This window comes from Thalassophryne amazonica, chromosome 12 (genome assembly GCF_902500255.1).
Source record: "Thalassophryne amazonica chromosome 12, fThaAma1.1, whole genome shotgun sequence".
Classification (NCBI taxonomy): Eukaryota; Metazoa; Chordata; class Actinopteri; order Batrachoidiformes; family Batrachoididae; genus Thalassophryne; species Thalassophryne amazonica.
The window spans coordinates 99,913,405-100,039,922 of record NC_047114.1 but is presented as its reverse complement, the minus strand read 5'-3'; the positions used below and the strand labels follow the sequence as shown (position 1 = coordinate 100,039,922).

Genomic DNA, 126,518 nt, shown 5'->3' with positions numbered 1-126,518 from the left:
TTTAGTCTGTGAAGAAGATTCCCCATTTACATGAACAAATTGTAATCTATTAGACAAATATGATTCAAACCACCGCAGCGCAGTGCCTTTAATACCTATGACATGCTCTAATCTCTGTAATAAAATTTTATGGTCAACAGTATCAAAAGCAGCACTGAGGTCTAACAGAACAAGCACAGAGATGAGTCCACTGTCCGAGGCCATAAGAAGATCATTTGTGACCTTCACTAATGCTGTTTCTGTACTATGATGAATTCTAAAACCTGACTGAAACTCTTCAAATAGACCATTCCTCTGCAGATGATCAGTTAGCTGTTTTACAACTACCCTTTCAAGAATTTTTGAGAGAAAAGGAGGGTTGGAGATTGGCCTATAATTAGCTAAGATAGCTGGGTCAAGTGATGGCTTTTTAAGTAATGGTTTAATTACTGCCACCTTAAAAGCCTGTGGTACATAGCCAACTAATAAAGATAGATTGATCATATTTAAGATCAAAGCATTAATTAATGGTAGGGCTTCCTTGAGCAGCCTGGTAGGAATGGGGTCTAATAGACATGTTGATGGTTTGGATGAAGTAACTAATGAAAATAACTCAGACAGAACAATCAGAGAGAAAGAGTCTAACCAAATACCGGCATCACTGAAAGCAGCCAAAGATAACGATACGTCTTTGGGATGGTTATGAGTAATTTTTTCTCTAATAGTTAAAATTTTGTTAGCAAAGAAAGTCATGAAGTCATTACTAGTTAAAGTTAATGGAATACTCAGCTCAATAGAGCTCTGACTCTTTGTCAGCCTGGCTACAGTGCTGAAAAGAAACCTGGGGTTGTTCTTATTTTCTTCAATTAGTGATGAGTAGAAAGATGTCGTAGCTTTACGGAGGGCTTTTTTATAGAGCAACAGACTCTTTTTCCAGGCTAAGTGAAGATCTTCTAAATTAGTGAGACGCCATTTCCTCTCCAACTTACGGGTTATCTGCTTTAAGCTACGAGTTTGTGAGTTATACCACGGAGTCAGACACTTCTGATTTAAAGCTCTCTTTTTCAGAGGAGCTACAGCATCCAAAGTTGTCTTCAATGAGGATGTAAAACTATTGATGAGATACTCTATCTCACTTACAGAGTTTAGGTAGCTACTCTGCACTGTGTTGGTATATGGCATTAGAGAACATAAAGAAGGAATCATATCCTTAAACCTAGTTACAGCGCTTTCTGAAAGACTTCTAGTGTAATGAAACTTATTCCCCACTGCTGGGTAGTCCATCAGAGTAAATGTAAATGTTATTAAGAAATGATCAGACAGAAGGGAGTTTTCAGGGAATACTGTTAAGTCTTCAATTTCCATACCATAAGTCAGAACAAGATCTAAGATATGATTAAAGTGGTGGGTGGACTCATTTACTTTTTGAGCAAAGCCAATAGAGTCTAATAATAGATTAAATGCAGTGTTGAGGCTGTCATTCTCAGCATCTGTGTGGATGTTAAAATCGCCCACTATAATTATCTTATCTGAGCTAAGCACTAAGTCAGACAAAAGGTCTGAAAATTCACAGAGAAACTCACAGTAACGACCAGGTGGACGATAGATAATAACAAATAAAACTGGTTTTTGGGACTTCCAATTTGGATGGACAAGACTAAGAGACAAGCTTTCAAATGAATTAAAGCTCTGTCTGGGTTTTTGATTAATTAATAAGCTGGAATGGAAGATTGCTGCTAATCCTCCGCCCCGGCCCGTGCTACGAGCATTCTGACAGTTAGTGTGACTCGGGGGTGTTGACTCATTTAAACTAACATATTCATCCTGCTGTAACCAGGTTTCTGTAAGGCAGAATAAATCAATATGTTGATCAATTATTATATCATTTACCAACAGGGACTTAGAAGAGAGAGACCTAATGTTTAATAGACCACATTTAACTGTTTTAGTCTGTGGTGCAGTTGAAGGTGCTATATTATTTTTTCTTTTTGAATTTTTATGCTTAAATAGATTTTTGCTGGTTATTGGTAGTCTGGGAGCAGGCACGGTCTCTACGGGGATGGGGTAATGAGGGGATGGCAGGGGGAGAGAAGCTGCAGAGAGGTGTGTAAGACTACAACTCTGCTTCCTGGTCCCAACCCTGGATAGTCACAGTTTGGAGGATTTAAGAAAATTGGCCAGATTTCTAGAAATGAGAGCTGCTCCATCCAAAGTGGGATGGATGCCGTCTCTCCTAACAAGACCAGGTTTTCCCCAGAAGCTTTGCCAATTATCTATGAAGCCCACCTCATTTTTTGGACACCACTCAGACAGCCAGCAATTCAAGGAGAACATGCGGCTAAACATGTCACTCCCGGTCTGATTGGGGAGGGGCCCAGAGAAAACTACAGAGTCCGACATTGTTTTTGCAAAGTTACACACCGATTTAATGTTAATTTTAGTGACCTCCGATTGGCGTAACCGGGTGTCATTACTGCCGACGTGAATTACAATCTTACCAAATTTACGCTTAGCCTTAGCCAGCAGTTTCAAATTTCCTTCAATGTCGCCTGCTCTGGCCCCCGGAAGACAATTGACTATGGTTGCTGGTGTCGCTAACTTCACATTTCTCAAAACAGAGTCGCCAATAACCAGAGTTTGATCCTCGGCGGGTGTGTCGTCGAGTGGGGAAAAACGGTTAGAAATGTGAACGGGTTGGCGGTGTACACGGGGCTTCTGTTTAGAACTACGCTTCCTCCTCACAGTCACCCAGTCAGCCTGCTTTCCCGGCTGCTCGGGATCTGCCAGGGGGGAACTAACGGTGGCTAAGCTACCTTGGTCCGCACCGACTACAGGGGCCTGGCTAGCTGTAGAATTTTCCACGGTGCGGAGCCGAGGCTCCAATTCGCCCAGCCTGGCCTCCAAAGCTACGAATAAGCTACACTTATTACAAGTACCGTTACTGCTAAAGGAGGCCGAGGAATAACTAAACATTTCACACCCAGAGCAGAAAAGTGCGGGAGAGACAGGAGAAGCCGCCATGCTAAATCGGCTAAGAGCTAGTAGCTACACTAAGCTAGCGGATTCCTAAAAACACGCAAAGTGAATAATGTGTAAATAATTTAGAGGTGATTCAGCAGAAGGAGTGCTTTAGTTAAGGCACGTAAAGATTACACTGGGAAACAAATCGTAATCTAGATAACTAGATCAATCTAACTGCGCAGATTAAACAGCTAACAGATACAGAAAAACACCGCTGTGCTCCGGAACAGGAAGTGATACAATACCGCAGTGAGAGCCAACCACCAGTAGAGGCAAAGTATTGAGTATTGAGGGCTGAAACCATCAGCTTCGTGTGAGTGCGAAGCAGAGGCCCAGACCGTCATCAAACCATCAAACCATCAGCGTCATGTGAGTGCAAAGCGGAGGCCCAGACTATCATCAAACCATCAGCATCATGTGAGTGCGAAGCAGAGGCCCAGACAATCATCAAACCATCAGCATCGTGTGAGTGCGACGCAGAGGCCCAGACGTCATCAAACCATCAACCATCAGCGTCGTGTGAGTGCAAAGCGGAGGCCCAGACTGTCATCAAACCATCAGCATCGTGTGTGTTGTATGGCTGGGGGGCCTGGCTGCCTTTTTGTTTCTGTCTTTTGTTTTTCCTGCCAGGTGGCTTGCATTTGGGACTGAGTGGCTGTGTTGCTGAGGTGATCAGGACCTCACCCTGATCACCTGCGGCTCGTCAGGACTCACAGCTGTGGTGCATCTATATGGATTGGAACATGGTGGCATTTAAGACTGGAGTATACAGTGTGTATTTGCCAGAGACTCGACCTTGTGACCAGACGGGTGAGATCGTCGTCTCGGGAGCCATCTCATCATCAGTGGATGCAGAGAACGTCCAGGGTTTGATGCACGGTCTGTGAAAGAGGAGGGGGTGAGGTCTCACGCTCGTCAGCACACTTCCTGAGGTACGTTAGATTTTGTGACTAACGTTTATACAGTCAGTAAATGTGGTGTCCCTCACACCTTATTATATTGAGCTGTACGTTAGTCATGTATCGGCTTCCACTGCAGTGGAGTTTTGTGAACTGGATGTTCCATGCCTGCAGGTTGGGAAGCTGATTAGTAATTAAGCCAGGAAGTGTTTGCTGTTTATGTACACCTTTGAGTGGTCTCTCTCTGTGTGTAGAGTGTGGACTCACATAATGGTTCCTCCTTTCACAGACTCGGTTTGTTGAGGCGACCTGGGGGGTGTCGGCAGGGTCCTTGGGTCCGAACGGCTTCTGGCTCTGGACCGTTAGCGCTGCTGGGAGCGCACTGTATCACCACCACGCCAGACCGCACATTCTTTTGTTGTTTTGTATCACATCACTGTTATGTATTAAATTCAGTTAGCCTTTGTACCGTGCTCTGCTTATTTCATACTGGGTCCTTCAAACGCTGGTCGGTTCTCCGAGCTGCGTCCGACACATAACAGTGTGAGTGCGAAGCGGAGGCCCAGACCGTCATCAAACCATCAGCGTCGTGTGAGTGCGAAGCGGAGGCCCAGACGTCATCAAACCATCAACCATCAGCGTCGTGTGAGTACGAAGCGGAGGCCCAGACCGTCATCAAACCATCAGCGTCGTGTGAGTGCGAAGCGGAGGCCCAGACGTCATCAAACCATCAACCATCAGCGTCGTGTGAGTACGAAGCGGAGGCCCAGACGTCATTAAACCATCAGCGTCGTGTGAGTGTGAAGCGGAGGCCCAGACGTCATCAAACCATCAACCATCAGCGTCGTGTGAGTGCGAAGCAGAGGCCCAGACCGTCATCAAACCATCAGCGTCGTGTGAGTGCGAAGCGGAGGCCCAGACGTCATCAAACCATCAGCTTCATGTGAGTGCGACACGGAGGCCCAGACCGTCATCAAACCATCAACCATCAGCGTCGTGTGAGTACGAAGCGGAGGCCCAGACGTCATCAAACCATCAGCGTCGTGTGAGTGCGAAGCCGAGACCCAGACGTCATCAAACCATCAGCGTCGTGTGAGTACGAAGCGGAGGCCCAGACGTCATCAAACCATCAGCGTCGTGTCAGTGCGAAGCGGAGGCCCAGACGTCATCAAACCATCAGCGTCGTGTGAGTGCGAAGCGGAGGCCCAGACGTCATCAAACCATCAGCGTCGTGTGAGTACGAAGCGGAGGCCCAGACGTCATTAAACCATCAGCGTCGTGTGAGTGTGAAGCAGAGGCCCAGACGTCATCAAACCATCAACCATCAGCGTCGTGTGAGTGCGAAGCGGAGGCCCAGACCGTCATCAAACCATCAGCGTCGTGTGAGTGTGAAGCGGAGGCCCAGACGTCATCAAACCATCAGCGTCGTGTGAGTGCGAAGCCGAGACCCAGACGTCATCAAACCATCAGCGTCGTGTGAGTACGAAGCGGAGGCCCAGACGTCATCAAACCATCAACCATCAGCGTCGTGTGAGTGCGAAGCGGAGGCCCAGACCGTCATCAAACCATCAGCGTCGTGTGAGTGTGAAGCGGAGGCCCAGACGTCATCAAACCATCAGCGTCGTGTGAGTACGAAGCGGAGGCCCAGACGTCATCAAACCATCAACCATCAGCGTCGTGTGAGTGCGAAGCGGAGGCCCAGACCGTCATCAAACCATCAGCGTCGTGTGAGTGCGAAGCGGAGGCCCAGACGTCATCAAACCATCAACCATCAGCGTCGTGTGAGTGCGAAGCGGAGGCCCAGACCGTCATCAAACCATCAGCGTCGTGTGAGTGTGAAGCCGAGACCCAGACGTCATTAAACCATCAGCGTCGTGTGAGTGTGAAGCGGAGGCCCAGACGTCATCAAACCATCAACCATCAGCGTCGTGTCAGTGCGAAGCAGAGGCCCAGACCGTCATCAAACCATCAGCGTCGTGTGAGTGCGAAGCGGAGGCCCAGACGTCATCAAACCATCAGCTTCATGTGAGTGCGACACGGAGGCCCAGACCGTCATCAAACCATCAACCATCAGCGTCGTGTGAGTACGAAGCGGAGGCCCAGACGTCATCAAACCATCAGCGTCGTGTGAGTGCGAAGCCGAGACCCAGACGTCATCAAACCATCAACCATCAGCGTCGTGTGAGTGCGAAGCGGAGGCCCAGACCGTCATCAAACCATCAGCGTCGTGTGAGTGTGAAGCGGAGGCCCAGACGTCATCAAACCATCAGCGTCGTGTGAGTGCGAAGCCGAGACCCAGACGTCATCAAACCATCAGCGTCGTGTGAGTACGAAGCGGAGGCCCAGACGTCATCAAACCATCAACCATCAGCGTCGTGTGAGTGCGAAGCGGAGGCCCAGACCGTCATCAAACCATCAGCGTCGTGTGAGTGTGAAGCGGAGGCCCAGACGTCATCAAACCATCAGCGTCGTGTGAGTACGAAGCGGAGGCCCAGACGTCATCAAACCATCAACCATCAGCGTCGTGTGAGTGCGAAGCGGAGGCCCAGACCGTCATCAAACCATCAGCGTCGTGTGAGTACGAAGCGGAGGCCCAGACGTCATCAAACCATCAACCATCAGCGTCGTGTGAGTGCGAAGCGGAGGCCCAGACCGTCATCAAACCATCAGCGTCGTGTGAGTGTGAAGCCGAGACCCAGACGTCATTAAACCATCAGCGTCGTGTGAGTGTGAAGCGGAGGCCCAGACGTCATCAAACCATCAACCATCAGCGTCGTGTCAGTGCGAAGCGGAGGCCCAGACGTCATCAAACCATCAGCGTCGTGTGAGTGCGAAGCGGAGGCCCAGACGTCATCAAACCATCAGCGTCGTGTGAGTGCGAAGCGGAGGCCCAGACGTCATTAAACCATCAGCGTCGTGTGAGTGTGAAGCGGAGGCCCAGACGTCATCAAACCATCAACCATCAGCGTCGTGTGAGTGCGAAGCGGAGGCCCAGACGTCATTAAACCATCAGCGTCGTGTGAGTGTGAAGCGGAGGCCCAGACGTCATCAAACCATCAGCGTCGTGTGAGTGCGAAGCCGAGACCCAGACGTCATCAAACCATCAGCGTCGTGTGAGTGCGAAGCGGAGGCCCAGACGTCATCAAACCATCAGCGTCGTGTCAGTGCGAAGCGGAGGCCCAGACGTCATCAAACCATCAGCGTCGTGTGAGTGCGAAGCGGAGGCCCAGACGTCATCAAACCATCAGCGTCGTGTGAGTACGAAGCGGAGGCCCAGACATCATTAAACCATCAGCGTCGTGTGAGTGTGAAGCGGAGGCCCAGACGTCATCAAACCATCAACCATCAGCGTCGTGTGAGTGCGAAGCGGAGGCCCAGACCGTCATCAAACCATCAGCGTCGTGTGAGTGCGAAGCGGAGGCCCACACGTCATCAAACCATCAGCGTCGTGTGAGTGCGAAGCGGAGGCCCACACGTCATCAAACCATCAGCGTCGTGTGAGTGCGAAGCGGAGGCCCAGACGTCATCAAACCATCAGCGTCGTGTGAGTGCGAAGCGGAGGCCCAGACGTCATCAAACCATCAGCGTCGTGTGAGTACGAAGCGGAGGCCCAGACGTCATTAAACCATCAGCGTCGTGTGAGTGTGAAGCAGAGGCCCAGACGTCATCAAACCATCAACCATCAGCGTCGTGTGAGTGCGAAGCGGAGGCCCAGACCGTCATCAAACCATCAGCGTCGTGTGAGTGTGAAGCGGAGGCCCAGACGTCATCAAACCATCAGCGTCGTGTGAGTGCGAAGCCGAGACCCAGACGTCATCAAACCATCAGCGTCGTGTGAGTACGAAGCGGAGGCCCAGACGTCATCAAACCATCAACCATCAGCGTCGTGTGAGTGAGAAGCGGAGGCCCAGACCGTCATCAAACCATCAGCGTCGTGTGAGTGTGAAGCGGAGGCCCAGACGTCATCAAACCATCAGCGTCGTGTGAGTACGAAGCGGAGGCCCAGACGTCATCAAACCATCAACCATCAGCGTCGTGTGAGTGCGAAGCGGAGGCCCAGACCGTCATCAAACCATCAGCGTCGTGTGAGTACGAAGCGGAGGCCCAGACGTCATCAAACCATCAACCATCAGCGTCGTGTGAGTGCGAAGCGGAGGCCCAGACCGTCATCAAACCATCAGCGTCGTGTGAGTGTGAAGCCGAGACCCAGACGTCATTAAACCATCAGCGTCGTGTGAGTGTGAAGCGGAGGCCCAGACGTCATCAAACCATCAACCATCAGCGTCGTGTCAGTGCGAAGCGGAGGCCCAGACGTCATCAAACCATCAGCGTCGTGTGAGTGCGAAGCGGAGGCCCAGACGTCATCAAACCATCAGCGTCGTGTGAGTGCGAAGCGGAGGCCCAGACGTCATTAAACCATCAGCGTCGTGTGAGTGTGAAGCGGAGGCCCAGACGTCATCAAACCATCAACCATCAGCGTCGTGTGAGTGCGAAGCGGAGGCCCAGACGTCATTAAACCATCAGCGTCGTGTGAGTGTGAAGCGGAGGCCCAGACGTCATCAAACCATCAGCGTCGTGTGAGTGCGAAGCCGAGACCCAGACGTCATCAAACCATCAGCGTCGTGTGAGTGCGAAGCGGAGGCCCAGACGTCATCAAACCATCAGCGTCGTGTCAGTGCGAAGCGGAGGCCCAGACGTCATCAAACCATCAGCGTCATGTGAGTGCGAAGCGGAGGCCCAGACGTCATCAAACCATCAGCGTCGTGTGAGTACGAAGCGGAGGCCCAGACATCATTAAACCATCAGCGTCGTGTGAGTGTGAAGCGGAGGCCCAGACGTCATCAAACCATCAACCATCAGCGTCGTGTGAGTGCGAAGCGGAGGCCCAGACCGTCATCAAACCATCAGCGTCGTGTGAGTGCGAAGCGGAGGCCCACACGTCATCAAACCATCAGCGTCGTGTGAGTACGAAGCGGAGGCCCACACGTCATCAAACCATCAGCGTCGTGTGAGTGCGAAGCGGAGGCCCAGACGTCATCAAACCATCAGCGTCGTGTGAGTGTGAAGCGGAGGCCCAGACGTCATCAAACCATCAGCGTCGTGTGAGTACGAAGCGGAGGCCCAGACGTCATCAAACCATCAACCATCAGCGTCGTGTGAGTGCGAAGCGGAGGCCCAGACCGTCATCAAACCATCAGCGTCGTGTGAGTGCGAAGCGGAGGCCCAGACGTCATCAAACCATCAGCGTCGTGTGAGTACGAAGCGAAGGCCCAGACGTCATCAATCCATCAACCATCAGCATCGTGTGAGTACGAAGCGGAGGCCCAGACGTCATTAAACCATCAGCGTCGTGTGAGTGTGAAGCGGAGGCCCAGACGTCATCAAACCATCAGCGTCGTGTGAGTACGAAGCGGAGGCCCAGACGTCATCAAACCATCAACCATCAGCGTCGTGTGAGTGCGAAGCGGAGGCCCAGACCGTCATCAAACCATCAGCGTCGTGTGAGTACGAAGCGGAGGCCCAGACGTCATCAAACCATCAACCATCAGCGTCGTGTGAGTGCGAAGCGGAGGCCCAGACCGTCATCAAACCATCAGCGTCGTGTGAGTGTGAAGCCGAGACCCAGACGTCATTAAACCATCAGCGTCGTGTGAGTGTGAAGCGGAGGCCCAGACGTCATCAAACCATCAACCATCAGCGTCGTGTCAGTGCGAAGCGGAGGCCCAGACGTCATCAAACCATCAGCGTCGTGTGAGTGCGAAGCGGAGGCCCAGACGTCATCAAACCATCAGCGTCGTGTGAGTACGAAGCGGAGGCCCAGACGTCATTAAACCATCAGCGTCGTGTGAGTGTGAAGCGGAGGCCCAGACGTCATCAAACCATCAACCATCAGCGTCGTGTGAGTGCGAAGCGGAGGCCCAGACGTCATTAAACCATCAGCGTCGTGTGAGTGTGAAGCGGAGGCCCAGACGTCATCAAACCATCAGCGTCGTGTGAGTGCGAAGCCGAGACCCAGACGTCATCAAACCATCAGCGTCGTGTCAGTGCGAAGCGGAGGCCCAGACGTCATCAAACCATCAGCGTCGTGTCAGTGCGAAGCGGAGGCCCAGACGTCATCAAACCATCAGCGTCGTGTGAGTGCGAAGCGGAGGTCCAGACGTCATCAAACCATCAGCGTCGTGTGAGTACGAAGCGGAGGCCCAGACGTCATTAAACCATCAGCGTCGTGTGAGTGTGAAGCGGAGGCCCAGACGTCATCAAACCATCAACCATCAGCGTCGTGTGAGTGCGAAGCGGAGGCCCAGACCGTCATCAAACCATCAGCGTCGTGTGAGTGCGAAGCGGAGGCCCACACGTCATCAAACCATCAGCGTCGTGTGAGTGTGAAGCGGAGGCACAGACGTCATCAAACCATCAGCTTCATGTGAGTGCGACACGGAGGCCCAGACCGTCATCAAACCATCAACCATCAGCGTCGTGTGAGTACGAAGCGGAGGCCCAGACGTCATCAAACCATCAGCGTCGTGTGAGTGCGAAGCCGAGACCCAGACGTCATCAAACCATCAACGTCGTGTGAATGCGAAGCGGAGGCCCAGACGTCATTAAACCATCAGCGTCGTGTGAGTGCGAAGCGGAGGCCCAGACGTCATCAAACCATCAGCGTCGTGTGAGTGCGAAGCGGCGGCCCAGACGTCATCAAACCATCAGCGTCGTGTGAGTGCGAAGCGGAGGCCCAGACGTCATCAAACCATCAGCGTCGTGTGAGTACGAAGCGAAGGCCCAGACGTCATCAATCCATCAAACCATCAGCGTCATGTAAGTGCAAAGTGGAGGCCCAGACCGTCATCAAACAATCAGCATCGTGTGAGTGCGAAGTGGAGGCCCAGACGTCATTAAACCATCAGCGTCGTGTGAGTGCGAAGCGGAGGCCCAGACGTCATTAAACCATCAGCGTCGTGTGAGTGCGAAGCGGAGGCCCAGACGTCATTAAACCATCAGCGTCGTGTGAGTGCGAAGCTGAGGCCCAGACCGTCATCAACCATCAACCATCAGCGTCGTGTGAGTACGAAGCGGAGGCCCAGACGTCATCAAACCATCAACGTCGTGTGAGTGTGAAGCGGAGGCCCAGACATCATCAAACCATCAGCGTCGTGTGAGTGTGAAGCGGAGGCCCAGACGTCATCAAACCATCAACCATCAGCATCGTTTGAGTGCAAAGCGGAGGCCCAGATGTCATCAAACCATCAGCGTCGTGTGAGTGCGAAGCGGAGGCCCAGACGTCATCAAACCATCAGCGTCGTGTGAGTGCGAAGCGGAGGCCCAGACGTCATCAAACCATCAGCGTCGTGTGAGTGCGAAGCGGAGGCCCAGACGTCATCAAACCATCAGCGTCGTGTGAGTGCGAAGCGGAGGCCCAGACGTCATCAAACCATCAGCGTCGTGTGAGTGCGAAGCGGAGGCCCAGACGTCATCAAACCATCAGCGTCGTGTGAGTGCGAAGCGGAGGCCCAGACGTCATCAAACCATCAGCGTCGTGTGAGTGCGAAGCGGAGGCCCAGACGTCATCAAACCATCAGCGTCGTGTGAGTGCGAAGCGGAGGCCCAGACGTCATCAAACCATCAGCGTCGTGTGAGTGCGAAGCGGAGGCCCAGACGTCATCAAACCATCAGCGTCGTGTGAGTGCGAAGCGGAGGCCCAGACGTCATCAAACCATCAGCGTCGTGTGAGTGCGAAGCGGAGGCCCAGACGTCATCAAACCATCAGCGTCGTGTGAGTGCGAAGCGGAGGCCCAGATGTCATCAAACCATCAGCGTCGTGTGAGTGCGAAGCGGAGGCCCAGACCGTCATCAAACCATCAGCGTCGTGTGAGTGCGAAGCGGAGCCCCAGACCGGCATCAAACCATCAGCGTCGTGTGAGTGCGATGCGGAGGCCCAGACATCATCAAACTATCAGCGCTGTGTGAGTGTGAAGCGGAGGCCCAGACCGTCATCAAACCATCAGCGTCGTGTCAGTGCGAAGCGGAGGCCCAGACGTCATCAATCCATCAAACCATCAGCGTCGTGTGAGTGCGAAGCGGAGCCCCAGACCGGCATCAAACCATCAGCGTCGTGTGAGTGCGATGCGGAGGCCCAGACATCATCAAACTATCAGCGCTGTGTGAGTGTGAAGCGGAGGCCCAGACCGTCATCAAACCATCAGCGTCGTGTCAGTGCGAAGCGGAGGCCCAGACGTCATCAATCCATCAAACCATCAGCATCGTGTGAGTGCGAAGTGGAGGCCCAGACGTCATTAAACCATCAGCGTCGTGTGAGTGCGAAGCGGAGGCCCAGACGTCATTAAACCATCAGCGTCGTGTGAGTGCGAAGCTGAGGCCCAGACCGTCATCAAACCATCAACCATCAGCGTCGTGTGAGTACGAAGTGGAGGCCCAGACATCATCAAACCATCAGCGTCGTGTGAGTGTGAAGCGGAGGCCCAGACGTCATCAAACCATCAGCGTCGTGTGAGTGTGAAGCGGAGGCCCAGACGTCATCAAACCATCAGCGTCGTGTGAGTGCGATGCGGAGGCCCAGACATCATCAAACCATCAGCGTCGTGTGAGTGCGATGCGGAGGCCCAGACATCATCAAACTATCAGCTCTGTGTGAGTGTGAAGTGGAGGCCCAGACCGTCATCAAACCATCAAACCATCAGCGTCGTGTCAGTGCGAAGCGGAGGCCCAGACATCATCAAACCATCAGCGTCGTGTGAGTGTGAAGCGGAGGCCCAGACGTCATCAAACCATCAGCGTCGTGTGAGTGCGAAGCGGAGGCCCAGACGTCATCAAACCATCAGCGTCGTGTGAGTGCGAAGCGGAGGCCCAGACGTCATCAAACCATCAGCGTCGTGTGAGTGCGAAGCGGAGGCCCAGACGTCATCAAACCATCAGCGTCGTGTGAGTGCGATGCGGAGGCCCAGACATCATCAAACCATCAGCGTCGTGTGAGTGCGATGCGGAGGCCCAGACATCATCAAACTATCAGCTCTGTGTGAGTGTGAAGCGGAGGCCCAGATGTCATCAAACCATCAGCGTCGTGTCAGTGCGAAGCGGAGGCCCAGACGTCATCAAACCATCAAACCATCAGCGTCGTGTCAGTGCGAAGCGGAGGCCCAGACGTCATCAAACCATCAAACCATCAGCGTCGTGTGAGTGCGAAGTGGAGGCCCAGACATCATCAAACCATCAGCGTCGTGTGAGTGCGATGCGGAGGCCCAGACATCATCAAACTATCAGCTCTGTGTGAGTGTGAAGTGGAGGCCCAGACCGTCATCAAACCATCAGCGTCGTGTCAGTGCGAAGCGGAGGCCCAGACGTCATCAATCCATCAAACCATCAGCGTCATGTAAGTGCAAAGTGGAGGCCCAGACCGTCATCAAACAATCAGCATCGTGTGAGTGCGAAGCGGAGGCCCAGACGTCATCAAACCATCAAACCATCAGCATCGTGTGAGTGCGAAGCGGAGGCCCAGACCGTCATCAAACAATCAGCGTCGTGTGAGTGCGAAGCGGAGGCCCAGACGTCATCAAACCATCAAACCATCAGCATCGTGTGAGTGCGAAGCGGAGGCCCAGACGTCATCAAACCATCAGCATCGTGTGAGTGCGAAGCGGAGGCCCAGACGTCATCAAACCATCAGCATCGTGTGAGTGCGAAGCGGAGGCCCAGACGTCATCAAACCATCAGCGTCGTGTGAGTGCGAAGCGGAGGCCCAGACTGTTGCTCACACACTGTGTGAATGTAAGACCCCACCCCCCCACCACTCCCCATCACGACCTTACAACCAGATGATATGGAGCGATGGCTTCAACACCTGGCCAACGTTGTTGGATGAGCTTTACAATAACGTGGTGGATGTGGGGACGTGTGGACATGACGTCAATACACAATAATAAATATCTAAAAATATGTAAATACTTTGAAAATCTTACTTACAGAAAATCTGTGTCCAGACCAATGTGCAGATAGATAGATAGATAGATAGATTTTTTATTTTATTTTATGACTTTATGGTAACATTTTTATCTATCTTCATGCGTGTCCGTGTTTCATTTTTAGCTATTTGTTTTTTGATTTATCATTTTAATTTGTATTGTTGGGGGGGGAATTCACAAAGCATCATGACACCAAAATAATTCATATAAAATCATGAAATAGTATAAATACAATAAAAAGAAAATAATACAGTTTTTATTGATATGGGATTTGTTACATCAACAAATAACATAAAATGTAATTATTGTACATAGAAAGTATTAAGATGAGATAAATATTAGCATCAAATGAAGTATCACATATGAAAACATAAAAATATCATAAAAACAATTCTGACATGAAAAACGAAGAGAACAGAACACAATAACATCCAGAAAATTTAAAATGTTATATAAAATAATAATAATAACGAAATAAAAGAAATCGTTTCATCGGGCAGCGGCATCTTTAAGGGCGCTGACGTCATCCGGCCGCAGACACACGGAGCTGATCTCTGCTGGGTCTGTGCGTCAGAAGCCCGTGACCACCCAGAGACAAACACCACCGGACCGGACCGGACCGGAGGACGAACCATGACAGAGCCCAGTAAAACGCACGTCATCCTGCTGGCCTGCGGCAGCTTCAACCCGATCACCAAAGGACACGTCCACATGTTCGGTGAGTCTGATCCGGATCCGGACCCGGACGGTCGCTGTCCGCCGGGGCGCGGTGCTGAAAAGGGCGACGGCTCCGCGTGCGTCTCGGCACACGCGCGCGCGCGCGCAACGTGTGTCGCTCCCGGTGGGAAAAATACGTCCGTTACAAACAGAATCCGGATTCCAGTCGTGAAAACGGAAATGTTCCGTGCGGACACGCGTGAGAGGGCCGCGTGGCGCAGACAGAACCCCGCTCGGACCGAACCGGATTCATCCCACACCGACAGCGAATTTACGCAGCTTCAGAATCATTAATCTTCATCATCTCTGACCTTTAGTCAATAAGGTCTGTGGAAGCTTCACTGGTTTATTTCTCCTTCTTACCTTATGACGTCACAAAGCTCTGATTCTGTCACATTTCCTGTTCTGCTTCCTCACAGGGTTTTTATCATAGTTTTTTCAGATTTTTTTTTTAAGAAAACAGCTCCCTCAATTTTTTTAACAAATTCAAAATTTAAATTTGTTAATTTGTTTGTAAACTCGGATCTTGATTTACAGCGAACAGCTAAAATGAAGAACAAACCTGATCCTCTGACCCCATGAAGACTCCTTGGTGATGAACTTTACAGACGCCCACTTATCTCAGCAGGGACATTCATGTCTTCCACCGTTGACATCCATGAGGTCAAAGGTCAGAGGTGTTTAGTGATGCTGATGTCTTTGCAGGAGAATGAAGGTCCACATCTTTATGGTCCTGATGCTTCCTTAGGTGAGGACTGGCTGTCGGTCTCTGTAGAGGATCCTTGGGTCCTGCTGGAATTTAGACTCTGCTCCTTATTTAGGGTCTGGTCCTTTCTCTGCCCCTGAGCAAGGCAGCATGTTTACATCTGGAGTTGGTCCCCGGGCACCGGACTGTGGCTGCACACTGACCCTAGTGGTTGGATTGTGTCTAAATGTAATTTGGACTGTTAAATGCAGAGAACAGATTTTGTTGTATGTATATGTACAGTGACAATAAAGGAAATTATTATTATTATTATTATTATTATTATTATTTCACATGACCAAGGACACGCCCACGTGTCACCTGGCTGCAGCAGGTAGATGGTTACTTTGGAGAGGTGGTGATGGACCGGTCGTCTGCCAGGACCAGGGCTGGACCTGTGCAGTCCGATTCAGATCATGATCTGGATTTGTGGGATCAGCACCGGCCCGAGGTGTGACCATCGGTGTACGGCAACAAACTGGACCAAAAGGCTGAATGACATCAGGAGGATTCCGAGACGTCCGTCGTTGATGGTTCAGTGTTTTTCTGTCAGGGTTCATGTTTTGAATGCAGCCGCCGCCATGTTTCAGTCACAATGTCCTGGAACCAGCAGATCATCAATAAATACACCTAATAAAAAAAATAAAAAAATCACAGTATGAAGTTAAAATCAACATCATGTGAGGAGAAGAAAAAATCTAGCAGGTCCAGAAATCACAGTTTTTATTGTTTTTCCAAATTATATTTGTCTGTTAATACTAATAAAAAATGATCAGGTTTTCTAAAAACCGGAAACTGAATCCAAAGATATTCAGTCACTTTTAACAAATAAAATCAAACTTTATTTCAGATTCAGACTGAATGTTCAATTAAAGTTGTTGAAAAAAAATCTCATCTTCAGTTTAAACATTTTTTTTTCTTGATATAAAAACATTTAAACCTAATCATTTATTTAAAATCAGCCTTAAGGTGCGTTTACACATAAGCAAGATGCGTAACAAATGTCATTTTTCTGTCATTCCTGACACATTCCTGACATTCTTAATGTGACTTAACGCCTCTGAATATGTTTCTTAATAGTGTGTGTTGGTGTGTGATATTCTTGATATTCGTGGCGCATGTTTTTGCCTGTCAAAAAATCTTCCACGAATGTCACACACCACCCTCATTTCGTCTCGCGTCGTGGAGGTCGCAACTGAGTGTATTGATCCGTCTTGATGAGTATTGATCCTTAATAGAACGTGACAACGTTCGTAGTGGTTCCTGTGATGGTTCTTGGAGCCCAAACTGTCACGTGTTATTACAAAGTGACACGGAAACTGTCAAGTTTTGACACGACTTGTAACGCAGCGTCATTTCACTGCATGCACGACAAATTGGTTTTCTGTCACGTGCGCACAATTAAACTCGGCTCCAAATGTCGTTCCAAAGTTCCTGCTGAAGCTCCTCAGGATGCTCCTGCAGGTGTTCCACCTGCTGTTGTAACTGATGAGCGGGAGAACGAGTCTGAGCAACCAGAGGAGCGAGAGGAGACTCACGTGCAGCCAGACATCTCTGCACCTCCTCCAGTCCGGCGGAGGAAGAAGCGCGCGCACAATTAAACCCTGCTGCACCGCATTCAGTTTGATTGCTGACACCAAGTCGGCTAAAAGTCTAATTTCAGTGCTCTTCAGCGCGCTCCTGCAGGTGTTCCACCTGCTGCATGTGCCTGATGTTTGGGAAAATGTGCGAGACGAGAGCCGCATGAAGCCACACATCTGGCTCTGTCCTCCTCCTCCTCCTCTCTGCACCACTCCATGGCACGGAGCCCAACTACGCATGCAGTCACAAAGTTCTTCTGAAAAACTGGAGCGATCTGAATTCGGTTGCATGAATATGGGTGTGTGTGTGTGTGGAGACAATTCACCTCGTTCACAACGTGACAGAACTTAACGATGCGCTGTTACACGCAATAGCGCACAACAACGCGGAACACTATTCATGACCGTGCGTAATGGTTCCTGATAATTCTCCAGCAACACGTGCCATTACTCGTAACGTGTGGTAACAGGTTGCAGCAGTTCCTGAGGACACCTGACGCCTCTGCCCCGAATCATCACATTCGTGATCAGCAGCCAAGAATGTGTACTTCATGGCATTCGTGACTTGTCGTCTTTTTGTGTAAACGCAGCATTACCAGTGAAGTTTAAGCTCAGTAGATTGATTGGCTCATTGATGGAGTTCATTGTTTTGATAATTGTTTAAAGTAGACCTGCATTGAAATAAATGTGATCAGATCTCAGAAAGAAATAGCTGATATGTATTTATAAGACCCTTATGAATGCAGTAAAGTAAATCTGTAAGCCCAAATTTGTAATTCAGCGGAGAAATCTTCGTTTAAAAAAGACAAATTTGCAGCTAAAATTTGGCCCTCAGCGAAAACTGTTTGTACATCCGGGACATTGCAGTCACGTCTGGCAGAAGACGGAGCGCTCCCGCCTTCAGTCCGATCCCACATTGAAATTAATTTTATCTGTTAGTAATGTTACTGTTATACACATTATTGTTTCAGCATCCAAAAGTAAGCAGCAATGAATGTGAGATACAGCTCTGCATGCTCAGATCAGCGGTGACATCAACAGCTGGCGACGTTCTTCCCCGACGCCTCGCTCTCACTGCCTCCGATGCGTTACCGAGTCTGTGTGCTCGGTAAACGCCGAAGCGGGCCACTCACATCACCCCTGTGTCTGCTGTGCAGCACCATGTCCCTGTCTACTGAATGGAGGTGCAGCCAACTTGGCACAAGTCCAGAGACTACGCTCACCGTTTTGATGCGGAGCGGCCGGTGACACCTGTTGCTCGCAAGGACAGACTTCTTGCGGCAAAATCCGCAGCGCCGCACGTCTCGGTAATCGGAGCCGCAGAGCTCCGTGGTGGCTGAGAGAGGTTTATAGCTTTTTAATGACTTGGATTCTTTGCGGGTCCTGCCTCCGTACCCCGCGACGGTAACACCGGAGGTGAAAGACAGTAGATTTTCATTGCGACACCACTCAAACGGGCGCATGAAAAAGTCCCCCAAAATAATTTTCAAGCACAAATAAAAGAAATGTGTACTCACGAAACATGCCGCAAGACAATATGAAGTTTTAAAAAAAAAAGTAGATCCTTCCGTATAAGACAAGAAAAAGGTGCAGATGCAAAATGACGTAAATCCACAAATTACAGTTGGCGCGCGCAGTGCATGCTGGGAGAGGGTCTTTTCCCTGACGTCTCAGCAGCGTCCCGGATGTGATGACAGTTTTGCGGAGGGCTAAATTTTAGCTGTAAATTTGTCATTTTTGAATGAAGATTTCTCCGTTGAATGACAGATCTGGACTTGCAGATTTACTTTACTACATTCAGAAGGATCTTATGTGTAAATATGTCATTTTTTGGTCCAAAGATCTGACTGCATTTATTTCAGTGCAGGTCTACTTTAATAGTTTCTTGCAAAAACAGCAAATGTTACCTGATTTCACATTTTGAAAAATACATTTCTCTTTCCTTCTCTTTCTCTACCTCAGAAATTTTGAATTTGTCTTCTGGGTCTGTGACAAATTCAAAGACATTTGATTTACATTTTTCTGACATATTGTCAACTAAATTATTGATCTGTTAATAATTGACTATTGACTAAATTGTTAGAATTATTTTTCCAGACAAAAAGAGGGTTAAATCTCTGTATTTCAGGTTTCTGTGTAGGCTCTCAGTTGTCCAGGTGCTTTCCATAGTAGAGAAGCTTGAATCTTCGCCTGGACTGGGTTGCTTGACACGAGGACGTTTTGCTTCTAATCGCAGAAGCTTCCTCAGCTAAAATTCTTGCTCTGGTGGTCTGACTTCTGTCTTGACTCTTGTAGAGAAGAATAACAGAAGCTACAAAAGCTGGAGTTTTAAACCTAACCAGACCCCTCCTACCGAGAGGCAGACTGATATTAGCTAGTGACTAAACAATAGCTCTAATTAGCACCTATTGTGCTCTAGTTAGCACCCTCCTAATGACAGGGTAGCTGTCCCTTCTAACGATGGGACTGACAACTCTCCTGATGACGTGAATGACTCATTACCATGAACAAAAGATCTGAGTACTCCATTGTAAACGGGACAAAGCGTGTCTCAGACCCCCTCCCCGGTTAAGGCTGGGTTTCAACTGTTTCACATAAAATGCTTCTTTCACTCCACTCTCAAACCATTTCCTCTCTCTGGCTAAGATTTTAACTTCCTTGTCCTCAACCGTGTGGTTAGTGTCTTTAAGGTGGAGATGAACTGCAGACTGAGGTCCACTGGTGCCCTCTCTGCGGTGCTGGTATAGCCTTTTGTGTAACGGCTGCTTAGTCTCACCTATGTAGTGTTGGTTACAGTTTTCCTGACATCTGATAGAATACACTACATTGCTCTGTTTGTAACTAGGGATCCTGTCCTTAGGGTGAACTAATTTCTGCTTCAGTGTCTTAACAGGTTTAAAGTAAACTGGGATTTTGTGTTGTCTGAAGATCCTCTGTAGTTTTTCCCCTACTCCTGCTAAATAAGGGAGAGACACTCTTCTTCTTGGCTCTGTCTCCTGTCTATCTAGTCTCTTTGTTCTTTGGGACTTCTGCACTTTATCCAGGGACCATCGTGGGTACCCACATACTGTGAGGGCTTTCTGGACATGTTGTTCTTTAGCCCTTCCCACTGTAGCTGTGGGCACCTGTAGGGCTTTGCGTTGAAGAGTCCTGATCACCCCGAGCTTGTGTTCAAGGGGGTGGTTTGAACCAAAGCAGATATTGGTCAGTGTGAGTGGGTTTTCTGTAAACCCCTGTCTGGAGCTGCCTGTTCCCTCCAATCGTAACATCACAGTCCAAAAAGGCTAAATGGTTGTTTCTGGCATTCTCACATGTGAACTTGATATTGGAGTCCACTGAGTTGATGTGCTCTGTAAAGGCCTCCACTTCCCGTTGCTTGATTTTAACCCATGTGTCATCGACATATCTGAACCAGTGACTGGGAGAGATGCCCGTGAATGACTCCAAGGCTCTCTTCTCCACTAGCTCCATGTACAGATTGGCCACAATGGGGGATACCGGAGACCCCATCACACATCCATGAATCTGCCTGTAGTAATTCCCCCTAAACAGGAAATACGTGGTGTTAAGATCTCCAAGAGTTGGCAGATGTGGTCTGGTGTGAGTTTGGTCCTTTCAAGTAGAGACGCGTCTTCCAGCAGCCTCTGCCTCACAGCTGAAACGGCCTCAGCAGTGGGGATGCAGGTGAACAACAATGCCACATTGAATGACACCATAGTTTCATCTGCCTCCAGCTGAAGGTCCTTGATCTTGTTCACGAAAGCTTGTGTGTTCTCCACATGGTGGTCTGAGTTACCCACTAGAGGAGCCAAAATCCACTTGAGGTACTTGGCCAAATTGTACGTGATGGAATCTGTGCTACATACAATAGGCCTGAGTGGCACGTCCTGTTTGTGGATTTTGGGCAGTCCATAGATGCACGGAGTGGCATCCCCCTGAGTATTCCATTAACTTTAACTAGTAATGACTTCATGACTTTCTTTGCTAACAAAATTTTAACTATTAGAGAAAAAATTACTCATAACCATCCCAAAGACGTATCGTTATCTTTGGCTGCTTTCAGTGATGCCGGTATTTGGTTAGACTCTTTCTCTCCGATTGTTCTGTCTGAGTTATTTTCATTAGTTACTTCATCCAAACCATCAACATGCTTATTAGACCCCATTCCTACCAGGCTGCTCAAGGAAGTCCTACCATTATTTAATGCTTCGATCTTAAATATGATCAATCTATCTTTGTTAGTTGGCTATGTACCACAGGCTTTTAAGGTGGCAGTAATTAAACCATTACTTAAAAAGCCATCACTTGACCCAGCTATCTTAGCTAATTATAGGCCAATCTCCAACCTTCCTTTTCTCTCAAAGATTCTTGAAAGGGTAGTTGTAAAACAGCTAACTGATCATCTGCAGAGGAATGGTTTATTTGAAGAGTTTCAGTCAGGTTTTAGAATTCATCATAGTACAGAAACAGCATTAGTGAAGGTTACAAATGATCTTCTTATGGCCTCGGACAGTGGACTCATCTCTGTGCTTGTTCTGTTAGACCTCAGTGCTGCTTTTGATACTGTTGACCATAAAATTTTATTACAGAGATTAGAGCATGCCATAGGTATTAAAGGCACTGCGCTGCGGTGGTTTGAATCATATTTGTCTAATAGATTACAATTTGTTCATGTAAATGGGGAATCTTCTTCACAGACTAAAGTTAATTATGGAGTTCCACAAGGTTCTGTGCTAGGACTAATTTTATTCACTTTATACATGCTTCCCTTAGGCAGTATTATTAGACAGTATTGCTTAAATTTTCATTGTTACGCAGATGATACCCAGCTTTATCTATCCATGAAGCCAGAGGACACACACCAATTAGCTAAACTGCAGGATTGTCTTACAGACATAAAGACATGGATGACCTCTAATTTCCTGCTTTTAAACTCAGATAAAACTGAAGTTATTGTACTTGGCCCCACAAATCTTAGAAACATGGTGTCTAACCAGATCCTTACTCTGGATGGCATTACCCTGACCTCTAGTAATACTGTGAGAAATCTTGGAGTCATTTTTGATCAGGATATGTCATTCAAAGCGCATATTAAACAAATATGTAGGACTGCTTTTTTGCATTTACGCAATATCTCTAAAATCAGAAAGGTCTTGTCTCAGAATGATGCTGAAAAACTAATTCATGCATTTATTTCCTCTAGGCTGGACTATTGTAATTCATTATTATCAGGTTGTCCTAAAAGTTCCCTAAAAAGCCTTCAGTTAATTCAAAATGCTGCAGCTAGAGTACTGACGGGGACTAGAAGGAGAGAGCATATCTCACCCATATTGGCCTCTCTTCATTGGCTTCCTGTTAATTCTAGAATAGAATTTAAATTTCTTCTTCTTACTTATAAGGTTTTGAATAATCAGGTCCCATCTTATCTTAGGGACCTCGTAGTACCATATCACCCCAATAGAGCGCTTCGCTCTCAGACTGCAGGCTTACTTGTAGTTCCTAGGGTTTGTAAGAGTAGAATGGGAGGCAGAGCCTTCAGCTTTCAGGCTCCTCTCCTCTGGAACCAGCTCCCAATTCAGATCAGGGAGACAGACACCCTCTCTACTTTTAAGATTAGGCTTAAAACTTTCCTTTTTGCTAAAGCTTATAGTTAGGGCTGGATCAGGTGACCCTGAACCATCCCTTAGTTATGCTGCTATAGACGTAGACTGCTGGGGGGTTCCCATGATGCACTGTTTCTTTCTCTTTTTGCTCTGTATGCACCACTCTGCATTTAATCATTAGTGATCGATCTCTGCTCCCCTCCACAGCATATCTTTTTCCTGGTTCTCTCCCTCAGCCCCAACCAGTCCCAGCAGAAGACTGCCCCTCCCTGAGCCTGGTTCTGCTGGAGGTTTCTTCCTGTTAAAAGGGAGTTTTTCCTTCCCACTGTAGCCAAGTGCTTGCTCACAGGGGGTCGTTTTGACCGTTGGGGTTTTACATAATTATTGTATGGCCTTGCCTTACAATATAAAGCGCCTTGGGGCAACTGTTTGTTGTGATTTGGCGCTATATAAAAAAATTGATTGATTGATTGATTGATAGATTCTTTCTCTCACGGTTGAAGTGTGCCTACAATAAAAATTACAGAGCTCTCAATTTTTTTGTAGGTGGGAAAACACTAGCCATGTGTTCTTTGCACGTGTGTGTGTGTGTGTGTGTGTGTGTGTGTGTGTGTGTGTGTGTGTGTGTGTGTGTGCGTGTGTGTGTGTGTGTGTGTGTGTGTGTGTGTGTGTGTGGTGTGTGTGTGTGTGTGTGTGTGTGTGTGTGTGTGTGTGTGTGTGTGGCTTTGATCACAGCAAAACCGGGGAGTGCTGACATTTACCGTTTGGCATGTTTATATATTTCGGGTCAAGGGTGAATGCTGCGAAAAGGAAAAGTTGATAGGACCATTATTTTTGGAGAAATTAGCCTATTTTAGCTAACCAACAAACAATGGCTGCTGTGCTGCAATACACCATGGGAGTTCAAGGTTTTGAGATTTTAAATGTTGTTACTGTGGTTTATGTTAGTTTAACAGTGTTGTTAGTGTTATTGAATTATTGTGTTTTTGTACTTCAATTTGTTTTGTCAGTTTAGATAATTCTCATGTTGCTCTTACTATGAGTGACTTAAGTTTCATGTTGGTACCATGAGTGAAATGTTTAGTGGTTTTAATGTCTTCAGCTACTGTCTGTTTGTCAAATTCAAAGTACCTGCGTACAGTAGCTGTAAGTGCATGCGCGTGTGCGCAATTTTGATCACACACAAACTGGTGATAGCTGACATGTTTTGGGGTCAAGGATGAATGCCATCAAAACCAAATGTTGATAGGACTAATCTTTTTAGAGAAGCTACATATATTAGCTAACTGAACAATGGACACTGATATTTACATTCTGGATTCACACATCAATCCAGCAGGGGGCGGGTAAATCATCTACGTATATATTTAAAGCATGAGTGTGTGATTATATTTAGTAAGCTCAATATAAGTACATAATATAATGGTAAATTTGTTAAAAATACAGGGATGACAAGAAGGTGAACACACTTATTTCAATTGCGGGCCATTTAAAAATCAAATGACAAAATTGAAGTTAAAATAAAATTAAATAATAATAATAATAATAATAATAATAATGTGTATATGATAACAAGAACATAAACAATTTGTAAATATATTAAGATAATAAATTAACATTAAAAAATTACATAATGAACAGGAAATAAAAGGGTTGAGTTCTTCTAAAAACTGTTGAGGTCTAAGGTTCTAAAAACATTCTGTCTCCCACACCATTTAAACTCATTATAGAAACTTTGTTTAATTTATTACCACCTTTGAAAAATGTCAGCTACCTGTTTTATGGACATGACCCAATCTAGTTTTGTGTTTGTTTGTCTGTTTGTAGAAAAAGCCAGAGAATTCCTGCACAAAACAGGACGCTTCATCGTGATTGGTGGAATCATCTCACCGGTGCACGACTCTTACGGCAAACCGGTGAGTGACGAGATGCCGCTGCTGCCACCGCTCTCCTGTTTTACCTCGGTTTGCATTTCCATCAGTTTTCTTCAGCTGAGCTAATCGGGTTAATAAACGGAATAGTTTTTAGCGTGCTGATCTGCAAAGTCAAGGTCAAACAAGGTTGTTGTCTTCCACTGAATTCTGTATGACCTTTGACACCCAGTAACATGATAACTAAACGCGACACATGGTACAAACTATTCCTTTTTAAAACCCGATGAACTCAACCAAGAATTTGCATCACTTTTTACCAAAATTGGAGGAACTTTAAGCTTTGACCCCTGTACAAAGTGAAATTGACCTTTGTCACCATTTTTGCTGTTTTATCCCCATAAATCCATAACATTCAGCCACATACTCGTATAGTTCAAACTCTGCATTTTTGGAATTGTTATATTCGGACAAATAATTAATATTTATGAGTGCTTGATATGGATATTTAATGAGGTGAAAGATGGAATGCTCCATTCAACGAGGCTCCGTCTGTTTGTCAGGTTGCATCACATGGTTTGGATCTTGATGTGACGCAACGTTCAGTCAGCTGAAAATCCTTGCGGGTACTCCTAACGGCCATCAGGGGGCGCTCAACCGCAAGTTGACTTTTTTTTTATTATTATTATTATTTCTTTTTTGTTATGTCATAAAGCAGCAGCATTTGTCCAGAAATGTTCCAAACCTATCAATTTTATTGTTATTGTTCTCATAATTTTTTTCCTTTGCCCCTTTGTTGTAAGCGGAACGTGGACTTTGCTGACTTGGTCTTCGGAGTGAGATTGCATCAGAATTTTGGCTCTCTGTTGGGACTGTTACACAGAGACTGCTACCTGCTGCTTTGGACTTGAACTAACAGTCTTTTTCAAGACGTTTTTACTTTTTTACCTTTTTACTTTTTTTTTTTACTTTTTTACTGTGCTCCAACGCCTAAGGAAGACCTCTAACGGTCGAAACATCGCGACGGAGCACTTTTATCAGCTAACTTTCATCAGCGTTAGCAAGCTAGTTAGCTTGCCAACGCTTTCGTTTTTTTTTTTCTTTTTTTTTAGCACTGTTGTCGTGCGTTATCTGTGCTGCTCCACAGCGTGTTTAGTCGATTTTTATTTTATTTTAGCACCGTTGTCGTGCGTTCGCTGTTGTCATGCGTTGCCTGTGCTGCTTCATGGCCTGTCTGGTGCCTTGATTGGGGCACTCCTTCTGCTGAATCACCTCTAAATTATTTACACATTATTCACTTTGCGTGTTTTTAGGAATCCGCTAGCTTAGCGTAGCTACTAGCTCTTAGCCGATTTAGCATGGTGGCTTCTCCTGTCTCTCCCGCACTTTTCTGCTCTGGGTGTGAAATGTTTAGTTATTCCTCGGCCTCCTTTAGCAGTAACGGTACTTGTAATAAGTGTAGCTTATTCATAGCTTTGGAGGCCAGGCTGGGCGAATTGGAGACTCGGCTCCGCACCGTGGAAAATTCTACAGCTAGCCAGGCCCCTGTAGTCGGTGCGGACCAAGGTAGCTTAGCCGCCGTTAGTTCCCCCCTGGCAGATCCCGGGCAGTCGGGAAAGCAGGCCGACTGGGTGACTGTGAGGAGGAAGCGTAGCCCTAAACAGAAGCCCCATGTACACCGCCAACCCGTTCACATTTCTAACCGTTTTTCCCCACTCGACGACACACCCGCCGAGGATCAAACTCTGGTTATTGGCGACTCTGTTTTGAGAAATGTGAAGTTAGCGACACCAGCAACCATTGTCAATTGTCTTCCGGGGGCCAGAGCAGGCGACATCGAAGGACATTTGAAATTGCTGGCTAAGGCTAAGCGTAAATTTGGTAAGATTGTAATTCACGTCGGCAGTAATGACACTCGGTTACGCCAATCGGAGGTCACTAAAATTAACATTGAATCGGTGTGTAACTTTGCAAGAACAATGTCGGACTCTGTTGTTTTCTCTGGGCCCCTCCCCAATCAGACCGGGAGTGACATGTTTAGCCGCATGTTCTCCTTGAATTGCTGGCTGTCTGAGTGGTGTCCAAAAAATGAGGTGGGCTTCATTGATAATTGGCACAGCTTCTGGGGAAAACCTGGTCTTGTTAGGAGAGACGGCATCCATCCCACTTTAGATGGAGCAGCTCTCATTTCTAGAAATCTGGCCAATTTTCTTGGATCCTCCAAACTGTGACTGTCCAGCGTTGGGACCAGGAGGCAGAGCTGTGGTCTTATACACCTCTCTGCAGCTTCTCTCCCCCTGCCATCCCCTCATTACCCCATCCCCGTAGAGACGGTGCCTGCTCCCAGACCACCAATAACCAGCAAAAATCTATTTAAGCATAAAAATTCAAAAAGAAAAAATAATATAGCACCTTCAATTGCACCACAGACTAAAACAGTTAAATGTGGTCTATTAAACATTAGGTCTCTCTCTTCTAAGTCCCTGTGGTAAATGATATAATAATTGATCAACGTATTGATTTATTCTGCCTAACAGAAACCTGGTTACAGCAGGATGAATATGTTAGTTTAAATGAGTCAACACCCCCGAGTCACACTAACTGTCAGAATGCTCGTAGCACGGGCCGAGGCGGAGGATTAGCAGCAATCTTCCATTCCAGCTTATTAATTAATCAAAAACCTAGACAGAGCTTTTAATTCATTTGAAAGCTTGTCTCTTAGTCTTGTCCATCCAAATTGGAAGTCCCAAAAACCAGTTTTATTTGTTATTATCTATCGTCCTCCTGGTCGTTACTGTGAGTTTCTCTGTGAATTTTCAGACCTTTTGTCTGACTTAGTGCTTAGCTCAGATAAGATAATTATAGTGGGCGATTTTAACATCCACACAGATGCTGAGAATGACAGCCTCAACACTGCATTTAATCTATTATTAGACTCTATCGGCTTTGCTCAAAAGTAATGAGTCCACCCACCACTTTAATCATATCTTAGATCTTGTTCTGACTTATGGTATGGAAATAGAAGACTTAACAGTATTCCCTGAAACTCCCTTCTGTCTGATCATTTCTTAATAACATTTACATTTACCCTGATGGACTACCCTGCAGTGGGGAATAAGTTTCATTACACTAGAAGTCTTTCAGAAAGCGCTGTAACTATGTTTAAGGATATGATTCCTTCTTTATGTTCTCTAATGTCATATACCAACACAGTGCAGAGTAGCTACCTAAACTCTGTAAGTGAGTTAGAGTATCTCGTCAATAGTTTTACATCCTCTTTGAAGACAACTTTGGATGCTGTAGCTCCTCTGAAAAAGAGAGCTTTAAATCAGAAGTGCCTGACTCCGTGGTATAACTCACAAACTCGTAGCTTAAAGCAGATAACCCGTAAGTTGGAGAGGAAATGGCGTCTCACTAATTTAGAAGATCTTCACTTAGCCTGGAAAAAGAGTTTGTTGCTCTATAAAAAAAGCCCTCCGTAAAGCTAGGACATCTTTCTACTCATCACTAATTGAAGAAAATAAGAATAACCCCAGGTTTCTTTTCAGCACTGTAGCCAGGCTGACAAAGAGTCAGAGCTCTATTGAGCTGAGTATTCCATTAACTTTAACTAGTAATGACTTCATGACTTTCTTGCTAACAAAATTTTGACTATTAGAGAAAAAATTACTCATAACATCCCAAAGATGTATCGTTATCTTTGGCTGCTTTCAGTGATGCCGGTATTTGGTTAGACTCTTTCTCTCCGATTGTTCTGTCTGAGTTATTTTCATTAGTTACTTCATCCAAACCATCAACATGTTTATTAGACCCCATTCCTACCAGGCTGCTCAAGGAAGTCCTACCATTATTTAATGCTTCAATCTTAAATATGATCAATCTATCTTTGTTAGTTGGTTATGTACCACAGGCCTTTAAGGTGGCAGTAATTAAACCATTACTTAAAAAGCCATCACTTGACCCAGCTATCTTAGCTAATTATAGGCCAATCTCCAACCTTCCTTTTCTCTCAAAGATTCTTGAGAGGGTAGTTGTAAACCAGCTAACTGATCACCTGCAGAGGAATGGTCTATTTGAAGAGTTTCAGTCAGGTTTTAGAATTCATCATAGTACAGAAACAGCATTAGTGAAGGTTACAAATGATCTTCTTATGGCTTCGGACAGTGGACTTATCTCTGTGCTTGTTCTGTTGGACCTCAGTGCTGCTTTTGATACTGTTGACCATAAAATTTTATTACAGAGATTAGAGCATGTCATAGGTATTAAAGGCACTGCGCTGCGGTGGTTTGAATCATATTTGTCTAATAGATTACAGTTTTGTTCATGTAAATGGGATCTTCTTCACAGACTAAAGTTAATTATGGAGTTCCACAAGGTTCTGTGCTAGGACCAATTTTATTCACTTTATACATGCTCCCTTAGGCAGTATTATTAGACGGTATTGCTTAATTTTCATTGTTACGCAGATGATACCCAGCTTTATCTATCCATGAAGCCAGAGGATACACACCAATTAGCTAAACTGCAGGATTGTCTTACAGACATAAAGACATGGATGACCTCTAATTTCCTGCTTTTAAACTCAGATAAAACTGAAGTTATTGTACTTGGCCCCCACAAATCTTAGAAGCATGGTGTCTAACCAGATCCTTACTCTGGATGGCATTTCCCTGATCTCTAGTAATACTGTGAGAAATCTTGGAGTCATTTTTGATCAGGATATGTCATTCAAAGCGCATATTAAACAAATATGTAGGACTGCCTTTTTGCATTTACGCAATATCTCTAAAATCAGAAAGGTCTTGTCTCAGAGTGATGCTGAAAACTAATTCATGCATTTATTTCCTCTAGGCTGGACTATTGTAATTCATTATTATCAGGTTGTCCTAAAGTTCCCTAAAAAGCCTTCAGTTGGTTCAGAATGCTGCAGCTAGAGTACTGACGGGACTAGCAGGAGAGAGCATATCTCACCCGTGTTGGCCTCTCTTCATTGGCTTCCTGTTAATTCTAGAATAGAATTTAAAAATTCTCTTCTTACTTATAAGGTTTTGAATAATCAGGTCCCATCTTATCTTAGGGACCTGCGTAGTACCATATTACCCCATTAGAGCACTTCGCTCTCAGACTGCGGGCTTACTTGTAGTTCCTAGGGTTTGTAGGAGTAGAATGGGAGGCAGAGGCCTTCAGCTTTCAGGCTCCTCTCCTGTGGAACCAGCTCCCAATTCAGATCAGGGAGACAGATACCCTCTCTACTTTTAAGATTAGGCTTAAAACTTTTCCTTTTCGCTAAGGCTTATTGGTTAGGGCTGGATCGGGTGACACTGGACCATCCCTTGGTTATGCTGCTTTAGACGGTAGATTGTGGGGGGGGTTCCCATGATGCACTGTTTCTTTCTCTTTTTGCTCCGTATGCATCACTCTGCATTTATCATTAGTGATCGATCTCTGCCCCCCTCCACAGCATGTCTTTTTCCTGGTTTTTTCCCTCAGCCCCAACCAGTCTCAGCAGAAGACCTGCCCCCTCCTGAGCCTGGTTCTGCTGGAGGTTTCTTCCTGTTAAAGGGAGTTTTTCCTTCCCACTGTGGCCAAGTGCTTGCTCATAGGGGGTCGTTTTGACCGTTGGGGTTTTTCATAATTATTGTATGGCCTTGCCTTACAATATGAGGCCTTGGGGCAACTGTTTGTTGCTGATTTGGCGCTATATAAGAAAAAGTTGATTGATTGATTGATTAACGATTCAGGAACATAAGTTAAAATCATTCTATAAAGGAATCAATTTTTAAGATAATTAAAAGCATATCACATTTAAAAAGTGTTTGAGAAAATAAATATCACGCATGCAGTTGTTTTTTGTCCTCAGGGCGTCTGTACAGATTTAATGAAGCTCTTGTTCTACTTTGTTCTGCGCCACAAAAACTCACCATGAATAATGCAAACATCACCATCAGCTGCATTTTTCATGGTGCGTTCACGTGCAGTTGTCTCCAGCTGTGGACGTGATTATTGAGGACGTTTGTTTTCATGGTGCGTTCACGTGCCGTTGTCCTCCAGCGTGGACGTGATTATTGAGGGACATGTTTGTTTTCATGGTGCGTTCACGTGCAGTTTCTCCAGCTGTGGACGTGATTATTGAGGACATGTTGTTTTTCATGGTGCGTTCACGTGCAGGTTGTCTCCAGCGTGGACGTGATTATTGAGGACATGTTTGTTTTCATGGTGCGTTCACGTGCAGTTGTCTCCAGCGTGGACGTGATTATTGAGGACATGTTGTTTTCATGGTGCGTTCACGTGCAGTTGTCTCCAGTGTGGACGTGATTATTGGAGGACATGTTTGTGTTTCAGGGTCTGGTGTCCAGCAGACATCGTCTCACCATGTGTCAGCTTGCCGTCCAGTCTTCTGATTGGATCAGGTCAGGACAACGTCCCTGTCCTAGTCTCATTAATGTTTGATTGATTAATTGGGTGTCTGCAGTCAGTCAGTCAGTTCTGCGTCTCTGCAGGGTGGACCCCTGGGAGTGTTACAGGACACCTGGCAAACCACCTGCAGTGTGCTCGAGCATCATCGCGACCTCATGAAGGTGAGACTCTCAGAAGTCGTGGCCACCTCTGATGGTGTGGGCGGGGCTTTGTTGTGCTCAGACGAGGACAGAATCAGGAGCGCCGTGTTTCTGCTTGACTCTTCAGCGACTTCCAGGGAATTCTGCAGCAGCATGTGAGCTGCACAGTGTGCTGCAGGTCACATGATCACAGCCTGTCACATGATGATGTCACATCAAGTGTGGTGTGTTTTTAGCATCCAGTTGAACCACCAAGAATGTCCAACGTTTAAGTCACTGAAAGCCGAATTCAGATTCATACAGTAAAGTCAGAATGAACAGAATTTATACAGAAAACAGGATCACAAAGATGAGACAGGATACGGGTCAGTCCGGCTCAGGTCCACACGAAGAACCGCAGTGGATCCAGCATGAAAACCACTCAGGCAGACCAGAGGAGGTGGTGGTCAAACCATTACAGCAGTGGCTTGAGACCATCATCACTGGGGACCCTTGGGCAAGGCCCTTAATCTCCAAGTTGCAAGTGGCACTCCTCATCTGAGCCTCCCACAGTAACTGTTCATTTGACCCAAGGACCCTCCACAGAGACGTGGTACTAACAACAACCAGTCCTCACCTGAGGACACTGGTTAGTGTCCAACCCTGACAAGCAGACAGTAGGACAGGAAGCACCACGACCCTAAAGACTTGGACCTTTTGTTCTCCTGCAAAGATATCAGCATCAACCAAACATCTCTGACCTTTGACCTCAAGACTTCATAAGCTCTTCTCAGGTGTCTGTGGTTCTCAAAGGCCGAGGACCACAGCTGAGATCATCAGTGAATGTCTCTATATGTACAACACTTTAACCACATACAGAGACATTTCTGATGGACGAGTCCAGGAAGTCCCTGAAGGTCCCCAAACATTTAGCTTCTCAAATGCTGGAATCAGAGTTTCCACTGATTCCACAGGTTTCCAAACCCAACACCCAGTCTGTGGAAGCATTGAACAGTAAAGGAGCCTGAACGCTTCCCTGAGGAACACCAGTTTTTCATTGGGGGAAATGTAGACTCTGCCCAGCTCTGCACAGTCCCTGCGTACAGGCTGGCTAGTTATGATGTTCAACAAGTTGTTGGGTATCTGAAAAGTCCCAGGAAGCAACTGAACCAAATACTCTGCAAAAACCAGCAAAGGCTGCAAAGAAGCTCTGCAGATGTTCTGAGAACTAGAATGCTTGTTGATGGTTGGACTTCTTGGGAGTTGAAGCCAGGCTGTTCCGGTCGCTGAGCAGCAAGTAGCTGGAATGGAATCCTGTTGAGAATAATCTTTCTAAGCTCCTTCCCAGCACAGAGAGCAGAGAAGACGTCTCTGCAGAAGCACATGGACCAGGACTCACCAGAGACAGAAGACCTCTCTGCAGAAGCCCATGGACCAGGACCTCAGCAGAGACAGAAGACCTCTAGACATCCTGTAATCCAGGTGGTCACCTTGTCCTGTCCAGAAGACCTCTAGACATCCTGTAATCCAGGTGGTCACCTGTCCTGTCCAGAAGACCTCTAGACATTGTGTAATCCCGGTGGTCACCTTGTCCTGTCCAGACTGGGACAAGTCCTTTGATACCCATCCTCCAGACTGAAGGACAGCTTTTTAGTAATGCCATGAGAAAACAATCTCCACAGAATACCACACAACCCTGAGAAACAGAGACCAGGATCCAGGATTTAAACCAGCAAAACCTGAAAACCATCAGCAGCCAGGAAAGATCTGAAATCTGCCAGAAAGACTTTCTCTCCTCAATAGCCAATTACAGGCGAGTGGAGTGCAGAGAGAAAATATCCAAAACCCAACGGTGACATCCCAGTCTGCAAATCCAGACAGAGGATCCAGTGACGAGGTCTGTGACAATGATCATCATAATGGTTATTTATTTATTTGTTTATTTGTTTGTTTTCCTCTCAGAGAGTCACCGGCTGCATTCTGTCCAACGTAAACACTCCGTCCACAACTCCTGTGATCGTCATCAAACCATCAGCGTCGTGTGAGTGCGAAGCGGAGGCCCAGACGTCATCAAACCATCAGCGTCGTGTGAGTGCGATGCGGAGGCCCAGACATCATCAAACCATCAGCGTCGTGTGAGTGCGATGCGGAGGCCCAGACATCATCAAACTATCAGCTCTGTGTGAGTGTGAAGCGGAGGCCCAGATGTCATCAAACCATCAGCGTCGTGTCAGTGCGAAGCGGAGGCCCAGACGTCATCAAACCATCAAACCATCAGCGTCGTGTCAGTGCGAAGCGGAGGCCCAGACGTCATCAAACCATCAAACCATCAGCGTCGTGTGAGTGCGAAGTGGAGGCCCAGACATCATCAAACCATCAGCGTCGTGTGAGTGCGATGCGGAGGCCCAGACATCATCAAACTATCAGCTCTGTGTGAGTGTGAAGTGGAGGCCCAGACCGTCATCAAACCATCAGCGTCGTGTCAGTGCGAAGCGGAGGCCCAGACGTCATCAATCCATCAAACCATCAGCGTCATGTAAGTGCAAAGTGGAGGCCCAGACCGTCATCAAACAATCAGCATCGTGTGAGTGCGAAGCGGAGGCCCAGACGTCATCAAACCATCAAACCATCAGCATCGTGTGAGTGCGAAGCGGAGGCCCAGACCGTCATCAAACAATCAGCGTCGTGTGAGTGCGAAGCGGAGGCCCAGACGTCATCAAACCATCAAACCATCAGCATCGTGTGAGTGCGAAGCGGAGGCCCAGACGTCATCAAACCATCAGCATCGTGTGAGTGCGAAGCGGAGGCCCAGACGTCATCAAACCATCAGCAGTCGTGTGAGTGCGAAGCGGAGGCCCAGACGTCATCAAACCATCAGCGTCGTGTGAGTGCGAAGCGGAGGCCCAGACTGTTGCTCACACACTGTGTGAATGTAAGACCCCACCCCCCCACCACTCCCATCACGACCTTACAACCAGATGATATGGAGCGATGGCTTCAACACCTGGCCAACGTTGTTGGATGAGCTTTACAATAACGTGGTGGATGTGGGGACGTGTGGACATGACGTCAATACACAATAAAATATCTAAAAATATGTAAATACTTTGAAAATCTTACTTACAGAAAATCTGTGTCCAGACCAATGTGCAGATAGATAGATAGATAGATAGATTTTTTATTTTATTTATGACTTTATGGTAACATTTTATCTATCTTCATGCGTGTCCGTGTTTCATTTTTAGCTATTTGTTTTTTGATTTATCATTTTAATTTGTATGTTGGGGGGGGAATTCACAAAGCATCATGACACCAAAATAATTCATAAAATCATGAAATAGTATAAATACAATAAAAGAAAATAATACAGTTTTTATTGATATGGGATTTGTTACATCAACAAATAACATAAAATGTAATTATTGTACATAGAAAGTATTAAGATGAGATAAATATTAGCATCAAATGAAGTATCACATATGAAAATATAAAAATATCATAAAAACAATTCTGACATGAAAAACGAAGAGAACAGAACACAATAACATCCAGAAAATTTAAAATGTTATATAAAATAATAATAATAACGAAATAAAAGAAATCGTTTCATCGGGCAGCGGCATCTTTAAGGGCGCTGACGTCATCCGGCCGCAGACACACGGAGCTGATCTCTGCTGGGTCTGTGCGTCAGAAGCCCGTGACCACCCAGAGACAAACACCACCGGACCGGACCGGACCGGAGGACGAACCATGACAGAGCCCAGTAAAACGCACGTCATCCTGCTGGCCTGCGCAGCTTCAACCCGATCACCAAAGGACACGTCCACATGTTCGGTGAGTCTGATCCGGATCCGGACCCGGACGGTCGCTGTCCGCCGGGGCGCGGTGCTGAAAAGGGCGACGGCTTCCGCGTGCGTCTCGGCCACACGCGCGCGGCGCGCGCAACGTGTGTCGCTCCCGGTGGGAAAAATACGTCCGTTACAAACAGAATCCGGATTCCAGTCGTGGAAAACGGAAATGTTCCGTGCGGACACGCGTGAGAGGGGCCGCGTGGCGCAGACAGAACCCCGCTCGGACCGAACCGGATTCATCCCACACCGACAGCGAATTTACGCAGCTTCAGAATCATTAATCTTCATCATCTCTGACCTTTAGTCAATAAGGTCTGTGGAAGCTTCACTGGTTTATTTCTCCTTCTTGCCTTATGACGTCACAAAGCTCTGATTCTGTCACCATTTCCTGTTCTGCTTCCTCACAGGGTTTTTATCATAGTTTTTTCAGATTTTTTTTTTAAGAAAACAGCTCCCTCAATTTTTTTAACAATTCAAAATTTAAATTTGTTAATTTGTTTGTAAACTCGGATCTTGATTACAGCGAACAGCTAAAATGAAGAACAAACCTGATCCTCTGACCCCATGAAGACTCCTTGGTGATGAACTTTACAGACGCCACCTTATCTCAGCAGGGACAATTCATGTCTTCCACCGTTGACATCCATGAGGTCAAAGGTCAGAGGTGTTTAGTGATGCTGATGTCTTTGCAGGAGAATGAAGGTCCACCTCTTTGGTCCTGATGCTTCCTTAGGTGAGGACTGGCTGTCGGTCTCTGTAGAGGATCCTTGGGTCCTGCTGGAATTTAGACTATGCTCCTTATTAGGGTCTGGTCCTTTCTCTGCCTGAGCAGGCAGCATGTTTACATCTGGAGTGGTCCCCGGGCACCGGACTGTGGCTGCACACTGACCCTAGTGGTTGGATTGTGTCTAAATGTAATTGGGACTGTTAAATGCAGAGAACAGATTTTGTTGTATGTATATGTACAGTGACAATAAAGGAAATTATTATATTATTATTATTATTATTATTTCACATGACAAGGACACGCCCAGTGTCACCTGGCTGCAGCAGGTAGATGGTACTTTGGAGAGGTGGTGATGGACCGGTCGTCTGCCAGGACCAGGGCTGGACCTGTGCAGTCCGATTCAGATCATGATCTGGATTTGTGGGATCAGCACCGGCCCGAGGTGTGTGGACCATCGGTGTACGGCAACAAACTGGACCAAAAGGCTGAATGACATCAGGAGGATTCCGAGACGTCCGTCGTTGATGGTTCAGTGTTTTTCTGTCAGGGTTCATGTTTTGAATGCAGCCGCCGCCATGTTTCAGGTCACAATGTCCTGGAACCAGCAGATCATCAATAAATACACCTAATAAAAAAAATAAAAAAATCACAGTATGAAGTTAAAATCAACATCATGTGAGGAGAAGAAAAATCTAGCAGGTCCAGAATCACAGTTTTATTGTTTTTTCCAAATTATATTTGTCTGTTAATACTATAAAAATGATCAGGTTTTCTAAAAACCGGAAACTGAATCCAAAGATATTCAGTCACTTTTTAACAAATAAAATCAAACTTTATTTCAGATTCAGACTGAATGTTCAATTAAAGTTGTTGAAAAAAAAATCTCATCTTCAGTTTAAACATTTTTTTTCTTGATATAAAAACATTTAAACCTAATCATTTATTTAAAATCAGCCTTAAGGTGCGTTTACACATAAGCAAGATGCGTAACAAATGTCATTTTTCTGTCATTCCTGACACATTCCTGACATTCTTAATGTGACTTAACGCCTCGAATATGTTTCTTAATAGGTGTGTTGGTGCGTGATATTCTTGATATTCGTGGCGCATGTTTTTGCCTGTCAAAAATCTTCCACGAATGTCACACACCACCCTCATTCGTCTCGCGTCGTGGAGGTCGCAACTGAGTGTATTGATCCGTCTTGATGAGTATTGATCCTTAATAGAACGTGACAACGTTCGTAGTGGTTCCTGTGATGGTTCTTGGAGCCCAAACTGTCACGTGTTATTACAAAGTGACACGGAAACTGTCAAGTTTTGACACGACTTGTAACGCAGCGTCATTTCACTGCATGCACGACAAATTGGTTTTCTGTCACGTGCGCACAATTAAACTCGGCTCCAAATGTCGTTCCAAAGTTCCTGCTGAAGCTCCTCAGGATGCTCCTGCAGGTGTTCCACCTGCTGTTGTAACTGATGAGCGGGGAGGAACGAGTCTGAGCAACCAGAGGAGCGAGGAGGAGACTCACGTGCAGCCAGACATCTCTGCACCTCCTCCAGTCCGGCGGAGGAAGAAGCGCGCGCACAATTAAACCCTGCTGCACCGCATTCAGTTTGATTGCTGACACCAAGTCGGCTAAAAGTCTAATTTCAGTGCTCTTCAGCGCGCTCCTGCAGGGTTCCACCTGCTGCATGTGCCTGATGTTTGGGAAAATGTGCGAGACGAGAGCCGCATGAAGCCACACATCTGGCTCTGTCCTCCTCCTCCTCCTCTCTGCACCACTCCATGGCACGGAGCCCAACTACGCATGCAGTCACAAAGTTCTTCTGAAAAACTGGAGCGATCTGAATTCGGTTGCATGAATATGGGTGTGTGTGTGTGTGGAGGACAATTCACCTCGTTCACAACGTGACAGAACTTAACGATGCGCTGTTACACGCAATAGCGCACAACAACGCGGAACACTATTCATGACCGTGCGTAATGGTTCCTGATAATTCTCCAGCAACACGTGCCATTACTCGTAACGTGTGGTAACAGGTGCAGCAGTTCCTGAGGACACCTGACGCCTCTGCCCCGAATCATCACATTCGTGATCAGCAGCCAAGAATGTGTACTTCATGGCATTCGTGACTTGTCGTCTTTTTGTGTAAACCGCAGCATACCAGTGAAGTTTAAGCTCAGTAGATTGATTGCTCATTGATGGAGTTCATTGTTTTGATAATTGTTTAAAGTAGACCTGCATTGAAATAAATGTGATCAGATCTCAGAAAGAAATAGCTGATATGTATTTATAAGACCCTTATGAATGCAGTAAAGTAAATCTGTAAGCCCAAATTTGTAATTCAGCGGAGAAATCTTCGTTTAAAAAAGACAAATTTGCAGCTAAAATTTGGCCCTCAGCGAAAACTGTTTGTACATCCGGGACATTGCAGTGACGTCTGGCAGAAGACGGAGCGCTCCCGCCTTCAGTCCGATCCCACATTGAAATTAATTTTATCTGTTAGTAATGTTACTGTTATACACATTATTGTTTCAGCATCCAAAAGTAAGCAGCAATGAATGTGAGATACAGCTCTGCATACTCAGATCAGCGGTGACATCAACAGCTGGCGACGTTCTTCCCCGACGCCTCGCTCTCACTGCCTCCGATGCGTTACCGAGTCTGTGTGCTCGGTAAACGCCGAAGCGGGCCACTCACATCACCCCTGTGTCTGCTGTGCAGCACCATGTCCCTGTCTACTGAATGGAGGTGCAGCCAACTTGGCACAAGTCCAGAGACTACGCTCACCGTTTTGATGCGGAGCGGCCGGTGACACCTGTTGCTCGCAAGGACAGACTTCTTGCGGCAAAATCCGCAGCGCCGCACGTCTCGGTAATCGGAGCCGCAGAGCTCCGTGGTGGCTGAGAGAGGTTTATAGCTTTTTAATGACTTGGATTCTTTGCGGGTCCTGCCTCCGTACCCCGCGACGGTAACACCGGAGGTGAAAGACAGTAGATTTTCATTGCGACACCACTCAAACGGGCGCATGAAAAGTCCCCCAAAATAATTTTCAAGCACAAATAAAAGAAATGTGTACTCACGAAACATGCCGCAAGACAATATGAAGTTTTAAAAAAAAAGTAGATCCTTCCGTATAAGACAAGAAAAGGTGCAGATGCAAAATGACGTAAATCCACAAATACAGTTGGCGCGCGCAGTGCATGCTGGGAGAGGGTCTTTTCCCTGACGTCTCAGCAGCGTCCCGGATGTGATGACAGTTTTGCGGAGGGCTAAATTTTAGCTGTAAATTTGTCATTTTTGAATGAAGATTTCTCCGTTGAATGACAGATCTGGACTTGCAGATTTACTTTACTACATTCAGAAGGATCTTATGTGTAAATATGTCATTTTTTGGTCCAAAGATCTGACTGCATTTATTTCAGTGCAGGTCTACTTTAATAGTTTCTTGCAAAAACAGCAAATGTTACCTGATTTCACATTTTGAAAATACATTTCTCTTTCCTTCTCTTTCTCTACCTCAGAAATTTTGAATTTGTCTTCTGGGTCTGTGACAAATTCAAAGACATTTGATTTACATTTTTCTGACATATTGTCAACTAAATTATTGATCTGTTAATAATTGACTATTGACTAAATTGTTAGAATTATTTTTCCAGACAAAAAGAGGGTTAAATCTCTGTATTTCAGGTTTCTGTGTAGGCTCTCAGTTGTCCAGGTGCTTTCCATAGTAGAGAAGCTTGAATCTTCGCCTGGACTGGGTTGCTTGACACGAGGACGTTTTGCTTCTAATCGCAGAAGCTTCCTCAGCTAAAATTCTTGCTCTGGTGGTCTGACTTCTGTCTTGACTCTTGTAGAGAAGAATAACAGAAGCTACAAAAGCTGGAGTTTTAAACCTAACCAGACCCCTCCTACCGAGAGGCAGACTGATATTAGCTAGTGACTAAACAATAGCTCTAATTAGCACCTATTGTGCTCTAGTTAGCACCCTCCTAATGACAGGGTAGCTGTCCCTTCTAACGATGGGACTGACAACTCTCCTGATGACGTGAATGACTCATTACCATGAACAAAAGATCTGAGTACTCCATTGTAAACGGGACAAAGCGTTGTCTCAGACCCCTCCCCGGTTAAGGCTGGGTTTCAACTGTTTCACATAAAATGCTTCTTTCACTCCACTCTCAAACCATTTCCTCTCTCTGGCTAAGATTTTAACTTCCTTGTCCTCAACCGTGTGGTTAGTGTCTTTAAGGTGGAGATGAACTGCAGACTGAGGTCCACTGGTGCCCTCTCTGCGGTGCTGGTATAGCCTTTTGTGTAACGGCTGCTTAGTCTCACCTATGTAGTGTTGGTTACAGTTTTCCTGACATCTGATAGAATACACTACATTGCTCTGTTTGTAATAGGGATCCTGTCCTTAGGGTGAACTAATTTCTGCTTCAGTGTCTTAACAGGTTTAAAGTAAACTGGGATTTTGTGTTGTCTGAAGATCCTCTGTAGTTTTTCCCCTACTCCTGCTAAATAAGGGAGAGACACTCTTCTTCTTGGCTCTGTCTCCTGTCTATCTAGTCTCTTTGTTCTTTGGGACTTCTGCACTTTATCCAGGGACCATCGTGGGTACCACATACTGTGAGGGCTTTCTGGACATGTGTTCTTTAGCCCTTCCCACTGTAGCTGTGGGCACCTGTAGGGCTTTGCGTTGAAGAGTCCTGATCACCCCGAGCTTGTGTTCAAGGGGGTGGTTTGAACCAAAGCAGATATTGGTCAGTGTGAGTGGGTTTTCTGTAAACCCCTGTCTGGAGCTGCCTGTTCCCTCCAATCGTAACATCACAGTCCAAAAAGGCTAAATGGTTGTTTCTGGCATTCTCACATGTGAACTTGATATTGGAGTCCACTGAGTTGATGTGCTCTGTAAAGGCCTCCACTTCCCGTTGCTTGATTTTAACCCATGTGTCATCGACATATCTGAACCAGTGACTGGGAGAGATGCCCGTGAATGACTCCAAGGCTCTCTTCTCCACTAGCTCCATGTACAGATTGGCCACAATGGGGGATACCGGAGACCCCATCACACATCCATGAATCTGCCTGTAGTAATTCCCCCTAAACAGGAAATACGTGGTGTTAAGATCTCCAAGAGTTGGCAGATGTGGTCTGGTGTGAGTTTGGTCCTTTCAAGTAGAGACGCGTCTTCCAGCAGCCTCTGCCTCACAGCTGAAACGGCCCTCAGCAGTGGGGATGCAGGTGAACAACAATGCCACATTGAATGACACCATAGTTTCATCTGCCTCCAGCTGAAGGTCCTTGATCTTGTTCACGAAAGCTTGTGTGTTCTCCACATGGTGGTCTGAGTTACCCACTAGAGGAGCCAAAATCCACTTGAGGTACTTGGCCAAATTGTACGTGATGGAATCTGTGCTACATACAATAGGCCTGAGTGGCACGTCCTGTTTGTGGATTTTGGGCAGTCCATAGATGCACGGAGTGGCATCCCCCTGAGTATTCCATTAACTTTAACTAGTAATGACTTCATGACTTTCTTTGCTAACAAAATTTTAACTATTAGAGAAAAAATTACTCATAACCATCCCAAAGACGTATCGTTATCTTTGGCTGCTTTCAGTGATGCCGGTATTTGGTTAGACTCTTTCTCTCAGATTGTTCTGTCTGAGTTATTTCATTAGTTACTTCATCCAAACCATCAACATGCTTATTAGACCCCATTCCTGCCAGGCTGCTCAAGGAAGTCCTACCATTATTTAATGCTTCGATCTTAAATATGATCAATCTATCTTTGTTAGTTGGCTATGTACCACAGGCTTTTAAGGTGGCAGTAATTAAACCATTACTTAAAAAGCCATCACTTGACCCAGCTATCTTAGCTAATTATAGGCCAATCTCCAACCTTCCTTTTCTCTCAAAGATTCTTGAAAGGGTAGTTGTAAAACAGCTAACTGATCATCTGCAGAGGAATGGTTTATTTGAAGAGTTTCAGTCAGGTTTTAGAATTCATCATAGTACAGAAACAGCATTAGTGAAGGTTACAAATGATCTTCTTATGGCCTCGGACAGTGGACTCATCTCTGTGCTTGTTCTGTTAGACCTCAGTGCTGCTTTTGATACTGTTGACCATAAAATTTTATTACAGAGATTAGAGCATGCCATAGGTATTAAAGGCACTGCGCTGCGGTGGTTTGAATCATATTTGTCTAATAGATTACAATTTGTTCATGTAAATGGGGAATCTTCTTCACAGACTAAAGTTAATTATGGAGTTCCACAAGGTTCTGTGCTAGGACTAATTTATTCACTTTATACATGCTTCCCTTAGGCAGTATTATTAGACAGTATTGCTTAAATTTTCATTGTTACGCAGATGATACCCAGCTTTATCTATCCATGAAGCCAGAGGACACACACCAATTAGCTAAACTGCAGGATTGTCTTACAGACATAAAGACATGGATGACCTCTAATTTCCTGCTTTTAAACTCAGATAAAACTGAAGTTATTGTACTTGGCCCCACAAATCTTAGAAACATGGTGTCTAACCAGATCCTTACTCTGGATGGCATTACCCTGACCTCTAGTAATACTGTGAGAAATCTTGGAGTCATTTTTGATCAGGATATGTCATTCAAAGCGCATATTAAACAAATATGTAGGACTGCTTTTTTGCATTTACGCAATATCTCTAAAATCAGAAAGGTCTTGTCTCAGAATGATGCTGAAAAACTAATTCATGCATTTATTTCCTCTAGGCTGGACTATTGTAATTCATTATTATCAGGTTGTCCTAAAAGTTCCCTAAAAAGCCTTCAGTTAATTCAAAATGCTGCAGCTAGAGTACTGACGGGGACTAGAAGGAGAGAGCATATCTCACCCATATTGGCCTCTCTTCATTGGCTTCCTGTTAATTCTAGAATAGAATTTAAATTTCTTCTTCTTACTTATAAGGTTTTGAATAATCAGGTCCCATCTTATCTTAGGGACCTCGTAGTACCATATCACCCCAATAGAGCGCTTCGCTCTCAGACTGCAGGCTTACTTGTAGTTCCTAGGGTTTGTAAGAGTAGAATGGGAGGCAGAGCCTTCAGCTTTCAGGCTCCTCTCCTCTGGAACCAGCTCCCAATTCAGATCAGGGAGACAGACACCCTCTCTACTTTTAAGATTAGGCTTAAAACTTTCCTTTTTGCTAAAGCTTATAGTTAGGGCTGGATCAGGTGACCCTGAACCATCCCTTAGTTATGCTGCTATAGACGTAGACTGCTGGGGGGTTCCCATGATGCACTGTTTCTTTCTCTTTTTGCTCTGTATGCACCACTCTGCATTTAATCATTAGTGATCGATCTCTGCTCCCCTCCACAGCATATCTTTTTCCTGGTTCTCTCCCTCAGCCCCAACCAGTCCCAGCAGAAGACTGCCCCTCCCTGAGCCTGGTTCTGCTGGAGGTTTCTTCCTGTTAAAAGGGAGTTTTTCCTTCCCACTGTAGCCAAGTGCTTGCTCACAGGGGGTCGTTTGACCGTTGGGGTTTTACATAATTATTGTATGGCCTTGCCTTACAATATAAAGCGCCTTGGGGCAACTGTTTGTTGTGATTTGGCGCTATATAAAAAAATTGATTGATTGATTGATTGATAGATTCTTTCTCTCACGGTTGAAGTGTGCCTACAATAAAAATTACAGAGCTCTCAATTTTTTTGTAGGTGGGAAAACACTAGCCATGTGTTCTTTGCACGTGTGTGTGTGTGTGTGTGTGTGTGTGTGTGTGTGTGTGTGTGTGTGTGTGTGTGTGTGTGGTGTGTGTGTGTGTGTGTGTGTGTGTGTGTGTGTGCGTGTGTGTGTGTGTGTGTGTGTGTGTGTGTGTGTGTGTGTGTGTGGCTTGATCACAGCAAAACCGGGGAGTGCTGACATTTACCGTTTGGCATGTTTATATATTTCGGGTCAAGGGTGAATGCTGCGAAAAGGAAAAGTTGATAGGACCATTATTTTTGGAGAAATTAGCCTATTTTAGCTAACCAACAAACAATGGCTGCTGTGCTGCAATACACCATGGGAGTTCAAGGTTTTGAGATTTTAAATGTTGTTACTGTGGTTTATGTTAGTTTAACAGTGTTGTTAGTGTTATTGAATTATTGTGTTTTTGTACTTCAATTTGTTTTGTCAGTTAGATAATTCTCATGTTGCTCTTACTATGAGTGACTTAAGTTTCATGTTGGTACCATGAGTGAAATGTTTAGTGGTTTTAATGTCTTCAGCTACTGTCTGTTTGTCAAATTCAAAGTACCTGCGTACAGTAGCTGTAAGTGCATGCGCGTGTGCGCAATTTTGATCACACACAAACTGGTGATAGCTGACATGTTTTGGGGTCAAGGATGAATGCCATCAAAACCAAATGTTGATAGGACTAATCTTTTTAGAGAAGCTACATATATTAGCTAACTGAACAATGGACACTGATATTTACATTCTGGATTCACACATCAATCCAGCAGGGGGCGGTAAATCATCTACGTATATATTTAAAGCATGAGTGTGTGATTATATTTAGTAAGCTCAATATAAGTACATAATATAATGGTAAATTTGTTAAAAATACAGGGATGACAAGAAGGTGAACACACTTATTTCAATTGCGGGCCATTTAAAAATCAAATGACAAAATTGAAGTTAAAATAAAATTAAATAATAATAATAATAATAATAATAATAATGTGTATATGATAACAAGAACATAAACAATTTGTAAATATATTAAGATAATAAATTAACATTAAAAAATTACATAATGAACAGGAAATAAAAGGGTTGAGTTCTTCTAAAAACTGTTGAGGTCTAAGGTTCTAAAAACATTCTGTCTCCCACACCATTTAAACTCATTATAGAAACTTTGTTTAATTTATTACCACCTTTGAAAAATGTCAGCTACCTGTTTTATGGACATGACCCAATCTAGTTTTGTGTTTGTTTGTCTGTTTGTAGAAAAAGCCAGAGAATTCCTGCACAAAACAGGACGCTTCATCGTGATTGGTGGAATCATCTCACCGGTGCACGACTCTTACGGCAAACCGGTGAGTGACGAGATGCCGCTGCTGCCACCGCTCTCCTGTTTTACCTCGGTTTGCATTTCCATCAGTTTTCTTCAGCTGAGCTAATCGGGTTAATAAACGGAATAGTTTTTAGCGTGCTGATCTGCAAAGTCAAGGTCAAACAAGGTTGTTGTCTTCCACTGAATTCTGTATGACCTTTGACACCCAGTAACATGATAACTAAACGCGACACATGGTACAAACTATTCCTTTTTAAAACCCGATGCACTCAACCAAGAATTTGCATCACTTTTTACCAAAATTGGAGGAACTTTAAGCTTTGACCCCTGTACAAAGTGAAATTGACCTTTGTCACCATTTTTGCTGTTTTATCCCCATAAATCCATAACATTCAGCCACATACTCGTATAGTTCAAACTCTGCATTTTTGGAATTGTTATATTCGGACAAATAATTAATATTTATGAGTGCTTGATATGGATATTTAATGAGGTGAAAGATGGAATGCTCCATTCAACGAGGCTCCGTCTGTTTGTCAGGTTGCATCACATGGTTTGGATCTTGATGTGACGCAACGTTCAGTCAGCTGAAAATCCTTGCGGGTACTCCTAACGGCCATCAGGGGGCGCTCAACCGCAAGTTGACTTTTTTTTTTATTATTATTATTATTTCTTTTTTGTTATGTCATAAAGCAGCAGCATTTGTCCAGAAATGTTCCAAACCTATCAATTTTATTGTTATTGTTCTCATAATTTTTTTCCTTTGCCCCTTTGTTGTAAGCGGAACGTGGACTTTGCTGACTTGGTCTTCGGAGTGAGATTGCATCAGAATTTTGGCTCTCTGTTGGGACTGTTTACACAGAGACTGCTACCTGCTGCTTTGGACTTGAACTAACAGTCTTTTTCAAGACGTTTTTACTTTTTTACCTTTTTACTTTTTTTTTTTACTTTTTTACTGTGCTCCAACGCCTAAGGAAGACCTCTAACGGTCGAAACATCGCGACGGAGCACTTTTATCAGCTAACTTTCATCAGCGTTGGCAAGCTAACTAGCTTGCTAACGCTTTCGTTTTTTTTTTGTTTTTTTTTAGCACTGTTGTCGTGCGTTATCTGTGCTGCTCCACAGCGTGTTTAGTCGATTTTTATTTTATTTTAGCACCGTTGTCGTGCGTTCGCTGTTGTCATGCGTTGCCTGTGCTGCTTCATGGCCTGTCTGGTGCCTTGATTGGGGCACTCCTTCTGCTGAATCACCTCTAAATTATTTACACATTATTCACTTTGCGTGTTTTTAGGAATCCGCTAGCTTAGCGTAGCTACTAGCTCTTAGCCGATTTAGCATGGTGGCTTCTCCTGTCTCTCCCGCACTTTTCTGCTCTGGGTGTGAAATGTTTAGTTATTCCTCGGCCTCCTTTAGCAGTAACGGTACTTGTAATAAGTGTAGCTTATTCATAGCTTTGGAGGCCAGGCTGGGCGAATTGGAGACTCGGCTCCGCACCGTGGAAAATTCTACAGCTAGCCAGGCCCCTGTAGTCGGTGCGGACCAAGGTAGCTTAGCCGCCGTTAGTTCCCCCCTGGCAGATCCCGGGCAGTCGGGAAGCAGGCCGACTGGGTGACTGTGAGGAGGAAGCGTAGCCCTAAACAGAAGCCCCATGTACACCGCCAACCCGTTCACATTTCTAACCGTTTTTCCCCACTCGACGACACACCCGCCGAGGATCAAACTCTGGTTATTGGCGACTCTGTTTTGAGAAATGTGAAGTTAGCGACACCAGCAACCATTGTCAATTGTCTTCCGGGGGCCAGAGCAGGCGACATCGAAGGACATTTGAAATTGCTGGCTAAGGCTAAGCGTAAATTTGGTAAGATTGTAATTCACGTCGGCAGTAATGACACTCGGTTACGCCAATCGGAGGTCACTAAAATTAACATTGAATCGGTGTGTAACTTTGCAAGAACAATGTCGGACTCTGTTGTTTTCTCTGGGCCCCTCCCCAATCAGACCGGGAGTGACATGTTTAGCCGCATGTTCTCCTTGAATTGCTGGCTGTCTGAGTGGTGTCCAAAAAATGAGGTGGGCTTCATTGATAATTGGCACAGCTTCTGGGGAAAACCTGGTCTTGTTAGGAGAGACGGCATCCATCCCACTTTAGATGGAGCAGCTCTCATTTCTAGAAATCTGGCCAATTTTCTTGGATCCTCCAAACTGTGACTGTCCAGCGTTGGGACCAGGAGGCAGAGCTGTGGTCTTATACACCTCTCTGCAGCTTCTCTCCCCCTGCCATCCCCTCATTACCCCATCCCCGTAGAGACGGTGCCTGCTCCCAGACCACCAATAACCAGCAAAAATCTATTTAAGCATAAAAATTCAAAAAGAAAAAATAATATAGCACCTTCAATTGCACCACAGACTAAAACAGTTAAATGTGGTCTATTAAACATTAGGTCTCTCTCTTCTAAGTCCCTGTTGGTAAATGATATAATAATTGATCAACGTATTGATTTATTCTGCCTAACAGAAACCTGGTTACAGCAGGATGAATATGTTAGTTTAAATGAGTCAACACCCCCGAGTCACACTAACTGTCAGAATGCTCGTAGCACGGGCCGAGGCGGAGGATTAGCAGCAATCTTCCATTCCAGCTTATTAATTAATCAAAAACCTAGACAGAGCTTTAATTCATTTGAAAGCTTGTCTCTTAGTCTTGTCCATCCAAATTGGAAGTCCCAAAAACCAGTTTTATTTGTTATTATCTATCGTCCTCCTGGTCGTTACTGTGAGTTTCTCTGTGAATTTTCAGACCTTTTGTCTGACTTAGTGCTTAGCTCAGATAAGATAATTATAGTGGGCGATTTTAACATCCACACAGATGCTGAGAATGACAGCCTCAACACTGCATTTAATCTATTATTAGACTCTATCGGCTTTGCTCAAAAAGTAAATGAGTCCACCCACCACTTTAATCATATCTTAGATCTTGTTCTGACTTATGGTATGGAAATAGAAGACTTAACAGTATTCCCTGAAAACTCCCTTCTGTCTGATCATTTCTTAATAACATTTACATTTACCCTGATGGACTACCCTGCAGTGGGGAATAAGTTTCATTACACTAGAAGTCTTTCAGAAAGCGCTGTAACTAGGTTTAAGGATATGATTCCTTCTTTATGTTCTCTAATGTCATATACCAACACAGTGCAGAGTAGCTACCTAAACTCTGTAAGTGAGTTAGAGTATCTCGTCAATAGTTTTACATCCTCTTTGAAGACAACTTTGGATGCTGTAGCTCCTCTGAAAAAGAGAGCTTTAAATCAGAAGTGCCTGACTCCGTGGTATAACTCACAAACTCGTAGCTTAAAGCAGATAACCCGTAAGTTGGAGAGGAAATGGCGTCTCACTAATTTAGAAGATCTTCACTTAGCCTGGAAAAAGAGTTTGTTGCTCTATAAAAAAAGCCCTCCGTAAAGCTAGGACATCTTTCTACTCATCACTAATTGAAGAAAATAAGAATAACCCCAGGTTTCTTTTCAGCACTGTAGCCAGGCTGACAAAGAGTCAGAGCTCTATTGAGCTGAGTATTCCATTAACTTTAACTAGTAATGACTTCATGACTTTCTTTGCTAACAAAATTTTGACTATTAGAGAAAAAATTACTCATAAACATCCCAAAGATGTATCGTTATCTTTGGCTGCTTTCAGTGATGCCGGTATTTGGTTAGACTCTTTCTCTCCGATTGTTCTGTCTGAGTTATTTTCATTAGTTACTTCATCCAAACCATCAACATGTTTATTAGACCCCATTCCTACCAGGCTGCTCAAGGAAGTCCTACCATTATTTAATGCTTCAATCTTAAATATGATCAATCTATCTTTGTTAGTTGGTTATGTACCACAGGCCTTTAAGGTGGCAGTAATTAAACCATTACTTAAAAAGCCATCACTTGACCCAGCTATCTTAGCTAATTATAGGCCAATCTCCAACCTTCCTTTTCTCTCAAAGATTCTTGAGAGGGTAGTTGTAAAACAGCTAACTGATCACCTGCAGAGGAATGGTCTATTTGAAGAGTTTCAGTCAGGTTTTAGAATTCATCATAGTACAGAAACAGCATTAGTGAAGGTTACAAATGATCTTCTTATGGCTTCGGACAGTGGACTTATCTCTGTGCTTGTTCTGTTGGACCTCAGTGCTGCTTTTGATACTGTTGACCATAAAATTTTATTACAGAGATTAGAGCATGTCATAGGTATTAAAGGCACTGCGCTGCGGTGGTTTGAATCATATTTGTCTAATAGATTACAGTTTGTTCATGTAAATGGGGAATCTTCTTCACAGACTAAAGTTAATTATGGAGTTCCACAAGGTTCTGTGCTAGGACCAATTTTATTCACTTTATACATGCTTCCCTTAGGCAGTATTATTAGACGGTATTGCTTAAATTTTCATTGTTACGCAGATGATACCCAGCTTTATCTATCCATGAAGCCAGAGGATACACACCAATTAGCTAAACTGCAGGATTGTCTTACAGACATAAAGACATGGATGACCTCTAATTTCCTGCTTTTAAACTCAGATAAAACTGAAGTTATTGTACTTGGCCCCACAAATCTTAGAAGCATGGTGTCTAACCAGATCCTTACTCTGGATGGCATTTCCCTGATCTCTAGTAATACTGTGAGAAATCTTGGAGTCATTTTTGATCAGGATATGTCATTCAAAGCGCATATTAAACAAATATGTAGGACTGCCTTTTTGCATTTACGCAATATCTCTAAAATCAGAAAGGTCTTGTCTCAGAGTGATGCTGAAAAACTAATTCATGCATTTATTTCCTCTAGGCTGGACTATTGTAATTCATTATTATCAGGTTGTCCTAAAAGTTCCCTAAAAAGCCTTCAGTTGGTTCAGAATGCTGCAGCTAGAGTACTGACGGGGACTAGCAGGAGAGAGCATATCTCACCCGTGTTGGCCTCTCTTCATTGGCTTCCTGTTAATTCTAGAATAGAATTTAAAATTCTTCTTCTTACTTATAAGGTTTTGAATAATCAGGTCCCATCTTATCTTAGGGACCTCGTAGTACCATATTACCCCATTAGAGCACTTCGCTCTCAGACTGCGGGCTTACTTGTAGTTCCTAGGGTTTGTAGGAGTAGAATGGGAGGCAGAGCCTTCAGCTTTCAGGCTCCTCTCCTGTGGAACCAGCTCCCAATTCAGATCAGGGAGACAGATACCCTCTCTACTTTTAAGATTAGGCTTAAAACTTTCCTTTTCGCTAAGGCTTATTGTTAGGGCTGGATCGGGTGACACTGGACCATCCCTTGGTTATGCTGCTTTAGACGTAGATTGTGGGGGGGTTCCCATGATGCACTGTTTCTTTCTCTTTTTGCTCCGTATGCATCACTCTGCATTTAATCATTAGTGATCGATCTCTGCCCCCCTCCACAGCATGTCTTTTTCCTGGTTTTTTCCCTCAGCCCCAACCAGTCTCAGCAGAAGACTGCCCCTCCCTGAGCCTGGTTCTGCTGGAGGTTTCTTCCTGTTAAAAGGGAGTTTTTCCTTCCCACTGTGGCCAAGTGCTTGCTCATAGGGGGTCGTTTTGACCGTTGGGGTTTTTCATAATTATTGTATGGCCTTGCCTTACAATATGGAGCGCCTTGGGGCAACTGTTTGTTGTGATTTGGCGCTATATAAGAAAAAAGTTGATTGATTGATTGATTAACGATTCAGGAACATAAGTTAAAATCATTCTATAAAGAATCAATTTTTAAGATAATTAAAAGCATATCACATTTAAAAAAGTGTTTGAGAAAATAAATATCACGCATGCAGTTGTTTTTGTCCTCAGGGCGTCTGTACAGATTTAATGAAGCTCTTGTTCTACTTTGTTCTGCCGCCACAAAAACTCACCATGAATAATGCAAACATCACCATCAGCTGCATTTTTCATGGTGCGTTCACGTGCAGTTGTCTCCAGCGTGGACGTGATTATTGAGGACGTTTGTTTTCATGGTGCGTTCACGTGCAGTTGTCTCCAGCGTGGACGTGATTATTGAGGACATGTTTGTTTTCATGGTGCGTTCACGTGCAGTTGTCTCCAGCGTGGACGTGATTATTGAGGACATGTTTGTTTTCATGGTGCGTTCACGTGCAGTTGTCTCCAGCGTGGACGTGATTATTGAGGACATGTTTGTTTTCATGGTGCGTTCACGTGCAGTTGTCTCCAGCGTGGACGTGATTATTGAGGACATGTTTGTTTTCATGGTGCGTTCACGTGCAGTTGTCTCCAGTGTGGACGTGATTATTGAGGACATGTTGTGTTTCAGGGTCTGGTGTCCAGCAGACATCGTCTCACCATGTGTCAGCTTGCCGTCCAGTCTTCTGATTGGATCAGGTCAGGACAACGTCCCTGTCATAGTCTCATTAATGTTTGATTGATTAATTGGGTGTCTGCAGTCAGTCAGTCAGTTCTGCGTCTCTTGCAGGGTGGACCCCTGGGAGTGTTACCAGGACACCTGGCAAACCACCTGCAGTGTGCTCGAGCATCATCGCGACCTCATGAAGGTGAGACTCTCAAGAAGTCGTGGCCACCTCTGATGGTGTGGGCGGGGCTTTGTTGTGCTCAGACGAGGACAGAATCAGGAGCGCCGTGTTTCTGCTTGACTCTTCAGCGACTTCCAGGGAATTCTGCAGCAGCATGTGAGCTGCACAGTGTGCTGCAGGTCACATGATCACAGCCTGTCACATGATGATGTCACATCAAGTGTGGTGTGTTTTTAGCATCCAGTTGAACCACCAAGAATGTCCAACGTTAAGTCACTGAAAGCCGAATTCAGATTCATACAGTAAAGTCAGAATGAACAGAATTTATACAGAAAACAGATCACAAAGATGAGACAGGATACGGGTCAGTCCGGCTCAGGTCCACACGAAGAACCGCAGTGGATCCAGCATGAAAACCACTCAGGCAGACCAGAGGAGGTGGTGGTCAAAACATTACAGCAGTGGGCTTGAGACCATCATCACTGGGGACCCTTGGGCAAGGCCCTTAATCTCCAAGTTGCAAGTGGCACTCCTCATCTGAGCCTCCCACAGTAACTGTTCATTTGACCCAAGGACCCTCCACAGAGACGTGGTACTAACAACAACCAGTCCTCACCTGAGGACACTGGTTAGTGTCCAACCCTGACAAGCAGACAGTAGGACAGGAAGCACCACGACCCTAAAGACTTGGACCTTTTGTTCTCCTGCAAAGATATCAGCATCACCAAACATCTCTGACCTTTGACCTCAAGACTTCATAAGCTCTTCTCAGGTGTCTGTGGTTCTCAAAGGCCGAGGACCCACAGCTGAGATCATCAGTGAATGTCTCTATATGTACAACACTTTAACCACATACAGAGACATTTCTGATGGACGAGTCCAGGAAGTCCCCGAAGGTCCCCAAACATTTAGCTTCTCAAATGCTGGAATCAGAGTTTCCACTGATTCCACAGGTTTCCAAACCCAACACCCAGTCTGTGGAAGCATTGAACAGTAAAGGAGCCTGAACGCTTCCCTGAGGAACACCAGTTTTCATTGGGGGAAATGTAGACTCTGCCCCAGCTCTGCACAGTCCCTGCGTACAGGCTGGCTAGTTATGATGTTCAACAAGTTGTTGGGGATCCTGAAAGTCCCAGGAAGCAACTGAACCAAATACTCTGCAAAAACCAGCAAAGGCTGCAAAGAAGCTCTGCAGATGTTCTGAGAACTAGAATGCTTGTTGATGGTGGACTTCTTGGAGTTGAAGCCAGGCTGTTCCGGTCGCTGAGCAGCAAGTAGCTGGAATGGAATCCTGTTGAGAATAATCTTTCTAAGCTCCTTCCCAGCACAGAGAGCAGAGAAGACGTCTCTGCAGAAGCACATGGACCAGGACTCACCAGAGACAGAAGACCTCTCTGCAGAAGCCCATGGACCAGGACTCAGCAGAGACAGAAGACCTCTAGACATCCTGTAATCCAGGTGGTCACCTTGTCCTGTCCAGAAGACCTCTAGACATCCTGTAATCCAGGTGGTCACCTTGTCCTGTCCAGAAGACCTCTAGACATTGTGTAATCCAGGTGGTCACCTTGTCCTGTCCAGACTGGGACAAGTCCTTTGATACCCATCCTCCAGACTGAAGGACAGCTTTTTAGTAATGCCATGAGAAAACAATCTCCACAGAATACCACACAACCCTGAGAAACAGAGACCAGGATCCAGTATTTAAACCAGCAAAACCTGAAAACCATCAGCAGCCAGGAAAGATCTGAAATCTGCCAGAAAGACTTTCTCTCCTCAATAGCCAATTACAGGCGAGTGGAGTGCAGAGAGAAAATATCCAAAACCCAACGGTGACATCCCAGTCTGCAAATCCAGACAGAGGATCCAGTGACGAGGTCTGTGACAATGATCATCATAATGGTTATTTATTTATTTGTTTATTTGTTTGTTTTCCTCTCAGAGAGTCACCGGCTGCATTCTGTCCAACGTAAACACTCCGTCCACAACTCCTGTGATCAATCAGCCACAGAACCAGGCTCCGCCCATTTACCAGAACCACAGCCTGAAGCACACGCCCACAGCCAGTGAGTCGCTCATTACTCTGACAGCGTTTGCTCTGGTCTGTGATTACAGCAGCACAGCGTGACCTGTAAGCTCTGCTGACGTGCATCTAGCGGCACCAGTAGGGCAGACTGTCGGCACATCCCACAATTTATTTCAAATGAAGCCTAACATTGATTAGCTTAGCATTAGCACCTTAGCATGCTAGCAGTAGCATATCATATGAGATATTAGCAGGAAAAGAGCGCATTTGTTTGTTTGCTTGTTGTTGTAACGTTTGTATTTTTGTTTGTGTCTCAGTTAAAATGTGGGGGAAGCTCAGCGAGAGTTTGGGGAAGATCTGCTGCGTGCGTCCGCACATCGAGCGCTTCACTTTCATTGGTAAGCCGATGCACGTTTGTTTGTTTGTTGGACTGTGGCTTGTGTTTAATTTGACCTCTTGAGTTCAGACGCCGTTCGCTCCTATTCTTTGTGGGGATGGTTTTGTCCTAAGAGACACAACTTCACCCCGTCTGTTTGGGTGAATGTTGCACTGTGAGGCACATGGACCAGGACTCACCAGAGTCAAAAGTCCTCTCTGCAGAAGTACATGGACCAGGACTCACTAGAGACAGAAGATGTCTCTGCAGAAGCACATGGACCAGGTTTCAGCAGAGACAGAAGACCTCTCTGCAGAAGCACGTGGACCAGGACTCACCAGAGACAGAAGACCTCTCTGCAGAAGCATGTGGACCAGGACTCACCAGAGACAGAAGACCTCTCTGCAGAAGCACATGGACCAGGGCTCAGCAGAGACAGAAGACCTCTCTGCAGAAGCACATGGACCAGGACTCACCAGAGACAGAAGACCTCTCTGCAGAAGCATATGGACCAGGACTCACCAGAGACAGAAGACCTCTCCGCAGAAGCACGTGGACCAGGACTCACCAGAGACAGAAGACCTCTCTGCAGAAGCATGTGGACCAGGACTCACCAGAGACAAAAGACCTCTCTGCAGAAGTACATGGAACAGGGCTCAGCAGAGACAGAAGACTTCTCTGCAGAAGAACATGGACCAGGGTTCAGCAGAGACAGAGGACCTCTCTGCAGAAGCACATGGACCAGGGTTCAGCAGAGACAGAAGACCTCTCTGCAGCAGCACATGGACCAGGTCTCACCAGAGACAGAAGACGTCTCTGCAGAAGTACATGGACCAGGACTCACCAGAGACAGAAGACCTCTCTGCAGAAGCACATGGACCAGGACTCACCAGAGACAGAAGACGTCTCTGCAGAAGCACATGGACCAGGGCTCAGCAGAGACAGAAGACCTCTCTGCAGAAGCATGTGGACCAGGACTCACCACAGACAGAAGACGTCTCTGCAGAAGCACATGGACCAGGACTCACCAGAGACAGAAGACCTCTCTGCAGAAGCACATGGACCAGGACTCACCAGACACAGAAGACCTCTCTGCAGAAGCATGTGGACCAGGACTCACCAGAGACAGAAGACCTCTCTGCAGAAGCATGTGGACCAGGACTCACCAGAGACAGAAGACCTCTCTGCAGAAGCACATGGACCAGGGCTCAGCAGAGACAGAAGACCTCTCTGCAGAAGCACATGGACCAGGACTCACCAGAGACAGAAGACCTCTCCGCAGAAGCACGTGGACCAGGACCCACCAGAGACAGAAGACCTCTCTGCAGAAGCATGTGGACCAGGACTCACCACAGACAAAAGACCTCTCTGCAGAAGTACATGGAACAGGGCTCAGCAGAGACAGAAGACTTCTCTGCAGAAGAACATGGACCAGGGTTCAGCAGAGACAGAGGACCTCTCTGCAGAAGCACATGGACCAGGACTCACCAGAGACAAAAGACCTCTCTGCAGAAGTACATGGAACAGGGCTCAGCAGAGACAGAAGACTTCTCTGCAGAATAACATGGACCAGGGTTCAGCAGAGACAGAAGACCTCTCTGCAGAAGCACATGGACCAGGGCTCAGCAGAGACAGAGGACCTCTCTGCAGAAGCACATGGATCAGGGTTCAGCAGAGACAGAAGACCTCTCTGCAGCAGCACATGGACCAGGTCTCACCAGAGACAGAAGACGTCTCTGCAGACGTACATGGACCAGGACTCACCAGAGACAGAAGACCTCTCTGCAGAAGCACATGGACCAGGGCTCAGCAGAGACAGAAGACCTCTCTGCAGAAGCACATGGACCAGGACTCACCAGAGACAGAAGACCTCTCTGCAGAAGCACATGGACCAGGACTCACCAGAGACAGAAGACCTCTCTGCAAAAGCACATGGACCAGGACTCACCAGAGACAAAAGACCTCTCTCCAGAAGTACATGGAACAGGGCTCAGCAGAGACAGAAGACTTCTCTGCAGAAGAACATGGACCAGGGTTCAGCAGAGACAGAGGACCTCTCTGCAGAAGCACATGGACCAGGGCTCAGCAGAGACAGAAGACCTCTCTGCAGAAGCACATGGACCAGGTCTCACCAGAGACAGAAGACGTCTCTGCAGAAGTACGTGGACCAGGACTCACCAGAGACAGAAGACATCTCTGCAGAAGCACATGGACCAGGACTCACCAGAGACAGAAGACCTCTCTACAGAAGCACATGGACCAGGACTCACCAGAGACAAAAGACCTCTCTGCAGAAGTACATGGAACAGGGCTCAGCAGAGACAGAAGACTTCTCTGCAGAAGAACATGGACCAGGGTTCAGCAGAGACAGAGGACCTCTCTGCAGAAGCACATGGACCAGGGTTCAGCAGAGACAGAAGACCTCTCTGCAGAAGCACATGGACCAGGACTCACCAGAGACAGAAGACCTCTCTGCAGAAGCATGTGGACCAGGACTCACCAGAGACAGAAGACCTCTCTGTAGAAGCATGTGGACCAGGACTCACCAGAGACAGAAGACCTCTCTGCAGAAGCACATGGACCAGGGCTCAGCAGAGACAGAAGACCTCTCTGCAGAAGCACATGGACCAGGGTTCAGCAGAGACAGAAGACCTCTCTGCAGAAGCACATGGACCAGGGCTCAGCAGAGACAGAAGACCTCTCTGCAGAAGCACATGGACCAGGGTTCAGCAGAGACAGAAGACCTCTCTCCAGAAGCACATGGACCAGGGCTCAGCAGAGACAGAAGACCTCTCTGCAGAAGCACATGGACCAGGACTCACCAGAGACAAAAGACCTCTCTGCAGACGTACATGGAACAGGGCTCAGCAGAGACAGAAGACTTCTCTGCAGAAGAACATGGACCAGGGTTCAGCAGAGACAGAGGACCTCTCTGCAGAAGCACATGGACCAGGGCTCAGCAGAGACAGAAGACCTCTCTGCAGAAGCACGTGGACCAGGACTCACCAGAGACAGAAGACGTCTCTGCAGAAGCACATGGACCAGGACTCACCAGAGACAGAAGACCTCTCTGCAGAAGCACATGGACCAGGACTCACCAGAGACAAAAGACCTCTCTGCAGAAGTACATGGAACAGGGCTCAGCAGAGACAGAAGACTTCTCTGCAGAAGAACATGGACCAGGGTTCAGCAGAGACAGAAGACCTCTCTGCAGAAGCACATGGACCAGGGCTCAGCAGAGACAGAAGACCTCTCTGCAGAAGCACATGGACCAGGTCTCACCAGAGACAGAAGACGTCTCTGCAGAAGCACATGGACCAGGACTCAGCAGAGACAGAAGACGTCTCTGCAGAAGCACATGGACCAGGACTCACCAGAGACAGAAGACCTCTCTGCAGAAGCACATGGACCAGGACTCACCAGAGACAAAAGACCTCTCTGCAGAAGTACATGGACCAGGGTTCAGCAGAGACAGAGGACCTCTCTGCAGAAGCACATGGACCAGGGTTCAGCAGAGACAGAAGACCTCTCTGCAGAAGCACATGGACCAGGACTCACCAGAGACAGAAGACCTCTCTGCAGAAGCACGTGGACCAGGACTCACCAGAGACAGAAGACCTCTCTGCAGAAGCATGTGGACCAGGACTCACCAGAGACAGAAGACCTCTCTGCAGAAGCACATGGACCAGGGCTCAGCAGAGACAGAAGACCTCTCTGCAGAAGCACATGGACCAGGGTTCAGCAGAGACAGAAGACCTCTCTGCAGAAGCACATGGACCAGGGCTCAGCAGAGACAGAAGACCTCTCTGCAGAAGCACATGGACCAGGGTTCAGCAGAGACAGAAGACCTCTCTCCAGAAGCACATGGACCAGGGCTCAGCAGAGACAGAAGACCTCTCTGCAGAAGCACATGGACCAGGACTCACCAGAGACAAAAGACCTCTCTGCAGACGTACATGGAACTGGGCTCAGCAGAGACAGAAGACTTTTCTGCAGAAGAACATGGACCAGGGTTCAGCAGAGACAGAGGACCTCTCTGCAGAAGCACATGGACCAGGACTCACCAGAGACAAAAGACCTCTCTGCAGAAGTACATGGAACAGGGCTCAGCAGAGACAGAAGACTTCTCTGCAGAAGAACATGGACCAGGGTTCAGCAGAGACAGAGGACCTCTCTGCAGAAGCACATGGACCAGGGTTCAGCAGAGACAGAAGACCTCTCTGCAGAAGCACATGGACCAGGACTCACCAGAGACAGAAGACCTCTCTGCAGAAGCACATGGACCAGGGCTCAGCAGAGACAGAAGACCTCTCTGCAGAAGCACATGGACCAGGGTTCAGCAGAGACAGAAGACCTCTCTCCAGAAGCACATGGACCAGGGCTCAGCAGAGACAGAAGACCTCTCTGCAGAAGCACATGGACCAGGGTTCAGCAGAGACAGAAGACCTCTCTGCAGAAGCACATGGACCAGGACTCACCAGAGACAGAAGACCTCTCTGCAGAAGCATGTGGACCAGGACTCACCAGAGACAGAAGACCTCTCTGCAGAAGCATGTGGACCAGGGCTCAGCAGAGACAGAAGACCTCTCTGCAGAAGCACATGGACCAGGACTCACCAGAGACAGAAGACTTCTCTGCAGAAGAACATGGACCAGGGTTCAGCAGAGACAGAGGACCTCTCTGCAGAAGCACATGGACCAGGGCTCAGCAGAGACAGAAGACCTCTCTGCAGAAGCACAAGGACCAGGACTCACCAGAGACAAAAGACCTCTCTGCAGAAGTACATGGAACAGGGCTCAGCAGAGACAGAAGACTTCTCTGCAGAAGAACATGGACCAGGGTTCAGCAGAGACAGAAGACCTCTCTGCAGAAGCACATGGACCAGGGTTCAGCAGAGACAGAATACCTCTCTGCAGAAGCACATGGACCAGGGCTCAGCAGAGACAGAAGACCTCTCTGCAGAAGCACATGGACCAGGGTTCAGCAGAGACAGAAGACCTCTCTGCAGAAGCACATGCACCAGGTCTCACCAGAGACAGAAGACGTCTCTGCAGAAGTACATGGACCAGGACTCAGCAGAGACAGAAGACGTCTCTGCAGAAGCACATGGACCAGGACTCACCAGAGACAGAAGACCTCTCTGCAGAAGCACATGGACCAGGACTCACCAGAGACAGAAGACTTCTCTGCAGAAGAACATGGACCAGGGTTCAGCAGAGACAGAGGACCTCTCTGCAGAAGTACATGGAACAGGGCTCAGCAGAGACAGAAGACTTCTCTGCAGAAGAACATGGACCAGGGTTCAGCAGAGACAGAGGACCTCTCTGCAGAAGCACATGGACCAGGGTTCAGCAGAGACAGAAGACCTCTCTGCAGCAGCACATGGACCAGGTCTCACCAGAGACAGAAGACCTCTCTGCAGAAGCACATGGACCAGGACTCACCAGAGACAGAAGACCTCTCTGCAGAAGCACATGGACCAGGACTCACCAGAGACAAAAGACCTCTCTCCAGAAGTACATGGAACAGGGCTCAGCAGAGACAGAAGACTTCTCTGCAGAAGAACATGGACCAGGGTTCAGCAGAGACAGAGGACCTCTCTGCAGAAGCACATGGACCAGGGCTCAGCAGAGACAGAAGACCTGTCTGCAGAAGCATGTGAACCAGGACTCAGCAGAGACAGAAGACGTCTCTGCAGAAGCACATGGACCAGGACTCACCAGAGACAGAAGACCTCTCTGCAGAAGCACATGGACCAGGACTCACCAGAGACAAAAGACCTCTCTGCAGAAGTACATGGAACAGGACTCACCAGAGACAAAAGACCTCTCTGCAGAAGTACATGGAACAGGGCTCAGCAGAGACAGAAGACTTCTCTGCAGAAGAACATGGATCAGGGTTCAGCAGAGACAGAGGACCTCTCTGCAGAAGCACATGGACCAGGGTTCAGCAGAGACAGAAGACCTCTCTGCAGAAGCACATGGACCAGGGCTCAGCAGAGACAGAAGACCTCTCTGCAGAAGCACATGGACCAGGGTTCAGCAGAGACAGAAGACCTCTCTGCAGAAGCACATGGACCAGGTCTCACCAGAGACAGAAGACGTCTCTGCAGAAGTACATGGACCAGGACTCAGCAGAGACAGAAGACGTCTCTGCAGAAGCACATGGACCAGGACTCACCAGAGACAGAAGACCTCTCTGCAGAAGCACATGGACCAGGACTCACCAGAGACAAAAGACCTCTCTGCAGAAGTACATGGAACAGGGCTCAGCAGAGACAGAAGACTTCTCTGCAGAAGAACATGGACCAGGGTTCAGCAGAGACAGAGGACCTCTCTGCAGAAGCACATGGACCAGGGTTCAGCAGAGACAGAAGACCTCTCTGCAGAAGCACATGGACCAGGGCTCAGCAGAGACAGAAGACCTCTCTGCAGAAGCACATGGACCAGGGTTCAGCAGAGACAGAAGACCTCTCTGCAGAAGCACATGGACCAGGTCTCACCAGAGACAGAAGACGTCTCTGCAGAAGTACATGAACCAGGACTCAGCAGAGACAGAAGACGTCTCTGCAGAAGCACATGGACCAGGACTCACCAGAGACAGAAGACCTCTCTGCAGAAGCACATGGACCAGGACTCACCAGAGACAAAAGACCTCTCTGCAGAAGTACATGGAACAGGGCTCAGCAGAGACAGAAGACCTCTCTGCAGAAGTACATGGAACAGGGCTCAGCAGAGACAGAAGACCTCTCTGCAGAAGCACATGGACCAGGGTTCAGCAGAGACAGAAGACCTCTCTGCAGAAGCACATGGACCAGGGCTCAGCAGAGACAGACGACCTCTCTGCAGAAGCACATGGACCAGGGTTCAGCAGAGACAGAAGACCTCTCTGCAGAAGCACATGGACCAGGTCTCACCAGAGACAGAAGTCGTCTCTGCAGAAGTACATGGACCAGGACTCAGCAGAGACAGAAGACGTCTCTGCAGAAGCACATGGACCAGGACTCACCAGAGACAAAAGACCTCTCTGCAGAAGTACATGGAACAGGGCTCAGCAGAGACAGAGGACCTCTCTGCAGAAGCACATGGACCAGGGTTCAGCAGAGACAGAAGACCTCTCTGCAGAAGCACATGAACCAGGACTCAGCAGAGACAGAAGACCTCTCTGCAGAAGCACATGAACCAGGACTCAGCAGAGACAGAAGACCTCTCTGCAGAAGCACATGAACCAGGACTCAGCAGAGACAGAAGACCTCTCTGCAGAAGCACATGAACCAGGACTCAGCAGAGACAGAAGACCTCTCTGCAGAAGCACATGGACCAGGACTGGATGATGCCACAGTTTGAGGCTCATTTAATTCTGATGAATATTTAATTCATTCATTGAATTTGAACCAAATGTGTCAATTTCATTTATACAATTGTAGATCTATAGATAGTTACTGATATGTAGTATTTAGAATATTATATATGTGTGTGTATGTACAGTAAATCCCGCCTAAATTGTCATTGTATAAATACTCGCACTCACTGGACAAAAGCAAATGTCTGAATACTTTTGTTTGGTACTTCAGTCTGGACGTGTCCAGTAACGAGGTACGAAATGAAGTTCAGCAGTGACACTCGCAGATTTGAGGAAAATGGACACCGTGTTTCCGTGATTAAAAGACCGGGCGTTTATTTTTTTCAAACCGTGCTCAGACCCGGCGTCTAAACGAGGCCCGGCGTCAATCAAGGACGGTGGTTATTAACAAAATGCTGCTTGTTGCCTGCACTGTAATATGGTGATAAGTTTCACACATATTCCTGGGTGATGAACCAAACCGTTTTAGATCAGAGCCCTCTGCGGGGCTGCAAACCCACCCCAGAGTCTGACACGCACCTGCCAAACAACTGAGACTGCAAAGTGCTGTGATTGGTCACTTTTATGTTTTCACTTCTTCCTCTCCTGTCATACTTTAATAGTTTTTGCAGTACACACACTGATTACATTTCAGTTATGGATCAAATATGTTTGGCAGAAAAGTCTGCAAATATGAACAACTTTATAATAAGGAAAAGATGCTCAAATTACCTGCAATTCATGGTGGGAAATTACGCCTACTGTATCATTGGCTTGGAGGTTGATGATTGTATAAAGACGTGGAGATCGTTGAGGGACAAATTAATCCAGAAAAAGCCGCTATTCCTGCAGTAAATTGCAGTAAGACGCCCACCAACGTGATGGAGAACTTCAAAAGGGTCACACGCCCGTGGATGTTGTTGCACGGCCCCGGAGTTACAGAGATGTAGAAGCATAAATCAGGCTTCAGGATTTTAAGGTACCACTCTGCAGCTGACTTAGAAAAGAAGAGTGACTTGACCAAATGTAATCTTTTTAATGCACATAATGTCTGGTGCTTATTTAAGCCAGACATTTCTTTTTTTTTTCCAGATGTAGTTTTGACCCGGTCATTAAATGAGGCAGGTCCCAATTCAAGGTCAGCCTTTAAATCAAGGAAATACGCAAGTCTAATTGGTGCTGGTGATTCCCCGTAGATCATTCAGCGCCTCCTGACTGTAACTAATCTGTTACATACATATAACAGATTTTGATTATAACAGACACAATTCACTGCACTTGAATCCATTATATGTGAGTTTTACTGTATATAGTTATTCATTCATATGTAGTATTTATTATATTTGTGCAGATATCTGTGTGTGTATAGATTTTGATATTTTCTTCTTCTTTCGGCTGTTCCCGTTAGGGGTCGCCACAGCAGATCATCTGTCTCCATCTCACCCTGTCCTCTGTATCTTCCACCTGCATGTCCTCTCTCAGCACATCCATAAACCTCCTCTTTGGTCTCCCTCTTCTCCTCCTGCCTGGTGTCTCCATCCTCAGCATCCTTCTCCCTATATACCCTGGTTCCCTCCTCTGCACATGTCCAAACCATCTCAATCTCACCTCTCTGACTTTGTCTCCAAACCGTCCCACCTGAGCTGTCCCTCTGATATGTTCATTCCTAATCCTGTCCATCCTCTTCACCCCCAAACAGAATCACAACATCTTCAGCTCTGCCTCCTGTCTTTTTGTTAGTGCCACCGTCTCTAAGCCGTCCAACAGAGCTGGTCTCACTGCTGTCTTGTAAACTTTCTCCTTCACTCTTGCTGATATTCTTCAGTCACAAATCACTCCTGCCACCTTTCTCCACCCACTCCCAGTGGTGGGCACAGCTAACCAAAAAATTAGCTTCTATAACAGATAATCAGCTAACTGAAAAGTTATGTTTTATAAAGCTAAACCGATAAACCACCCAAAAATTTATCAGAAGTTACGGCTAACCAATAACTTTCAGTATTGTCTCCGGTACACTTGCAACTACTAACAAGCTGATTTTGAGTTTTAACACCACAATCGCTTCTGGTAGCATCAAAGGCAACAACAGACCCAAACAATGAGTCAGCACTTCTGTCTTTGTGCATCCTGCCCCCTGCTGGAAGCTCCTGTTTACTACATAACTTCCAGCAGTGAAGCAGTTGAGAGAAGCCGCAAAGCTCAAATCTCTACGCAGTAGCAGTGTCGCCGTGAGGCGGAGGTCTTGGAAAATAAAGCAGTGCTGACTGTTGGGAAAGTGTAGTGACACGGACCCACAACAGGGGGCGCAAATGAACGGTCAATAGATGAGCAAAAATATAACAATTTAATGTTGTGAATGTGCACAACGAACATACAGACAATCTCAGAATATCATAACAGTCAATACACAAAGGTGACGTGTGGGCAGGCTCGAGGATAGAAGACGTCTGTCCGGAGAAGAGCCGGAACCACACGATTTCCGCCGCCCCAGAACCTGGTGAATACTGGAGCCGCCAAGTCCCGAATTCCCAGGTGATCACCGTCCCCGACTGTCGGATCTGGTACTGCTGGCGAAGAACAAAGACAGTCAAGTGTGGGTGTGTGTACACCCAGTAACAACAACGGTGGGAATGCCACCTCCACCTCTCACTCAATAACTTGCAGAGTACTGAAGATTCCTCAGGGAAAAGAGTGCCTTCTAGCGCTCTCTCAGCTTCCACTGACAGCGGTACCGGTACTCCTGCAAACACTCACAATATACAAACAATATTGCAAAACGGCTGAGGATATTACCTCCAATGAAGTATGATATCTCGGCAACGAGGTGGAGATGACGTCTGGTCTTTATGGAGTGAGATGATGTTGAGTAGATGGGTGACAGCTGTCAAGAGGTAATGAGCGACAGCTGTCACCCCCGGCTGTGTCCATGGCGGCAGCGCCCTCTCGTGCCTGAAGCCCGCACTTCAGGCAGGGCGCCCACTGGTGGTGGGCCAGCAGTACCTCCTCTTCTGGCGGCCCACACACAACACTGACTTAAGGTTTTGATTTCTAAATAAAATTAATATTGATACAATAACTCCATTAATGTCAATTCTGTTATTTGTATATATATAATATAACATATCTTTTAATGTTGAATAATGCACTAATTCTGAAGTTTTGTAACAAACACAGACAGATGCCAACGGGATTATGGGTAAAATGTGCCTCCGCTAACGCTGATTGGTTGACTCATTCATTCTATGGAAAAACCAACACGTTAATGTGAGGTGTGTGTGTGTTGGTATTTACAAATAAATGTGCTTTTGTAAAATATGCCATTTTTTTTTATTTGTTAAAAAAACATTTACAAAAAGCCAAAAAGTCAAATTGTTATTTGACAGCCATCTGATATAACCGGGGTCAAAATAAATAGAACATTGCCATCTACTGGTGTCCAGATGCTCATACTGCCATGAACACTAAAATCAAATCAAATCAATTTATTTATATAGCGCCAAATCACAACAAACAGTTGCCCCAAGACACTTTATATTGTAAGGCAAAGCCATACAATAATTACGGAAAAACCCCAACGGTCAAAACGACCCCCTGTGAGCAAGCACTTGGCAACAGTGGGAAGGAAAAACTCCCTTTTAACAGGAAGAAACCTCCAGCAGAACCAGGCTCAGGGAGGGGCAGTCTTCTGCTGAGACTGGTTGGGGCTGAGGGAGAGAACCAGGAAAAAGACATGCTGTGGAGGGGAGCAGAGATCGATCACTAATGATTAAATGCAGAGTGGTGCATACAGAGCAAAAAGAGAAAGAAACACTCAATGCATTATGGGAACCCCCCAGCAGTCTAAGTCTATAGCAGCATAACTAAGGGATGTTTCAGGGTCACCCGATCCAGCCCTAACTATAAGCTAAGGATCTGGTTAGACACCATGTTTCTAAGATTTGTGGGGCCAAGTACAATAACTTCAGTTTTATCTGAGTTTAAAAGCAGGAAATTAGAGGTCATCCATGTCCTTATGTCTGTAAGACAATCCTGCAGTTTAGCTAATTGGTGTGTGTCCTCTGGCTTCATGGATAGATAAAGCTGGGTATCATCTGCGTAACAATGAAAATTTAAGCAATGCCGTCTAATAATACTGCCTAAGGGAAGCATGTATAAAGTGAATAAAATTGGTCCTAGCACAGAACCTTGTGGAACTCCATAATTAACCTTAGTCTGTGAAGAAGATTCCCCATTTACATGAACAAATTGTAATCTATTAGATAAATATGATTCAAACCACCGCAGTGCAGTGACTTTAATACCTATGGCATGCTCTAATCTCTGTAATAAAATTTTATGGTCAACAGTATCAAAAGCAGCACTGAGGTCTAACAGAACAAGCACAGAGATGAGTCCACTGTCCGAGGCCATAAGATCATTTGTAACCTTCACTAATGCTGTTTCTGTACTATGATGAATTCTAAAACCTGACTGAAACTCTTCAAATAGACCAGATGCAGATGATCAGTTAGCTGTTTAACAACTACCCTTTCAAGAATTTTTGAGAGAAAAGGAAGGTTGGAGATTGGCCTATAATTAGCTAAGATAGCTGGGTCAAGTGATGGCTTTTTAAGTAATGGTTTAATTACTGCCACCTTAAAAGCCTGTGGTACATAGCCAACTAACTAAAGATAGATTGATCATATTTAAGATCGAAGCATTAAATAATGGTAGGGCTTCCTTGAGCAGCCTGGCAGGAATGGGGTCTAATAGACATGTTGATGGTTTGGATGAAGTAACTAATGAAAATAACTCAGACAGAACAATCTGAGAGAAAGAGTCTAACCAAATACCGGCATCACTGAAAGCAGCCAAAGATAACGATACGTCTTTGGGATGGTTATGAGTAATTTTTCTCTAATAGTTAAAATTTTATTAGCAAAGAAAGTCATGAAGTCATTGCTAGTTAAAGTTAAAGGAATACTCGGCTCAATAGAGCTCTGACTCTTTGTCAGCCTGGCTACAGTGCTGAAAAGAAACCTGGGGTTGTTCTTATTTTCTTCAATTAGTGATGCGTAGTAAGATGTCCTAGCTTTACGGAGGGCTTTTTTTATAGAGCAACAGACTCTTTTTCCAGGCTAAGTGAAGATCTTCTAAATTAGTGAGACGCCATTTCCTCTCCAACTTACGGGTTATCTACTTTAAGCTGTGAGTTTGTGAGTTATACCACGGAGTCAGGCACTTCTGATTTAAGGCTCTCTTTTTCAGAGGAGCTACAGCATCCAAAGTTGTCTTCAATGAGGATGTAAAACTATTGACGAGATACTCTATCTCACTTACAGAGTTTAGGTAGCTACTCTGCACTGTGTTGGTATATGGCATTAGGGAACATAAAGAAGGAATCATATCCTTAAACCTAGTTACAGTTACTTTCTGAAAGACTTCTAGTGTAATGAAACTTATTCCCCACTGCTGGGTAGTCCATCAGAGTAAATGTAAATGTTATTAAGAAATGATCTGACAGAAGGGAGTTTTCAGGGAATACTGTTAAGTCTTCTATTTCCATACCAAAAGTCAGAACAAGATCTAAGATATGATTAAAGTGGTGGGTGGACTCATTTACTTTTTGAGCAAAGCCAATAGAGTCTAATAATAGATTAAATGCAGTGTTGAGGCTGTCATTCTCAGCATCTGTATGGATGTTAAAATCACCCACTATAATTATCTTATCTGAGCTAAGCACTAAGTCAGACAAAAGGTCTGAAAATTCACAGAGAAACTCACAGTAACGACCAGGTGGACGATAGATAATAACAAATAAAACTGTTTTTTGGGACTTCCAATTTGGATGGACAAGACTAAGAGTCAAGCTTTCAAATGAATTAAAGCTCTGTCTGGGTTTTTGATTAATTAATAAGCTGGAATGGAAGATTGCTGCTAATCCTCCGCCTCGGCCCGTGCTACGAGCATTCTGACAGTTAGTGTGACTCGGGGGTGTTGACTCATTTAAACTAACATATTCATCCTGCTGTAACCAGGTGTCTGTAAGGCAGAATAAATCAATATGTTGATCAATTATTATATCATTTACTAACAGGGACTTAGAAGAGAGAGACCTAATGTTTAATAGACCACATTTAACTGTTTTAGTCTGTGGTGCAGTTGAAGGTGCTATATTATTTTTTCTTTTTGAATTTTTATGCTTAAATAGATTTTTGCTGGTTATTGGTGGTCTGGGAGCAGGCACCGTCTCTACGGGGATGGGGTAATGAGGGGATGGCAGGGGGAGAGAAGCTGCAGAGAGGTGTGTAAGACTACAACTCTGCTTCCTGGTCCCAACCCTGGATAGTCACAGTTTGGAGGATTTAAGAAAATTGGCCAGATTTCTAGAAATGAGAGCTGCTCCATCCAAAGTGGGATGGATGCCGTCTCTCCTAACAAGACCAGGTTTTCCCCAGAAGCTTTGCCAATTATCTATGAAGCCCACCTCATTTTTTGGACACCACTCAGACAGCCAGCAATTCAAGGAGAACATGCGGCTAAACATGTCACTCCCGGTCCGATTGGGGAGGGGCCCAGAGAAAACTACAGAGTCCGACATTGTTTTTGCAAAGTTACACACCGATTCAATGTTAATTTTAGTGACCTCCGATTGGCGTAACCGGGTGTCATTACTGCCGACGTGAATTACAATCTTACCAAATTTACGCTTAGCCTTAGCCAGCAGTTTCAAATTTCCTTCAATGTCGCCTGCTCTGGCCCTCGGAAGACAATTGACTATGGTTGCTGGTGTCGCTAACTTCACATTTCTCAAAACAGAGTCGCCAATAACCAGAGTTTGATCCTCGGTGGGTGTGTCGCCGAGTGGGGAAAAACGGTTAGAAATGTGAACGGGTTGGCGGTGTACACGGGGCTTCTGTTTAGGGCTACGCTTCCTCCTCACAGTCACCCAGTCGGCCTGCTTTCCCGGCTGCTCGGGATCTGCCAGAGGGAAACTAACGGCGGCTAAGCTACCTTGGTCCGCACCGACTACAGGGGCCTGGCTAGCTGTAGAATTTTCCATGGTGCGGAGCCGAGTCTCCAATTCGCCCAGCCTGGCCTCCAAAGCTACGAATAAGCTACACTTATTACAAGTACCATTACTGCTAAAGGAGGCCGAGGAATAACTAAACATTTCACACCCAGAGCAGAAAAGTGCGGGAGAGACAGGAGAAGCCGCCATGCTAAACCGGCTAAGAGCTAGTAGCTGCGCTAAGCTAGCGGATTCCTAAAAACACACAAAGTTAATAACGTGTAAATAATTTAGAGGTGATTCAGCAGAGGGAGTGCTTTAGTTAAGGCACGTGAAGATAACACTGTGAAACAAATCGTTATCTAGGTAACTAGATCAATCTAACTGCGCAGATTAAACAGCTAACAGATACAGCAAAACACCGCTGTGCTTCAGAACAGGAAGTGATACAATACCGCAGTGAGAGCCAACCACCAGTAGAGGCAAGCAAGAGCAAGATGATGACAATGATGACACCACACCAAAAAGACTACTGGCCAATAGATGGCAGTAGAAACCGTGAAAACTTGCCAAAACAAAATTCCAGGTAATCTGTGCCTGCTACGTTTAAGATGCATGGAATTTAATAAACGCAAACTGAATTTCAGACATCTTATATATATATATCCATCCATCATTTTCTTCCACTTTATCCGGAGTCGGGTCGCAGGGGCAGCAGCTCAAGCAAAGCTGCCCAGACCTCCCGATCCACACACACCTCCCCCAGCTCCTCCGGGGGAACCCCAAGGTGTTCCCAAGCCAGCCGAGAGATGTAGTCCCTCCAGCGTGTCCTGGGTCTTCCCCGGGGCCTCCTCCCAGTGGGACGTGCCCGGTGTATATATATATATATATATATATATATATATATATAAAAACTCTGGAACAAAGACGACAGACAGTGTTTGACATAAACAAGATGTTAAAGAGAAAACAGGAATCGATTGCAGTGATTCCAACTGAAAATAATGGAGAAGCAACCTGGGTTTTTTCCCGCATTTTTACATAAAACAAACACAATAACAACGTCTATAAACCCAGAGAATATATTCACGAGAGTTTTAGGCACAATATACAAAGAGTTTAATGCTGTTGTCCATGTGGAGCCTGATCAGAGCGTCTCAAATGCGTTTCTTCTATCGTGAACGTACTGAGATTACCCATAATGCACCTGGACACAGCATGTCCACACTAAAACCTTGGTGCATTACTTTCAAAGTAAAACATATATCTGATATTTTCACTTTATAAAACTTCAGATGTGACATTAATTTAAATAACTTTTCCAAAATTAGTTTGGTTAAAATTTTAACCATAAGTTAAAACTGTATGCCTCTGAATGACTTGGGTGATATTGCCAGCATGTCAGTATGGGGTCAAAAGAAATGAGCGTTTTTCATTTCTGTGGTCAGTTGTCTTTTGCCTGCAGAGGATAGAACTGCACATCTACTACAAAACATTTAACAGGTAGATACTCAACTGATTTTAAACTTAATAAATGTTTGTAACTATAACTGATGGTTTTCAAAGTTATCTGAAAAGCTAATCCGATAATGAAAATATTATCTTCGATAATTAACAGTTAGCGGATTAGCAGAACTGTGCCCACCACTGCCCCCCACCCCTGCCTGCACTCTCTTCTTCACCTCTCTACTGCACTCTCCATTACTTTGGACAGTATTTAAACTCATCTACTTTCACCACTTCTACTCCTTGTAACTGCACTATTCCACTGGGCTCCCTCTCATTCATACACATGGACTCAGTCTTACTCCTACTGACTTTCATTCCCCTGCTCTCCAGGGCGTATCTCTATCTCTCCATGCTAGACTCAGCTTGCTTTTTAATCTCACTACAGATCACAAGGTCACCTGCAAGCATCATAGTCCATGGAGACTCTTGTCTGATCTCATCCGTCAACCTGTCCATCACCACTGCAAACAAGAAAGGACTCAGAGCTGATCCTTGGTGTAATCCCATCTCCGCCTTGAATTACTCTGTCATTCCTACTGCGCATCTCACCACTGTCACACTATTGTACATGTCCTGCACTACATTCACATACTTCTCTGCCACTCCAGACTTCCTCATACAATACCACAGCTCTTCTCTTGGCATACTGTCATAAGCTTTTTCTAAGTCCACAAACACACAATGTAACTCTTTCTGGCCTTCTCTGTACTTCTCCAACAGTATTCTCAAAGCAAATATTGCATCTGTAGTGCTCTTTCTCGGCATGAAACCATATTGCTGCTCACAGATCTTCACCTGTTTTCTAAGCCTAGCTTCTACTACTCTTCCCCATAACTTCATGCTGCGGCTGATCAACTTTATGCCTCTGTAGTTACTGCAGCTCTGCACATCACCTTTTTCTTAAAAATAGAAACCAGCACACTTTGTCTCCACTCTTGAGACATCCTTTCACTTTTCAACATTTTATTAAACAATCTGTTTAGAAACTCTACTGCCATCTCTCCTAGACATTCCCATGCCTCCACTGGAATGTCATCTTGACCAACTGCCTTTCCACTCTTCATCCTCTTCATGGTTGCCATCATTTCATCCTTACTAATCTCTTGTATTTCCTAATTTACTCTCTCCGCATCATCCAGCCTTTTCTCTTATTTTCTTCATTCATCAGCTTCTCAAAATATCCTCTCAACCTTCTCAACACACTCTCCTCACTTGTCAGCACATTACCATCTGCATTTTTTTCCACCCTAACCTGCTGCACATCCTTTCCAGCTTTGTCCCTTTGTCTGGCCAGTCGGTGCAACTCCTTTTCTCCTTCCTTGATGTTCAGCTTCTTGTACAGCTCGCTCAATACCATTTCCTTAGCGTTTACCTCTTTTCATCTTGTGCTGCATCTCCTTGTACTCCTGTCTGCTTTCTTCATCTGTCCAACTGTCTCAATTCATTTTTTTTTTTTTTTTTTGCCAACCTTCTCATACTTTTTTTTGCCTTCTTATACTTTTCTGGCCATCTTTGTTCCACCACCAAGTCCTTCCACTGTACAGATGTCTCACCCAGTACCGTCCTGTCTGTCTCCCTCACCACATCTGCAGTACTTTTCCAGTTGCTTCCCCTCCAACCAGTGCCTCTCTCACCTGCTCACTGAATTTCACTTAGATATTGATATATAGATATATAGCAAAAGTGGAATAAAGTCACCATCAAGTCATTCTCAAGTCATCAATCGGCAAGTCCCGAGTCAAGGCTCAAGTCATAATGACCACCAATTGTTTGCAAGCTAACTTGAGACTTGGCTTGGGACTTGCCAATTGATGACGAGAATGACTTGACAGTGACTTTGTCGCACCTGTGATATATAGATATTGATATGTAGTGTTTATTATACGAGGGCTGTCCGTAAAGTATAGGTCCTTTTTATTTTTTTCAAAAACTATATGGATTTCATTCATATGTTTTTACGTCAGACATGCTTGAACCCTCGTGCGCATGCGTGAGTTTTTCCACGCCTGTCGGTGACGTCATTCGCCTGTGAGCACTCCTTGTGGGAGGAGTCGTCCAGCCCCTCGTCGGAATTCCTTTGTCTGAGAAGTTGCTGAGAGACTGGCGCGTTGTTTGAGCAAAATTTTTTCTAAACCTGTGAGACACATCGAAGTGGACACAGTTCGAAAAATTAAGCTGGTTTTCAGTGAAAATTTTAACGGCTGATGAGAGATTTTGAGGTGATTCTGTCGCTTTAAGGGCTTTTCACGGTGCGAGACGTCGTGCAGCGCTCTCAGGCAGCGTCATCAGCCTGTTTCAAGCTTAAAACCTCCACATTTCAGGCTCTATTGATCCAGGACGTCGTGAGAGAACAGAGAAGTTTCAGAAGAAGTCGGTTTCAGCATTTTATCCGGATATTCCACTGTTAAAGGAGATTTTTTTAATGAAAGACGTGCGGACGGGTCCACGCGTCGGGACGCAGCCGACGCGGCGCGGCGGCACAGGAAAAACACCTCCGTGTTGATAACCATTTGTTAAAATCCAGTTGGCTTTTGATGGCTTTCAGTGGAGTGAGTATATGAGAAATTGTTTATCAGCTGGAGATGTTCCAACTTGTCCTTAAGGCTTCCAACGGAGGTGTTTTTCCTGTGGCGGAGCGTCGCGGCGGCTGCGTCCCGACGCTGCAATCCGCCCGCACGTCTTTCATTAAAAAAATCTCCTTTAACAGTGGAATATCCGGATAAAATGCTGAAACCGACTTCTTCTGAAACTTCTCTGTTCTCTCACGACGTCCTGGATCAGTAGAGCCTGAAATGTGGAGGTTTTAAGCTTGAACAGGCTGATGACGCTGCCTGAGAGCCCTGAGCGACGTCTCGCACCGTGGGAAGTCCTTAAAGCGACAGAATCACCTCAAAATCTCTCATCAGCTGTTAAAATTTTCACTGAAAACCAGCTTAATTTTTCGAACCGTGTCCACTTCGATGTGTCTCACAGGTTTAGAAAAAATTTTGATCAAACAAAGCGCCAGTCTCTCAGCAACTTCTCAGACAAAGGAATTCCGACGAGGGGCTGGACGACTCCTCCCACAAGGAGTGCTCACAGGCGAATGACGTCACCGACAGGCGTGGAAAAACTCACGCATGCGCACGAGGGTTCAAGCATGTCTGACGTAAAAACATATGAATGAAATCCATATAGTTTTTGAAAAAAATAAAAAGGACCTATACTTTACGGACAGACCTCGTATTCCTGCAGTTGTGTGTGTGTTGATGTGTTGTTTTGTTTTGTCGTGTCAGATGAAAATGCCAACCTGGGTCCTGCGATGAGATACGAGGAGATCGGTGAGTCGGTCACGTTGGCTCCAGGATCCATCTGGACTGGCGTGTCGTGTGTGGTGCTTTTCCTTCCGTGTGACCTCCTGGTTTGTTTGTATACGGTAAACGTGACGTTTACTGAGGCGTCTCTTTATTCCTGCCTGTGTGTCACCTGTAGAGTTGCGCATCTTGCTGCTGTGTGGCAGTGATCTCCTGGAGTCCTTCTGCATCCCTGGCCTTTGGAAGGACAGTGATGTAAGCACACTGTGGCCCCACCCCTACCCTCCCTGTGCCCCGCCCCTTTGCTTGCCCCATTGAAAGTATTTGTAAATATTGATTCAGTATTGACGGGTCATTTTGCCGACTTATTGGAAATCTTTGAGCGTGACTTTATAACTCACTAACCTGCCTGGAAACAGAATGTGCCGATTTATTTATTTATTATTATTACATTTAGGTCTGTGAAAATAAAAATAACAATCAAAAAATATAAAGAAGAAATCTTCATGTTTTGAGGAAATTTCTGGATTTCAAGTAAAGTTTCAGCATTAAAATGAAAACTATTTTGGCCTGGTTCTTTTGAGCTGGTTCTTTTGGTTTTGGTTCTTTTGAGTTGGTTCCAGCGGTTAATCCATTGGTTAGTTAGTAGGTCATTCGTTTTCCTGACTTGGTGTCCGTTTGCAGATGGAGGTGATTGTGGGTGACTTTGGGATCGTGGTGGTTCCACGTGACGGTGTCGACACAGAGCAGATCATGAATCACTCATCAGTTCTCCGCAAATACAAGGTCAGACTCCGCCTCTTCGGAACGTTTCTCCCACTACTTTTGGAATTTTGCTGGAATTGTTTCCTTCATGGCCTTTGTGCTGCTTTCAGGAAAACATCATTGTGGTCAAAGACGTGGTGGACCATCCCATGGCCATCGTCAGCTCCACCAAGAGCAGGTGGGCGGAGACACAATTGTCCTTTAAAATCACTTCAACCAAACTTTAAAACTTCAAACCAACTTTACTGGTTTATATCACCGCGAATTCAGTTCAGAACTCAGCTTTTCTCTCGACTCCTTCTGTGTTTCATGCTAACCCAATGCTAACACAACCACAAACAAGCTAGTCTGTGTTTAATGCTAACCTGATGCTAACACAACCACAAACAAGCTATTTTGTGTTTAACGCTAAATCAAATCAAATCAATTTAATTTATATAGCGCCAAATCACAACAAACAGTTGCCCCAAGGCGCTTTATATTGTAAGGCAAAGCCATACAATAATTACGTAAAAACCCCAATGGTCAAAACGACCCCCTATGAGCAAGCACTTGGCGACAGTGGGAAGGAGTCCCACAAACAAGCTATTCTTTGTTTAACGCTAACCTGACACTAACACGACCACAAACAAACTATTCTGTGTTTAACGCTAACCTGACACTAACATGACCACAAACAAGCTACTCTGTTTAACGCTAACCTAATGCTAACACGACCACAAACAAACTATTTTGTGTTTGCAAACACGACCACAAGCAAGCTATTCTGTGTTTAACGCTAACCTGACACTAACACGACCACAAACAAGCTAGTCTGTGTTTAATGCTAACCTGACACTAACACGACCACAAACAAGCTATTCTGTGTTTAACGCTAACCTGACACTAACACGACCACAAACAAGCTAGTCTGTGTTTAACGCTAACCTGACACTAACACGACAACAAACAAGCTATTCTGTGTTTAACGCTAACCTGACACTAACACGACCACAAACAAGCTAGTCTGTGTTTAATGCTAACCTGACACTAACACGACAACAAACAAGCTATTCTGTGTTTAACGCTAACCTGACACTAACACGACCACAAACAAGCTAGTCTGTGTTTAACGCTAACCTGACACTAACACGACAACAAACAAGCTATTCTGTGTTTAACGCTAACCTGACACATGACCACAAACAAGCTATTCTTTGTTTAACGCTAACCTGACACTAACACGACCACAAACAAGCTATTCTGTGTTTAACGCTAACCTGACACTAACACGACCACAAACAAGCTATTCTGTGTTTAACGCTAACCTGACACTAACACGACCACAAACAAGCTATTCTGTGTTTAACGCTAACCTGACACTAACACGACCACAAACAAGCTATTCTGTGTTTAACGCTAACCTGACACATGACCACAAACAAGCTATTCTTTGTTTAACGCTAACCTGACACTAACACGACCACAAACAAGCTATTCTGTGTTTAACGCTAACCTGACACTAACACGACCACAAACAAGCTATTCTGTGTTTAACGCTAACCTGACACTAACACGACCACAAACAAGCTATTCTGTGTTTAACGCTAACCTGACACTAACACGACCACAAACAAGCTATTCTGTGTTGGTTCACCCTGCTTCCAGTCTTCGTGCTAAGCTAACAGTTTCACCCTGCTTCCAGTCTTTATGTTATGCTAAACTAACAGTTTCACCCTGCTCCAGTCTTTGTGCTAATCTAGGCTAAATCAGGATTGAAACAATATGTTTGTGGGTAACTTTTGAAAGCAGATATTTGGTAGTTTGAATATTTCGTGAGCTAACGTGTTTTCGGGCCATCGGCAGACTGGCGCTGCAGCACGGCGACGGCCACGTGGCGGACTACCTGAGCCAGCCCGTCATCGACTACATCCTGCAGAGTCAGCTCTACATCAACGCCTCGGGTTAGAACCAACAACTTACCAACGCAAGAACAGTGACGGTGTGGGGGAGGGGCCTACGACAACCAACACCAATTACATCATTAACCCCGCCCTCAACAAAAAAAGCAGACTTCCTTGTCTTGGTGTCACTTGCTCGGGCTGCTGCTGCTCTGTCCAACAGGAGCGTTCGGTCTGTGTCATGTGACCTAAGATCGGGTGGGGGGCGGGGCTTGCTCCTGTTCCAGGAAACCCTAAAAGCTGCAGAGGTGATTCATTATTATTATTATTATTATTATTATTATTGTTATTATTATTATTAATATTCCCAAATGCTTTGTTGCTGTGACTCGTTTGCTTTCTATGTGTCAAAAACTAAACCTTCAGTGATGCATGACAGTCGACCATCTGCAGACGGATTTTTGGTTGTAAAAAGGTCCAATTCAGCCTGACACCATAAAAAGCAGAACGAAGCATCTGGCGAGCGTCTCCCAGTGGAACAGGAAGTCCTCGAGTTCTGGTTTTGTTCTGACGTAAACAGGCTTCATGACTTATCTACGATCAACCAACAAACAATCTGAAATCCAAATGTTTGTTTTGGGCAACTCATCAAAATGAGTTGAAATCAACTTTAACCAGTTTGCTGCTGGTTTAAAACCAGTTTACTGTTCACTCTAGCTGCTTTAGACCAGTGAACAACAGGAAATATCTTCTTTGGCCAAATTTCTTCTTGATAAATTATCAATAATGGTTTCAGCTCTACAATATTTAAACATACAACAAGCGTCCAGGTTCTGAGACAGTTTCTAGTTGTCCTCATCGGTTTTCTCTTTTCAGTTTGTGCTGCTTTTTATTATCACCCACTCAAGAACCCTACACTACCATTAAAGTGGTTCAACGAGAACTGAACCTCACGTGAGACTCATCTGAACCTTGTCAAACTCATCTGATCCTCATCTAAGACTCTCCTGAGTCTTGTCTTATACTCGTCTGATCCTTATTTGAAACTCACTGATCTTTGTCTGAGACTCACCTGAACCTCCTGCGACACTCATCCTTGTCTGAGACTTATTTGAGACTCATTTGAGACTTTTCTGAGACACGTCTTATCCTTGTCTGAGACTTGCTTAAGACTTTTCTGAGACCTTTCTGAGGCTCGTCTTATCCTTGTCTGAGACTTGTTTGAGACTTGTCTTATGCTTTTCTGAGACTTGTTTGAGATTTTTCTGAGACTCGTCTTATCCTTATCTGAAACTTGTTTGAGACTCATCTGAGACTCATCCTTGTCTGAGACTTGTTTGAGACTTGTCTGAGGCTCGTCTTATGCTTGTCTCAGACTTGTTTGAGACTTCTCTGAGGCTCGTCTTATTCTTGTCTGAGACTTGTTTGAAACTTGTCTGAGACTCATCTCAGACTCGTGTTATGCTTGTCTGAGACTTGTTTGAGACATCTGAGACTTGTCTTATCCTTGTCTGAGACTTATTTGAGACTTTTCTGAGACTTGTCTTATGCTTGTCTGAGACTTGTCTTATGCTTGTCTGAGACTTGTCTGAGACTCGTCTTATGCTTGTCTGAGACTTGTTTGAGGCTTGTCTGAGACTCATCTTATTCTCGTCTGAGACTCGTCTTATGCTTGTCTGAGACATGTTTGAGACTTGTCTGAGACTCATCTTATCCTTGTCTGAGACTTGTTTGAGACTTTTCTGAGACTCGTCTTATGCTTGTCTGAGACTCGTTTTATGCTTGTCTGAGACTTGTCTGAGACTCGTCTTATGCTTCTCTGAAACTTGTTTGAGACTTGTCTGAAACTCATCTTATCCTTGTCTGAGACTTATTTGAGACTCAGTTGAGACTTGTCTGAGACTCGTCTTATCCTTGTCTGAGACTTATTTGAGACTTTTCTGAGACTCTTCTGATGCTTGTCTGAGACTCGTCTTATGCTTGTCTGAGACTTGTCTGAGACTCGTCTTATGCTTGTTTGAGACTTATTTGAGCCTTTTCCGAGACTTGTCTTATCCTTGTCTATGACTTGTTTGAGACTTTTCTGAGACTCGTCTTATCCTTGTCTGAGACTTGTTTGAGACTTGTCTGAGACTCGTCTTATCCTTATCTAAGACTTGTTTGAGACTCAGTTGAGACTTGCCTGACATGATGGTGATTGTGCAAACTGATATGCAGCTCCTTGATTGCAGCAGCTGGCTCTAAAGGTCAAAGGTCAGGGTTATTCCATGTGATGTGTTCTTAATTCTCTGCATGCTTAGAAAGTCTCGTTCTGGCATGAAGTGTTTCTTCACATCGTAGAATGTGATCTGTTGTGACCATGTTTACAAAAAAGCCCACACAAAGAGTGAATATGGACAAAAACGCAGCAGGGACGACCCGGTTTGTTTGACAGCTGCTAACGTGTGAGTGTGTGAAAGGTTTTGGCTTCTTTAATTGTAAAAGATAAAAACATCTTATTGTTATGGGTTTGATTTTATTTGAACGTAAGCTGTGATGCACTCTAAAAATTTACTGTGTCATTTAAAAAAAAGAATTATCAGCACAAATGTAAAATTCAACATTATTAAAGTGTAAATAAAACATAATGTGACTCAAAACTCGACTTGTCTCTGAACAAAGCTGGAAACTCCAAATGCACACAAAGTGGACACACTGTCCATTTATGCTTTTTAAAAGACACAATGGAATGAAGTCACTCCTCTTTCCCGATCAACAGATCATCCATCTCGGCCTCTCTGTTGGGAAAGTGTAGGAACACGGACCCACAACAGGGGGCGCAAATGAACGGACAATGGAGTAAGTCAAATAACAACGCTTTACTGTTGTGAATGTGCACAACGAATACAACCAATCACAGTCAATTTACAAAAGTGTCGTGTGGGCAGGCTCGAAGATAGGAGACGCCTCTCCAAGGTAAGACCGGTACCACACGGCTTCCTCCGCCACAGGACCCCGGGTATACTGGAGCCGCCAAGTCCCGAACTCCCAGGTGGCCACTGCCTCCGCGTGTCGGACCTGGTACTGCTGGCGAGGAACAAAAACACAATTAAAGGTGGGCGCGTTTGCACCCAGTAATCCACACGGCAGGAAAGCTACCTCCACCTCTCGTTGGAAAAAAGGTCTGTTATCACTCACAAAAGTCACAAAAGGTTACTGTCAAGCAGTCAGCTGAGAATATTACCTTCCAGGTAGAACGATATCTCGGCAATGAGGTGGAGATGCCGTCCTGCTGATATACCCCACTGATGATTGCCGTCAGCTGTCTCAGGTGATGGGTGACAGCTGTCACCGAGGCTGCTCCCGTGAGGCGGCGGCGCCCTCTGGTGCCTGGAGCCCGCACTCCAGGCAGGGCGCCCTCTGGTGGTGGTGGGCCAGCAGTACCTCCTCTTCAGCGGCCCACACAACACTCTCAGCTGAAAGGTTTTTAAATGATGCTTTTCAGACCATATTTCCAGTGGTGTCGGATACAAGGCTCATATTCCAGAATTGTGCAGATGTTTTTGTCCGTGGTCTCAGTGTGTGATGTCTCGGTGAAGGAGATCTTTTATTCACAGTGTCACGGTGTGAATGGTGACTATGCTGGAGATGACATTTTTTTGGTCATAGTTGATTTCGATGTGCCCACGGGCGCTGACAGGCTGTGACTGCATTGGTCCACGTGAATCTGGTAACCGTGGCAGAAATGACTTCATGCTCCTTGTATTTGCAAAAATTCCGAGGCTACAAGCTGCTTGATCCTGGTTTCAACATCCAGAGCCACATGAATGGACTCGGTATTCTTAAACTGGTGCTCTTGCTCAGGAGATGTAGTGGTTCCACTGGAATCTATAGAACTGCCCAGTTTGTGGACCCCAACATGTTGTGGCTTCCTCAAAAATTCAGTTGGCATCTTACAGCCCCCTCTGGCTGGAGGACTTGCAACTGTGGACTCAACTGGTGATCTGGATGGTATGTCAGAGTTCTTCAACAACCAGGTGTGTTGCTGGGCTTTGAATTGCCCGTGTACATTTGAGGAGGTCTTTATCAGAAAGTGGGCTGTGATGACCCTGACAGTGGACAAGGCAGCATTTGTTCGTGGAATCTGTGATCAGGTGACTCAACATTTGTGGTCTAGTGACCCTTGGCCTACGTACACATCAATCAAAGTACTTGGCTCCTCCAAACCTGCACCTTGCCCCACCACTCCCTGCTGTCCTGTCCCTTGGGGCTGGCTGGACACTTTCAGCCACTGTACAAAACTACTTCACCTACTGGTATGTTAGACCTCAACTACACACCACCCAATGCTGGAGAGATCACAAAGACCATGAGGTGTTTCTCTGAACATAATCTAACACACAGGGATATCTGGCTGCAGCCAGTACAGGGTTAATTTCAAGAGGACGGGATAGACCAGTTGTCCGCCTGGACGGTTACGTTCGTGGACCCAAGACGGTTTTGTAGTGTGGTGAATGTGATGGTCTACGGCATAGTGTATGATCCCAGACCTGACCTCAGACCTCAGGCGAAAGAAAGAGTGACCATTTCTACATTTCAACAGCACATCCGCGTGTCACTTTATTTGCTTGAAACACACTGAAAAACATTAACATACACACAGACTTTATAAGGCCCGGCTCCTTACTCCATAGGGGTCGTGACAGGAAAACATCTAAGGACCAGGTCAGCTGCTTACACACACACGGCAGCGGTAGACTTTTCTCTGCTCCTGCCACAATGCAGTGAGTGGTCAGAAGCTGCTGGAGTGAATGATGCAATCTCAACTGTTGAACTATAAACGTTGTCAGACAAACTAACTGAACCATGATGTGAAGTTTTTTAAAAGTGGTGTGAATTTTATTTAAAGGCAGTTTAAGATACATTCTCATATTTTGTCTGTCACATTGATGACTTTCATTAAGATTTTCATAAAACTGTTAAAAGTCAAAAGTAAAAAATCACTGATACAGTTTATACAGTTATAAATAGAAACAAAAACACCAAAAGTAAATGAAACATTTAAAATATATATATTCAATAAGTTATAATAGGTTCATGTGTGACCCCAATGCAGAGAACAGACACAATGTAAGTCCAGTGTTCTTTATTCAGCAATGCAGGGACGGTTTAGGGTCAGATATAGGAAACTGTCCAAGGTAGAGGTGCCGTGAGGAAACAGGCAAACACTGAACTGCCAGAAGATCAGTGCACAGAGCCCTGTCATAGCAGGTAAGCAAATCCAGAGTCAGCAGGCAAAGCTCAGGAAACATGGAATGGCAGCGTGGGTCAGTAACATGAGGAAAGAACACTGATGAAGCAGGAACTGGGAGGGACACCATGAGGCACTACACTAGAGGGAGCCAGAGACCAGAGGGAGAACATGTGAACCCGGAAACCACTGGACAAGAAGTAAAGGTACTCGGAGAATAATGCACAGGAGATGACTATCATGGAGGAGAATCACAGGAGATCAACCATCTAAAATAATCTAATATGGAATATATTATGGAGCTGATGACCGCAACACCCAAACACCACAACAGAACATCAGAAACGTGAACGTGATCATTTGTTCTGGGAGCAAACATTGATGCTGCACATCACTGCACCCCAAACACTACAGAACCTAGGCTACATGGCACCTGGATGGCAACCACCCAAACAGACACTGTGGAAACCTCTCCAGGTTTCCAGTGACCAGCTGTCTGCAGCAGTGACCTTGACACGGTTCAGTACATCCGAAGACATGATGAGCAGTGTTAAGATCATTTCTGAACATTTTATAACCTGACAAAGTGCACGTGGACTCTGTGTTTTGACATTTTAAACACTGGTTTGTGACTTTTGTAACCATCACTAGAACTAGCCGACAATCCTCACCTGGTTACCTGAACCATAACAGCTGAAAAAAACTCAAATTTGTTGCTGAACATTTTGTGAGACTCAATAAAGAAAGAGTTTGACATTTATTTGTATTTTACAAAAGGCTTTGTCCTTATTATACAAAGCTGTTATATAAATAAAGTTTATTAAAATACTATATATAAAACAACAACATTCATCAAAAAACCTCAAACTCTGAAGATATGACTTTCACTCTGCAGCTGTGATGAATGGTGTTGAGTTGGGGGCCCGGCGGTGGTGCTCAGGCCTTCTCGATGGCTGTGGTGCTGAAGCAGCCATCAGGGATGGTCTCCAGGATCTCCTCCAGGTTGGAGATGTCCTTCTGGATAGTGTCGATGTCCATGTTGATGTCCGCTAGCCGGCGTCGATAAGCCTCTTCCTGTTCCAGTGCATTCTTCAGCCGAGGTTTCAGCTGCTGGTTGATGTTGCTTGTTGTGGCATTGAGAGATTTCTCAAGTTCCAGCAGCTGGTTCATGTCCACAGTGTTGGACTGGCCTGCAAAGAAGAGGTATGACATTTTTAGCTGTGAATCTTACAAAGAAATTGCAGCGAATCTTGGATCTGTTGGTCAGGGAGGCTAAATTTGTGATGTTGACGGAAATATGTGTTAACTAGCTGTGTGAAATAATTCAACTGTAACCAAAACAGAGTTTGCAGTCAGTTTTAAGACCGTTCTGGATCGTTCGGCACTTTCTGCTGTTTGTTGCCGCATCCAAATGAGGGTGGAACCATAACACCAGACTAGTGTGAGACCAGCACAGAACCAGCATCGATGAGACTAGAACCAGGCTAGTACCAGACCATCAACAGACCATCAACAGATCATCAACAGATCATCACTCAAGTATGATCAGATGGTAGAAGGGTTGGACAGTACCTTAGGCATAGTCTGATGATGGTTGAGCACCAAACTATCAACAGCACATCACCAGACTAGCACTACACTAGCACCAAACTGTCTCCAGACTAGCACCGCGCTAGCGCCAGACTAGCACCACACTATCACCAGACTATCCACAAACTAGGACCAGACTAGCTCCAAGCTATCACAAGACTATTAACAAACTAGGATGAGACTAGCACCAAGCTATCACCAGACTATCAACAAACTAGCATCAGACTATCAACAAACTAGCATCAAACAAGCACCAAGCTATCACGAGACTATCAACAAACTAGCACCAGACTAGCACTGCGCTAGCACCAGACTAGCACCAAGCTGTCACCAGACTATCAACAAACTAGCACCAGACTAGCACCAATCTTTCTCCAGAATATCAACAAACTAGCACTGCTCTAGCATCAGACTAGCACTGTGCTAGCACTGTGCTACCACCATGCTAGCACCAGACTGTCAACAAAGTAGCACCAGACCAGTATGACAGAGGCCAGCCTCGCTCCCCTGACAGCCAAAGGATGGTCCCTCAACCCAGGTTTTAGTGGACCAGGCAGAGCGTTGGCCTCTCGTGCCAGAGATCGTGAAATGTGTCCTGAGGGGAGTGAGTGGGAGGAGTTAAAAATCACAACGTAGAGCAAACCGCTCCACTAGCAGCAGACTAGCAGCTGAACTGTCTCCACCCAGCTCTGGTTATGAATCAGGTAGGTAGCTTTACAGTGACTGCAATGTAATCCAACAGCCAAATGAATTTTAATGTGACTTTAAGTGAAAAGACGAGTTTACCGATGTTAGCGAGCAGGTTGCTAATGTGTTGCAGCGTATGTCCCACGCCATCTCTGGTCTGTTTGGCGTTCTCGTACGCTGCAGATGCCCCGACAGCCGCCTGAAAAGACAACAACCAGTTCATCTCCTTCCTGTACTCTGGACCACACAACAGGTTTAAGAAAACTGTTCTTAAAATGTTGATCTGAGAACCTGGACGTTTTAGCGAGCTAACACATTAGCATTAGCATGAATAAAGACCCTGCTGAAGTTGTAGTTTGTGAAGTTATGGGTTCAATTTCTACTTTTTCTGAGGAAACAATCACACAATTACTCGAGACATTTAGTAGCCAGTTGAGTGATCCTCCTGTAACCTCGATACTTAGACTCGTTTAGTAAAAAACATCACAGATGCTGTCACAGAAGGAAATATCGATGCACTACAGGAATAGATGAAAACACAGTCAAAGTCCAAGGTGTGTGATACTGATAAACAGGGTTAAAAACAAACACAAAACCCTATTGATAACTGTCTCTGTATATATACACAACATAGAACAGATAAATAAAGGATACGGGATACTGCACATGAAGATGCTATAAGGATAACGTTGCTACCAGATGCTACTGTGTATTCTCTATCCTACATTCTATATTGCACAGTTCTTTCTATTGATTTGTATTTATCTGTCTTATGGCGGTTGGGTAAAAGCTGTCCCTGAATCTGTGCGTTTTGCACCTCAGGCTACAGTACCGTCTATCTGAGGGCAGGAGGGAAAACAATTTGTTAAAGGGATGTGAAGTGTCCCTTATTATCCTTCTTGCCCTTGACAAGCAGTGCTGTTCTGCCAGTTCCTCAATGGTTGGCAGCCTGGCCCTAATAATCTTCTCTTTCCCGCGCTCACAACCCTCCCCACTACCTTCCTGTCTGCAAGGCTGCTACAAGACTGCTTTCATTTCACAGAGAGATACTACTGGTTAGTACACTCTCTATGGTTCCTCTGTAGAAGGAGGTGAGGACAGCCAGGCTCAGATGGGCACTCATTATAGACGCTTATAGACGGGTTACACGGCGCTGTAGATGTTTGACCCCCCGGCTTTGATCTCTGAGCACCGGTGCTTATAGACAGGTTACACAGCGCTGTAGACATTTGACCTCGCCGGCTATGATCTCAGAGTGTCAGTGCTTACAGAGGGTTTACGCAGCGCTGTAGATGTTTGACTTCGCTGGCTTTGATCTCCGAGCGTCGGCGCTTATAGAAGGTTTACGTGGCACTGTAGATGTTTACCGCTAATCCACCGTGCTGGTTTATAAGGTGCTCAGATGTTTTACCTTGCTGGCTTCAGCTTCCTGCCTGATGGCCTTTTCCAGGTCAGTGCTGAGCTCTCTGGATGTGCCTGCTGCCTGCGTCTGGAGGTTTTTCATGTCCAGATTCAGCTTGGTAGCCTCTGGCTCGAGTCCAACAGGAGAAGGCAAAGACGTCAACGTATCCTAAAGCAGAAAGACCAAAGTGTTCATTTTCTGTCAACAGCCTGTTTGTTTGTTCGTGTGTTTGTTTGTTAACTGAGGTGTTCAGCGTCACCTCCAGACTGTTGGCCAGGTCGTCCAGCAGTCCGATGGACTTCAGTGCATCGCTGTAGTCCTCAGACACGTCTCTGAAGATGGACTGGGTGTCTGCGTTGTCCTTGACAGCCTGCTGGATGGTGCTGCTGATGCCTGGAAGCCGTTTGATGGCGGCGTCAGCCAAAGCTTTGCTGTCATCAACCTGCTTGTCGAACCCTGCAGATGTGAACATGCGTTAGTCTGTGATTTGTTTTTTAATCATTTGTCTCAAACATATATTTAAATAAAACGCAACGCTAAAATCCCCCCGGCCGTGCGAGCCTCGTGTTCTTTATAATTTGCAGTTGTTTAATTAATTACTAAGATCCTGTTGTCTTACATACAGTTTGTACATGTTCAGTGAAGCCCCTCGATTAATCAGTCAGTCAAGATCAATATTTATGTTTAACGGCGTCTGCAGGAGGCTTTACGTGTGCGTGTACATGAGCTTTTGACAAAAGTGGAAGTTATGCAATTCAAGGAATATTTGTATGTATTAGTGAGACAAATTTAACTCCATAGGAAGTTAGCTTTGAGTTAGCTGAAGTTAGCATGCACGCTAATGCCGCAAAACATGTTTTCAGGTTACAAAAAGAGTTTTTTCAGTTTTAGAAGTGTTTATTTCTCACTATCTTTTACATGATATATGACACAGAGGATATATTTACACACAAACGAAACAAGAGTTTTGCAGCTAGCTACCAGCCTGTGACGTCACCATGCTAACATCCGCAAAATATGTTCAGAGGTGTTATTAGGTTCAAAAAATGGTGTTTTTGGTTTTAAAAGTGTTTATTTCTCGCTAGCTTTTACAGAGCTCTCAAGTTGAGATGCGCTCAAGGAGATATGTTTGGTTTTTTTGGGGTTTTTTTTGTGGAACATGAGCATGACAACATGATGCGTGAAACCTGACAGAACCATTTCAAAGTGTGAGTCTCTCTTTTCCATAATATATGAAAGACGTGCATATAAACACAAAGCAGAGTGGTTTGAAGAGACCAGCCAATGACATCACAGTGCAGCTCTACTCTGATTGGCTGTCATCCACCGCCACTCAAAAACAAAGCAGAACAGATTGAAACAGAATGTGACTTTTTAACCTCTTAAAATATGTCCAGGTTAGCCATCTTTGACCTTGTCCAAGGTTTGTGTCCCAAGAATGTTCCCTGTCAATTTGAAGAGTGTGGCAGTAAGAGGACTGGACTCATCCTGAACACAGACAGACAGGCAGACGGCTAGACAGAGGGACACACAGACAGAGGGACGGACAGCCAGATGGATAGACAGACGGACTGACAGATGAACAGAGGGATGGACAGACAGACAGAGGGACAGATGAACAGAAAGATGGATAGATGGACAGACACAGGGAGGAACAAACAGATAGAGGGACAGACAGAGAGACGGACGGACAGACAGACAGAGGGACGGACAGCTGGATGGAAAGACAGAGGGACAGATGGGACGGACGGACAGACAGAGGGACAGACAGATGGACAGAAAGAGGGATGGATGGACAGACAGAGGGACAGACAGACAGACAGATAGAGGGACAGACGGATGGACAGACAGAGAGATGGATGGACAGAAAGATAGAGAGAAGACAGACAGAGGGATGGATGGACAGATGGATGGACAGACAGAGACATGGACGGACAGACAGACAGAGGGACAGACAGACAGACAGACAGCTAGAGGGACAGACGGATGGACAGACAGAGAGATGGATGGACAGAAAGATAGAGAGAAGACAGACAGAGGGATGGATGGACAGATGGATGGACAGACAGAGACATGGACGGACAGACAGACAGATAGCCGGACGGACAGATGGACAGACAGACACAAAGCCTTCACAGTACCTGATGGCCATATTTTAATGGCCTCGGCTATAAATTCAACATGTTTAGAACAAACAAGTTTAAAATCCAAAATTCGGTTTGAACCCGTTCAGAACTGTTTGAAAGTTTCAAAACGTTTCATATCAGGTTTGAAATGTGTTTCAAAGTGTTCAGAGTCTTCTGAACCAACAGTTCATCTCAAAAAGAATCTGCTTTTTTAAAACTTTTTTTGAGTTGACACTTCGTGTTGTTTTGGCACCTTGCAGTGTGTTGAAGACATCGTCCAGCGCCTGCGTGTTGGTGTCCAGGCGTCCCAGCGCATCCTCCGTCATGGCCTTGGCGGCGTCCACGCGGCCCACCAGCTTGTCGTACGCCTGCAGTGAGGTCACATGAACACATTCAGTAAGAACAACAAAGAGGCCTGAGGTCGTGCACTTGCTGTGCACGGTGTCGCCACGTCCATCTTTTATTGTTCATCTTGTAGTTTGCCATTACGGGCGGGGGGTATACAATTGATGCCTCATCAAAACATTTCTGCTTCCAGGTCAATTTGTTGGTTGTGTAGCGCTGCAATTATTCAGTTCACAGGTTGTTTGGACATTGTGGAATCTGACCAGGAAGCAGCTGAGCTGGTTCAGGGAGACACTTCAGCAGCGTTAAGGACAGATTGACAGACTGATGGACGGACAGACGGATGGCGGTTGGATCTTTGTTACCTGTTGCTCGGTCTTGTGTTTGTTCATCAGAATGTCGCTGAGTTGAATGTTCCACGACACCTCGTCCTGCAGCGCCTTGATGTTGATGTTGTCCAGATCCTGATTTAGATTGTCCAACCGGGCCACCATGGAGGCCATCTCCTCCTGAGCATGATGGGAAACCACGACACAGTTTTGTGATTCTGAGGCACATTCTTTTGAAAAGATGCGTGTTGACCTTTGACCTTACGTTGAGGGGTGGCGGCAGAGCTTTTTCCATGTTGTTGACCTCTTTCAGCATGTTGTTTGCCATCTTGCTTTCATCTTTGGCCTCGTCGCTCAGACGCACTGCCTCGCGCTCCAAACCCTTCACACGGCTGGAGATCTGATCGTACCTGGACAAAAACACCCGTCCATGTGTCTCCTGATCAGCAACAGCATGTCTCCTTCTGAATAAGAAGCTCAAAGCACTTTACAGTGATGCCTCACATTCACTGGTGACAAACTGCCCTCCAGCCTGATGCTTTATGATGTCATTCCGCCCGAGGTGTCTGGAAGGCGCCAGTCAAACGTATCTGTGAAGTTACGCTTCACAAACAATCCTTCGGTTTGGTCTCGAACTGAACCCTGAGAAAAACACGTGACTCTGTGACGTGACACAAACCTGCTTATCTGATCTCATCTAGACTGTGAGGCCAAAAGTATTTGGGCACCAAACGACCACAGCTGAGTATGAGATGATTTGCACGATGTGTTCCAAAAATGGTAAATGAGGAGCTCAGAACAATTCAAGCATAACAACTTATTTTTTCAATTTATTTCATTTATATAGCACAAAATCACAATAAAGTTGCCTCAAGGTGCTTCACTCGAGTAAGGTCTAACCTTACCGATCCCCAGAGCAAGAACACAGGCGACAGTGGGAAGAAAAAAACTCCCTCTGAGGGAGAAACCTCAAGCAGACCAGACTCAAAGGGGTGACGCCCTACTTGGGCCATGATACAGACATAAATTACAGAACAACTCACAAAACAAATATACAGGAAATGTTCCTGGTGCACAAGACAGGAGGGTCACAGACACCACACCCATCTCTGGATGGAGCCACACCTCAGACAGAGAGAAAAAACAGAATCAGGCATCAGAAAGACATCAAACACTGTATAATTTGTCAGCATTAAACAACAAGAAAAACAGAAGAAATACTAAAGTGATCGCCGGCCACGAGTGTTGTGTGGGCCGCTGAAGAGGAGGTACTGCTGGCCCACCACCACAAGATGGTGCCCTGCTTGAAGTGCGGGCTTCAAGCGAGAGGGCGTTGGCTTTGCTGGAGGTGACAGCTGTCATTAATCAACACAAGCTGTCACCCATCACCACCACTACAAAGACCGGACTGCAACTCCACCTCCTCGCCGAGAAATCAACTACCATTCAGGTAATTTCTCTGCTGACTGACACTGTGTGTGTTTAACCTGAACTTCTATTTGCAGCCGTTTTCCTGGAGTGTTTCCTTATCTGGAGGATTGGCGTTTGGTGTGACAGCGACGGCTTCGCCTCACACCCCAACTCAGATAAGTGGTTGACCAGGAGCTGCACGAGTGTGTGTGATTGGAGGTGGAGGTTCTCCCTCCTTTACTTAATACAGACTGTGGGATTACTGAGTGTGCGAACTCACACTCATCTGGACTGTCTCTGTTCTCTGCCAGCAGTACCGGGTCTGACTGCTGAAGACAGCAGCCACCTGGGGCGCAGGGCTTGGCGGCTCCGGTGTTCTTCAGCTCCGTTGGTGGTGGAAGCTGTGTGGGGATCCAGCTCTTCTCTCTCCAGGCATCTTCTATCGTCGAGCCTGCCCACACGTCACCTGGTGTATGATTGACAGTCCAGCATATTGTTATTGTCTGTACGTTGTTGTGCGATTCACAACATTAAATTGTTACTTTTTGGCTTATCCATTGTCCGTTCATTAACGCCCCCTGTTGTGGGTCCATGTCACGTCACTTTCACAACAACGAGCCCTAAACTTCACTAAAAGACCCAGAATTTAGGTAAAGTTGAGGCTGCGGCACGCTCCGTTTACTAATAAAATGAATTAAAAGAGTAAAAAGTGTAGAAGTATACTATGCCAGTATGTTAGCCATACGAAAGGGAAAATAAGTGCGTCTTAAGTCTGGAGATCATTCCACAGAACAGGGGCACAATAAGAGAAAGCTCTGTGACCCACAGACTTCTTATTCACCTTAGGGACACAAAGTAGTCCTGCACCCTGAGAAGGTAAAGCCCGGGCCGGTACGTAAGGTTTAATTAGGTCAGCTAGGTAGGGAGGTGCCAGTCCATGAACAATTTTACAGGTTAGTAGCAGAACCTTAAAATCTGATCTCACTGGGACAGGAAGCCAGTGAAGAGACGCCAAAATGGGTGTAATGTGGTCGAACTTTCTGTTTCTTGTCAAAAGTCTGGCAGCAGCATTTTGAACTAATTGGAGAGCCCTCACACAGAGATTTCTTGTAGCTCCTATAGAGACCCATGGGGGGGGCTTTAGAAAGATTCAAAGAAAATGAAAATCTTTGTGTAGTTTGATACTGATACAAGGAATCTATATGCAGAATCAATGAAAAAAAAATCTGGCGAGTTTTCAGCTAGAAATTAAAAAATATGCAAAATGTTATTTATGGCCATTTGATTTATTTCTTTATTTTTCTTTGTTAATTTAGTTATTCATCAGTACTTTTTTGACAGTATTTACTTATCTGTCAGTATTTATTGATTTATCCGTCTGTAGTTATTTGTTTATTGATTAATTCTGACAGACCGTGACCTGGTAAACCCTCCAAGGATCGTCTGTACCAGCTTTCAGAAAAATGCATTGAATGGTTCTTGAGCAAATCAATCTGGATGGTGTTGGTCCTGTGCACTGACGGTCCCACAGGACCTCCTGAGGTTCAGCCCTTCAGTGCCGACGTGACTCACGTGGTTTTCAGACCTCCAATCAGCTCTTTGACCTTATTCTCTTTGTTCAGGAGCGTTCGGACCAGCCCCTGGCTCTTCTTGGAATCGCTCAAGGCTTCGTTGGCGCTTCGCTCCACAGTTTTTGCAGTATTCTGATGTCTGGAAGACAAAGACAAGTTAGAAAGGATCTTCAGACTGTACTGATCATCAAAATCACTGATTAAACCCTGAACTGAAACTGACTTATCAGCCAGACTGGCAGCTTTTGGCACCAACGCCGACAGGACGTCTGAATCCAACGGTGCATCTCCAAGAGGGAGCTCCTGTCAGGGAGGAAGGACCAAGACAACATCAGTAAAGCTTCCAGCATGGTCCTTCAAACTGGACCTTCAGACCTTTTCTCAGCAACTACAACCACACGGAAGTCTTACAACTGATTGGAGTTTGGATTCAGCGTCTTTCAATTTCAGTTTCATCTCCTCAATCAGCGTCTCCACGTTCTTGACCTTCGTTCTATATGTTTGCTGTTGCCATTTGATGTCATCAGCTTCGTTGGCGAGGTCACCGATCTCCTGGTCTGTGGTCTGCTGGTCCCGGCTGATGGTTGACAGACGTCTCTGTAGACTTTTCTCCAGTTCTATTGAATACAGAAAGTAGGACATTCAAAGGTTAATGATGTTTTTTAGGACATAAGATAATTACTGGCTGGAGGTTTGATTTTTAAATCCAATCAGTGTCCCAGAATGTTGGTGGAGAGATGTCCGTGCCTGCCAGGTCCTCGGTGCTGTCCTCCAGGTTGGTCACCAGATCCTTGGTGGCTCTCAGGACAGCTTCTATCTCAGCGGCGCCGGTGGGTTTCAGACCTCCATCCACACCTGACATCAGAGCTTCCAGCTTTTGGATTTTGGCAGCGTAAGCTTCCATCTGGAACAAGATGTAACCTGGTTTTATTTTCCTCAAGTCCAGTTCTCAGTACTCTGCAGAACTGATCCCACTCTAACACCTGGAAATCGTACACAGCTCTGGACCACAAGCAACGGAGCAGTAAAACGGACGAGAACATTTGAACCCTTAAATGAAGCCGGTTGGCCTCCATCACCACTCAGAGGAGGGCGAAGGTCATGTGACCATCCTGTCAGTGACACAGCTCATGGTGTCAGGTGATCACGGTCACCCAGACCTGCTTCTCTTTCTTTAACATTGCTCTGAACTGCCTTATGACATCATAGAGGTGTGTCATCTGCACACCCACGTGCCCTCTTAAGTCAGTTGTTGGAGGTCTTTGTGGACCTCTGCTGCTCAACTGTGATGGTCAACAGAAACCGAAGTTCTCTTCCTCATTACGGTATTTTTATAACCTGGTTTCTCTTTTCTGGGTTTTTTGGAGACTTACCTTTGATTTGATGGGGGTGAAACAGGCGGGACACTTAGAGCGCTGACACCTCAGACCCTCGAACCCCGGTCTGCACCGACACCGAGCCCCATCATCACACTGCTCAGAGTGAGAACCCTGAGGGTCACAGCCACACGCTGCACCACACACACACAGAGACACACAGACAGAGACACACAGACACACACACAGAGACACCGTTAACACTCACATAAACAAAGCTGTTCTGACTGCTGCTGTCAATCACAGCAGATTTGAGCAGAATTCAAAAAAATAATATGACATCATTGTGGGGGAGGAGCTTGTGACTTCTGGGTGGACTGGGTGGTGGGTTGGTGAAGGAAGGGTCACTGACCCTGACCCAGAGTGCAGGTGTGATGACCTCAGCAACTGGAAAAGGTTGAGGACACACCCACTTATCATCTCACTGTATCAGGTAGAAGGCTACTTTCTGAAGGAGGCCAATCAGGATCCAGAGCAGTTCTGAGGCACAGCACCACTGAGCACTCCCTGACTGGACCGAGTGTCACCCTAAATCACAGGGGGGGTCACGGGGGTGGGGTGGGGTGGGGGGGTCTGTCTTACTTTTAAACTCTGATAAGACTGAAATGATGGTTCTTGGTCCAGTGAGACATCGGCATCAATTTCACCAGTTAACGCTCAGCCTCGGCTCGTGTGTCATACATCACACTGACAAAGTGAGGAACCTTGGGGTAATTTTTCATCCTTCGTTGTCCTTTGACCTCCACATTAGAAATATTACTAGGACTGCTTTCTTCCACCTGTGAAATATAGCAAAGATTCATCCCATCCTGTCTATGGCTGATGCTGAGACCCTGATCCATGTGTTTATCTCTTCTAGACTGGACTACTGCAATGTTCTATTTTCTGGTTTACCGCAGTCCAGTATTAGGGCTCTCCAATTGGTTCAAAATGCTGCAGCCAGACTTTTGACAGGAAGCAGAAAGTTTGACCACATTACACCCATTCTGGCGTCTCTTCACTGGTTTCCTGTCCCAGTGAGATCAGATTTTAATGTTCTGCTACTAGTCTATAAAATGGTTCACGGACTGGTACCTCCCTACTTAGCTGACCTAATTAAACCTTACGTACCGGCTCGGGCTCTGTGTTCTCAGGGTGCAGGACTACTTTGTGTCCCTAGGATGAATAAGAAGTCTGTGGGTCACAGAGCTTTCTCTTATCATGCCCTTGTTCTGTGGAATGATCTGCCTGCATCAATAAAACAGTCAGATTTTGTGGAGACTTTCAAGTCCAGACTAAGATGCACTTATTCTCCCTTTCGTATGGCTAGCATACTGGCATAGTATGGAACTATGTTTCCTACCCTTTAACTCATCTTATTTGCAATGGAACAGGTCTCAGTTTCACTACATCTAAATTCTGGGTCTGTTAGTGAAGCTCATTTCTCACTGCTCAGGATCACCGTAGTACTTTCTCTGCTTTCCTGTTGATTTACTGCTGGTGAACTCAGACCTCAGGTGGAGTTTTTCCGGCTGATTGATTCTGCTCTTTTTCTCTCTGTCTGAGGCACTGAAGTGACCCGGTGAGGCTGACGGCTGCACACCACAGGCTGCTGGACTGACCACGAGATGCCCTGGCTGAAGCTGAGGCAGCACACTGCAGTCTGCTTTTTAGTGCAGCAGATAACAGAATATTTACAGAGGAATCCTTCAAATCTGGAAAGAAGCACCAAAGTTGGTACAAATACTCCTTAGACATTACTCTTTTGAAAAAACTGAGTAGCCACTTGAATTTTCAGTAGGCGGCCAGGTAGGGGTCATTTGAAGAATTACACAGGGGTCAAAATTTAAAAATGCTCCAATCATATTGAAAGCTATACCACATTATTTGTCTGATCTCAAAAGAGTAATGTCTAAAGAGTATTTGTGCCAACTTTGGTGCTTCTTTCCAGAAATGAACAATTGTTACAGTTATCTGCTCCACTATTTGGAGTGTACTCCTCCATGATGATGTGATGGATGGACGCTGGCCCAGCACCCCAGGGTGCTGATCGAACCCCCTGCCAATGACTGTGTGCTCATCTCAATAATACAGTTTGTTTTGATGCTGTTCTGGTTTTCCTGTTTCTTCAGCTTGGTAAAACTTTGTAAAAACCTTGTAACTGTTAGCATGGCCCAAGCAGAGGGTCACCCCCTCTCAGTCTGGTCTGCTTGAGATTTCTTCCTCAGAGGGAGTTTTTTCTTACCACTGTCACCTGTGTTCTTGGGGGTTGGTAAGGTTAGACCTTACTTGTGTGAAGCGCCTTGAGGCAGCTTTGTTGTGATTTGGTGCTGTATAAATGAAATAAATTGAACTGAACTGAAATTGGGGCCGGTTGAGTGGGCGTGTCTCACTGGTCAAGCAGGATGTCAATCACATTTACAAACAGTTTCAGATCTAAATGTTCTTTGAAGCTTCTCTAATCACAGGCATAGAAAGGCTTTTCATGTTCCTCCAGAGCGTTGCGATTGTTCTGTGATGTTTTTCATTCATAAGTAAGAAATAAAAACCAGGCACAGACCTGACTTTGTTTGGATGTTTGTTGTTCTCACCTTTGCAGGCGTGGCCCGGCTGGCTGTGGTAGAATCCAGGCAGGCAGGCGTCACAGTGCCACCCTCTGGTGTTGTTCACACACTTCAGGCATTCTCCAGTGCTGTGATCGCAGCTTCCCGTCACGCTGAGGTCAATGTGACCATTACACTGGCAGGGCCTGCAGGGCCGCTGCACACCAGCGCCCCCCAGAGGGTCACCGTAAAATCCTTCCTCACATACGTCACAGCGAGCGCCTGAAAACGCAGGTTTTTAAACATGTAAGGTTTTATAAAGTTTTGATCAATTAATTTTTTTAAGTTTTAGTGATGAAATAAAATTAAATTTGAAAAATCGATGCCCTTTTCCCTGCATTTTAAGGTTAACTGAGCAGCTAAAAACTGGTATGATTTTTATTTAAACACTGAAATGGTAATAAACCTATTTAAAACATTTTACATTTTGTGTCAGTTTGTAGAAAACCAAATGTTTAATTTTATTCAGTGAAAATGAAAACATTTATTTTTCTCTTTTGTTAACATCAAAGGACAAAAACTCAAATTTGTTGTTAATAATTGATTTTGTGGTTCTTTGAGTAAAATCTCAGGTGACCAGGTCTGCCTGGTTCTGCCAGAATAGTTCTTGGACCCACCGGTGGTTCCAGGAGGACACTGTTTTTCATGGCAGGTGGGTACCAGGGCACCGCCAGTCAGCGAGCAGGGCACTCCTTCAGCACAGGGACACCTCATACAGATGCTGAACAGCCAGGGGTTCCGGTAAAATCCAGTAGGACAGGCGAGGTCTCCGCTAGTCTCGTCGGCCGAGAAGCAGTCTCCAGTTTGCGGGTCGCAGGTTCCTCCTGCGCAGCTGCAGGGCTCACAGGGACTGAAGGCTCCGTCTGCAGGAACCGTCCGTTTAAACCCCGCAGAGCAGCGCTCGCACATCTCCCCATCCAGTCCCGGCGGACAGCTGCAGCCCTGAACCCAGAGGGCCGGAACCCCGGGCCCCCGCCGGGCTGAGACCAGCTGCACGTTGTCAAGGTAACCACGTCCTGAGAACACACAACACCTCATCAGCTCTGCACCAAGTGAAGATCAGCGGCTTTTTACGCCGTGACAAAGCCCTCACCGTTCTCGCCGAACGTGGCTCGGATCTTGATTGCAGTCAGGTTCTGGAGAAGAGTCTGGAACTGGAGCCGGGACAGCTGAGGTCTCCACGGGCTGCCGGGCTGCTCGTCCAATCTGTCCACAAACAAAATGTCCTCGTGTGAGTCATCAGTCACAGTTTGTGGGCAGTGAACTGCACACCTCACCGCTCAGGGTTCAGAGGTCACTGTGCATTCCTGACACATTTCCTCTCCTGTACATGTCAGACTACATTCAAAGGGTTTCCATCAGAGGGCTGAGGGAAACCCTTTGATCAAACATGACCTGCCTTATGATGTCATCATGACATCACTTACACCAATCAATCACACATATTTCTCTAATCAAACTATAGATCATCTCTTGAGCCTAATTGGTTACGATAGAGTACGATAAAATACCTTTCCAGGAAATTTGTCTTGGCCTCCAAGAGCTGCACAGATAAAGCTGCCGAGGCAAACACAACTCGTGCATACTGCACATAACTTAAACACACAGCGGTTCTGCACAGCAGTCTCACACAAAAGGAAAATCTGACAATACAACAATAACTTTGAATAAATAACACTGTTGTGGAGATATAGCAGAAAACATGTCATGGTGGAATGACCTTTGACCTTGAGCTTTGTCTGATGCGCTCAAAAAGTTAAGCGAAGATATCTGCCCGAGTAACACTCACATTGTGAGATCTGACAAACATCATATTAATCTCTGCTTCAGTGAACACGGGAAAGTTAAAAAGTAATTTTATTGTGTTCACAGCCAGGACCTTTTTATTTAATTTAATTTTATTTTATTTTTTGGACCAACTGTGTTCATGGCTGACCTGAAGCTGTAGTTAATCTTCTTGCCACAAGGGACGACAGAGAGCAGGTTTCCCAGGGAGGCCGTGACCCGCAGACCAGAACCTTCCAGGATGACGTCACTGCTGGACGGGTATCTCACGCCGCGGTCCAGACGCAAAGAGAAGGAGAAGTTCTGACCGTAACTCAGCACCTGGTTCCTGAGGAAGGACCCTGCAGACAGCAGACCGGATCAGGTAGGAGAGGAGAGGAGAGGAGAGGGGGAGAGAGAAGAGGACAGGAGAGGGGGAGAGAGGAGAGGAGAGGGGAAGAGAGGACAGGAGAGGGGGAGAGAGGAGAGGGGAAGAGAGGAGAGGAGAGGACAGGAGAGGGGGAGAGAGGAGAGGGGAAGAGAGGAGAGGAGAGGACAGGAGAGGGGGAGAGAGAAGAGGGGGAGAGAGGAGAGGACAGGAGAGGAGGAGATGAGAGGAGAGGAAGAAGAAGAAGAGAGGAGGAGAGGAGAGGAAGAAGAAGAGAGGAGGAGAGGAAGAACGAGAGGAGAGGAGAGGAAGAAGAAGAGGATAATGTAGGGAGGTGGGAAAAGAAAGCAGAAAGAATGAAAGGAAAGAATGAAACATTTGAAAAAAGAATGACAGAAGGACAGATGACAGAAAGAGAACACAAAACAAGGGAAAGTTCAAGTGAGAGAGAAGATAGAAAGAAGGAAAAGAAGAGGAAGAGAAGAAGAACTCAAAGGATGGAAAAAGAAGTGTGAGGTGGAGCAGCTGGAACTGGACTGGGACAGTTAACCAGGGAACCAGTCTGGTTCCTGATCAGTAAGGACCAGCAGTCAGTCCTGAAAGTCACTGTCTACTTCATCCAGGAGGTCCCTCAGTGTCCTACAGTACAGGCGGGACACCTCAGCTGAGTGTCCCAAAGTAAGGACACACTTCACACTAAACCGGTCCAGCAGTACCAAAGGTTCTCCCGAGGGACCTGGTACCAAACACACAGATTAAATGATGGCTGTGCTTCCAGAGACACAAATGTCCCTCTTCGGGTCCGTCCACCACTTTACAGCTGGCTTCATCCAGAAAGTCAGCCTCCATCTTAGTCCTGATCCAGGAAAAGGACAACAGCTGGACTTGAACCCACAAAGCCAGTCAAAGACCACAACATCATCTTCAAAGTCATCAGCACGCTGGGCACCATGACAGCTTCACCGAAAAGGACAGCGTGGTCATCAGTCGAGTTGTTGGGGGAGAAGCCAGACTGAAGCAAGCAGCACAGAGACCCTGTAGTCCAGGTGAAAACAGCGTCTCTGTCCACCTGAAGATCTTCAACATGGATCCTGCAGATCACTGAAGCTTTTCCACATTTCAGCTGTTCCACCAACATTTCAGTCTCCCTGAGATTTGGAGGATCAGCCACAGGAACTCTGATTCGAGTGGAGATGGACTCAGAACCAGCCGGATCACCTGGACAGTACCGCTCCTGCACGAAGACTCCCACAAAGAGCAGGGACACATCTTCTCTTCCATGTTTCGCAATTCCACCATGATGTCATGTCTATGAGCATGCCCTGGTGACACGCACAAAGCTGCCTTGAGTCCTGGATGCCAACCACCAAGGCAGACAACCCGTCTCTCCCCACATGTTGAAAGTAACATCTATGAGATGCATTTGAGAAGTTCTGATCCTGACCCAGAAACAGCTGACGTGGTTCTCCATCTTTGGCATTCTGAGGGACCAACATTCGCACCCAGTGAGTCAAAACTTCACACGTTCTCCAAAAGTGTTGGGTCAGGATCAAAACATCTCAATCGCCTGTCGTGTTTTCTGCAGACAGGTGAAATGTGGGTGTGTCTTTGACCTCCTCAGCCCTGAGACCCCACGTCCAGAGAAAGACGTCACATCGTCTTTATCTCTGCTAAATCAGGCTTCCTCGGGTCTGTGGGACTACCTGTGGTCCCAGGTGCAGTCTGCAGCATTCAGAGGACAAACGAGGAAATGGAAACCCAGGAAATCAAAAGAGACAAAGACGAGGAAACAAGAGAATGAGGTGGAGGCGGGGCTTGTGCTCACCTGGTGCATACAGGTAGATGGGCAAACTGGTTTTGGAGATCACCTCCAGGTCCTGGTATTTGGGTGACCAACGGAAGTGAATGTCTCTGGGGGCGGTGGCCTGTTCTGTCGCCGCCCACCAACCCTCTGGACCTGGAGACACAGTGACACACGCTGTCACATGACCACTTCACAACCTCACAGCACAGGTGTCAGCCTGAGTCCAGAATGGCCAATGAGGGGGCGGGTGTTACAGAGACACCGCCCCCTCGTTGGCCTTTCTGGACTCAGGCTGACACCTGTGTGACAGCTGCTTTTATTTTGAAAGCTTTGCGGCGCCGTGTCCCACTGTGATGGTTTATTGTGGAGGAGAGCCGTTGGCGGTTACCGGGGGTGAAGGTGGACGTGATGTTGTGGACGCTGTAACCAGACTGCCCCGAACACCGGCTGCTGTGGCCGTAGCAGAAACACAGACTCCCAGAATCCTCTCTGACCTGACGCCTGAAGAACATGCAGCCAACAGGAAGTCAAGAGAGAAACCCATCAAAAAAAGAACACTTTAATCATCTCACTTGTTGTGGTTTGACCCCGTCGGTGCACCTTTGAGTGACCTTATGTTCTGTGTGTGTTCAGAATCAGAATCAGAATTCTTTATTTGTCATTGTTCCTCAAGGGCTCAACGAAATTCAAAAGCAGCTCTGAGAAAAACAGTGCAACAAATAATGTATAATGCATATAAAAGTTATAAAAAGACATAAAAATATGAAGTTATAAAAAGACTATTACTGTGGGGTTGAGGTGTTCAGGGCAACAACAGCTCTTGGAAAGAAGCTGTTTTTGAATCTGTTTGTTTTACTCCTTATTGTTCTAAAGCGCCTCCCAGAAGGTAAGAGTTCAAATAGATAGTGACCGGGGTGTGAGGAGTCCCTGACGATTCTGCGGGCTCTCCTGAGACAGCGGGTGTGGTGAATCTCCTCCAGAGATGGGAGAGTGCAGCCAGTCAGACTCTGGGTGGTGTTAATGACCCGCTGAAGCTGCTTCCTCTCTACTGCAGTGCAGCTGGAGAACCACAGCGAGATGCCGCAGCTCAGCACAGACTCCACAGAGCAGCGATAGAAGGACAGCAGAAGCTCAGATCTCAAATTATTCTTCCTGAGAGTCCTCAGGAAGTAGAGCCTCTGCTCTGTTCTGATCCCTGTTGGTGTCCTGGTGCTCTGCCTTCTGTCTGGGGCCCCCGTGTTCCACCCCTGCATCCTCACCTGTCACCTGTCTTCTTGTGTTTTCCTGTTGCACATGTTTGAGTTCCACGTGGTTTCTTATAGTCTTTGTGTTCTGATCACCTACTCATCTCAGTGTGTCGGTTCTTACACTTCATTACCTCCTGAGCTCCGTGTTTCACTTCACGGACTGTTTGAACTGATTACACACACACATACACACACACACACACACACACACACACCTCGTTTCCTCTGTCTGCAATTTTGGGTTCATCACTGTAATGCAACACTAAATAACAGGCAATTCTAATAATATAATAAATAATCTTTTAAAAATTGTTACATTTTGAAAACCTTTTTCAGAGCAGTTTTGTGAACTTACTTTAATTTCTTGTGTGTTGCAATTTAGAAATCCTAATAAGAATGTAATAATTTATTATGTTTTTCATGCAAAAAAATTGAAATTGTCATGATTTGACCTGATCGGGGATTTGGTTCTATTTTTTCCTTCTTTTATCCACCATCTGCCCCAGCTTGGATGTATTAGTTGTTTTATTTCCATCACGTGGTTATTCTCTGTTCTGCTTTGATTTGTCACTTTGTTTCTTTGTTACTTTTCTTACTCTGGTCGTGGTTCAGTTCCGTTCTTGTTTTATTCAGTCAGTCTGTGTTGTCATCGTTTATCATGCAGTTATTATCATTTGTTTTTCGTTGTTTCCATTTCTGATATGCTCTTTTGTGCTTTAATATTGGGTTTTGTTTATCACTTAGTCTCTAGTCTCTTAGTCTTAGTCTGCTTTGTCATTTTTGTTTTCTTGGTCAGATCCTGTTCAGTTTCGTCTTAGTGTTTGTTTTCATGTAGGTTCTTTTAGTTCTTATGCTCATGTCTCGCGGCTGCTCGTCTTTTAACAGGCACTCGTAAGCATGATCACATCAGCCCCATTCTCACCTCTCTCCACTGGCTCCCTGTCCATTTTACAATAAATTTTAAGATTTCATTGATTTTAAATCACTAAATGGTCTGGCACCTCAGTATATTGCTGATCTTATACATATCTACGCCCCCACGAGAGCACTGAGAGTCGTTGATCAGCTCCGTCTTACTGTGCCAAAAAGCAGACAAAAGACCAGGGGGGATGGTGCTTTTTCAGTGGTGGCTCCTAAGTTATGGAATAAGCTGCCCACTCATATCAAAATGACCCCCACCCTGGATACTTTTAAATATCGTTTAAAAACGTATTTTTACTCCATGGCTTTTAATACTGCATGAGAGTTGTGTGGTCTTCTGTATCTCTTTTTATCTTTTAGTGTTTCATCTTATCTGATATCTTCTTTTTGTTTTTATGTCTTTAACCTATTGTATTTTAACTTTTTTATTTTCTTTATATTTTATCTGTTGTGCAGCACTTTGGTAACCTTGTTGTTTTTAAAATGTGCTATACAAATAAAGCTGGATTGGATTGGATTGTAGATCATAGTAATCTTATATTCTGTTTAAGCTCTGTTCATTATTACGTTATTCCTCACGCCCAGCTTTTTATGTTCACACCCTACACCTGCCATTATGTCTTTGTCCATCACTTTGATTCAGTCTGTTTAGTATTTCCATTCACTCACGCATCTTTGTATCTTACTTCACTCCACCTTGTGTTGTCCCTCCTCACCTTCTTGCACCATGCATTATCTTTGTTCACTAGGCACGCCCCCTTTCTAGATCATTCACCTCATGTGCACCTTGTTAACTCCTGCTTATTTAATCTCCTCCCAGTCACCACACCACCGCCAGTTTGTTGTCTCTGTGCACTTACCAGCCTTCTTCACAGTCCTGATTTGCCTTGCTGTGGTTTTTGATCCTGCTTTGTATTTTTGACTGCACCTTTTGCCTCATCCCTGGTGTCTGTGTTTGCTTGTGCCGCTGAACCCTGCTTGACTATGACTGCGTGTTTGCCTCGCCCTGTTTGTACCTTTGTTCCGCCGATTGATAACCTGTGCACCGAACCAAAGCCTGGAATAAAGACAACGACCTCTTTGACACTAACGCCTTGTCTGGGGGTCCGCATTGAGGGTCCACCCTCATTGGGTGCCAGGCGCCCTCACAGCCTGATAACAATATTTCCTCTAATGAATTCAGAATAAAATCATCCAGTTACTGACCCTTTTTAAAATCTTAAATTTGAGTGACACTAATTATTTCAGGAAATTTGATTTCTTGAGTGTCACAATTCTAATTTTGAGTCTTGCAAATTGAATTTCAGGAGAAAAGTTATTCAAAAGAAAAGCACTTACCACACTGTGAGAATCAATTATTCATTTTCTTAATTCCTATTCATGTTTTTTGGTTGTTACATAGTTGTAATAATGCAATGCAGCATTAATAACACAGTAACAGATTAAATTCAGGGGTTTTATTTATTTATGTATTTACCTTTTCATGCAGCCGTCGGCTCTGATTGGTCCGTCAGGACATCGGTCACATTTTTCTCCTGTCACGCCTTCTTTACAGCTGCAGCGCCCCCTGCTGTCACATCTGCTACTGACAGACCCTAAAGAAAAAAGATTCTGAATCAGTTTCAGATTTTAGCCTGTTCAGAAGTTTAAAAATGTCAACATTTTATCTTTGCATGAATGAACGGGAAGCTCACAAATCTGTCTTTTTAAATCTTTAACATTAATGAACTGATAAAACTACAATTAAACACAACAACAGACACTCATCAGAACTGTCAAATGTCCTCTTTTGGACATCCGTCCTGATCACGTGACCCTTTCTGCTGCCTCACAGAGACAGAAAAAAAAAAGAAATCAAATGAAAATCCAAATATAAAATGACGCTGGCTGTCTGGTCTGGAGTTTGATTCTCACCTGCGATGTTGCACCGACACGCGGTGCAGCTCTTTTCTGCCCCCTGTTGGTAGAAGCCATTCTTGCAGCGCTCACAGTGGCGGCCCTCAGTGTTTCCATGACAGTCGACACAGCGCAGAGCCGATCCATCGAAAACACAGGACGCCGAGTTACCATTGCACTCGCAACGCAGCCCTGCTGCTGCAGGGGGCGACAGTGAGACAACAGGTTGACAGTTTTTACATACAACATGGCCAGAAAAATTTAAAATTTACTCCTTCTGCACAGTTTGTACTTTATATCATTTTATGTTAGTTAGACTTTATTTCCGTATAATAAATATATAAAATCATTGTCTCTGTCAGATTTTCAGTGGATTGACATTAAGCAGAATGATTGAGAGGAAGATTCCAGAAACAGATAAAAAAAATAACACTTTTTAAAAGCTTCTGAATGACTAAATGGCATAATTCAGCTTAAACCGGGGAACCTTTGGCCTTTGACTTCATGTGTTTAAGAGCAAGAAAATAAATAAATACATGATTTATTTCAGTTTTCTGTAAATTAATGAATTAAACAAATAAAATAAGTCTTCCCGAGCACGGCTATCATCAGTTACACACCACAATAAAATGAACAAAAACTGAAGAAAGAGGATAAATGAACACCCAGGAATTAAAGAAGGTCCTTGTTGGTTTTCTGGTTGTTGTTGTTGTTCAGACTGACTCTGTCAGACAAATCTTTGAGTCACGCCCACCAAGCCGACACCTGGTCTGAACAGCAGGTCCTCGTGCCGGCAGCCTGCTGATGACTTTCATTAGAAACGTTTCTGAGCAGGCTGCTGCTTGTTGCTGCTGGGAGCAAAGAAAAGTTCCATCAGTGGAAACTTCTTATGAAACCTGATGAGGTCTGGAAGCACGCTCCAGTGCAGCACACTCCGGGGCAGCACACTCCGGAGAAGCACGCTCCAGCACAGCATGCTCCAGTGCAGCACACTCCGGTGCTGTACGGTCCACGGCAGTACGCTCCAGTGCAGCATGCTCCAGTGCAGCACACTCCGGAGAAGCACGCTCCAGTGCAGCATGCTCCAGTGCAGCACACTCCGGAGAAGCACGCTCCAGTGCAGCACACTCCGGTGCTGTACGGTCCACGGCAGTACGCTCCAGTGCAGCATGCTCCAGTGCAGCACACTCCGGTGCTGTACGGTCCAGGGCAGCATGCTCCAGTGCTGCACGCTCTGGTGCTGTACACTCCGGTGTAGCATGTTCCGGTGCTGCATGTTATGGTGCGACACTCCTCGTGACAGCATGCTCTGCGGCAGCATGCTCTGGTGTGGCACACCCAAGTGCAATATGCTGTGGTGTGACACTCATCAGTACAGCACGCTCTGGTGCAGCACGCATTATGCAGTACATTCTGGTGCGGTGAACTGTGGTGCAACATTCCCCAGTGCAGAAAACTATGGTGCACCACACTGCAGTGCAGCACACTATGACGCATTACATTATAATGTGACACTCCCCAGTGCATTACACTCTGGTGCGGTAGGCTCTGGTGTGGTATAATCTAGTACGGTATGCTCTGGTGTGGTATAATCTGGTATGGTACACTGCTGTGGAGGAGTATATTCTGGTGCGGTACGCTCTGGTGTTATACACTGGTGCTGTACACTCTGGAGGAGTATATACTGGTACTGTATGCTCTTGTGTGGTACACTCTGGTGCGGTATGCTATGATGTGGTATAATCTGGTGGTACAGTACCCTCTGGTGCAGTACACTCTGGTGTGGTACAGTCTGGTGCAGTGCTGTGGTGCGGTACGCTCTGCTGCATTATGCTGTGATGCAGTACACTCTGGTGCAATACACTCTGCAGTGGTGGACCCAGCTAACCAAAAATTTAGCTTCGATAACCGCTAATCTACTAACTGGAAAGTTAACTTTCATAACGCTAAACCAATAAACTGCAAAAAATAAAAAAATAAATAAAAATTGCATAAATTACTGCTATAACTGCTAACCTTTATTGCTGACTCGGTACACCAATAAGCCACTCGCTACTGATAAGCCATTTTCGATTTTAACCACTGCCGAGGCTTCTGAGTAAAATCAAAGACGATCACAAACCTCAAACGAACAATGAGCCAGAGCTTCTGTCTTCATGCCCACCGCCCACTGCTCCCCAGAAAAAGAAAAAAAAAATGTCATTTACTTTCCACATACTACAACTCAGACAGTGGACAGGAGACATGAAACACAAAGCATCTTTCACTCATGGTTTACTTTATAAACAACTAATTCTGGACAGTTTATTGACATTAATGCTAACTCTGTCATTTTTACAAAATAAAAATATCACACATATCTTTTAAAGTAATGTGCTAATTCTGAAGGTTTGACCTTTAACAGACACGTGCCAAAAGGCATTACGGGAAAAATGAGTCTCCTTCACTGGTTGGTTCGTTTATTTATTTATAAAAACCAACACACAAGTTACTGTAAAGTGTGTGTGTGTGTGTGTGTGTGTGTGTGTGTGTGTGTGTGTGTGTGTGTGTGTGTGTGTGTGTGTGTGTGTGTGTGTGTGTGTGTGTGTGTGTTTTACAAATAAAGGTGTATTTGTAAATATGTATTTTTTTCATTTGGAAAAAAATCCAGTAGATGGCAGTGTTCTATGCATTGTGGTGATTGAAAGAGACTCATTTGAATTTCCCATAATGCCTTTTGGTGCGTGTGTCTTTTAAAGCTCAAACCTTCAGAATTAGCCCATAACTTTAAAAGATATATGTGATATTTTCTCTCTGTAAAAAAGACAGAGTTACTGCTAATGTCGACAAACTGTCCAGAATTAGTTGTTTATAAATGACACCATGAGTGAAAAATACTTTGCGTTTCATGTCTCCTGCCCACTGTCTGCCTTGTTGTGTGTGGAAAGAAAATGATGCTTTTTTTTTTTTTTTTGGCAACAGCAGCCCGCCCGCACCCATCTGCTGGGGGAGGACTGAGCTCACAGCAGTCTGACTGTTGCAAAACATGCAACAGATAGGAACTATGGGCCCTGTCCCACTGGGGAGAGGATTAATTGCGCATGAATTGAGTATACAAATTGCGGGTGTTCGCAACAAAAATGGCCAAAAATGACAGTATGAATTATGGATATATTAATAATATATAGTGAATATATGATGAACAATCATGGTTGTATAAAGCATGTAGTGAGGAAATGGATCCGACGCATTGCGATTATCACTGCAGTATTACGGCATCTGCATTGCGGTCATAAAAGAAGCGCACTCGGGCCACCGGCATCACTATTCACACCAACAATACAGCCTCTGGAGCATTTGCTGGACTTGGACAAGTTGATTGGAGTAAAGAAGCAGTGAACAGGGTGAGTGGTGACGTCAGTGGATCACATCAGAGCTCATCTGAACGATTATAACAAGAAGTTAAATCTGTTATAAACATAGGAATAAATACTGTAACAGCTGCAGACAAGAAGGAAAAAACACGCAACTGTTTTATCAAGCCTTGACAATGTAAACAAGTCAAATAATTACCTTTTTAGACAGCTCAAAATGCTTTCTGCAGCTTGTTAGCAGCTGCAGCTTCCTCTGTGATTCAGAAGGTGATTAGAGCCGTTTTCAACAGGCAATTTGCAGAATAAAATGATTAATCCGCCACGAAATAATTATTTTATATAGGCAGCATCCAGCACAGAGCGCGTGGCAGCCGGTAGAACAAAGAACGGCATCCAGCTGTGAACACAACGCATCTGATTTGCAACCGCAGCAAAGCAGACGTAATAAACACACTTTATTCGTGGCCAGTCTGTATGCAGTCGCTACAACTTATTTTAGGGTCCTGTCCCACTGGCGTTTAGGAGGATTTGCGGATGGAATGCGCACAAAAGTGGCCCACATCCGCCAAACAACCGCAATAACTGTGTAACATTCCTGTATGAGTCGGCCGCCATCCGAACACGTCCGTGATCATCCGCAGAGGCATGCATGTCCGCAGCCAGGATTTTTGAGCGGCTCAAAAATCCTGCTGCGGATGAGATCCGCATCACTGCCTGGACACATACTGAAGACATACGCAGGACATACACAACCAACGCGCCGCATATCCCCTGTCATCCGCTGATATCCGCAACTGAGGGGTTGGCGCGGCTTGGCGGCGGACCGGGACAGCGTGCAAAACAGATATGACGCGTGCCCAGCACGGCCACATCACGGTCGCAAATGGTATGTCGCACATGCAGACTAGGGCATGACACGGGAGTGGATTTTCACTCCCGTCCCATCCCGCTCCCAGAAAAAAAATCCCATCCTGTCCCAATCCTGGACTGGAGTAAAAAATAAATCCCATCCCGTCCCACTCCTGTAAAGATGACTCCCAATCCCATCCCGCTCCCACTCAAAATCAGTCCCACTCCTGTATGTCTCGCGCTGTGATGATCAATCAGGGACTGAATATCTTAGTCTTAGTCTTAGTCATCTTTATTGTCATTTCTACAATACATCACAGACATATTGAGAACTGAAATACCTGATCTCTGGACTCCCTGACCTCACAAAAGAAGGTATTAAAGAAATATAATAACAAAGTATAAGTATCAAGTGTAGAAATATAATAACAAAGTATAAGTATAAGTATCAAGTGTAGAAATATAATAACAAAGTATAAGTATCAAGTGTAGAATTGTAAACAAACAAATACTTGTAGTGCAAAGTGGCAGGACAACATTCAGCAGTAATGGATATGTGCAAATTCCATGACCAGAGCAAGAATATATACAGTTATTGATCATTGTGCAATTATGTTAGGGAGGTTAGGGAATAGACGGGAGTGGAAAGTGAAACAGTCCAGTTTGTGTTTATGTGTGAGTGGAGGGCAGCAGGGGGAAAGGGGGCAAAGCAGGGAGGGAGTTGAGTGACCTGACAGCCTGGTGGAAAAAGCTGTCTCTCAGCCGGCTGGTCTTGGCCTGGAGACTGCGCAGTCTCCTCCCCGACGGCAGCAGGCTGAAGAGACTATGTAATGGATGAGTGGGGTCACTTACGATCTTAGTGGCTTTCCGGGTGAGGCGGGTGTTGTACAGTTCTTGGAGGGGTGGGAGAGAGGTGCCCATGATCTTCTCCGCTGCTCTCACGATACGTTGAAGGGACCTACGGTAAGTCGCTGTGCAGGCGCCGTACCACACCGTGATGCAGCATGACAGGACACTCTCGATCGTACCCCTGTAGAACATGCGCATGATGTGTGGTGTTGCTCCGACTCTTCGAAGCTTGCGGAGAAAGTAGAGGCGTTGATGAGCCCTCTTGGCCAGTGATGCGGTGTTAGTGGTCCAGGAGAGATCCTCCGACACATGCACACCCAGGAATTTGGTGCTGCTCACCCTCTCCACAGCAGCACCATCGATGGTCAGAGGGGAGTGTTGGGTGTGCACTCTCCTGAAGTCCACAACAATCTCCTTCGTCTTCTCCACATTCAAAAGGAGATTGTTGTTCTCGCACCACATGGTCAGCCGGCTGATCCCGCTCCTGTAGTGGGTCTCGTCGTTGTTCCTGATGAGACCCACCACGGTTGTGTCATCTGCAAAGTTGACGATGAGATTTGAGCTGTGAAGTGGTGTGCAGTCGTGGGTCAGCAGTGTGAAGAGGAGGGGGCTCAACACACATCCCTGGGGGGCCCCGTGTTCAGAGTGATGGTGTGGGATGTGTTGCTGCCGACCCGCACTGCCTGAGGTCTCCCGGTCAGGAAGTCCAGCAGCCAGTTGCACAGTGAGGTGTTCAGACCCAGTTGATCGAGTTTGAATATGTAGTGACGTGGAGATGTCTGGAGTTTGACTGAAGATGTGAACATGTCCTGTCTCTGGTAGCAGCCTGTGAGCAGGACTTATGTCTCTTTTGTCCTTTATTTCACAATCATGACAGAGTTTTTGGAGCGAGCAGCAGCAGGAATGGAGTTTCTTTTTCTTTTTATGTTACGTGCACGCGCAAGAGAATGGAGATTATTTTACTTATTAACTACACAGATGTATAATAGAACAAATGGTGACTGGTTTCTAAACACAATTATGACATAGTTTTTTGGTGGAAGAGCGAGCTGCAGCAAGCAGCGGAGTTTCTTTTTTTTTTTTTTTTTAATTGTTTACATGTGCGCGTGCGAACGGGACAGTTGGTCCTCAAACTGGGTCCTGCAGAGGCGGAAGGACCGCTGAAAGCAGCCGTCATCCAGACTCAGCTCCTGCAGCAAATAATGATACTCTCTGTACTGGGAGCTTTTCACAACAACTCGCTCCGTGTGATCAGGTCCGTCATGTTAACTTGACTGACAACCAGAGCCGGCGAGCAGAATGGAAGCTCCTCCTATTTGATGATGCACCGGGGCGAATTTTCACAGCAAAAGCAGAGTAACACACCGAGCGAAAGAGGCGCGTTCGTCGCCACGTGACCCCCGCGAATTTGTAGCGTCTGATTGCGCCCGGTGTGAACGCGGCATTAAATAGATGAAAATCATCATCTATTTTTGGCATTCCCGCTCCTGCCTGCTCCCGTTCATTTTTATACCCGTCCCATCCCAATCACGGGATTGATAAAATTTTGACTCCCATCCCGCAGGAATCACGTGACCCACGGGAATTCCCGAAAAAGAGTGGGCACGATGAGGTGAGTGCTTCACGGCCGCTGTGCCCCTCATGGGGGCGCCTCCACGGTCGCCTTCACTTCTGTTCCCTGTTATATCCGCTTTTCTTCCTCATGTATTCGCTGATCCACCCCGGGACATTTGTCATTTCCGCCCACCTTTGTTGCGGACGCTCAGCTTTTGTCTCCTTATTTCATGCGCAAATCCTCCTAAACGCCAGTGGGACAGGGCCCTTAGTCCGTGATGTGGACATGATGGGCACACAAAATATCTGTTTTACACACTGTCCCAGTCCGCTGCCAAGCCGCAAATCCCTGTCAGTTGTGGATATCAGCAGATGATGGCGAATATACAGCGCATATTTGAGTATGTTTGTGTATGTATTCAGTATGTAAGGCGGATGTCATCCGCAGCCAAAATTTTGTGCAGCTCAAAAATCCTGGCAACGGAAAAACGTGCCTTTGCGTATAATTACGGATGTGTGCGGATGTCGGCCGACTCATACAAGCATGTTTCACGCATATTGCGGATGTTAAGCGAATATGAACCAATTTTGTGCGCAATCCATACGCAAATCCTCCTAAACGCCAGTGGGACCGGGCCCTAAGATGTATGATTTTGACCGCTAAGTTTTACTCACTATGCCAGCAAAAAAATGTTAGTGGACTGAAAGTTAGCGGAACTAAATTTAGCGGAAGCTAATTGGTCTGCTGAACATTTTCAAAATTAGCTGAAAAGCTAATCCGCTAACAAAAAAAATTAGCCTCGCTAGTTAGCAGATTAGCGGAACTGTGCCCACCACTGACAACCTGGTGCATTACAATCTGGTGCAGTATGCTTTGGTGCAACGCACTCTGGAGCCATATGCTCTGGTGCAGTATGCTCTGCTCTGGTGCAGTATACTCTGCTCTGGTGCATTACACTCTGGTGCAGTATGCTCTGGTGCATTACTCTCTGGTGCAGTATGCTCTTGTGCATTACACTCTGGTGCAGTATGCTCTAGTGCAGTATGCTCTGGTGCAATACACCCTGGTGCAGTATGTTCTGGTGCAGTACGCTCTAGTGTAGTATGCTCTGGTGCATTACTCTCTGGTGCAGTATGCTCTAGTGTAGTACGCCCTGGTGTAGTACGCTCTGGTGCCATACACCCTGGTGCAGTACGCCCTGGTGCAGTACGCTCTGGTGCAGTACACTCTGGTGTAGTACGCTCTGGTGTAGTATGCTCCGGTGCAATAGTGCCTTGATCTTACAGAACCTGATGAGCAAACGCCCCGGCAGACCAGCGCTTCATCCTTGTCTCTCAAAAGTCAGGTGACACAAAGGAGTGTCTTACTGTCCTTCATTTGCTCCATCTGCTCTTGTCCTCTACACTGAGACACCTGTGTCCTGGATCAGTATCCAGAGAAACTCTCCACATGGACTAAATGTGGTGTCTGATGTTCCCTCACCATGTCAGTGATCCTCCTCATCTGAGTCTTACTAAGTAACCGTTCATTGGATCCAAAGTCATTCCAGCGGGACCCAAATATTGTCCAGTATGCTCTAGTGTAGTACGCCCTGGTGTAGTACGCTCTGGTGCCATACACCCTGGTGCAGTACGCCCTGGTGCAGTACGCTCTGGTGCAGTACACTCTGGTGCAGTATGCTGTGGTGCCGTACACCCTGGTGCAGTACGCTCTGGTGCAGTACGCCCTGGTGCAGTACGCCCTGGTGCAGTACGCTCTGGTGCAGTACGCCCTGGTGCTGTACGCTCTGGTGCATTACACTCTGGTGCAGTATGCCCTGGTGCAGTACGCTCTGGTGCATTACGCCCTGGTGCAGTACATTCTGGTGTAGTACACTCTGGTGCTGTACACCCTGGTGCAGTACGCCCTGGTGCAATATGCTCTGGTGTAGTACACTCTGGTACTGTACACCCTGGTGCAGTACGCCCTGGTGCAGTATGCTCTGGTGTAGTACGCTCTGGTGTAGTACGCTCTGGTGCCGTACACCCTGGTGTAGTACGCCCTGGTGCAGTACACTCTGGTGCAGTATGCTGTGGTGTAGTACGCTCTGGTGCCGTACACCCTGGTGCAGTACGCCCTGGTGCAGTACGCCCTGGTGTAGTACACTCTGGTGCAGTATGCTGTGGTGTAGTACGCTCTGGTGCCGTACACCCTGGTGCAGTACGCCCTGGTGCAGTACGCTGTGGTGCAGTACGCTCTGGTGTAGTACGCACTGGTGCAGTACGCTCTGGTGTAGTACGCTCTGGTGCAGTACGCTCTGGTGTAGTACGCTCTGGTGTAGTATGCTCCTGTGCAATAGTGCCTTGATCTTACAGAACCTGATGAGCAAACGCCCCGGCAGACCAGCGCTTCATCCTTGTCTCTCAAAAGTCAGGTGACACAAAGGAGTGTCTTACTGTCCTTCATTTGCTCCATCTGCTCTTGTCCTCTACACTGAGACACCTGTGTCCTGGATCAGTATCCAGAGAAACTCTCCACATGGACTAAATGTGGTGTCTGATGTTCCCTCACCATGTCAGTGATCCTCCTCATCTGAGTCTTACTAAGTAACCGTTCATTGGATCCAAAGTCATTCCAGCGGGACCCAAATATTGTCCAGACCACTGGGTCCCAGCAGTGGTCCGCAGGGACTCTGACCTGCACATTTTCCATCTTTTACTGCTTTGACATAAGCTGATTAGCTCATTTAGATTTGATCAGCCAATCGGGAGCTAACGGACAACTGAATAACTGAATCAAGTTTTGGCAGAACAGGAAGAGATGAAAAATGTGCAGGTTTGGGTTTCCTGAAGACCAGAGAGCAACCAAACAGGAAGTTGTACAATGGATAGAATGTATGGCTGGGGACAGGCCTAAAACCAAGGGTGGTTCTACAAACAAATAATACAAGCGCAAATGTCCAACACACTGTCCTGGAGACCTGTTTCAAACCGGAGAACGTCCCAACTGTTGTGTGGGCCGCCAGAAGAGGAGGTACTGCTGGCCCACCACCACCAGATGGCGCCCTGCCTGGAGTGCGGGCTTCAGGCACAAGAGGGCGCAGTCACCATGGACACAGCCGGGAGTGACAGCTGTCACTCATTATCTCACAACAGCTGTCACTCATCTGCACTTCATCTTGCCACTCCATAAAGACCGGACTTCATCTGTAGCCAAGTGCTTGCTCACAGGGGGTCGTTTTGACCGTTGGGGTTTTACATAATTATTGTATGGCCTTGCCTTACAATATAAAGCGCCTTGGGGCAACTGTTTGTTGTGATTTGGCGCTATATAAAAAAATTGATTGATTGATTGATCTCCACCTCGCTGCCGAGATATCATCTACCTTAGGAGGTAATTTGTTCTCAGCCATTGTTTTGTCTACCACAGACAGTGTTTGCTTGTGCTATTTTTGCAGTAGGTTTTGTGAGTGCTTGCAGCTGGAGGCTGGGTTTGGACTGACGTCGTCACTCCAAACTTTTGATAAGTACACATACTACTGCACGTGCCAGTTTTCTGGCTAGAGGTGGAGGTGGAATTTCCACCATTGTTGTTACTAGGTGTTCACACACCCACATTTGATTGTCTCTGCTCCTCGCTAGCAGTACCAGATCCGACATGCGGAGACGGTGGCCACCTGGGGTTTTCGGGACTTGGCGGCTCCAGTATTCTCCTGGTTCGGTGGCGGAGGAAATCGTGTGGTTCCGGTTCTTCTCAGGACAGACGTCCTCTATCCTCGAGCCTGCCCACACGTCACCTTTGTTAATTGACTATTGTACACATTCTGTAATCTGCTGTGTTTGGTTGTGCTTTTCACAGCAGTAAAGTGTTCATATTTGACTCTTTCATTGTCCGTTCATTTACGCCCCCTCTTGTGGGTCCGTGTCACTACACTTTCACAACACCAACTGATGAATGTTCCAGGTGACGTGTTGAAATGTGTTCTTCAATTTAAACAGAATATTTCAGAAATTCAATTTTTGGTGTTAATCATAATTTATTGCAGATTATATTCTTATTTGTTATTTAATCTAATATTTTAACAGAATATTGTTTTTTTTTTCTGGAAAAGTCACATTTTTACTTCATGTCTGATGTAGAAGTGAAGTATTTCAGTATTCCAGTATTTTTGCTTCCTAAGTCTAAATTTATACCGAATGTCTCAGAAATTCCATTTTTTGTGTTAATCAGGATTTTTTCCAAACTATAATCTTGTGTCTCTCTCTGAGTATCCTACTGATTTTTTTTAAAAAATATTTGAACAAAATGTTTTTGTTTTTTTTTTTCCTGAAAAAAGTCACATTTTTACTTCATGTCTGATCACTTTGATTAATGAAAATGTGAACTTTTATCTCAGTATTTTTGCTCCTTTAATCCATGTTGGCTTCAGGTTTGTGTCGGCAGTCAGTAGGATGAATCTCTCTGCTGACACTGAGGTGCCCTTGAGCCTGACACAGACTGGGTCGTGTCCTCGGCCCGTTTGATGACCTTTGATTCGCTGTGTTGGTCTGTGTGTGCAGAAACACTTACGGTCCAGCGTGGAGGAGGTCCGGGCGACGCTGAGGACAGCGAGGAGAATCCAGAGGCAGCTCATGTTGGACTTGAAGTGAAGTGAGAAGAAGGAAGCTGGTTTTATCAGCCGCCGCAGGTCTGAACACGCTGACTCACAGGGGCCGGGCGTAGACTCTACGCCTGACAAATCCACGATTCACAGCGTTTCACAAGGTTGCCGTGCTGGCCCAAGGCACAAAACACGCCCTGCACTCAGGTCACTGACTAACCATTAGCCAAAGATTTTTAAAATTTATTTAACTACTAAGACTTTCTGTCATTGAATATTTAACTCACCAGTGTTTACTGTTTCTGCACTCTGGCAAAATAATTTCCTCTGGGATAAATGAAGTTGATCTTTAACTGAGAGCCGCATTATTCAGGAGGACACAGAACACGTCAGCAGTCCAAAGTATCCACACTGTGTTATGTTACAGCCTCATTCCAAGATGGAGCAAATTCATTTTTCCCTCAAAATTCTGGGGTCCTCCCTACACCCCATAATGACAACATGAAAAACATCTTTTGAAATGTTTCCAAATATATTAAAAATAAAAACTAATAAATCTCATGTCTATAAGTGTTCTCAGCCTTTGCTCAGTACTTTGTTGATGCACCTTTGGCAGCAATTCCAGCCTCAAGTCTTCTTGAATATGATGCCACAAGCTTGGTGCACCTATCTTTGGGAAGTTTGGTCCATTCCTCTTTGTAGCACCTCTCAAGCTCCATCAGGTTGGATGGGGAGTGTTGGTGCACAGACATTTTCAGATCTCTCCAGAGATGTTCAATCGGATTCAGGTCTGAGCTCTGGCTGGGCCACACAAGGACATTCAGAGAGTTGTCCTGAAGCCACTCCTTTGATATCTTGGCTGTGTTTAGGGTCATTGTCCTGCTGAAAGATGAACCGTCGCCCCAGTCTGAGGTCAAGAGCGCTCTGGAGCAGGTTTTCATCCAAGATGTCTCTGTACATTGCAACTTTCATCTTTCCCTCAATTCTGACTAGTCTCCCAGTTCCTGCTGCTGAAAAACATCCCCACAGCATGATGCTGCCACCACCATGCTTCACTGTAGGGATGGTGCCTGGTTTCCTCCAAATATGACGCCAAAGAGTTCAATCTTTGTCTCATCAGACCAGAGAATTTAGTTTCTCCTGGTCTGAGAGTCCTTCAGGTGCCTTTTGTCAAACTCCAGGTGGGCTGCCATGTGCCTTTTCCTAAGGAGTGGCTTCTGTCTGGTCACTCTACCATACAGGCCTGATTGGTGGATTGCTGCAGAGATGGTTGTCCTTCTGGAAGGTTCTCCTCTCTCCACAGAGGAATGCTGGAGCTCTGACAGAGTGACCATTGGGTTCTTGGTCACCTCCCTGATTAAGGTCCTTCTCCCTCGATTGCTCAGTTTAGACGGGCGTCCAGCTCTAGGAAGAGTCCTGGTGGATCTGAACTTCTTCCATTTACAGATGGTGGAGGCCACTGTGCTCATTGGGACCTTCAAAGCAGCAGAAATGTTTCTGTCCCCTTCCCCAGATTTGTGTCTCCAGACAATCCTGTCTCTGAGGTCTACAGACAATTCCTTTGACTTCATGCTTGGTTTGTGCTCTGACTGTCAACTGTGGGACCTTATATGTAGACAGGTGTGTGTCTTTACAAATCATGTCCAATCAGCTGAATTGACCCCAGGTGGACTCCAATTAAGCTGTAGAAACATCTCGAGGATGATCAGTGGAAACAGGAGGCACCTGAGCTTTTGCCATGAAGATTTTGAGCTTCATGACAAAGAATGTGAATACTTATGGGCATGTGATTTCTTAGTTTTTAAATTATTTTATTTTTACTAAATTTGCAAAAATCTGAAAAACTTTTTTCATACTGTCATTTTCGTGTATTGTGTGTAGAATGTTGAGGGACAAAATGAATTTCATCCATTTTGGAATAAGGCTGGAGAATAACAAAATGTGGAAAAGTGAAGCGCTGTGAAGACTTTCTGGATGAACTGTAATCACTAAGAAAAGGTGAAATATTCATCTGATACATCGTTTAATGGCTGACACAAGCAACCAGACCGGAGCACTGGTGGCCATCAGACCGAGGTTTTATAAGTCAAAGGCACATGTGAAGAAATTTAAAGCTCAGTGTAATTTCGGCTGCACCTGCTAATAATTTCCTTCATACTTAAGCTGATGATAGCATTTAATATTTTTGAGTGATGGTGCCACAGACTGGTGGGAAAGGATTCATCCATTCACATATTTATCTGCATGAATATCCTGACCTAAAGGTTTCTGATCTCCAGTGCTGATTTTGTGATATTTGTAGTAAATTATTATGTATTTATACTCTCACAGGACACCTTGAACTTTGTTTTTTTCACTGCTTTCAAACAGATCTGAGTTTCCAGCAGATTATTTGCTGGTTGTGAAAAACAAACCGGCTTGAATGTGAGTTTTGGGATTGTTTTCTTTTGTAAAACGTGTCCTGCGGCTGTGGGTGTGACGCGGCAGACCGACACGCCCTGCACGGCAGACACTCACTCATTCACAGGCAGACACTCACTCATTCACACACCTTAATCAGCCGAGGCCGGAGGCACCACAATTCAACTGTCAGTGCCACGCCCTGAACACACATACCCGCTCAACACCGCAGAGTCAAAATACTCCGTCATACCACAGAGTCAAAATACTCCACTACGCCGCAGAGTCAGAATACTCCACTACGCCGCAGAGTCAGAATACTCCACTACGCCGCAGAGTCAGAATACTCCACTACGCCGCAGAGTCAAAATACTCCACTACGCCACAGAGTCAAAATACTCCACTACGCCGCAGAGTCAAAATACACCACTACGCCGCAGAGTCAAAATACTCCACTACGCCGCAGAGTCAAAATACTCCACTACGCCGCAGAGTCAAAATACACCACTACGCCGCAGAGTCAAAATACACCACTACGCCGCAGAGTCAGAATACTCCACTACGCCGCAGAGTCAGAATACTCCACTACGCCGCAGAGTCAAAATACTCCACTACGCCACAGAGTCAAAATACTCCACTACACCGCAGAGTCAAAATACACCACTACGCCGCAGAGTCAAAATACTCCACTACACTGCAGAGTCAAAATACTCCACTACACCGCAGAGCCAAAATACTCCACTACACTGCAGAGTCAAAATACTCCACTACACTGCAGAGCCAAAATACTCCACTACACCGCAGAGTCAAAATACTCCGTCATACTACAGAGTCAAAATACTCCACTACGCCGCAGAGTCAGAATACTCCACTACGCCGCAGAGTCAGAATACTCCACTACACCGCAGAGTCAAAATACACCACTACGCCGCAGAGTCAAAATACTCCACTACGCCGCAGAGTCAAAATACACCACTACGCCGCAGAGTCAAAATACTCCACTACGCCGCAGAGTCAAAATACTCCATCATACCGCAGACTCAAATTACTCCATCATACCGCAGACTCAAATTACTCCATCATACCGCAGACTCAAATTACTCCATCAAACCGCAGACTCAAAATACTCCATCATACCGCAGAGTCAAAATACTCCACTACACCGCAGAGTCAAAATACTCCACTACGCCGCAGAGTCAAAATACTCCACTACACTGCAGAGTCAAAATACTCCACTACACCGCAGAGCCAAAATACACCACTACGCCGCAGAGTCAAAATACACCACTACGCCGCAGAGTCAGAATACTCCACTACGCCGCAGAGTCAGAATACTCCACTACGCCGCAGAGTCAAAATACTCCACTACGCCACAGAGTCAAAATACTCCACTACACCGCAGAGTCAAAATACTCCACTACGCCGCAGAGTCAAAATACACCACTACGCCGCAGAGTCAAAATACTCCACTACGCCGCAGAGTCAAAATACTCCACTACGCCGCAGAGTCAAAATACTCCACTACGCCGCAGAGTCAAAATACACCACTACGCCGCAGAGTCAGAATACTCCACTACGCCGCAGAGTCAGAATACTCCACTACGCCGCAGAGTCAGAATACTCCACTACGCCGCAGAGTCAAAATACTCCACTACGCCACAGAGTCAAAATACTCCACTACACCGCAGAGTCAAAATACACCACTACGCCGCAGAGTCAAAATACTCCACTACACTGCAGAGTCAAAATACTCCACTACACCGCAGAGCCAAAATACTCCACTACACTGCAGAGTCAAAATACTCCACTACACTGCAGAGCCAAAATACTCCACTACACCGCAGAGTCAAAATACTCCGTCATACTACAGAGTCAAAATACTCCACTACGCCGCAGAGTCAAAATACTCCACTACGCCGCAGAGTCAGAATACTCCACTACGCCGCAGAGTCAGAATACTCCACTACACCGCAGAGTCAAAATACACCACTACGCCGCAGAGTCAAAATACTCCACTACGCCGCAGAGTCAAAATACACCACTACGCCGCAGAGTCAAAATACTCCACTACGCCGCAGAGTCAAAATACTCCATCATACCGCAGACTCAAATTACTCCATCATACCGCAGACTCAAATTACTCCATCATACCGCAGACTCAAATTACTCCATCAAACCGCAGACTCAAAATACTCCATCATACCGCAGAGTCAAAATACTCCACTACACCGCAGAGTCAGAATACTCCACTACGCCGCAGAGTCAAAATACTCCACTACGCCGCAGAGTCAAAATACACCACTACGCCGCAGAGTCAAAATACTCCACTACACTGCAGAGTCAAAATACTCCACTACACCGCAGAGCCAAAATACTCCACTACACTGCAGAGTCAAAATACTCCACTACACTGCAGAGCCAAAATACTCCACTACACCGCAGAGTCAAAATACTCCGTCATACTACAGAGTCAAAATACTCCACTACGCCGCAGAGTCAGAATACTCCACTACGCCGCAGAGTCAGAATACTCCACTACGCCGCAGAGTCAAAATACTCCACTACACCGCAGAGTCAAAATACACCACTACGCCGCAGAGTCAAAATACTCCACTACGCCGCAGAGTCAAAATACACCACTACGCCGCAGAGTCAAAATACTCCACTACGCCGCAGAGTCAAAATACTCCATCATACCGCAGACTCAAATTACTCCATCATACCGCAGACTCAAATTACTCCATCATACCGCAGACTCAAAATACTCCATCATACCGCAGAGTCAAAATACTCCACTACACCGCAGAGTCAAAATACTCCACTACACCGCAGTCAAAATACTCCACTACACCGCAGAGTCAAAATACACCACTACGCCGCAGAGTCAAAATACTCCACTACACTGCAGAGTCAAAATACTCCACTACACCGCAGAGCCAAAATACTCCACTACACTGCAGAGTCAAAATACTCCACTACACTGCAGAGCCAAAATACTCCACTACACCGCAGAGTCAAAATACTCCGTCATACTACAGAGTCAAAATACTCCACTACGCCGCAGAGTCAGAATACTCCACTACGCCGCAGAGTCAGAATACTCCACTACGCCGCAGAGTCAAAATACTCCACTACACCGCAGAGTCAAAATACACCACTACGCCGCAGAGTCAAAATACTCCACTACGCCGCAGAGTCAAAATACACCACTACGCCGCAGAGTCAAAATACTCCACTACGCCGCAGAGTCAAAATACTCCATCATACCGCAGACTCAAATTACTCCATCATACCGCAGACTCAAATTACTCCATCATACCGCAGACTCAAATTACTCCATCAAACCGCAGACTCAAAATACTCCATCATACCGCAGAGTCAAAATACTCCACTACACCGCAGAGTCAGAATACTCCACTACGCCGCAGAGTCAAAATACTCCACTACGCCACAGAGTCAAAATACTCCACTACACCGCAGAGTCAAAATACACCACTACGCCGCAGAGTCAAAATACTCCACTACACTGCAGAGTCAAAATACTCCACTACACCGCAGAGCCAAAATACTCCACTACACTGCAGAGTCAAAATACTCCACTACACTGCAGAGCCAAAATACTCCACTACACCGCAGAGTCAAAATACTCCGTCATACTACAGAGTCAAAATACTCCACTACGCCGCAGAGTCAGAATACTCCACTACGCCGCAGAGTCAGAATACTCCACTACGCCGCAGTCAAAATACTCCACTACACCGCAGAGTCAAAATACACCACTACGCCGCAGAGTCAAAATACTCCACTACGCCGCAGAGTCAAAATACACCACTACGCCGCAGAGTCAAAATACTCCACTACGCCGCAGAGTCAAAATACTCCATCATACCGCAGACTCAAATTACTCCATCATACCGCAGACTCAAATTACTCCATCATACCGCAGACTCAAATTACTCCATCATACCGCAGACTCAAAATACTCCATCATACCGCAGAGTCAAAATACTCCACTACACCGCAGAGTCAAAATACTCCACTACACCGCAGTCAAAATACTCCACTACACCGCAGAGCCAAAATACTCCACTACACCGCAGAGTCAAAATACTTCATCATGCCGCAGAGTCAAAATACTTCATCATGCCGCAGAGTCAAAATACTCCATCATACCACAGAGGCATTACAGTGTTCCCTCGCTATAACGCGGTTCACCTTTCGCGGCCTCACTGTTTCGCGGATTTTTTTTAGTCCAATTTTGCATGCTTTGTTTTATAGTGCATTGTGTTCCGCGGCCTTATAAAGCAGCCGGTCGCGACACCGCGAAGGGAGAGCACGTGCATTGTGTTCTGCGTGTCTGTTTATAAGAATCTTCTCGCCCAGAAGAAAAAAGAGCGCCAACAACTACCCATAACTGTGTTCTACACTCGGAAAAAGACACCTGCACTGAGGTGTCACTCAGTGGAAAAAGAGCGGCGCCAGGACGAAGAGGCGTGATCAGAGGAACTGTGTAATCCTGGTCAGTCACTATTAATAATTTCTTATGTGTCCAACCTCGTACGTTGATCGTTAAAATTAAATTTGTTAGTTCTCAAAGCCATCATAATTATTTATAGGAAAACGTTCTATTTTTATTTCTCAACCAAATGTTTGGGCCTGAAAACAGTTTGGTCTTATTTTTCTACTCAGGTTTGAACTTTGAGAGTGTTTACACATGAGAGAAAAGTGAGAAAATGTTCATGCCTGTTTGAGAAAAGTGTATAAAGTGTGTAGTGAGGGGTTTTACAGCTTTAAAACATCTATAATAATTGTAAAAAATAACAATGGCCACTTCGCGGATTTTGCCTATCGCGGGCTATTTTTAGAACGTAACTCCCGCGATAAACGAGGGACCACTGTATACTCCATCATGCCAGAGTCAAAATACTTCACTACACTGCAGAGTCAAATTACTCCATCATACCACAGAGTCAAAATACCCCACTACACCGTAGAGTTAAAATACTCCATCATACCAGAAAGTCAAAATACTTCATCATACCACAGAGTCAAAATACTCCACTACACCGCAGAGTCAGAAAACGCTCCATCATACCACTGAGTCAAAATACTTCACTGCACTGCAGAGTCAAATTACTCCATCATACCACAGAGTCAAAATACCCCACTACACCGTAGAGTTAAAATACTCCATCATACCAGAAAGTCAAAATACTTCATCATACCACAGAGTCAAAATACTCCACTACACCGCAGAGTCAGAAAATGCTCCATCATACCACTGAGTCAAAATACTTCACTGCACTGCAGAGTCAAATTACTCCATCATACCACAGAGTCAAAATACCCCACTACACCGTAGAGTTAAAATACTCCATCATACCAGAAAGTCAAAATACTTCATCATACCACAGAGTCAAAATACTCCACTACACCGCAGAGTCAGAAAACGCTCCATCATACCACTGAGTCAAAATACTTCACTGCACTGCAGAGTCAAATTACTCCATAATACCACAGAGTCAAAATACCCCACTACACCATAGAGTTAAAATACTCCATCATACCAGAAAGTCAAAATACTTCATCATACCACAGAGTCAAAATACTCGACTACGCCGCAGAGTCAAACATACACAATCATACCAGAGTCAAAATACTCCATCATGCCAGAGTCAAAATACTCCACTACACTGCAGAGTCAAAATACTCCATCATGCCACAGAGTCAAAACACTCCACCACACCACAGAGTCATTATACTCCATCATGCCACAGAATCAAAATACTCCATCATACCACAGAGTCAAAATACTCCACTACACTGCAGAGTCAAAATACTCCATCATGCCACAGAGTCAAAACACTCCACTACACCGCAGACTCAAACATACGCAATCATACCACAGAGTCAAAATACTCCATCATACCAGAGACTCAAAATACTCCATCATACCAGAGAGTCAAAATACTCCATTACACCACAGAGTCAAAATACTTCACTACGCCGCAGAGTCAAACATACGCAATCATACCACAGAGTCAAAATACTCCACTACACTGCAGAGTCAGAAAGTTCTCCACTACACTGCAGAGTCAGAAAATTCTCCATCATGCCACAGAGTCAAAATACTCCACTACACCGCAGAGTGAAAATACTCCATCATGCCACAGAGTCAAAATACTCCACTACACCACAGAGTCAGAAAATGCTCCATCATACCACAGAGTCAAAATACTCCACTACACTGCAGAGTCAAATTACTCCATTACACTGCAGAGTCAAAATACTCCATCATGCCACAGAGTCAAAATACTCCATCATGCCACAGAGTCAAAATACTCCACCACACCACAGAGTCAAAATACTCCACTACACTGCAGAGTCAGAAAATGCTCCACCATACCGCAGAGTCAAAATACTCCACTACACCACAGAGTCAGAAAATTCTCCGTCATGCCACAGAGTCAAAACACTCCACTACACCGCAGACTCAAACATACGCAATCATACCACAGAGTCAAAATACTCCACTACACCACAGAGTCAAAATACTCCATGCCAGAGTCAAAATACTCCATCATACCAGAGATTCAAAATACTCCATTACACCACAAAGTCAAAATACTCCACCATACCAGAGTCAAAATACTCCACTACGCCGCAGAGTCAAACATACGCAATCATACCACAGAGTCAAAATACTCCACTACACTGCAGAGTCAGAAAATTCTCCATCATGCCACAGAGTCAAAATACTCCACTACACCGCAGAGTCAAAATACTCCATTACACCGCAGAGTCAAAATACTCCATCATGCCACAGAGTCAAAATACTCCATCATACCACAGAGTCAAAATACTCCACTACACTGCAGAGTCAAAATACTCCATCATGCCTCAGAGTCAAAATACTCCACTACACCGCAGAGTCAAAATACTCCATCGTGCCACAGAGTCGAAATACTCCACTACACTGCAGAGTCAAAATACTCCATTGTGCCACAGAGTCGAAATACTCCACTACACTGCAGAGTCAATTTGTTCCAATGATGAAATCATCACGTTGACCTGGTACAACAAGCATGGGGACAACACAAGTTTCTCTGTACACTTTCATTTCCACTTCATACATGCACTTTGCCTTACTGAGCGATCCACCACAGCCCACTGACACGATTTCTTGAGTCAATGAAATGGGTTCTGAGAGCGCATTTTCACGCAACATCTGCTGTTCTGCTTGTTCACTAAGTGTCCATGGAGCCAGAATCAAGCATCGCTTTTAGCTGGATTTTGTGGTTGATGGACACAGGGGTGTAAAACAGTCCATCAAATGGACCAACTCTTTGTATGTTTTGAGCTATGACTTTAGCGTTAGCTGGGGCATCTGCACATGCTTTACCTTCAGCCTGCACAGGATGCTCTTGAGCAGACCTGGGCAAACTGCGGCCCGGGGGCCACATGCGGCCCTTTGCATGTCTCTGTCTGGCCCTCATGAGGTCTGATTATTATTACTACATATATTAAAAATGTCAAATCTGTGTGTTGCAAATCATGAGAGGTTTATTTAGGTATATTTAAATATTTACATATCATTACAATAATAAAAATTACCTATAAAAGCTATTAAATAGGTAATTTTTTTGTAAAATTTGTAATGGGAGACAGGGAGTTTTCGATGGTTTGGCCCTCAGACATGATTCAGGTTCCCTATGTGGCCCCTTGTAAAAATTAATTGCCCACCCCTGCTCTTGAGGTTGACACCTTGGTGAGTTTTCAGGTTCAAGGGTCTGGGCATAAACTGTGTCAGGTTTGAGCTGTTTGGACTTGCAAAGCATCTCTTCTTTTGTTTCAATCTGGTAATGATCCATGTGTTGTTGAATTTCACTAGCGGCCCACTTATCTGGTGCTTTCAACTTGAAAACTGCACTAAGTGTGGGGTCTGGGCAATATCTGACAAACATCATGGTAGCCACTTGGCATGGATTCTCTATGCATCATCCTGGTCTTTTTAAACCTTCTTCTGCTGCATCATTTGCTTTATTTAGCCTAACCCAGGACTCTAAAGGGGTCTGTCCTCCTGCCACTGGGGTTGTTCTATAGAAATCGGCCATGGGCCTGTATGAACAACTTGCCTCACTGAAATGCTGTGTGAGAACATTAAAGATATCGTCTGGGTCCACTTGTGGTTTCAGTGAGGTACTGCTTCTCAAAGTTATTCTCACAATTTCTTTAGCTTTGCTTAACAATTTAGACATTATCTCAACATTTTTCTCAACATCTCAACAATTAGAAAGGTCTTGTCTCAGAGTGATGCTGAAAAACTAATTCATGCATTTATTTCCTCTAGGCTGGACTATTGTAATTCATTATTATCAGGTTGTCCTAAAAGTTCCCTGAAAAGCCTTCAGTTAATTCAAAATGCTGCAGCTAGAGTACTGACAGGGACTAGAAGGAGAGAGCATATCTCACCCATATTGGCCTCTCTTCATTGGCTTCCTGTTAATTCTAGAATAGAATTTAAAATTCTTCTTCTTACTTATAAGGTTTTGAATAATCAGGTCCCATCTTATCTTAGGGACCTCATAGTACCATATCACCCCAATAGAGCGCTTCGCTCTCAGACTGCAGGCTTACTTGTAGTTCCTAGGGTTTGTAAGAGTAGAATGGGAGGCAGAGCCTTCAGCTTTCAGGCTCCTCTCCTGTGGAACCAGCTCCCAATTCAGATTAGGGAGACAGACACCCTCTCTACTTTTAAGATTAGGCTTAAAACTTTCCTTTTTGCTAAAGCTTATAGTTAGGGCTGGATCAGGTGACCCTGAACCATCCCTTAGTTATGCTGCTATAGACTTAGACTGCTGGGGGGTTCCCATGATGCACTGAGTGTTTCTTTCTCTTTTTGCTCTGTATGCACCACTCTGCATTTAATCATTAGTTATCGATCTCTGCTCCCCTCCACAGCATGTCTTTTTCCTGGTTCTCTCCCTCAGCCCCAACCAGTCCCAGCAGAAGACTGCCCCTCCCTGAGCCTGGTTCTGCTGGAGGTTTCTTCCTGTTAAAAGGGAGTTTTTCCTTCCCACTGTCGCCAAGTGCTTGCTCACAGGGGGTCGTTTTGACAGTTGGGGTTTTTCTGTAATTATTGTATGGCCTTGCCTTACAATATAAAGAGCCTTTGGGCAACTGTTTGTTGTGATTTGGCGCTATATAAATGAAACTGATTTGATTTGACATGTTGCTCTTTTCCTCAGGCAGGTTTTCATCAATTCTTCCCACTCACACACTGAGAATGTGTCTGACCCATCTCCTCTGAAGACAGGAGGCTCTTTCACATCTGACTGTAGGACAAGCTTGGCACCGGTCAGATTGAGAAAAGTGGAGTCACTGAGTGTCCCACACTACACTTAGTTTGTGCATCACTAGCAACCTTCTCTCTTCATTCTTCCTTTAACTGATCCCTTATTGTCTGTCCTACCTGTTCAGCAATATAAGTTATCAAATCATTTAAAGCTGGGTCATTAACAACCGAGAGGTCTGACAGTGTGTCTCCCTCTTGTGACTTAGCAGCTGCACAGCCAAGTATGTGTGTTGAGCAAAAAGCTGGCAAATCTGCAATATTTTCATTTTTGAAGGACATTTCTCAGGTTTTTTAACATCCCAGTGAGTAAGACAACATAAAAGTATTCATGATTGTAAGTGTCTCTGCACACACGTGCTAATAATTAGTGATCTCTGATGTATTTTAGTCCTCTCACTGTGGGTGTTAGCAGGTGCATTTCCAGAAAACATCTCACTCAGCAATTCTCTGCATTTTTCAGTGTGTGACGTCCTTATTAGCAAAACAGAAACTGACAGAGGGAAACGAACCTGCACTATCCAAAAACGAAGCTTCTGAGCTGCTGTTCCAAAGCGATGGCTCAGATTTACAGAGAGGAAATGACACACTTCAACCTGAAACACTTACCTTTTTCAGAATGTCAGATTTTGGAGCCTAAAGTAACGCACTGTTTGTGTGGATGGTGGTTTGCTGAAACTGTGGACATGGACGTCGAGACATCTGACACTGTTTTTAACAGAGTGCCTGGACACAGAGATGGATTTGTTGGATTGGAAAAAGTCAGAATACATTAGTTCCAGGAATTCATGGTTGTTATTTTACGTGCCACAATCAAGAGACGAGCAGAGCTGGAGCTGGCGATCTCACGTGCGCACGTGTTTCTTTGATCGCGTGAAGGTTGCATTTGGAAATTACTGTTGGGAAAGTGTAGTGACACAGACCTACAACAGGGGGGCATAAATGAATGGACAATAGAGGGAGTTAACTTTGAACACTTTACTGTTGTGAATTTCACAACCACACACCGCAGATTATAGAATAAATACAAGTCAATGGATAAAGGTGTCGTGTGGGCAGGCTTGACGATAGCAGACGTCCGTCTGGAGAAGAACCGGAACCACACGATTTCCACTGCCACCGAACCCAAAGGATACTGGAGCCGCCAGGTCTCGAGTCCCCCAGGTGGCCACCGTCTCAGCGTGTCGGATCTGGTACTGCTGGCGAAGAGCAAAGTCAGTCAAGTGTGGGTGTGTGTACACCCCGTAACAACAACGGTGGGAATTCCACCTCCACCTCTAACACACACTTGTGCAGCGTCTGAGTAACCACTTATCTGGTGGGAAGTAGAACGAAACAGTCGCGGCCCACGCCGGTCCTCTGGGTAGACAGCTGCAACAAAGTAGCTCTTGAAATCACTTATTATAATATGCAGGCAGAGAAAGTTACCTCCAAAGAAGTACGATATCTCGGCGACGTGGTGGAGGTGTCATCCTGCTTTTATCCGGGGTGAAGTGCAGATGATCGGTGACAGCTGTCATAGTTGATGAGTGACAGCTGTCACCTAGGCTGTTCCTGTAAGGCGTCAGCGCCCCCTCGTGCCTGAAGCCCGCTCTTCAGGCAGGGCGCCCTCTGGTGGTGGGCCAGCAGTACCTCCTTTTCTG

The 126,518-nt window shown here is 45.7% G+C and overlaps 2 protein-coding genes and 1 long non-coding RNA gene across 4 annotated transcripts; 2 read left to right on the top strand and 1 right to left on the bottom strand.

Moving 5' to 3' along the window:
- Positions 1-14,430: 14,430 nt before the first annotated feature.
- nmnat2 (nicotinamide nucleotide adenylyltransferase 2) lies at positions 14,431-75,766 on the top strand. Of its 2 annotated transcripts, none has more exons than XM_034182882.1 (11): positions 14,431-14,591; positions 24,346-24,434; positions 30,732-30,799; positions 51,035-51,113; positions 53,032-53,155; positions 53,433-53,513; positions 72,608-72,652; positions 72,804-72,880; positions 73,310-73,411; positions 73,501-73,568; positions 75,236-75,766. In XM_034182882.1, exons 1-11 carry the CDS (start codon positions 14,507-14,509, stop codon positions 75,336-75,338), a joined length of 921 nt encoding a protein of 306 aa, XP_034038773.1. In that variant the 5' UTR covers positions 14,431-14,506; the 3' UTR covers positions 75,339-75,766. The 2 variants fall into 2 exon arrangements, with proteins under 2 accessions (XP_034038773.1, XP_034038772.1); XM_034182881.1 differs by lacking the exons at positions 14,431-14,591; positions 24,346-24,434; positions 30,732-30,799 and adding exons at positions 34,641-34,759; positions 44,488-44,576; positions 50,876-50,943.
- Positions 75,767-79,862: 4,096 nt separating this feature from the next.
- LOC117521556 lies at positions 79,863-81,196 on the top strand. The gene is made up of 2 exons (XR_004563966.1): positions 79,863-80,458; positions 80,550-81,196. It is a non-coding gene; the product is annotated as an uncharacterized LOC117521556 (long non-coding RNA).
- lamc2 (laminin, gamma 2) lies at positions 80,244-113,182 on the bottom strand. The gene is made up of 21 exons (XM_034182879.1): positions 113,093-113,182; positions 101,957-102,136; positions 101,520-101,637; positions 98,263-98,375; positions 97,896-98,027; positions 95,855-96,044; positions 95,012-95,124; positions 94,536-94,934; positions 93,907-94,140; positions 91,334-91,470; positions 90,708-90,864; positions 90,372-90,577; positions 90,184-90,263; positions 89,962-90,099; positions 87,245-87,389; positions 87,016-87,159; positions 86,559-86,673; positions 84,439-84,635; positions 84,189-84,347; positions 82,877-82,976; positions 80,244-81,690 (listed from the first exon to the last, which is right to left on the bottom strand). The coding sequence occupies exons 1-21, from the start codon at positions 113,154-113,156 to the stop codon at positions 81,437-81,439; spliced, it is 3,375 nt and encodes a 1,124-aa protein (XP_034038770.1). The 5' UTR covers positions 113,157-113,182; the 3' UTR covers positions 80,244-81,436.
- Positions 113,183-126,518: the final 13,336 nt, after the last annotated feature.

Excerpts from the sequence above, each read along its gene's own strand:
- nmnat2 (XM_034182882.1), top strand. The coding sequence starts at position 14,507 with ATGACAGAGCCCAGTAAAACGCACGTCATCCTGCTGGCCTGCGGCAGC. Across the intron at positions 24,435-30,731 it reads ACGACTCTTACGGCAAACCG|GGTCTGGTGTCCAGCAGACA; the intron begins GTGAGTGACGAG and ends TTTGTGTTTCAG. Across the intron at positions 53,156-53,432 it reads GAAGCACACGCCCACAGCCA|TTAAAATGTGGGGGAAGCTC; the intron begins GTGAGTCGCTCA and ends TTTGTGTCTCAG.
- lamc2 (XM_034182879.1), bottom strand. The coding sequence starts at position 113,156 with ATGAGCTGCCTCTGGATTCTCCTCGCTGTCCTCAGCGTCGCCCGGACC. Across the intron at positions 90,264-90,371 it reads AATCCAAACTCCAATCAGTT|GAGCTCCCTCTTGGAGATGC; the intron begins GTAAGACTTCCG and ends CCTCCCTGACAG. Across the intron at positions 90,100-90,183 it reads GCTGCCAGTCTGGCTGATAA|ACATCAGAATACTGCAAAAA; the intron begins GTCAGTTTCAGT and ends TTTGTCTTCCAG.